Consider the following 136,918-nt stretch of genomic DNA (forward strand, 5'->3'; position numbering starts at 1 on the left):
ATATGCCAGGTTCGCATTCATTCTGTGCACGTGGGCTTAATCAGTCTATGGAAGAGTTTTGCTCTATGCTCTATTCACGAGTGCGGTCACGTGTCGGGGTCTGACACAAAAAATCCCATGTATTTTTAGCACTGACTTTTCAAAAAAGTCAATTGTTAAGAGTTTAACATCACGGCGCCGGCTAATCAGCTTTGTGCTAACTCACGGACATGAAACATACAAGGTAAAATTGAAGATTTATCTAAAACTTTATAAACTGCAAAATTATAAAAGTAATTCCTTCGTATTTTTAAGTATCGTTTGTTTCTTTCTTGTAAAATACCCGCACAAGTGTCAGTAGCTAGCACATAGTTGATTAGCCGGCGTTGTGCCATAAACTCTTAATAATTTACTTTTTCGTCAATACTGAACGTACATGGGATTTTTTGTGTCGGACCCTGACATGTGACCGGGAGTGGGCAGGACTGTGGAGCTCTATAAAGGAACCTCACAGCATTGTATATGCCAGTCACCATACATACTCATCAAATTTTCTACTGAAAGAAAAGATCCAGAACGTCGGGACGAATGGATTAAATTAGTAAGTTTGACATATAGCAAGGAGTAATGCTATTTGTAACCAATACGTCTATTTGCTTAATACAACAACTGTTTTTATTTATTTATTGGTTTAGCAAGGGCTACGAGTTCTTTTTCTCTTCCCAGTAACACTGTGTCCCCATTTCTTACAGCACATCGATTTTCAACGCTCAAAATATTCAATATCTGTGTCACACTCAGTCATGTTAACAGTTTGGGATACGATCTGGGTAGTCCTGACCTTTAAACTGGACCAGCATGCTTTGCACTTGGTGAAGTGCCGAATCCGCTTATTGCAACTACGGATCGGAGGCCCCAATACACACTAACAGAATCACGAAGAAGAAGCTAACAGGCTAACGGGCAAAGCTAACTTAGGGCTAACGACACTTAAACAGTATTTACAGCCAAGTTGGAGTGAAAAAAATGATCTCAATTGTGTAATTGGATTTACAATATCCCTCTCCCCCTTTGTCTTTTCTAACAGCGTAGTATTTACTCTCACGGACAATTAAAGGAATAGGCCACCGTTTTTACATACTAAGATATGTTCTTACCTAACCGTAGCTTCTATTGACGGAAGTGAGCGGGGGGAAGTCTTGAGGAGTTACTGCGCGGACGCTGTGCTCCTCATATCATTACGCCTCACAATATAGTACCCATTTTTATCTGCTTATAAAATCGACATGTTACATTTCTGTGTAAATATACTTCGCATGAAAACACTTCACGTAACTTTATTTAAATAGGTAACACGTGGAAGAGCTTGGTAGCTTCTATCGTGAGCTTTTTTGGAGCTATATGACATGTGGGCGAGGCTGTGTATGTGCTCCGTTTGCGTGACAGAGCGAACGGACAAAGACCAGACGGGTATATATTAACTCGACTAAGGTTAGGTAAGAACATATAGTATGTAAAAACGGTGGCCTATTCCTTTAATGAGTAAAAAAACACACCATGCTACGACACTCTAGGGGCATGAGTTACTTAGTACTGCTTTAAAAGGGAGCCTGGGGCTGGTCGCTACAATTTGTTTCAGAAGTCCACAGCTTCTCTTCCTTTTTCCACCATATTGAAATAAATTGTTATTAATAGTAAGAAATGGTTATCAAAACCAGAAAATCGATTACGACACTGTGTGGTTGGTGTTCTGACCCCCGGATACAGTGATAGCTTTGTGTTTACAACTGCAATCTATTTAACTTTATTTCACGTATACCAGGCTACGTTATCCATAATTGCATGACTTGGTTCCTTAAATATCCGCTCAGTCTGACACCGGATTGCTCCCTGGCTGCACTGATGACTGAAGTGCTGGTGAAGATCCGCACCTCAGCCGACTTTGAGTAAACAGTGAGTGGACTGACTCTCCAGGCTCATGAATCACTGCGAGCGTCCAGCAGATGGCAGCGATATGTTCACACTGACAGACGCAGGCAGATGGAGACGGGGAAAGGCAGAGGAGGACAGATGGACATCTTACACAGGAGTGGGAAGATGTCATGTATATACGTAAGGAAAATGTATGAATAGAGAAGCGCGAAACTGGTTAGCTGTATGTTTCAAATAATGTGAAGTTAGTTTCACACTCGAAATGTTTAGATTATATGATTTATTTACATGTAGGAAATGATATGACCAGGTTGGCCAGAAGGAGTGTGCCAACAACAGTCAAAGGGCCAACAGATGGGCACCTGCTGGAAAACAAAAAACAAAAAAACATAACAATGCATAATGAAGAATGCAGGAGAGTTCACTGATCATTGTGGGAGGGAGGTTCTGCTCCTAAACATAGGGTAAGTGAGTCATTTTACTTTACTTAACCAGCTTTCATGTTAATCTGTGTTTCACACACAAAAAGGTAGGGTAAATGACTGGTTAAAAATGCCAATTTATATGTTTGTTTGTTTGTTTTCTACACATTGTTTCTTTATTTTTGTCACAATGTGTCCCCCATTTTTCACACATTTCTTGACATCGGAGATGAGCCTGATATTGCTATTTTGTAGATCTTCCACACATTGTGCTGTTTTCCCATTCGAGATGACAGATATTTTAGTCTAGGCGTCGAACAAAGTACCGTTCAGGAGAACCAAGTACCATTAAAGAGGCAAGATGCAAGTTGGCCATTTTATATTCACTACTGCCACTTCAGGTCATACTGTATAGTCCCTTTAAAGAAAACATTTAATGAAACCCAGCCCAACTTCACCATCACATTGAATGACATAGCCTTCAGTCATGGTTTCCAAAATTCTGAATTCCTCACATGCCCAGTGCTGAATTACACCCTCCAAAATAATCCCCTATATATGCTTGTCTCTGCTACAGGCCTTCCACTTGTAGTTAGAGTGTTTTTTTCATAAAGACGCGGATGCTGCGTGCTTGGGCTGTGCAGCTCTTGTGCTTGAGAGGGTTTTGAGAGATGCATGACAACTCGTCTGTGACACGGCGAGGGCCACTCATCACATTAGCGGCGGGTGTCTTGAACTGCTTCTACCGTCACACTGGGAGAAAGTCAAGCCACTCGAGCGCCCTCATTGTGCGTATCAGTACACACACGACCGCAGCCCGAGTGGGGTCTGTTGTCCATATTAATGCACGCAGCAGGTGCGGCCCCTAAATCCGATGTGTTGCTGCTTATTAAAGTCAGACTGTGGTCGCGCCGCACGTGCAGAGAGTGCACACAGAGATCGCAGTGGGATAAATCTGATGGCTGTGAGCGTAATTTACACATTCTGGTCAATATTTCCCCTGGTTTGTTTTCACAGGCAACTGAGAAGTGTAATTTATTTATTGTATGCAAATGTGTTGTGTTCACAGGAGGCTCTTTGCTGACTTGTGTTGGTGCCCCATTGCCTTACGGAGATTGAGGGAAGCGTTTTTTTTTTTATTACTACTTCGCAAGCATACTGTAAAATTGTCTGCTTTTCATCACAGGTGAATGGTTTTGCGTTTGATATTTCGCTGTTGTTTACAGCAATTCTCTTTATACCCCAACCAGTACACAGACAGAGCAAAATAGCTATCAGTGTTCCAGAGCTATATGCAGATCCCCTGTTCCGACAAGATGTTCAACAAGTAATGATTTTAGGCCAGGTGTGCCTGACCAAATGGTATATCTCAGTATATCTCCAATGCAGTGCCAGAAGATCATGGAGACCCATCTTTCCCAAATAAATGATGGTATTTTGCCAATAGGCCATTTCTTACCAAGTGTATTAGCAAGATTCATCAAATTAAAAATCATTTTACCCATTTAGTCGCATATGTTTCGACATATATTTCCATTATTAGTCTGCAATAATAACCTTTCACCTCTTGTGTGTGAAGCAGAAATCCATTGGCAGATCTCCGAGCCTTGCTGTCATAGCTCACAAGCCCATAAACAAGGTAAATTCAGCGAACAAATTGTATGCCAGAAATCCTAAAACATATTGCTCAAAGTTAGGCTTGAAGAAAATGAAAGCACCACTAAAAAGATAGGAAGTAAAGGCTAATGATATAAAGCAGTGGCCTCTGTGGATAAAATGTATAGTCGCTACTGGGCACTGATTCAAGTTGTTGTTCATGGACACTGTTCTGCGTGTTTGTTTGCTGTTGAAATGATGCATGGGGAAGGGTTTAAAGGCTATGGGAAATCTCTAGTGCTTTGTGGCTAAATTAGATGCAGTCAGATAGTGTTCGCATAGGGATTTGTTCACCTGTGAAAGAGCAGCCTGATTTAGGATTAGACCCTAATGCATTTCAAATAAAGTGCTCTGGCTTGTTATTATTTAGTCACAGCTGTTTTATTTTACATCGCAACCATATGGATTTGTTTTGTTTTGTCACTCAATGCAATTCACTAAGCTGCCCATAATAGGAGGTAGTGCCATTTAAGCTGTTAGCTGCTGCTCAAACTCATGCCTTGCACAAATTACATGCACAATTGTACAGCTACAGAATTAGATTTAGACAATCAGCAATCAATAAAAATGTGCTATACTCTCTCTCTCACTTCTTGATCTGCACCATCACGATAATATTACTGTGTCAATAAATTCTAAAAGCCTTTAACAGCAACCTTTGTGATGCAGCGATTACATAGTATCTCATCATCCGCATCAGTGTGATTCTCTAGTGCTTTGTAGGGCTCCTCTCGTGTCCTTTACTGCAGCTGACCCGCGGTCCCAGCTGTGGATTGATTCGTCCACACTTCTGCCCAGCCCTGAGTGACCATTCAGACCTCCTTTAGAAGATCAAGCCTCTCGGGGTTGCACTTAAAAAGGTCATCGGTTCAATTACTGCAAGTGCTGGTCCACGCCACAGGCCTTTTTGCATGCCCTGTTGCTGCCTCTTTTGGCTCATTATGCTGAACCATGGTGTACAAATAGACACTCATATTTCTTTAAGATTTCTTTAAGTATAAACATTATTCCAGAGATGTTCTTCTGCCTGTTGAACTGGTAACAATAATGCGTGGTTTAGTTGAGAGGTGGAGAATAACAAAACCTGGCTCACATACAAGATTACAAACTTAACACTATAAATTAGTCACTATAGTCAAACGCTTCTAAAAAATAAAATGTCTACATTTGCAACAAACTCAAATTCAGTTGGTGGCAGTTCCCTGTGTCCTTACATACTCAACATATGCAGTGCTACACCAGAACACATCTCAGCTTTATTTCTGGTGCAAATGAGGCAATCTAAATGCAGTAAGACAGAATGACAGTGCTTCTGTTGTACTTAAGTCAGAGCCTTTACACAAAAGACCTCGTCATTGTTTGGCCCCTCCCTCCCGCTGAATACACATGGAGTGAGAGCAAGACGCAAACACCTGTTGTGTCTTTGCAAAGTGGAAGAAAATTGTTTCTGAAAATGTATTTCATCCCATTAACTTGTTGCAAAGACATAGTTTATCACTACATTATTTGCTTTAGGGTGATCCGAAAATAATATTGTTGGGGTCAGCATAAAACAGTGTTGAAGAAGAAGAAGAAGAAGAAGAAGAAGAAGAAGAAGAAGAAGAAGAAGAAGAAGAAGAAGAAGAAGAAGAAGAAGAAGAAGAAGAAGAAGAAGAAGAAGAAGAAGAAGAAGAAGAAGAAGATGAAGATGAAGATGAAGATGAAGATGAAGATGAAGATGAAGATGAAGATGAAGAAGATTTGACCCATAAAGAGCTGCTGCAAAGACACCAGAGTGTGATCACCAGACGTACCAGGGAGCTCTTTGCTTTAGACAAATCTGCATCGAGTAAGATACCTCAAGTGTTGGGGGAAATTGTGCATACAAATAAGTCTGATGGTGTTGGCATTTGCCTGCAAGGGAAACAAAAGTTAGAAAAGCTTAGAAGTGGCTGTTAGACATTTTGAAAACATAGCTATTCATCAAGAAAAGCAAAGTAAAGCAAAAATGGCAGTAAGTGGAAATTGGGAGAAAAAAAGAGTTTGAAGAGAAAACATAAAGTGCTTTTGGAGATTCTGAAAAGCTGCTTCTTGAGGAGAGAACTTTGACAAGACTTGAACATTTCCATAATTCACAAACACATTCCAAAACACTTTTTATATTGCATAAACATATTTCTACATATAATTCACATGACACTTTTTTAACCTAAAGAATATACAAGCACTTCCGATTCTCGGTCAGGCAATGTTTGAGTACGAATATGCCCCTGTTGATGTTTATTGTTTAATGTATTCATTTGCAGTTCTAAGACTGGATAAACGCTGAGTGTTGCATAAAGAGAGAGAGGTTTGTTTTATTGTTTTATTATTTATATTTTATGGAGCCACTTTAAGATTGTTGGGCCAAGAAGCACGCTTGTGTGTCAATCGGCTAACACAGCTAATCCTTTGGCACACAACAGCCTGCTGGAGTCAAAGCTTATTTTTCCTCACCCGGGTTGTGCTAGGAGTACCTCTGTGTGTTCTCGTGCTGGTGCTCTTTTGTATTTTTTCTTTTCATTCTATCTCAGAGTAACCCACATCTAAATGCTACAGTGAAATATAGCATTCCTGCTCTGGGGGAGTGGAGGAGGAAGGGTCGTGGCAGCAGTGTTGACTTCATCATTGATTTGGTTTTGCTTGTACTCTTATGCGTTGACATAATGACAAACCACTAAAAAGCGAACCGGCCCCTGAGCCCACACAAACACATCGCCGCTGCTGCTGCACAGAGGTGCTCAAGAGACACACTTCCGTCTTCGTCGCATTGCGTGAGTGATTGCACTGATCGCTGGAAGGCTGTCAGATTGCAGGGTAGCGTGAGACCGGGAGCCTGATGCATTTTGATAGAATCTGAGCCGCTCTTTCTTCCCCTCCTTTCTTGTCTCCGATCCATCATCTCTAAGTATCATAAATCCCCCTCTCATATAGAGAAGTTTCTAAACATTTGCATTTATTTAGAAGTCTGCTTTCATTCCAGTACAGTACATTCTTTCAGTAAATGGGCAAAAGTTTGTGAAATGAAAGTCTTTCTCTTTTCTCTCCCCAACGACAGTTGCTGGTCGAGTTCAGTTTTCTGACCGCTGGTGTATGAAGCTGCAATTCAGTCATGTGAACCTGGCATAGACTGAGACTCTTTGAGGCAAGACTGAAGCAGCAATAGACAGGTATGAAGAGGGGCTGAGACAAAATATCGGATCGGATCACAATACTTCATGCAGCAATACCAAGTATCGATACTGTATCAAGTACTTTCAATACTTGTGTGCGTGTTTTAGATTGGGAGAAAATGTGATCGGTTCTGGTGGAGGTTAAGAGGATGATGCACAATTTTTGAAGACTTGACCGTTTTCTTTTTACACATTTTAAGGTAAGCCTATTACTTATCATAATGACTTATTGCAATACATATCAGATCTGCATTGGAGCATCATGATACATATTGGATCGTGACAAAAGGGTATCGTCCCAGCCCTATAGTGTGAGGTGGGTACTTCCTTTGTGATCACCCTTTCCGGTTTGCTGTTCAAAAGGGCTATGCTAATTGAGCTATGTCTCCCTTTGTAAGACTGCGTGGTCTGTGATGCACACGATATACAGTAACTCAAACTAAAAAGCAGGTACTTCAACGCATTTGCATTTCTCCTTACTTTGGCCAAGCAAAAAGTACTGTGCCTGGATGCATTATTGCCCTACTCCTGTGCTGCCCAGCCACCTGCAAAACTAGCCGTCCCATAGGCTTATTTACTGTACTCTCATTTAAATAGGGCCATAGATTTCCCATCAAAAGATATGAGCCAAACAACAAGTTCCCATTATCTGCTCATGCTATTTATGAGGCTCGCTGTCCAATACTTAAACAGCAGAGTCACTTTCACTTGTGTCATGGAGCTGAATGGGATTGACAGAGAATAATAGCTTCATTAAATCTTGAGGTTGGCAGACAACACCGAACTAATATAATGTCTATTGTTGAAATCATGTCCTGTTCAAACCATCCACACACTTAAGACTACGTAAGAATTGCACCGCTGAACTTTTTTCATGGGAAGAAGTTCTGGTAAATCATTATTTCATGCTTTATGTATAATTTACTGGTGAATAGTTTACTTGGATATTCACTTGCTGTATTCCTTAGCACTTTTATGCCATTGATGGTACACACCGCACGAAAATATGCATAATTTTACAGCCTCTAAAAATGTAGGACTAGGACTTTACTAATTGTCCATATCAGATAACTTTAGCTGCAACTTCATTTTGCATTTCTCCCAATTCCATTTAGAAAGTGAATGCTTCGAGCGACTTCCAAATAAATCAAGTAAATTCATTTCTTATCTCATTACGGCGATGTCAGCTCATACTCCGCAATGTGAAATATGGACGCCATTTAAAATTATATCAATATCGCTGTTTTGCAGCAAATTACCCCAACTTAAAAAATATCTACAAAGAAAAACAAAGTTGTACATCTGGTGATTGGTTGTTTATCAGTGAACGTGTTGCTTCCTTTACCTGTCAATGCAAAGACACGGCTCGCCAGCTGACTGATTGCCCTCCCTGATTGGTTCCCTGGCTCCGCGGCGCCGGGACATTAGCTTTATGATTGGTAGATAGACAGGAACCATTTTTTTACTTAATTTTTGTCCCACTGGGTTTGCTCTCTCCTCTTAAAGTGACTTTTAATATGCATGTTTATCTATGTAACAAATGCTATCCCCTACTTTTGGACTTAATTTACACTTAAAGAGTTATATACTTGTCACATGACCAGATTTAAATCTTCCCTTTCAAATAAGGAATTAAAATACTTTACATAGCCACGCTGCCGTCATCAAATGCCGCTTAAAAAATTCACCACACTGCAGAAATGGCACTCACATAACATGACATTATTCACAATGCCACTAATGATCCAGTTCGCAAAAGAGATTAGTTGCAAATGAACTAATCACTCGCGGGGTGCACATCGCTACTGGGAGTGCGAGGGGACTGGAGAAGAAATTGGGTGAATTAGTAAGCAGTTATGATGATGGAGAGCGAGTGACAGTTAGTTATGCAGCCAGCCAGAGAGATTCAAAGTTGTGTTTACCCGACTGTTTTATGTCTCTGCCGCATGTCTTTCTGCTTGGATAAGAGAACTTTCCCTGGGCCTAATGAGTTTGGAGCCTTGGGCGTTTTAGATTGATGTGATGTGGGTTGAGGTGGTATAACTTTTTGAAATGTATTTTAGTATAGTGCAATTATTGGAATGATCAGGCAAGTGGGCCGACAAAAGACTGTAATATTGTGTAGGTGCAAATACAGTACAAATAAAATGTATACAGTGTCATTTTTATACCAATGGCACTCAATGAACTCAACTTGTTTGTGTATTATGGGACAGAATGTTAAGCAGTAGTAAGTAACTCGTGCCCCTAGAGGCCAGAAGCGCGACTGCAGATGTCATAGCAAGTTGCGATTTTTTTAAAACAATATGTTATGTGAGAGTAAATACTACACTGACAGAAAAGGCGAAGGGAGAGAGGGATATTGAACATCCAATAACACAATGGAAATACTTTTTTTCCACTCAAACTTGACTGTAAATACTGTTTAAAGTGGCGCTAGCTCAAAGTTAGCTTTGCCCGTTAGCCTGTTAGCTTCTTCTTCGTAATTCCATTACTGTGGCCCCTTCCGAAACCAGTAAATTGTTAAGAGGTCTTACGCCAAACCGGATGTGCGTCAGTGTCCGCCATGACAAGAAGCTTCCGAATTGGTCTGTCAGTTAGGACAGACCCCCTTTTGAGTGATTCATTCGCAACCACTGTTGATTGACAAGTGCACATTTAATAATAAATTTTTTTTTTTTTAAATACGATTATGCACAAGCCAAAAATGACAAACTACATGTTGTCGTCACCACAGCACAGTCACATGTCAGTGTGTTAAAGAGCCGCCTCAGGAAACGGCTTAAATGAAGGCAGTTTGTGCTTTTGTGCTTTTGCTTTCATTTAGTAGAAACTTAAGCCACATGGCTAATTTGCTACTTTTTTTTCTCCTTAAATGTCTTTGTGTGGACACTATGTTGCTGTTGTTGTTGGACACTATACAGTAGGTGGCGACAAGCGCTTTTGTTTGGCCTGCACTCCACCAATAACTTTAAAGAAGAAGAAAAGCAGCTGTTGGTGATGTCACTTCCCCTTCCCCTGGGTAAGGACGGTCGAATTGGACAAATGCTGCTGAAGCTCTAGTTCACTAACTGCATAGAGATCTAACAGTTGACCCCATGAAAGGTTAAGGATTAGTAGCTAGTGTTTGTACTTAGAGGCTATAATTTGATGGTTTCGGACACAGCTTGAGCATTGCTGCTCCGTCCCGTGGCAGTCAAGTTGCAAATGTGGTTTTCTGGAGACACCAGGGGGAGATGAAAGACCCCAAACATCCTATTAACACTTGTATTACCCCCAGAGGGACTACAAAAGGATTTATTACGGTAAACAAGTACATTTTTTGTCTTTTTTTTATGTTGTAATCAATTTAGCTTTAATAGGAAAATCATGTTGTTTTAAGAAAGACCATATTTTATCATCATATCAGAGTAAAACTGATCCCCTGCTTTACCTTGTGTCGTTTTTTTGTGTGTCTTTTTAATGTGCAGCGTCGCAGCTTGAGTCGTGTAATGAATGCCTCTTCTTTCCTGTCTCTATCCACTAGCACTATCAAATTACCGCAAACATGGCAAAAGAAAACCCTAACAAGAAACTTACCCACGGACGAGCTTTAAATCCCTGCTGGATCACATGCTCCATTACTGAAACTTCATTACAATTTCTCATTTTGGTGGTGTAGCGCCGGTCCCTGCTGGCCTGCTGGAATTTACATTGATTCTGTATGCAGCGCCGCACTGTTTGTCTTATTGTCCACACAAGGCAATTATTAAAGCAGGAATGGCTGTGATGTGCCTTCTGATTGGATGTTAAAGGATTATGGTGGTGGTGAATGTTAAAATCAGTTTGCGCTAATGCTCTTTCCGGAAATGCAAATTTTGAACTGGCCTTGGATGAGACAAATTAGACTCTTTTTTTTTTTTTTTTTTTTTACTGGAAGTTCGGTCAAAAAGTAAACAGAGACTAAAGATGAATTAGTCATCTTTAGTGACTAACATTTTGCGTGGTTTTTTTATAGTGCATTTTGAATTTTCAACTTTTTATACAAGTTGGTTATGAAGGCACTGGGCAGCTTTCATCCCGACAAACAAATGTATTGTGTATCTGCTTTAGGCCCTTTGTTACAAGGATTTTGGGAACTTGCAAGCCAGGGGTGTCGAAGTCGTTTGGGTCGAGGGCCGAAATTCAGCCCCCGCGGCAGGTCTCGAGCTGCATTGTAAAGGACTGCTTAAATAACGGCTTACACTGATCGTGCTTCATCAGCCTGTGTCACATGTTTGTGCTACATGAAGTCATTATTCATTCACTCCACATTCGATTGCAGTAAGTTACTATTGTAGCCACAGCCGCCCTGGGGTAGACTGACCATTTACCACGTGGCTATTTGTAGTGAGCAAACTGGTTATTTCTTTAAAAATCCATAACTCTGAACAGGAATGGGCTAGAGATTTACTTTTTTTTTTCTACCTCGACACGTGTGTTGTAAGCAATACCAGGACATTAGATGAACAACATGAATGACACCGATATGTAGAAGGCTGACAATTGCTGGGTTTTAGAATGTGATGATATCACTGGACCCAGTGGGGGGCAGGATCCATTTTTTTCTCCTATTAACAGCATTACACTTTCACAATTCGTATCTACAAAGAAAATGTATGAATTATGTATGATCTCTTTGTACAAGACCAAAAATGTCCTCAAAAACTCATAGAGGTAAATCATTTTACCTCTATATGATATTATAGGCCTTTAGAACGCTGTGATCTCACTTGCAACCCAGCAATAGAGAGGCAATAGAGAGGTTTTGTTCATATTTAGTTCAAAACCCTTATGCGTGGATGTGTCCTTGAGCGAGACCCTTCACCAGACCCATACCACCTCCTGATGAATGCACATTACTGTCAATATCCCTCAGGGCGACTCTGGCAAAAACAGTATGCTACCTTTATGCTGAAGAAAACTTAGTGTAAGTGTGAAAAGGGTCAATGTCACTCCTACTCCAAATATTTGAACTCCTCCTGGTTCGTTTGATTTTCCGCAGCCGAGTGGAACCGCTGCCAAAGCAGACACTACTGTGGAGATTAAAGTGAATCAAGCTCGCTGCTTTGTGTTTGTGTTAGGATCAAGGAGACTTCTGTCTTGATCAAGATTTAGAAAGCCATAATGTACACTTTTCCTCTATCAGTGTCAGTCCCATTACACGCCTTCGCAAGCAAACACTGTGAAATAACCTTTGAGAAATTGACCTGTTTTGCTTATGGAGGGCGCCTGGAAAGCCAGGCTCCCTGTGACCACACTTTAAAAAGCGGACTGCTGAACGAAATAAATAAATCCCCATGCTTTTAACTCGCGTCATGTTTTGACTCTGGGACTAAATTTCACAGGCAAACAATGCCCCAGTCTTTCATACACATTTACAGTAGCCTGAGCATGTAAGGGGCTTGGGATTGGTCACACGCTCACAAAAGAAGAGGAGAGACAGCTGGAGGAGACGCACTGGAAAGGCAGCACAGGCTATAGCAGTGTGGGTCGGTCAGGTGAGACAAATGCCGTTCCTTGTGAAATCTTTTACTCCGGAGTCAAAAATGCCTCTGAAGCAAGAATCATATGGGAAGGCTCATCTATCTGTTTTAATTTGGGTACAAATAAGAGTGTTCCGCCTCTTACAGTGCAATATAAGGTGGAACTTTGAACCTTTCTGCCTGGACCCTCCATCTTTTCTAGAACACCGGATTATGTGATTTATGAGTTTTCAGATGATCTAATAATAATAATTCGATTGTCTTTTTTACCCAAAATGATTGGAATTAACCTCTTAACCCCCGCCTTAATTGAGCACATATCTCCAGTTCTCCAGCATTAAATGTGCCAGGTTAGAGCAAAGATGCTAATTTCCACCTGTAGTCCCTGGGCAGGTTGATGTTGCAGTACAAACACTGATTTTAAAAGTAGATGAGTACTTGACCATGGATTTATACATTTTGACATCACTAAAAACATACATTTAATTTAAACAAGATTATGCGGTGGTCTTGATGATGAGGGAACACATCACACTAGAGTCCAGAGCGCCGAAAAATAAAACAAAATCATCTCAGGTTAAGATTTTACTGAATGTACACATTTAAATTTTAGGATTTAGCTGCGTGAAGGTTCTGTATTGGTCTTAATTTAGTTTCTTACATTCATTGTCACCTGCTCATGCCACTGATGGATAAATGTTACAATAAATACATGTATGACATTTGAAGGCAATGTTTGTATCAATCAATCGGGCTACAGTCCTTTAGCAGTTCTTGGATTATAAATTCATAGGCCATTTAGCACAAATAAATCCAATACCACAACTCCATCTAAAATCGATACAAATTTTGTATATAGGGTCTATTGCAAGGAAAAGTAGTCGGGCATGGAAAAATGTAAAAACTACAGGCTACAGCGTAATTAAGAGGCGTTTAACATTCTAAATTGATTTGTATCAACAACAAAAAGGAAATATATACTGGTTTAACAAAAGGTCAAGATTAAGTTGGATAGCTTAAAATTACAGAAGGCCTAACTATTGTCAATGAACTGGTCGGGGCTCTCTCTCTTTCTGTGTGGTCCAGCAGTTTGACGCTAATCCCACTAGCGTCAAACTGCAGCCCTCTACTACCCTCCAGTGGTGATCAATCATAGCGCACTTTCCCCGGCCAGTACCAGTGCAGCTTGCGCCGGTACGTTACGGTTTGCTGCATGTCTCTGTGTGCACCTGGCTGTGCAGTCGCATGTGTGTCTTATTTAAACTACAGATTAGTGGACAGAGAGCAGGCAGCAGAGCAAAACGAACAAATACACAAGCACAGAGAGCGTAGAGGTGGAAGAGGAGAGAGAGAGAGAGAGAGAGAAAGAGGGAAGGAGAGAGAGAGGGAAAGAGAGAGAGAAGGAGAGAGAGAGGGAAAGAGAGAGAGAGAGAGAGAGAGGGAAAGAGAGAGAGAAGGAGAGAGAGAGAGAGGAAAGAGAGAGGGAGAAATAGAAGGAGAGAGAAGGAGAGAGAGGGAGAGAAGGAGAGAGAGGGAGAGAGAAGGAGAGAGAAGGAGAGAGAGGGAAAGAGATAGAGAGAGAAAGAGAAAGAGAGAGAGAGAGAAAGAGAAGGAGAGAGGAGAGAGAGGGAGAGAAGGAGAGAGAGAGAGAGGGAGAGAGAGAGAAGAGGAGAGAGACAAAGAAGAGAGAGAAAGAGAGAGGAACCGTTTTAATAGTGTGCTGAATGATATCAGTTATGTTTTTTGTCTCAGTAATTCCTGATTGGGAATTTGTAAGTTGTTGGTCGAGGCATAGACGGCTTTTCTCACTTGACAGCAAGATCCAGTTTTGAACTTCCCATGAGGGCTGGACCTGTTGCGAATTGGATTGTTTAAACAATTACAGTTCTCACATAGACTGTAATCTCCTCCAAATAAACTTGCCTCGCCTCCAAAACCATATTTAAAAGGGCAACAGAATTGCCTCAGTTATGAATGACCTTTCTTTATGTCCATGAAAACATTAGTGGTTTTCACCCATTTTAGGCAATCGGGATTGATCATGTTTGCGGGCTGGATTGAACGCTAGCCAGGCCACATTTAGCCCCCGGGTCTTAGTTTGCCCACCTCTGCAGGAGACCATTTATAGACCTACATAAAATGTCAAATTATGAGGGCTTCCGATAGTGGATCATATAATGCTCTAGTCCAGGGATATCTAGCCTACCAGAGAGCTACTAATGGGCTTCGAAGGCATCTACGTAATACGACTAAAGTGGAGTTCACCCCGAAGAATTTGTAGCCAAGATGAAGATGAAGTTTCTCCTTGTTTCTAAATACTAAAATAATAAAATGAAACTTTTAGTTTATACCCAGAATTGGCAGTGCTTGGGATACCAACAGGTTGACTCAACTGTTCTGTTTTGGTGTGCTGCATAAACACTGGAGCAGGGGATAGCATGTGCTCTTTCAGGTTGTAAGTGCTCCATCAATGGCTCATGTAATTACTTAAGAGGAGGAAAGTTGACGCTATTGATCTATTACTATAGATGGAAGTAATATGCGGCTGTAGTGCACAGTTCACAGCCTTCTTTTATCTATGATTTTGTACCTATGATTAAAAACTGCTTGTTTTGTTGTGTTGTTCATAAGTCTCAGAGAGTGAATGTTCTCCATGAGATTTGGCCATGTTGACAACCTAAATCAGCTTTGTTGTTGGCAGTAATAATTCATCGAGGTGTCTCCTACTGAGGCATGGGGCAATTCTTCCTCACAGTGAAATCAACGCCAAGATTGGGACGGCTTTAATTAAGCCTCTTTCATTTTTGTTTTTATGAATTTACTTTGCCATGCATTCTTGTCAAAGTCCAGCAATTGTCACAAATGATCCAATCTGATGCCTTGGCATGATGCGTACAGTATGTCTGAAGATTATGATGTAATACAAGGTAGGCCCTAATGTAGATTTACAAAAGTGAATGGTGTGAAAGACAAGTAGAACGAAGATGGATGGATGTACGAAAAGAGCAGTAGAGGTGCTGAAGCATTCATGCAGAACTCATCTGTCTCTATTGTTGATACTCTGTGACCTGTATCAAGCACACTGCATGTGTCTGTTTGAACATCAGGTTGGCTCTACACTTCTTGCCAAAACCAGGATTGAAAACACCCGCAAGAATACAGGGTCATACGTGAAGTTTTCTGTGCCTTGTTTAAAGCTGCTGCAGAACATTCCAGGTTACATGTTACATGTTGTTATGTCACGGCAGATAGACTGTCCTAAATTGAAAAATAGCAAACGTAACAGTCAACATGACAATCAAAATCAATTTTAATTGATTGATTGATTGATTGATTGATTGATTGATTGATTGATTGATTGATTGATTGATTGATTGATTGATTGATTGATTGATTGATTGATTGATTGATTGATTGATTGATTGATTGATCCTGAGCCGTTTTGCCAGTATGTACAGGCACATGTACTGTTATGGTTAAGCTGTACTTTATTGTCCTTGTAGGGAAATGTGTCCGTTGTATCTTCTGTCTTACTAAAGAGACAAAAGACCTTTTAGTAAGAAAGAAGGTCTTCTGTCTTACTAAAAGAACAATCTATAATTCTAGAAAATTATACATTAGAATAATGCATTTTTTTAGATCGAAGTGACAATGTTTTATTTATCGTTTTGTGAAGGGGGTTTGGGTCCTCTCTTTAAACAACATTTTGTAAGAGTAAATGATGACAGTATGATCACTTCGTATTTTGTAGTATTTGTTAGTTACTTTGTTTTTCAACCCAAAATATGCACATTAGGTTAATCTTCCAGCCAGGCTCACAGGCTGCCCCAGCGGCATCAAAGGATGACCAGTCCTTAGCGTACATCTCACGCCAGAGTTTCTTGAAATACCCGAAACAGCAATGAGCAGAAGAGCCACGTTCTCTCTGGGTGCTTTAAGGTAATGCAGCTCACAGATCGACAGATTTGTTTTGTTTTGGCATTGAAACATGAAAAGTTTTTCCATCACACTGCTTTCAACGTAACAATGCAATCACAGGTAATTACAAGCTCTGGACTTTAAGGCTTGCTCTACATCAGGCATTGATCTGTTTCTGCCATTGATCTGTTTACACTACAAAGATAAATCACTGTTGGTTATGTGTGCTGTGTCTGGAGTCATTTTACCTTGGCACATCCTCGGTCATTCTCGCCTCAAATTTTTGGTTTGAAAATGTTTTACAGTCTCCTATAAATGTATGTTTATAGGGGACTTAGTTCTTCTATAACAAAAGAAGTCCATTCTTAATGGTGGGATGCAACATGTTACACAGGCATCATCCTTTATCATCATTTATCATTTATAGTTTGTCAAGATGCCAAACTATAAATTCACAAGCAATTTCAGATGCTGCTTTATTCAGATGCAATATTACCACTCAAAATGTTGACAATATGGCCGAAAACCCAAAACAAGTGTATCAATCACTCCAAAATTATTTTAAACCACTAGCCTATGTAAAAGCCTGTAAAAAAAAAAAAAAAAAGCAAGCCTAAAATGTGCCAGAAAGAATTATACATTTTATATCTTTACTTTAAATGAAATACAATGACCATAATGCAATAGGTGTCCCATCTCAGTAATTTCCCGGTTTAAAAATCATTTTCAGAATATATATGCACGCTTTCTGTCTCCTTGTGATGTATAGACTGTTAGAAAAGGCATCACTGTGGTGCCACTCACAAATCTACAGCAGACAAGGCTTTAAAAGGTTTAGGAGAGTGGCAGCACTTGGAAAGATTACCTCCATTTCCTCACTTTAAAGGCATTCCCACTTGTGCACAGTGCCTCGCTAATGTTCTCTTACCCTATCTATTAATGACACAAAACACGCAAATAAAGTATTCAATCACTCTAATTTCCCTCATTGATTTTCATCCGCTGTGCCCATTTTGCTTTGTTGCGTTTGCGTCTGTGATTTTTGTCGTAGTGAGGAGATTTGCTTCCGACTGCCTGACAGGATTTTTTTGGCCTTGTTTGGATTGAAATGGGCTGTGCGTTGGAGGTTCATGTTCCTCTTCGACAGTGTCTGGGCACTTAATCGACAGTATGTGGTGTCAGCAGCATGTCAGCAGTGCAGTCACAGCGTTAACAGTGCATCAGATGATAACAGGCTCCCCATGGGCTATACGGTTGCCTGAAATATTAGAAGTCTTAGATAATTTACCACAGGAATATTCATCATCTTGGTATTTAGCAAATGAAATGCTTGTATTTATGTTTTATACTTAGTTAACATTTTGTTTGAGGCATGAAAAACCCCAAATCAACTTAAATATTATTGTACGCTTAAAGGCATGCCTGTTATGCCTTCCTCTGTTGTAAATGGTGGAGGAGAAACAAAGCCATAGCCAAGTACTTTATTTATAGTCATGTGATATGGGCCTTTATTTAAACTATTTTAGTCATTTTAGTATAACTATTTTTAGTCATTTTAGTTACTGTTTTATTGGTTTGAGTACCTCAGGTCAATATGTCTTTTATGTTGTACACAGACATTTGTGGGGGAAAACATTGTGCATCTAATTATTGCTACTATTTCTAGCATTTTTGTGGAAATAACCATGAAAAGTGACCCTGCAAGTTGTGCATATACACTCGTCCCTTTGAAGAATTTTATGAAAGTTAGGAATGAGTAAGTAAGTCTTATAATATTTGTCATTGTACAATTGTACAATTGTACAATTGTACAATTGTACAACAAACGCTATTATTGACTTTTGTTGAAATTTAAAGGAACTGGCCACCATTTTTACATACTGAGATATGTTCTTACCTGAGCTTAGACGAGTTGTCTGGTCTTTGTGCGTGCCCTCAGTCACGCAAAACGACCAAATATTTTGTTAGTATTTGGCCTCTCTCAATGTATTCCTATAGCTCCAAACGGGGTGAAGTTAGAAGCGACCAAGCTCTTCCATGGGCACGCACAAAGACCAGACAGGCACACATCAACTCGTCTAAGCTCGGGTAAGAACATATCTCAGTACGTAAAAACGGTGGCCTGCTCCTTTAATTGAATGTATATCTGATATATACTATATCTATGTTTCCCCAGTATACTGAAAAGGGGGAAAAATAAGTATTATTATTCATCAAATGTCATCTTCCAAATATATTGCGAATAAATAATGATGCTATTACCTAAGCCTAAGGCACTGACCAAATTACAATAAAAGCACTGAGCAACACCTAGTAAAACAGTGGTAATTGGATTCCACATTTGTCAATCGAGCTCATGCCATTTTGTTCCACACTCCCACAGATGAAGAGCTTGTGTAGCCACTTCCCATGAACAGTACAAAAACGTTAGTAGTGATGCAACACCTTTAATGGCAGCTGCATATAGGAAGGCAATTACTGTGAAATCGAATGTCTGGCTTTTTCTGAAATCACCTCATACCTGTTGAAACATAAGGGGCCCTGGTTACTTATGGCACCAGATAAAACCGTATAGAACCATATATTTTTCTTTGCTAGTTTTTGTCCTTCACAGCTCAATGTTGAGCTCCTTTTTCATTACCTATTTCTGTGTTTGCATCATTCATATAAAGGTGTATAGCACAGACTCTTTGGGACACCAAACTTAAAATGCATATTTTTGATTGATGCATAATATACTAATACGCCCCTTGAATGAAAAAAAAAAGGTCAATATTTAATGTTCAGCATGAATATATAAGACTTTTATTAATGTAAATGCAACCTAAGAGGATTTTCTTGTAAATAGCACTGATTTGTTCATATAGTCTTTTTCTGTTGTTATTGTTTCGAACCTGATACAATATTCTCCCTTAACTACTTAGATAACTTCTGAGTGACGCTGAATGGAAAAGAAGAATCCGTACACACGTGTGATCATAGTTCATGTCGTGCAGATGCAACTGGGGGTTTAACAAAGTATTGAGTGAGGCCTGATGGCACCAGAGTTAGGCATTACACCTGACTCCGCTCCATGTTTCTGCTTGATTTCTCCCGTTATCTTTCGGCATTGCTTTTATTCCAAACAGATGGAGCAAAAAAAAAGGTATCAGCAGAGCCAGGAGGGATGAGAGCGGAAGGCAGGTGAATCGAAGAGGAAATGCAGGACGGGACAGTAGATCCATGTGGCCAGAGGAAAACCCAGTCAGAAAAGCGCGGAGAGGAGGCTCAGCTTTGTTTATACCAGCCCACAGCTCTGGTTAACTTTGAGCTGCCACAGGTATGATTAACATGCACTGCTGAGTTGTGGCCGGCCTGTGGCTCTCTGTGTGTGTGTGTGTGTGTGTGTGTGTGTGTGTGTGTGTGTGTGTGTGTGTGTGTGTGTGTGTGTGTGTGTGTGTGTGTGTGTGTGTGTGTGTGTGTGTGTGTGTGTGTGTGTGTGTGTGTGTGTGTGTGTGTGTGTGTGCGTGCTTGCGGGCGTGCGTGCGGGCGTGCGTGCGTGCGTGTGTGTTCTTGTACTTAATACTTTGTGAGGACCCGTTTGCGTTAGAAATTGGTTAGGGTTAGGGGCTTAGGGTTAAGGGTTAGGGTAATACATTTACATTAAGTCTATGAGTGTCCTCACTGAGATAGCAGTACAAGATTGTATGTGTGTGTGTGTTCTTGTACTTTGTGAGGACCAGTTTGAGTTGAGTTTTAAAGAATGAGTTAGGAAGTAGCCTATATGCAGTATGCAACTCACTCGTTCACGCACGCTGTACGACACTGGAGCCACACACAACACATTAAGTTGGTCTTGCTAGGTCCGTACCACACGTTTTCTGACCTTAAGCATCTGACCTTAAGCATTGCACAAGGGCCCACCCTTGCTAATAGTTCTGGGTTATCAGCACCCTTGGCCTTTAACTGTACCTCTCAGTCCAACGCCCCGGCTGCACGTGATAGTCCGCTGTATTTGGTCTGATTGCTTTTAAATCAGCAGAAGCAGTTCGCCAACTCTGCAATACTGTCTGCCATGTGATAGCCCCTGAGGTAAGAGCCAACTAAAAGGAGTACTAATACAACATTATAGATAGAGGGTATCACATAACGCAGGCAACAGGAAAACCCTGACATCCAACACCAACGTCTATTGTGTTTTGTTTCTTAAGCTCTCACTTTTGATGACACATCCATATTAAAACCAAGATGAGTGCAAAGAATTAAAGGATCAGATTCAGCCACATGTCTCTTTTCTTTTGCTGTTGACAACCTCGAGAGGGGGTTGATTATTCTGCAGTGGCAAGCCCCCTATGGTTCCAAAATCAGCTGTCAATACAAATGAACAGAAGATGTGATATAAAAAATATATATACAGTATTTGACATCCATTAGGCTCCTTCCTGTCAACAACTTGAACTAGAATTATTGACAATTTCCGTTGTATAAGGTCTGCATCTGCTGTTCTCCTATCATCTAAAGACATGTATTTATGAGACACATCTTAACGGTTATCCATCAGTTGTTGCAAGGCACACATCTTGCAATTTAAAGGTCTAAAATTACAGGTCTGGTCTTATAGGTTTTTAGACACATGCAGATTTTCTTTTGCCATTTACCAATGAAAGATGATATGACATTAACATCAACTATGTAGTTAGACACTGATGTTTGATGCACAGCACCACAGAAATCTCATAAACCAGAAAATAGCCATTTTGTAAAGCAGATTTAGTCAACCGCTTATAGTACTTTCCTGCTTTCCTTTGTTTTTTGCCTCAAACCAGGCAATCATGCAGTGTTGTGTGAGTTACAGTTCACATCACTTCATGATTGTGTTCCCAAAGGCCTTGTGGGTAATTTCATTTAGTCAGATGTGTCCTCAGCATGTTCAACTCCAGCTCTTAAACTAATGAACAATAGCCTCCAAACATGAACATAAGTTTTCAAATAGCAAAACAAACTTTATGTTTTTCTATAGCCAAACCATTGGAAATATTTTGTCATTTTTTTAATCGTAAATGGAGTCAACTTATAAAGCGCTTTTCTACCTTTTCCAGGCCCAAAGCGCTTTACAGTAGGGAAAATAGTTGGCTATTTGCCCAATCAATTTAACTGGAGAATAACGTGGATTAATCAGTCAGCATTTGGTATTTGCTGTACACTCGTCATTCATCAGATTTTACAAATGTTAATGCTTCAAAAATGATTAAGTCGATACGTTTTACACTCAATGTTATCTATAGAATTGTCTTTGGCCAACATGTCCATACATTCCTTTCCATAATTCTGTAAGAGTCTTTGACAGTAGGCTTTGACAGTACTGTGGCTGTTTCACGCCTGCTGTAGTTTTCTGACAGCCAATTACTTGTGTGATCATCTTCATTATCTATTATATCTCACATCCCTTTCTATTGTGATTCGTGGAAACATCATCCCACCGGTAAATCATGAGAACCATTGATTTACAAGCGTGTGCAGATCGCTGTCTCTTTGCCATTTCCAGAAGAAAATACATCTTTTGTAGTTGTTTTCCCACACTTCTTTGTAGAATTTTCAAAGTGTACTATAACCTTGAGTTCATGTCTGCCCCCAGAGAAGTTTTCGTTAAAAAACATGTCAGAGGTGTGTTTGGGAGAAAAACAACTTCATCAGAGGCTTCGAGGAGATGTTTTCTAGGAAGCCTATGGGTCTGTGTGGGTTACTGTAACTATTCCACGTTTGTGCTTATTGTGCTTGAATGCAAATCATCCATTACAGAAATAAAGCAATTGTTATCCCTTAGTACGGTGTCTGGTCCGGTGGGAAAAAAGAGGAGAGAAATAACTGCGTGGAGTAAAGGACAGCGGAAGATGCAAAGCTGCTGTATATTGATCAAAGTCTGAATATTCACAGCTCTCTCCCCTTTAAGATTATATTCAAATTACTCTCAACAGATGCTCAATTAGCCTGCTACATGGGTACCACTTTAGAAACACAGAACAAGATTGATAATGGACATGTTCACTGTGAGTTAGCGTGAGTTACTGCACTGTACTAAACGGTAATGTTACTTTACCCTTATGCAAGATTTAGGACAGTATTTTGGGGGTCAACAACTATATACAGTATGAATAGGACAATATTACATCATTATGGTGATTTGGCCCAATTCTGTTTCTGTGACATCCTTGCAATGGCTCAGAGGCCTGTCGGATACCAAGAGCCATATGGAGTCTCTTTGCCACCCCTGATTTCTACTGCCACCTCATTCGGGACACACATTTCGTTAACACAATGAACCCTATTAAGCAAAACTGTAAGCTGACCTGCGCTTTGTAATGAGACAAAATCCAACCCATTTTGTTGACATATTGTTAGCATTAGTTGGGGTCCAGCTTGGATTTTGGTTGATTGGTCCAGTAATTTAAGAATTAAATTAATTGTTCTTAGAAATATTAAATTGCATTTGTATGTTTTTATATGCGCCATTTTATAGGCGGAAAAAAATGTTAGTTTAATGTTTATTAGGTCAGACAGTGCATGTTAATGAACTCACATGAGACTCACACGCTCTTTCACCCTGAAGTATTGTACGTGTTTATAGCGGCAGTGAAAAAAGAATTGAACCTGGGACTTTCTTGCATTGATGTATGAGTGTTGCGCCACCCACTTTTTCATAATATTATTTACTATTATCATTACGTAACACGTATGACTATGGAAGACGAATTGAGCGAGCAGGATTTGATATCTAAAATGCAGTTAAAAAGTGCATCCATTGGCCTGGTGTCATCACGGGCCATGGGTATGTACGACTGTGTATCATCAGCGTAACTGTGAAAGTTGACTCATTGTCTCCTGATGACTGATCCCAAGAGGGAGCATATAATCATTTGTGGACAGCACCAGAGGCCGCGATGTGTTTTAAACAAGTTAAAAGCATAGTGTGGTCTACTGTAATGAAGGCAGCACTCAGATCTATCAATAAATCAATCAATCAATCAATCAATCAATCAATCAATCAATCAATCAAATCAACAACCTAATTTAAACTAAAAAATCATTTAAAATCTTTAAAAGGGAACCATTGATTTGGAACCATGTCTGCCATATCGACGGATTATGAAGACACTTTCTCAACTGCAAATTCTAGCTCCAGGACATTTCTGGCTGTGAGAATTAGTACACAGGCCAGATTTACACACAAGCAGACATACGAATAGAGCTTTTGGAGAGAAGTAATAGCAGAGACTCAGAGGGGGAGGCTGTTGAGGTGTGAACATGAACATGACAGGCGTATGGACAAGAATAACCGGCCAATAAGTCCCTCTGTTCTTCATCTTGAGAATAGAATAGAGCAGATAACTTCACAGTGAATGCAAAAGGTTTGTTTAGAGCAGTGCAGTACATTTTAGAAAATGTTTCAAATATTATAAAAAAAACTTGTTGCAGGAAATTTTATTTAATTAATTTCTGACACAACACTGCAAGTTGGTATGAGGTTTACAAATTAACTTATATTTTCAGTTGGCTTTCTGAAGCATCAGATGTTCTCAAGTATGGCTCTATATGAGAACAATACGCCATTAGCCCTAATGTAAGGACAAAATAAGCTTCAGTCGGGAAAACTGAGTTTACATTAAATAGCACTGACCTTTCCAATTCCAATGGTGAAAGCGATCTCTAAAAATTAGAATTATGGGCGTTCTATTTAGCTGGGGGGAAATGTAAAAGAAGGTCAATGAATTATTTGAATGCTCATTATTGTTGTATCACAGAATGGTTTATATTATATAGGCCTATAGATGAAAAATGTATCTTATGCTGTGTACCCAAGCTTCCTTTCTTTTCTGTGAAGAAAATTACCATCTTTTCATCTTTTCTATATCCATGATAAGATCATGGATATAGGAAGACCTTCTGCACTATGCACCTATAGCACCATCTAGTGTTTTTTCTCGCTAATTACAGTCTAATTTTTTTTTGCTAATCACTTGCTCTCAAGAAAAATAAATTGTTTATTTGAATGGTCTGTTCCTCCACATTTTTGTCTGAATCCAGTGATAATCCCATCGATACCCTTTCCCCTTCAGGCTATCCATTTTATTTTGTTTTACTTCTGGCTAAACTACTCTCTAGTTTCCTGCCTGTGTTCCCATCATTATTATACTAATAATTCCTGGATGGGCGACGTGGCTGTATAAAGATAGTAAAGTAAAAGGTGTACTTCATTTTACTTTGATACTTTCCACCACTGACGAGGACCCAGAATGTACCCAGCAGCTCGTGAGCGCAGTGGAGCATCATGGGTATGTTGGGCGGAGGCTGGGGCCGCTGGGCTGGTCTGGGTTTGTTGACTGACTGGAGCTCGGCTGGACCTATCGTTCAATACGCTAGCTTTGCTTATTAAAACGCCTCAAACGTCCCAGCTGACGAAGTATCTGTAATGTGACTGGCGTCGTATTTATTCTCGGAGCCGCAAAGAGGATGTCATTGTGCAGTATTAACTAAGTTACAAGACTGGCGCTGAGATATTCGGCAAGTTACTAAAGTAAAGCTAAAGTGCAATGGGCAGTCTTGGCTTGACAGGAGTAGCTTAGCTTTGTAGCATGTCAGCAAAGTGTCGGTGACATTGATTGTACTAAATTAACACATGACCTCCGATCATCAATGGATAGTTGTCCGCCCTATTATGTATTTATGCTGTGATCTAAACAAACCTGTAGCCACATTGCTCGTCCTGTCTTCTCTACCGGTCTAGGCTAGCTGCAAGCTAGCTCATTGCATGGCTGGCTCGTCTTGCAAAGTAAGTGTTTTGATTAATTACTTTTGCAACATTCCCTATTGCGTGTCACTTTTTGAAAATACTGTTTGAAAATAACCAGTGCCTTGTTAAATGTTTAGCTATATCAATGCGCGTGAGGCTTACGCATAATTCACGTTCTTTACAGTCATTTAATTTGAGGATTCTTTAACCTAGACACGTTTAAGCTGCGTATATGGACATGCACTTGACGCATAACAACGTGCCTGTGACTGTATCATCTGTATTTTTGATGGGATTAGAGCCTACAGATATATTCTTAATTGTACTTGTGTAATACGCACAGGGAAGTGTTTTCTCTTCAGAAATAAAATCAGCCCAGTATCCCATATTTATACTTCAGGAACTTATGCAAGTTTACACATCACGGGCAATAGACCCGTATCCAAGTGATGTGTGTTTGAATTAAGGTTCCGCAGTGGTGATGGCCTCCCTGCCAGCCATGGACGCTGTCACTGGCACTTGTCCTGCAGTACATCAAAATGGGACTGCCCACAGGGGGCATCTTAACTCCAGCCGCGCTCCTGCCTCCACTGTGATGAGGGTGCATTTCTACCAAGGCATTCAGGAAGTAGCTGACTGCAGCCACCTCAGTTTTCCACCTGGAGACTATGTGGCTGAGGAGCTTTGTATTGATGCAGCCAAAGCATGCAGTAAGTACTCTGTGCGGCACAGCATAAAGAACCCTTATGTGTGTGTCAAGTCAAACATAGGGGATGTATGTCTTTCTTGTGATTATCATTTGGTCACAGTGAAGTCTTATCAATTGATAGCTTTCAGTGTTGTATTTTTTACTCTCAAATTGTCCTTAGTCTAGTTAAGTAAATACAATGGGGGAAATTGTGTTTCTTGCAGTGATGTGAAGTTCAAAGGGTATCTGTAATTTGTAATTAAAGTCAATTGTAATACAAGCTGAAGCATTCCTCCATGTTGTTGAAATGACATGTTATTTATGTGCTGATAAACCAAACACTGTTTTTTTAGCCTTTCAACGACCTTTTGTTCACCCAAAGCACACTAGACACACTTCTTCAAATGTGTCCTGAGGCTTTCTTGCAGACTATATGTATATGCCTTTTGGTAATTGTTCACTTGTGACAGCTATTTATATATGTTAACGATAATGTATTTTCAGTGTTGCCTAACCCTTTTTAATTGTATATTTCTTGTAGGTATATCACCTCTATACTGTAGCCTATTTGGTCTTTTTCGTGAGAACGACCAGTTATGGTTTGCACCAAACCATGTCTTTCACCTGGATGACAAGGCATCAGAAGATTTGTTTTTTAGAATAAGGTAGCACTCTACATAGATTTCCTGTACTTAGATTAGACATTTTATTTGCCTTACGATTTATTTGTTGCCAACAGATACTACTTTACTGGTTGGTACAGTAGTGGACCATCCCGGGCCTATCGATATGGGGTCACAAAGGGCTCTGAAAGCCCTGTACTTGATGACACTGTTATGTCGTACCTCTTTTTTCAGGTAAGGCACATTTTTGGTACCTGCTTATGAATGAAGAAAATTGAGCGTGTTTCTTGTTTGTTAATTGCAAGCTCGGTGATATTATCTTGAGCCAAATTTGTTGATGTCATTGAGCCTCTTCAGATGGAGGATCTTTGTTCATGTTGGTAACAAACAGGGTTCTCCTGAACTTTATTCATGAACATATAGCAGCAGTACTGGACAAACAAGATGGATTGTTTTAAGTGTTATAACATGTGCTAAGACCCCAAAAAATGTCGCCAACACAGAGCAGGGTTCACTGCTGACAAAAATAAATTCCAGGTTTATAGCTCAAGGTAGGTTTAACTCTTCAATAATGTCAAATAGCATTTGGCTTTATCAACTTTTTACACATCTTAAGGTATTATTTAGTGTATTGCAATAGGTATTGTGATACATATCGGATCGTGACAGAACTGGATCGTCCCAGCTCTAATATATATATAATACTATTTTAAGTAATATTATAACATTGACATATTCGTTGTTAATAAGGTGATAGTTACCAATGTGTCAACTTGAGAAAATGTAAACGTGATAACTGTTGTTATGTTTACATTTGTGTGTTTTGGAGTTCAGTAGAATCATAATAACTACTCCTATGACCATACGTATGGTATACTCAGATGGGGTAGATCAGTAACCCACCCCCACGGCCGCACGTGCTGTAGTCGGGCCATTACTGCCGCATAGTCTCATGAATGCTGGGATTCTTCACATTTAACACGTGTTCTCATAAGCACCACTGGTAATTTTCAGCGGAAGTGCATACTGTTTTCATGCTGGTTTGCATTTATAGTGTCTGTGATGTGTCATAATGGTAAGGCCTACTTGCATGTTTTTAGATTTGCATACAAATCTAGAAAGCTTGCGAGTATAACTGATCCCAGTTAGTTGGTCTGCATTGTGACCTAATGTGAACTTGAGGATTATGTGGAATTATACATGTATAGATCTCCCTTAGTGGCTCAGGAAAATCCTCAAAGGAAAACGTGGAATAATCTCTGCTTTTCACATTTAAAATAGTATAATATTGTAACAATATCCAAAATTATAGCGAAATGTCATGTTTTTAACCTCCCGGTAGTAGATAACTGTACAGTATTGTGGGTAAGTTAAAACTTGCTCTGATAATGCCCTGATTAGCACTTTCACTCCCCATACAGGGAACTTCTTCATGGCTGGTGCATTTAGACTTCAATTGTTGTATTGTTTCTGTGAGATTTACAGTTCAGTTAGTTCAGCTGTTAAATTTAACATTTGCACAAGGAGCTGTGAGAAGTCAGTAAAGGAAAACAATGCAATAATCTTTTGTTTCTTATTTCCTCCCAGTGGAGAAGTGACTTTGTGAAGGGTTTAATCAAAATCCCCTCCTCACATGAGACTCAAGAAGAGTGCCTTGGAATGGCTGTTCTAGACATGTCAAGGTTGGCTAAGGAGAGGCAGTTGTCACCTCTGGATATCTACCACTCCTCAAGGTGAGGCTGAAAAACATGCAAAGATTCTTAGAAGCAACATTGACATTTGACTTTTTTCCCTTATGTTTAGTTACAAGACATTTTTACCAAAGGAAATGAGAGCTCAAATTCAGGATTGCAACTTTGTTACGCGAAAGCGAATTCGTTTTCGCTTCAAGCGCTTTATTCAACAATTCAGCCAATGCCGCACAACAGTGCGGGACCTCAAACTCAAGTACCTGATCAGTATGGAGTCTCTGGACAAGGCCTTCTACACAGAGACATTCCAGGTCAGGGACGCATCCAGCGGACCGCTCAGCATCCTGGTGGCTGCTGACACTGGCATCCAGTGGTCTCGTGAGAAGGATTCGGAAAAGGTCTGAATTTGCAAACATAAAAAACAAATAAAACATGTATTTTTTATTTGAAATAAAAAATACATGTATAAAACATGTATTTGTTTTATACTTATAATAGTAAACAATCTATGCCTGTATCTTTAAATCTAAACAGAATACAAAGTCTCTCTTCAATGGCTTTTTTTGCAGGATGTGCAACTCTTGTGTGACTTCCCTGACATTGTTCACATCAGCATCCAACAATCGAACAAGGAAGGTTCAGCCGAAAGCAGGATAGTCACCATTAACAAACAAGATGGAAAGAGTCTGGTAAGGCCTTCTTTTAAACAAGTTGCTGTATAAACATGTTATTCCAATGATGAGGATTTTACTCCTCGAATAAGTTATGTGTTTTGTCACTTCGGACCAAGTTTTAATGCTTTCATCACCTGTTATTACGGCTGAAATGAATGCTGAGTGATTGCTGATGTTTTTAAAAGCAAGGCTTTTATGTGCTGCCAATGTTTAGCTGGTTTCTTTGTTAAATTGTAAAATAATGAAAAATAATGAATCTTAATCTAGAGTTTTGCCGTATCGCAGCAATCTTCAAATGTTGCATGGTTTGAGAAAACGTGATAGTTACTCTGTTACCGCCTTCTTCTGATCATATAGTATATAGACTCTCGAATTCAAGTACAAACTCGGTACAAGTACAAACTTCAAGCACTAACCATAGTCGTGATCTCATTTGTTTTAAGGAGCTGGAGTTCCAAAGTTTGGCCAGAGCCTTGTCATTTGTGTCTCTTGTGGATGGTTACTATCGCCTGATCACAGATGCTCATCACTACCTTTGCAAAGAAGTGGCACCTCCAAGTCTTCTAGAGGCCATTTCCTCACGTTGTCATGGCCCCATCAGGTGAGTAACATTTATTATACCAGCAATATTTTCCCAAACTTACGATTAAAGGTTATTTAGCTGTTGTTTTTTTCTATATAATGTGTTGTTTTTTACGTTACAGTATTGAGTTTGCCATTAACCGACTGCAAAAATCCGGAAATATACATGGACTGTTTATTTTGCGAAGGAGCCCAAAGGATTTCAACAAGTATTTTCTAACATTTCCTGTCAAGGTATTCAAGAAATCCCACATCATTAATTTTGTGATAAAGAAACTTATAAAAGCACTTGAACATATATTTGCATATATTAACATGTCCTGTTTTTTCTGACTAGGTTTTTGATGCTATAGATTACAAGCACTGTCAAATAACAAAGTCTGTTCATGGGGAATTAAATCTAAGTGGCACCAAAAGACATTTTTGCAGTCTGCAGGACCTTCTCAAATGCTACCAAAAGGAAACTGTACGATCTGATAGTGTAATTTTCCAGTTCAGCCAATGCTGTCCTCCTAAACCCAAAGGTAGGCCTGCGCATGCATAATCACTAATATCTTGCATCCTGTCTTTTTTTATACTGTAAATTAGTCACATATCTATTAATCCTGACACTGCTTTTGCTTGTACACGACAGAAATGACCTGCCTCCTCGTGTGTAGGAGCAACAAGGGTTCAGAAGTGCCTCTGTCACCATCATTGCTTCGACGGAACGTCAATCAAATGGTGTTTCACAAAATCAGAAAAGAAGATCTGGAATTTGTATGTTATTTTTTTGTTCATCTTAATTTTGATGTTGGTAGGAGTCAGGGTTTACTAAGCAGTTTAGAATGAAATTAGAAAAAATAAAATGTTATGTTTTAATTGTTTTATTTATTGACATATCATGCTTCCTAGTTAAATAAAGTTTCTCTTTTCTTTCCAGGTGGAGAGTCTCGGTCAAGGGACATTCACCAAAATTTTTAAAGGTGTACGAAAAGAGTTGGGAGACTATGGTCACGTTCACCAAACTGAAGTTGTGATGAAGGTCCTTGACCAGAATCACAGAAATTACTCAGAGGTTAGTTTACGATATGCACAGCTTTTAAAGAGATTCTCAGTGGGTCTATCCTGGTTCAATAAAGGTCAATAAATACATTCATATAAACAGAGAATAAGTAAATGTGATAAGTTCCCATTTAAATAATTAATTTGTTTTATATTTTGTAATGTATGTGTTTGCTCTTTTAGGCTTTCTTTGAGGCAGCCAGCATGATGAGCCAGTTATCCCATAAACACCTGATTCTCAACTATGGAGTGTGTGTTTGTGTAGAAGAGAGTAAGTGGCTACTTTGAACTCAAATGATTAACATTATCAAGGCTTTTTTGCAATGAAAATTCAGGTCTCTTACAGATACAGTTACATGTTTTACCCTAATAAAGCTGTATTATTCATTTCAGTACCATGATCGGCTTTTGCTGTTTGATGCGGTTTACTGATGTCCAGTGTTTTAACCCAAGCATTTTCAAGTTTGAATGCAAGTGTACTAATTATTATGTTTCTTTGTTTTTCTATTCACTAGATATTATGGTGCAGGAGTGTGTGAAACATGGGTCCCTGGACACTTACTTGAAAAAGAACAAGAACTCTATCAACATTCTGTGGAAACTGGAAGTTGCCAAACAGTTGGCTTGGGCAATGCATTTTCTGGTAGGAGTTTTTTTTTTTTTGCTGCGGTTTTGGTGCTGCAATTTCTTCTAGACTGTGATGCAATTTTTGTTTTGCAGGAGGAAAAGCATCTTGTTCATGGAAATGTCTGTGCAAAAAATGTGTTATTGATCAGAGAAGAAGACCGAAGAGTAGGGAATCCTCCCTTCGTCAAACTGAGTGATCCAGGCATCAGTGTCACAGTTTTACCTAAAGAGAGTACGTTGTTTGAGCTCTCAATTTTAATAATTTGTCTTGTTCACATGAAATTGAAAACATCTATTTACAAAGACACTTGTCACTACTCAACTTCTCAGTGAAAGTTTGTGATCTTCTAGTCCTTCTAGAGCGCATTCCCTGGATTCCTCCAGAGTGTATTGAAGACCCTGCCAACCTGAGCCTAGCTGCTGACAAATGGGGATTTGGTACCACTTTGTGGGAGATCTGCAGCAATGGAGAGAAACCTTTAGCCACACTGGACAACTGTAAAGTAAGGAAGTCGCAAGTTGCTTGTCTTTCAAAGGCAAAAGGCATTTCTGCTCAAATACTTACTATTTAGAACAAACCTACCTCTTTTACCTCTGTTTAATTGTGCTCAGTTCTTCACCTTTTGATTTGGCAGAAATGTGCACACTTTTTGTACACAAGTCATTATTTTGGTTTTGGTCTTTTTTTAGTCTTGCATTTCTGGTTGGTCCATCCTGTAATTATTTTTTTTAGTGAACAGATTTGCTCAAGTTCTTAGTTATAAATATTAAGAATGTGAAGTGGAAGACACTGTATGATCATCTAAAATCTTTATAAACGATTTACACTTTTTGTGTTCATCCCATTTTACAGGAAATCTTGGTCTTCGCAAGTCAGTTTGTTCTTGTATCTTAATAGAAGTTGTCTAACAGTGTTAACACACCTCATGTGTGCTTTGTGTTAATGCAGAAAAGACTGTTTTATCAAGATTGTCATCAACTTCCTGCTCCTAAGTGGACTGAACTGGCAAATCTGATTACAAACTGCATGGACTACGAGCCAAACTTTAGACCCACATTTCGTGCTGTGATCCGCGATCTTCACAGCCTCTTCACACCGGGTAAATGTATAGCCAAAGAAACACCACAGATCTTGACCAAGAATATACAGTCTCTTTGTACCTCATAGTCATTATTGCTACGCTTTTTCTTCAGACTATGAGTTAATAGTAGAGAGTGACATCCTGCCAAACCGGACAGGGACTACAGGGTGGGCAACTGGAGGTTTGGACAGTCAAGAGCCATCACAGTTTGAAGAGCGACATCTCATTTTCTTGCAACAGTTGGGAAAGGTGTGTCCTCAAGTGTTTAAAATAGCTCACGTTAGCTTGTAATGTTATAGTCAATTTCAACAAATTATCATTGGCCTATATATGAAACAGATGTAGTAATGGAGCAAATGTATTGATTTATATCTTTTTACCCAGGGAAACTTTGGGAGTGTGGAAATGTGTCGCTATGACCCACTGCAGGACAACACAGGAGAAGTGGTTGCTGTAAAGAAACTACAGCATAGCACTGCCGAACACATGCGAGACTTTGAGCGAGAGATTGAGATCCTCCGGTCTTTGCAACATGAAAACATTGTCAAATATAAAGGAGTCTGTTATAGTGCAGGTGAGATTGGTCTGGGGAATGTTCTGCGGGCAGAAACATCACATAATGGGTTTCATTCACATTAGTTGCAACATCCTACTTATACTTTTGCACAGAGAGGGAGCGGAGCCAAGTCATTTTCAGTTGGGATTGTCAAATGCACATGACTCAATATAAATAGTAGCTTATACACATCTCCAACTGCAATAACTGGCACAAAGTTTTTTTTCTATCACACAGGCGTATATATATCCTTAGCGATCAATAATGTAATTCGGATTGTCATGAAAAGTGTCATCTATGTTTATAACTGGATGTAATGCACCTGCATATAGTCTCATCTGATGTGTCTGTTATTCCCAATTAGTATGAAGATCGTCTAGTTGTCAAAGTTGTTTTTTTGATGCGTTGATTTTTGTTTTTTAGGGCGACGAAATCTTCACCTCATTATGGAATATCTGCCTTTTGGAAGCCTTCGAGACTACCTCATAAAAAACAAGGAGAGGATTGACCACAAACAGCTTTTGCTTTATGCATCTCAGATCTGCAAGGTTTTGCAGTTTTAATGTTTTTCCTCACACCTAAGACGGTTTGCTGCTGGGGCTCACACTGTTTATCATTTGGTCTGCAGGGTATGGAGTACTTGTCAAGTAAACGTTACATCCACAGAGACTTGGCTACACGAAACATTCTTGTGGAGAGTGAGCTTAGAGTGAAAATTGGAGATTTTGGACTTACCAAAGTTTTACCTCAGGACAAAGAGTACTATATGGTGAAAGAACCAGGAGAAAGTCCAATTTTTTGGTCAGTTCTTTTTTTCCTACTAACTCGATATTTGCCTTTTTACACTTATAAGTCATGTATATCTGATATATTTTGTCTTTTAACAGGTATGCGCCCGAGTCTTTGACTGATAGTAAATTCTCAGTGGCATCAGACATCTGGAGTTTTGGAGTGGTACTTTATGAACTCTTTACGCACAACGACAAAAATTGCAGTCCTCCTGCTGTATGTGCCTTACCTTACCTTTTTACACATAAGTTCGAATTTTATCTTATCTTTCATCAGCTATCTAAATCTAATCACATTTTAAAACCTCTTCTTAGGTTTTTATGTCAATGATGGGTAATGACAAGCAGGGGCAACTGATTGTGTACCATCTTTATGAGCTTCTCAAGTCTGGCAGCAGGCTACCACAACCTTCAGGAAGTCCCACAGAGGTACCGTATGACCAACAATTTGTCCATTTTAAAAATGTATACACACATTAATACCGTTTTTGTCTGTTCTTGTTGGTTCGTACTTAGATGTGGGAAATCATGGAGGAGTGTTGGGACAACGATCCTGGTTTGAGGCCGTCTTTTAATGAGCTGGCCTTGCGCGTGGACCTATTTAGGGACAGTAACATGTTTTAAATAGAAGATCACCATTGTGCCCTGCTCATCTTTAATGTAGATGCTATTGACATTAATGTGGCAACCAGACTAAAGCTAAACCACAGTCCTTATTAAGAGATGTGCATCTGTGTGTGGACAAGACTAGGACCAGATACTACTGCCATGGTGCCTTCGAGCAAGGTACTCAACTTTTTGATAACTGCCTAGTGCCCTGCACCAAAAAGTGGCTTGATCAAGTCAAAGTGGCTAAAGAAGCGCAATGTCGTTCAGTGAACTCCCTTGGATACAAGGACAATTTGAGGCTGTGAATAGTGGAATTCCAGGCATAAAGCTAGAGATGATTGTATCAAACAAGTTTTGAGTGAAAGTATGTATGTAGCTGGTACAATAGATGTGTGTGTTATATGAGGGAGACATTGATAAGCTAGCTGGGCTAGCTAAGCCAATCCCTATAAATGGACTATCAGTGTTTCTGTGGGTAAATATTGCATTTTGTGTACATAATATGCCAATTTATAATTTTATAAAATGAAAAGAAGGTAAAATTTATATTTGTATAGAGATATATTACTCAATACCAAATATGATGTAAAAAGATATATATTTGTTTTATGTTGTTGTTTTTTATGTGAACCCAAATACAATGTTAATTACCCTTTGGTAATTCTTCACTGGCATAAACAATAATGTGGGAGTACTTTGTTTCTATGTTGCTTTAAGCTTATCCAAACATTTTAAACTCCTTGGCATTTAGTTGCATGGTTTTGTAATAGTTTACACGCAAGGAAATGGTAAAAGTGAAGCTACTCAATTCATTTACGCTTAGATGTTGAAGTTGATACCAAATCCGTTGTAAGGCTATTTAAGTGATGAATGACAGGTGGGTTGAGTAGCCAAAATATTTACTCAGGTAAGAGTAACGTTTCTTTTAAGTCATTTTACACAAGTACACGTAAAAAGTCTCAAATAAATGCTCGAGTAAAAGTTTAAAAGTAGCCTACTTGAACAAAATGTTACTTGAGTAGGCTACTGTAAGTGCTGAGTTACTGTTAAGTGTAAAAGTGACAAAAGTTGTGATCATAGAGAATCCTACTATTTCCAAAGAAATTGCCATTAAAATTATATATTTCTGAAGAAAAAGCACAAAACACAACAAACTACATATTGTAGGTCGACATGAAGCTTTAGTAACTTTAAAATTCACTCACACTAGTTTTACTCAAGTAAGAGAAAAGGTATTTCATTGCATCACTAAAGTAGAAGTAAAAACGTACTGAATTATATAACTAATAAGTACCGTTTCTTCTAAAAATTACTCAAGTACTTGAGTTAATTTACCTGTACTACCCACTGACAGTAGATTGACTACAATGCCCTGACCCTGCTGAATACGTGTGAAGGCAAATCGTTTTCCACATTCAAGAAGGACACGATCCATGATCCATGTTGGATTATTCAAAACATATAATTAACTCACAATGCAGATTATTTTTTTTTACTTTCAAAACTTGGATGAAAACTGTTTAGTGGGATATAAATAATGGATATACCTACTTTATTTTGAAATACGGATGCTCCAGCCTTTCATTGGTTAACTTCTGTGGCTGTGCTGCTAGTTGACTGACCGGTCAAAGTGAAGTGATCTGTGGTGTGGCCATGGTGTGACCGTGTGTGTGACAATAACAGATGCGCGCGTGGCTGAGTTCTGCGTTTGGCCCATAGACGGTGGGCCGCACCCACTATGCACGAAGCTGGCAGTTTGTTTTTTTCCCAGGCCTTTAAGCTCCTAATGTCCCATTGGAGTTTTAATGTGGCAAACCGGAATTAGGAGCAATAATAACGCGACATAAACTATTATAAGGTAGGAACGGAATTCATTTCATGCAATTTTAGGATTAAAATTATATGATGTTTTGTTGTTATTAATATTTTTTAATTATATTATTATTATTTTATTTTATTTATTTATTTTATTATTGTTGTTGTTATTATTGTTATGTTTTATAAAATAATAGACATATGCCATTGCCTACCATGAACAGCCTATGCTTCTATTCCAGAGTTGAGGTTGTGCTTTTTGCATGCTTATTTCCATGTGCCATTATCAGCTTGGTGCTGCTACTATGTTGTATGGCAGCTGAAGAAGTACAGCTGATCCAAACCACGATGGAGAGGAAGAGAAGCCATGTTCCAGACGGTGGATATGGCTGGGTCGTGGTCCTGTCAGCCTTTTGGGTCATGGGCCTGACCGCTGCTGTTCTTAAGAACTATGGCCTCTTCTTTCTGGACATCCAGGCTCACTTTAGCGTTCAGCACAGCACAACATCCTGGGTCACTTCCACAACAATTGCCATGTTTCACCTCGGAGGTAAAGACTGAGTTAAATTGCAGCTTTAGCGACCTATGTGTTTGACTAACGCTGAGTATATTTTGTGAATTGTGTTTCAGCTCCAGCTGCCAGTGCACTGACCTTGCTGTTTTCTCAGAGAGTGGTCATCATAATTGGAGGTCTTCTCTGCACTTCGGGGATGTTACTGGCATCTTTAGAGCTCAGCCTGCCATGTCTCTACCTCACCATGGGCTTGCTGCAAGGTACAGCTAACCAAGCAGAAGAACAACACTATAAATGAAATAGCCTACCTGTGACACATGATTATTTTCTTTTCTCTTCTCAGGTACCGGTATTTCCTTTTCTTGGATCCCCGCCAGTAGCATGGTCAGCCATTACTTTGAGCGCTGGCGTCCCATTGCCTATGCTATCGCCAGTTCAGGAGAGTGTGTCTTTGCAATCATTTTCAGCCCATTTTTCCAGTGGCTCATTGAAACATACAGCTGGCGGGGGGCATTGCTGATAATAGGAGGCCTTCAGCTTAACATTTGTGCTTGTGGCGCCCTAATGAGACCTCTGAAGTTCACACCGGATCAAAGCGGCACAGACCATGTCCCGGCTTTGCTCCAACCAAAAAGGAGAATGTTCCATTGCGCCCTACTAAAAAAACCTGAACTCATCCTTTACATCATGTTTGCCATATTGGCTGCAGCTGGCATGTTCATCCCACCTTTATATCTAGTCCCTTTTGCAAACAGTTTAGGACTGCGTAATTACTGGCCAGCGTCTATCCTGTCTTTTGTGGCCCTGGCTGATTTGTTGGGCAGGTTACTCTGTGGATGGTTAGCCAACACAAGGCTGTTCAGAAACCTGCAACTGCTCACTATGGTAGTCTCTTTGCTTGGTGTGGTGCTAATGTTGCTACCCACTTGCAATAACTACTGGGCTATACTTGCCTTGTCTTGGCTCTATGGCTTTCTGTTTGGATGTGTTGTGGCCATCCACATCACTTCCATTGTGGACATTGTAAGCCTAGAAGAATTTGACAGTGGTCTTGGACTCTTTATGCTTTTCAGAAGTACTGGAGGATTTGTCGGCCCCCCTTTGGCAGGTTTGTATGTACTGATAATACTATCATGTATTTGTTTCAGCTTTGGCTCATTCTGATAGTTTTGTCTATTGCAGGTTTTTTGGTGGATCAGACAGGGAACTACAGTGCTGCCTTTTACCTGTCCGGATTGTGCCTAATCTCTTCTGCTGCCTTTATTATTCTGGTGGACTGCTTTGTTCAGAAAAGAGAAGCTACTCAGACAGACGTTGAGAAGTAAATTAACTCATCATTCAACCAAAGGTCACAAGAAGCAAATGCGACACAGAACAATTTATTACGGAACAAAAGTACCCAATGACCTTCGTCGCCATAGCTGCTGAATGTGAGATGAACCAGCTGTTGTCTGTGTGAGTATTATCTTCATTGTGGAGAACAATGAAGACAATATAAACCTCTTTAAACATGGGAAACTATTTGGTCGTTCCAATGTATAACTTCAATGGCATTATTAATTACCTAAGGTTTAAGCATTGATGTTTTGTTGCGTTATATTTAGGCCTTCACCACAAATAGGTCTGCAGAGCACCTTCTGAAACCAGTACCAGCGGAATGAAAACGTGTTCAGTCAGGAGGAATTGGTGTTATGTGCTGAACATACTGCTCAAGGGGTAAGGAGCAGTTAGTTTGTATGGGAATAAAATGTTTGCAGCTATTGGAGACAAATGTGTGTATTGAAATATTAGCCTTTTTACGCTCAGAAGCTTCAGCAGTTTTTATTCTGTTTAGCTATTTTCTTATTTGTTAAGCGGAACTAAACTCTCGGTGTCCATGATGGATACTCAATTTGAAGTTTTCTGTTTCTAGTGTAGGTCACCACTAGATGGCATTTTAACAATAAGTCAATGATGTGCGAATGCAAAAAATGTTTAATACAGACATTACTCAACATGATTAGAAATCGTTTAAGTTACAGTAAAACTATAATTCATCTATATGTCCAGGAAATGTAAACACATGGTAAAATCTCGTTATATCATATTGAAAAATATGTAAAAAGTTTACATAACTCAATATTTTTGTCCATACCAGAAAGTGTAAAAAAAAAAGAAAGAAAAGAAAACAATAACACATAGATCAAGAAGGCAGTTATAGAACAGAGGCACCAAGGACATGTGCCTATTGTGAGTAGCTCAACAAAAATCAGGAATGTAGAGGAGTGTCCTCAAGTAAAAGGTTGCACTGCACTTTTGGTCCATTAAAAAGTCATCAGTGTGCACTTGTTAGACCAAGCTCAGTCTATCCACAGCAAAAGTAAAACATCTTTCAATTTAATTAAAATAAGTGAAGGGCATTTGTGCTTCGACACTCACCGGTCTTTTCACACTGATTGTGATGAAATATTAAAAAATAGGCCTTTGTGTAGAGGGCGCACGGTTTTTCCAGTTAATAAATCGCACAGTGTTTTTGGTCATTTACGGTGGACTCGTAGGTCAGTGCTGGTCTACGAGGAGGCCCTGTTCTCTTCATACGGAGACTCATACACTTCCATAGGGGGGCAAGTGCAGACCAAATGCTGATCACCGTAAATGTCATCGATCCTTGAGATGCCAGGCCAAAATTTGGTTTCAGGCTTAATGTAGGGCTGTGATGACGGGGCAGAAAAAAATACACAAATGAAGAAACATTGCAATTTCTTCTCTGTTGAAATTTTAGTTCAAGAGTGCGGTTTACTTGTACTAATGTGAATTTGCTGCATTATAACAAAATAAAAGTGCCACCCACTATTACTGTACATGTAATAGGACGACTGTACAATACATGTTTATTTACTTGTTTCACCACTAGAGGGTGGCAAAGACTAAAAGTTTGAGAGGATCAGCCAGTTTAACTAGGTTTTAAGAAAGTGCAAAAAGGACACCTACCAAAGGGAAAGCAGCAAATTCCCTGGAGTATGGCCTGTCCCAGCTGGAGGCTGTGATGCAGGCCAAAGAATGAGGGGCCATCTGAACACATTAAGACAAGTTTAATACATGTAATTGCCCCCCCCCAAAAAAAAAAAAAAAATTGTCAGTTTTACTTTAAGAGGGTTGATGCGCGAATCCATTCTTCCCTCTTCAATGTCTGCAATTTCTTGTCGGATTCCAAGCAGAGCATCACAATACCGGTCCATCTCAGCTTTGTCCTCAGACTCGGTAGGCTCAATCATGAGGGTTCCCGCCACTGGCCATGACATTGTAGGTGCATGGAAACCTTGGCAACAAACGGAAAGCTATTGTCAAGTTGTGCAATCACTTACAAACTAACCTTTAATGGAAAATCTAATTTTACCATAATCTTGCAACCTTTTGGCCACATCGACTGCTTCAATATTTGCAGTTTTCTTGAATGGCCTCACATCCAGGATAAACTCATGAGCTACAAAACCTGTTCAGACAAAAAAAAAACGTGTATTTATGTAATAATATGGAATATAGATGTTAATTTCTGTACCTTCTCTGCCTTTGAAGAGGATCTTGTATGGCCCTTCCAGCCTCTTGACCATATAGTTGGCATTAAGGATAGCCACCTCTGTCGCGTGCGTTAGTCCTTTTGACCCCATCATCTAATTGTAGAAGCCAGATAACAGTAGATAATAAATAATAGTCATTAATACAGTGAAATTAAAACACTTGTTTACATGAAAAATAACAAATATACACACACACACACCACAAAAGTAACAACAACCAATTAGCTCCACAGGTGCCATGTCTTATAACAAATAATCTAAATGTGACTGGACCTTGATGTAGGCCCAAGAGATGGGGAGGATAGCACTGGAGCCCCACGGAGCAGCACTAATTGTGCCCAAGGAGCTGCTGCTGTTAACTGACTGCATGGATACAACTGGATGGCTTGGTAGGAAAGGAGCGAGGTGGGCCTTTCTGCAAAAACATCACAATAATGGTAATTAGTCGAAAAACCAACGACTAATACCATTTGTATATAAAAAGGCACTAGTGTGAAAGAGCTTTAGACTGACATTGTTGCTCTAGTTTTCTGGTAAGTACATGTACATGTACAATACATGTTACAGAACATGTTTTTTTTATTAATGCATCAATTGGAATGCAGTTGCAGTGAAGCTTTTGACCTACACTCCAATTGGTCCCATGCCTGGTCCTCCTCCTCCATGAGGGATGCAGAAGGTTTTGTGTAGATTTAGATGAGATACATCAGAACCATAGTCTCCAGGACGACACAGGCCCACCTATATCATAAAAGTGACTTGCTAAATTACACAATATATTGCAGAATATAATAATACAGAATATAATAATAATAACATTGTTAAAAGTGCATTCATTTCTGTAATTCTCCTTAAACTGTGAAGCCAATATATGATAGACTCATTACATGCAAAGTGAGATATGTAGCCTTTATTTGTTATATATGTTGATTATTATGGCTCAGCTTGTAAAAACCCCAAATAAAAAAATCTCTCTCTTGCAGCACTGTCTTATTACTAATGCTCAACATGTTTTACCTGGGCATTCATGTTGGCACCATCGAGGTACACCTGACCACCATTCCGGTGAATCAGCTCACACACATCTCCAATTTGTTCTTCAAAAACACCAAACGTAGACGGGTAGGTGATCATCATAGCTGCTAGGTTTGCTTTATGCTTGTCCACCTGTATGTATACCATTTATTTTATGTCAGTTATAACATTATCATCATTTAAAATAACAATTTCACACATACTATAAACTGTATTTGGTAATTGAAGGGAGAAATGTTTTACACAAACACAAGGATTTTACTTCATGATAGTGAATAATATTCAGTCTCACCAGAGCATTCAGGTGAGCAAGATCAATGTTACCATCTTTATCCACCTCCACCACCTGCACCTTCATACCTGCCATTTGAGCACTGGCTGGGTTAGTGCCATGTGCAGACTTGGGAATTAGGCAAACCTGAATAAACAAGAGAAAAAAAAACTATTATTTTGGGGGGTTTCTGTGTTGAATGTTAATGAATTAATGTTACATTTCCCATTACACATAGCTACCATAATATTGTAATATCACACAGTGAAAGCCATTTGACACAACTAAACCTATGTGTATGACATTTTATCTGGCCAACACCCACCACAAAGACTAATGTGTAACTTGTATACTAGTCACTAATTGATTTATTCCTTATTAGGAAGGCATCTGTGATATCAGAAAGGGCCCTTAGACCTTTGAATGTGCCAACACTGATAAATGACTTATGGTTCTCAAAGTTTTAAATCTCCAAATATGGGACCTCAGAGGCAGACAGCCTATAGCAGGAGCACACAGTCCGCAGACTCGTGTTTGTACAAAGTGCTGTCGGTTTGGACCTTGACTGTTTCAGGAGATCAGGTCATTATCTAAAGGTGAGCCTTTAAAACAAAGGACACATTACAGCACACAGAAGTACTCCTGTCGGTCGTTTTTTATCTAATAGATCTTATCTGGCACAGGCTACTGCAAGTCAACGTTCACAAATAAGTGGATCATTTTAAACCAGGAAACAAATAATTTTGTAGTTTACTAAGAAGATATAGTTTTGAACACACTTTGGAGTTCTCACTTACAGTTCGGGACTGCTCTCCCCTCGAGTTTAGGTAGGCTTTAATTGCTGCCAGCCCAGCATATTCTCCCTGAGCACCACTGAAAAAAAAAGAATAAGTTCAGTGTCCCATTATTGCACGCATTAAGTTCAAAGACCACCTAATGAGATTACCTAAGGGGAAGATGGTGTTAAACAACCGCGATATGATAACTGCAGGCCAATGTAACACAATGTGCCATTTGTAAACCCACAACAGCTGATAAAAAAGGCGATAGACATTACTAGTGGGTGTGTGCCAAGCCGGTACAATGGGGAAAGCAAACTAAGCAATTGCTTATGGCACCCAAAAAAAAAAAGTGCCTTAAGGTCAACGGGCATGTACATTTAAGAGTAGGCAAGACATTATAATTGAATAATTATATAAATCACAAACCACCCATTTTAGACATCAGCAGAAAGAAAAAAAATGTATCTTTCAAAATTGCACCAGAATATGTTAAGTAGACATTTCTAGTAACCCACCCAATATGCTTATGTTTTATTAACTGCCCCTTGTTTTATTTAAACCCTATTATTAAATAGTCAATAATTACAACACTGTATGCACGTAGGCTACCTGTTTGGCTGAAATGAGATCTTGTCATAACCCGTCACTTCACAAAGGTCCCTCTCCAGTTGTCTGAAGAGTTTCTGGTAACCTTCTGCCTGATCCAGAGGCACAAAGGGGTGGATATTGGCAAACTCTCGCCAGGTAATGGGCTGAGGGAGGAAAACAAGTTGAAACACAAAACTCTTTAATCTTTAAATATTTGTATTTGATTGATTGCTTGCTTTCGCTCACCATGAGCTCTGAGGAACTATTTAGCTTCATAGTACAGGAACCCTTAAAAGAAATCCAACAATACTATTATTCACAGAGTATTCACAGAATAATCATATGAACCAGTTTGACTGACTGACCAGAGGAATCATGCTGTGCACCAGAGAAAGGTCTTTGTTCTCCAGGCGTTTCATGTATCGCACAATGTTCGTCTCAGAGTGGTAACTAAAAACAACAAGTAAATAAATAAATAAATAATTGAAGTGTCAGTTTCCCCCAATATAAAAAGAGCCAACTTCAACCCTCTACAATAGCAATAAACAAAGGCTAGGTCAATGCTAATGTTGCGTAACAATTATGATTAGGAGTGACAGCCGTCTGAATTTACACCTCCCATAAAGATAAGCACATACATTTTTAGCTGCATGAACTGCCTCTCTGGTTCAGGAAATGCAGATCAAATGGAAAATAATGTCAATATATGTATTTATAATTGTCATTAATATCTACTCCTATTCAAACTAAGCTGAACTCCTTATTTTTAGTAAATCAAATTAAATTCAAGCAAAAACACTTTTAGAGCAGGCCCATTAAAGCCACAACTTCAAACAGTCAAAGCACACAGTTGGTGTGTTTTTGCCTAACTGAGAAAGCATTTCCTGTTGTGCAACATGGGAAGAGAAAGCAACTATTAAAAGCACAGTTGTGGTAAACTCAAGACATTTGTTGACAGAATATTTTGATGTCACTCACCTATTAAAGACCTGATGTGTTAGATATTTGCTGGTTCTTTTGAAAGGACTTCCCAAAATTCCTTTGACTCGCTCTCCCATCTTCTCTGCAATCAATTCCTGAAAACGTTCAACTTTTATGAATGCACAGTACTGGATACTGCTTTTTTTATTTTTTTATTTTTTAAATTAAAAAAATATATAAAGGAAATAAAACAAAACTTACAGCTGACGATTCACAGCCAAAGACCCAGAGCAAATCATCCAAATCTCTCTCAGTCACGGTTTCATCTATAGAGACTCCCAACTGAAAAAATGTAGTTATGATAGTAAACAAAAATAACTTTTTTTTTTTTTTTTTTTTATCGGTTTCACAGTTTTTATGTGGATGCTTTACATTCTACTTTTTAATAGCAAAATATTAGTAAGCCCCATAACCATCTTCTCACTTATTTTGAGAAACAATATTGTTGATCTCAGATACATCTATAACTGTGGGGTGTATTTATATTTTATGTCAGGTAGTTTTATTTGTTTTTGCAGAAGATCAACATGTTCAAACAGTAATCCTCCTTGACAATACATTGGCATAACCGTAATTGACAATGTGCCAAAGTGGGGTGGCACTGTGTGTGCTGATGCAAGCAACCCTAATTGACTCACCACTCCGTCACTGTAGACCCGGAGGTTTATTTGCCTCTGCACAGCCCGCTCCAGGATGTCTTTGGATGCCACGCCGCAATTGACCTTCAGTGTGTCGAAGAACATTTCACTGTGCAACCTGTGTCCTGCCCTTTTCAACCCTGAATACATGTAGCCAGATATGTAAAAACAGTTAAACCAAAGTCTACATTAAATTATACTGTATATATACATTTTCTTGTTTTACCTTCGGCCAAGATTAGTGTAGCATTGTGTGTTCTTTCTGCAATATGTTTAAGACCCTGAGGTCCATGGTATAAAGCAAACATTGCCGCCATGTTAGCCAATAAAGCCTTAGGGGTTAACACAGAAAAAGAGAGTTTTAAAGTCTGTAGTTAGGGACAAAAATACATGTCTGCTTCTACTCTGAAAACAGTGACCATGCCTGTGCTGTGCAGATGTTGCTCGTGGCTTTATCCCTGCGAATGTGCTGCTCTCTGGTCTGCAGAGCAAGACGATATACCTCTTTACCAGCAGCATCCCTAAAATCAGAGTGTAGTGAGTGCAGGGTTGTTTACATGATTATGAGGTCAGCTGCCATGGAACGTCAAACATGTTCAAAATCTGGGTTAAATATATTTAATCACACTAATCTTTTAATCTCTTGTCATACTGCTGGAATATTTTTCTTTATCCCCTGAGGTTCTTTTTTGTGGTTGTTTGTTGTATATTACATCTTACCTTGTTACACCAACCATCCTGCCAGGCATCATCCGTACTAGGTTGCCTTTAACAGCAAAGAAGGCAGCATGAGGACCGCCATAGCAGAGAGGAACCCCAAATCTCTGGGAACTACCCAGAGCAATATCCACTCCCATCTCCCCAGGAGGACGCAACACGCACAGAGCAAGGAGGTCTGTGGCACAGCAAGCCAGCGCCTAGACCAGAAACAGGTCGCAAATTAATGTCTAGATATACTCCATGACAAAAAAGCAATGGTGTGTTTTTAAGCATACTCCTGCTTTGTGCGCCTGGTCCACAAGAGCTGTTAAGTCCTCTACGCGCCCATCAGTGTCAGGGTATTGGAAAAGCACACCACTCACATCCTTCCCACTGAAATCCATCTCATGTGGCAGTTTTAGTACGGTTTTCACCCCAATGTAGCTGCCAAGAAATAATCACATTAATGTTGAACCTTAAGGACTCCAAAGTTTTTTTCCCCCCTGAGTTTAAAGTGTCTACATTAGACTATGCTTTTCATACTTGGCTCTGGTCTGCACCACTGCAATAGTCTGAGGATGGCATCGAGGGTCAATGTAAAATGTCCTTTTTTTATTCTGCCTGCAAAATATGAACAAAGCTTTAAGTAAACTGTATGCTATTAAAATAAATACTTACAGGCTTTTGGCTTTGACACACTGATTGACCAGACACTGACCTGTGACAGAGCTGCATCGCCTCAGCAGCCGCTGTGCCTTCATCCAGTAATGAGGCATTTGCAACTGGCAACCCAGTGATGTCACAAATCATAGTCTGGTAGTTGAGGAGAGACTCAAGACGCCCTTGGGAGACCTCTGGTTGATATGGTGTGTACTGTGTCACCCTGAAAACAACATAGAAAACAGTAATTACGTTTGTAGAAAATAGCCCAGTATTAGGGTGTCCCAGGCTATACAGTGAAATTTTTAATGTAATGTAATATTGCAATGCAGTCCCCCCCATAAAGTTTCACTATGACTCCATGAAACTACACACCAAATTTTGACACTGCGGCAGGTCACAATTGTTGTCCAAAATTGCAGATTTTTTGGCAACAAATTCTAAATAATGGATTGAGCTAGATTAAAATGTATGGTTTTATTTTATTGACATACTAGTAACTAAGATTTTTTCAGAGAGGATTTTGGATATACTGTTACTGTTATACTGTTGACAAGTGAAAAGATCTATAAGAACTCAAAATCCTTCAGAATATTGTTAAGTCCAAGACAGGAAAGTTAGAAGTCTGTTGTGCTCACCCACTGACCGAGTGGGGCCTTTCTTCATTGCTTTTTCATTTTTGCATTTTTTGGTGCATTTTTATTATGTTATAGTTGCTTTTCCAGCACGTTTGTCGCTCTTTTGTTGCTTCTTTGTCACTTTTTTGTTTGCTTTGCTTCACTGTTTTGACGCTTTAAAATGTGGGTAAAGCCAAACTAGAGAAAATGTGCTTGGTTCAGGTGGGGGTTAAGAAGTTAATAATTATTATTATTTAGGAATAGCTTTTTGCTAGGGTTTACTGTTTAGGCCTTCAACTAGCTTGAAAAACAGACAAAAAAAAAAAAGAGTAAAAGTACTGAGAGCTTTGCAAAATATTGCTGTGAACATAAACATGTTGTTACATTAGCAATAACAATAATACAAGACTGTTTTGAAAAACGCTTGCAGTGTCACCCATATGTCATAATGGTAAAACTTCAGTGACCTTGGGGGACCTCTAAATATTATCTAAATGAGCTTTTTTAAAGTAGTTTCATGGTGTCATAGTGAAACCTTTTAGGGGGACTGCACCGGCATTTCCCCCCAAAAAAATGTTTTGGGACACCCTACCCAGTATAAGAAAGGGATTGACTAACTATGAGTTTTGTCCCCACTGCATTAGCCAGTGAAATTTAAGGAAAGGGTAGTCAGCAATTGGCCACAGCTCACATGAGTCAGGCCCCTCACGAGTCACAAGATTTCATATGCAGTTATTCAGAACTTCATTAGCTCTAAATGAGAAACTCGAGATTTTCAGTTTGCTTGGAGTTTCCTTTGATTTAACTCACCATCCTGAATTCTCCAGGAGGTTGCGTTGAATGGGTGGTGGTACTGAGCAGTTATAGTAGCCCATGCCAATGTAAGAACGCCAGACCTTGTTTTTTGCAGCAATCTTCTGTAAAGTATCGAGAACTTCGTTCTCACCTAAGGAAAAAAAAAAAGAGACTTACAATATCATAATTTTATAGTCGCCTTGTTGAAATGATATGAAAAATCTGTGTGTTATTATATAATAAATCATTCATTTGGCCCCCGATTCAAGCTAACTCACAACTACCACTCAAATTCCTGTGGCAGCTTTGGCTGCCTAGCAACTCTAAGGAATGGTTCCCACTGAACCAAAGGCTCTAACTACTCTCATTTTGGTAACAAGACATGCAAGAGGAGTGTTGACTGAGACATTTTTGCTTAAAAGCATTGCACAGCTATAACGTTAAAAAACAAAGCAAAGCATCTTAAAAAGCATTTTGTTACCGATGTGAGTGTGCATGCAACACTATTATCAAAGTAAAGACCCATGCATTCTTAGTGTGTCAATTTGTGGGCCGTATTCAGTTTTATTCAGAGCCATGCAGGAGGTCTATTGTTAAAGAGAGAATCCCTTGCTGGCTTTGCAAACCAAAGCTCTCCAAAGCTGAACAAGCAGAAAAGCTGCAGAGCCTCAGTTGGTTCCTTCAGCATAATTAGTTGCTTTGTAAAACAAAGTTGCAAGGGGGCCATTGAGGAGCCACTCTAGGGTGGTAATTTTTATGAAAATTCATTGCTCATGTAGGCCAAATTCAGCCTACTAAACAGACAGGTTTGTTTTGGTAGAATGCCCTCTCAGCATATTTCTCTTCTACTGTCTCAACTTGTGGAGTTGTATAAAAATCCACTGGATCCACAGTAACAGAAGTGAAACGAAATGTATAACTGCACAGACAGAATAACCAGTAAACAGGTACTCTACTTTTATTTGCATTGACTTAATGTGTGTAGTTTTCCATCAATAACAGGATCAAAAGTGCTTTTCCCTTGTAGTCTTGATGTGCTCAGAAACACTTATTAAGCCTAAATCCGACAGATGGAATCACAGACTATATAAAAACGGCAACTGCTACATAACAGAAAACCACATAGGACACCTTATTAGGAACCCCCTCGGCTGTGATGTAATGTGAACGCTGGAACCAGATTAAACTGGACTTGGGACTGGAGCTCAAGGCTAAACTTCACACTCCAGTTACCATCCTATGAGCATCGGCTTCCCATCAGGAGATTGGTGCCGCTCCGCAAAAACAACTCCAAATATGTTCAAAGGAAGACTTAACACAGCCAGAGCGCTCCGCTACACAATAGAGGCTCAACCTACATTTCAGCCGCTCACTTGGCTTGAATTCAGTTCCGTTGCATTTTTTTTAATTGAATCTTGCACAAAATACCAACATCAGAAGGCAAACAATCAGGCTATTAAAAATGTTTGAAGAATAAGGATTGAGGTACATGTTAAATAGTGGGAAATAAACTTACAAATTGGATCATCCATTTTCAGACTGCGAGGCAAGCGGATAGAAGATGGGACAGTCTTTTCGATGAGTTGCTCAAATGACTGAGGAGAAAATACAGAGTTTCGCACTGTTGTAGCAGGCGTATTGGCTGTACATAAAACAAATTCACGTTTTTGCGCTTCTCGTACCTCAAGTTCCAGAATATCCAGCATTTCTCGCTTCTCCCTCTCACCTGGACCAATGTGTCTTTCTGCAAAATCGTCATGTCTGGGAAGAATTCTCTCTATCTGCCGAGAACAGAGGGCGGCAGACGTCCTCACACCCCTGGCAGCTAAGGTCAGGGATGCCCCGCTGTTGCCCATCCTGCCTTGAAGTTTCCAAACCACGCGGCTCCTGCTTCTCAAGTGCCTACATGGTGCGCTGGGATTCACGGACTTGGCCAGGAAGATACCCCAGGACTTGGCACAGCTCTGCATCTTTAAATCACTTTCCAAAGACAATTGCGCTCAAACTGATGAAGGCTGCTCCCTTCCCACACTCGCTGGCCCAGCCGACTTTATTACCACGACAACGGCAATGCCGGTCCCTCTGCCAACTCCAACTCCAAACTGCACATTTTATACGGCTCCACAGTTACTCAAACTCAAGCCAATCAGAAGCGAGGGCCGCGGTGACGTAGTGACGAGCCCCGGTTAAACAGCTGCTAAACTTTCCTCACGTGCCCCTCCGCAGAAGTCAATAGTCCAGATGTGCATAACATGCACAGAGAGTTTCCAATAGTGTATGCATTCATGACCATGACAGCCTACAGAGTTGTATGATTAATTTGCTTTGAGTTCACAAAAAACTACATGCTTTGGAACGTTGGCTTGTTTCTGAAAATAGGCAATATTTGCATACAATGACTTTATTGTAAAATAATTATTACAGCACAACTGAAACTCCATTCAATGGAATACAGTGAGGATTTGTGTTTCTCAGAGGCAAACGAACAAATGAATAATGTGTTGTGTGCACACAACTTCATTAAAACAAATAATTGGTTTGGTTGGGTGTCTTGGTTGCTTCAGTACAGCTGTAAGTCGCACCAAAACATTCCTAATGCTAAAGCCATAATGCATATTTAAATGGTGTCATTTACCCTGGGCTTCACAAAGGCTTGTCTGGAGGGAATCTAATTTTACACCCAAGACGTTTCTCACAAGGTAAGAGGATTGGTTCTTGAAAATAGTATGATGAGAGTTTTGTGTTGATGAGATACTGTGTAAACTCTTAACACAGCTGCTAAACTTTGAAGTGAAGAATATTTGCTGTACCCCACGTACAATGCCGAGTATCTGCAAAACCATTGTATTCAGTGCGATCACCAAGATTTAAATACTGTACCTCTCTTCGACTTTGCAAGAAAGTTGTGCAGACAAAATGTCTTAGCTTTTGTTTCACTGCTTTATTATTCTATTTGGATTTTTGTATTTGTTTTCCTTGATGACCTATCCTTGATAAACAGGTTTGCATTCCAGCCTACACAACTTTCAAACTTGAAACACAATATTATCACTGCTTACAGGTATCAGCACATGTGTGTTGGAGGATCTGCCTTGGCAATCATTGCCATGGAAATATACAGTGTGTGTGTGTGTACTTGTGTTTACCTTTGCCCTCATCTTTGTTGTGCATGTTTGCACATTCACACCAGGGTGTTGGGATCACAGATTTGGCAAATATTTCTACGCAGTATAGATAATTCTCCCTGCCAGAATCTGTAACTCAAGGTACCTGCAAAGAATTAATAAATTACAGGTATATATAAATTCCCTTCTGCGGACAGTCTCCTCTGTTCTGTGCAGTATCTTTACTGTTACTAGAACTGCACTTTTCTGGACTGAGATGTCTGATATTTTCCCTGAGATCTGCTGTAGCCAGAAGAATAAGGATAGAAAAAAGAAATGTCAGGTTTTAAAATATGTTCATTAAGGGAATATACACAGACAACAACAACTGGACACTGTATGACATGTAAAAGAGAAATAATCAGCAGGTCAAAATTTCATAAAAGCTATTTTAATTTTATAACACTTTGTATTTTTACCACAATTCATTTCCACAAATTGCCAGTTACAATGCCAAAAAACAGCAAGATTCCAAGGTTTCTATTAGAAATAAACTTCTTCCAGCAGTCTTCTGGTTTGTCGATGTCAAGCGTATAAATCTACAGAAATATATAACAATTTATTTACGAATTAACGATATTCCTCAAGGTGAAAATTGTATTCTGGACTTTAATTACCTGGTGGGCTAAGTGAATAGCCACAGTTGACAATACAGCATAATAAGGAAGAGACTGTCCTGCATTGATCCCTGTCACAACTAGGCCTGAAATCATAGCAACTGCAAAGCCATTCAACCACGGCTTTGTTTGCTCCTGGAACCTCAGCGCAGTAGACCTGACTCCAACTTTAATGTCATCCTCTTTGTCCTATAAAATATTTGATATTGAAGAAATACAATGTTTATATGATATAATAATTATGTAATAGCCAGAAATGAAGAAGAACCTATATTTACCTGATGAGCATATATGGTGTCATATATCAGTGTCCACATCACGCCTGAGCAATACAGTGGGAGACAAACCGACCAATCACATGAGCCTTTAATAGCGGCCCACCCAAGCAGTGCTCCCCAGTTAAAGGTGAGTCCTTAAAAAGAAACATTAAAATGTAGAACATTATAGCATTAGGAGAAATAAAAATAGAGCATGTGTGTATTCTGAAATCTGTACCTAAGACAAGCTGTGGCCAATATGTGATTCTCTTCATCAGTGGGTAAGTAACCACAAGGCCCAAGGATGCTGCTCCAAGAGCTATACTGTGTATAGGAGCCAGAGTAAATTCAATGGGTAGTCTTAGGACAATAATTCTGAATAGAGCAGGCTAATCCACCTTGATAAAAGTATTTGTCAGTGGTAACTTAGCCTAAAACACCACCTGTAATTGTTGAGACATAGAAGAACCCCCAGTGCAAAAGTGAGCTGCCCGCCAAGAAAGACCAGAGCTTGAAACTGAGAGATCTGCCCTGAAGCAATGGGTCGCATTGCTGTCCGAAAAACCTGCAACAAAAATAAAGAGAAAATCCAAAGATTTTGTGATATTTGTATCTTAAAATGTAATAACATGTCAACAGATCAAATGGCAGGAATACCTTCTTATCAAAGTCTTTGTCCCACATATCATTGATCGTACAACCTGCCCCTCTCATTAGCAGAGCCCCAATGCCAAACAAAGTAAGCATGCCCAAGTGTGGAAGGCATCCCGGATCAGAAGCCAGAGCAATACTCCAGGTACCAGGGAGATACAACAGCCAGGTGCCTGGAAGACAAACACAACTGCATTTGAGAAACCAAATCAGCAAATGAAAAAAAATAAAAGCAGTGCGTCTATTGAAAATAAAATACAAACCTATCGGTTTGTCCAGTCTCATTAAACGCAGATATGGCTGGACCATCGCAGGTGCATGATTTACAATTGATGCTGCCGATAAACTGAAACCTCGTTTTCCACTTTGTGTGTTCCAGGGTTTAGTCAATGGGAATATACCATTTTGGCGGTGAAGTGTTCTCCCCGAAACATTTAAGTGCAAATATCCGTCCTTTCGTTTTCTTTCATCATTCACACAACCGTACGACAGTGGCTGAAATAGAGGCCAACATGACCCCGGGTGAATCCTCGTCGCAGCTTTGAAGGTTAACCTGGCGAGAGCCATTGTACCAGAGCTCATCTACGACACACGCATATATTTTGACAAATGAAATGCCAATCTAAAATGACAAACAGCGCACGGGTGTGTTGACAAAAGAAACTCGCCACAGCAAATCCTTTGAAAGTGCTTAAGTCCCACCCATTTGCCCATCTAACCCGTGTGTGACAATTCTCCTACAACGCCTTTGTCCAAAATTAAAAAATGTAAAATGTAAATACACGACAGCAAATGGGAGTTATTTACATGGATGTATTATAACCGATGTATTTGTTACCGAGAACCGAACGCGCCTTCTTTGTTATTGTCCGTCTCAATCATGTTCCGCAGGAAACAAATTGCGCGGAACCATATGTGGCCAATCAAACAGCGCGTGGCCGTGGCTATGTAACTGTATCCCATACACCTCATACGTGAAAAGATTATGATATTTTATTAGATTATTGTGTTGTAGTTAGTTGTTGTTGTATTATCATTATTTTTTTTTATGATGACACCAAATGTTTGCAATGTGTGACTTTAATCATGTGGATACTGTAACATTCAAGAGATACTTTCATTGAATTGAATGTATTCTGATTATTATTATTAATAATACTTGGGTGCTTTTACCTCGGATCTTTGATTTAAGCCCTTATCGTGTTTTTGCTGTGGGACAGGAAACAGGTCGTCGGACAACACTTTTGTCGCGGGAAAAATGGCGGAAATGTGAGTGGCTTCTGCTCAGTGCAAGAAACGAGTCAAAACATCACAACCTTAAGTTTAAAATCCTCGGCTTCCTAAATGCGTGAGTATTTTGCTTCATTATTTGTTTCTGTTGCCTTTTGTCCTGGCCCCAGCTGTAAACAGTTCTGCGAATACTTGCTGTAGCTCCTGTAGTTCCTGCAGCTGTCCCTCTGGTTTGAAGAAAAAGCGTCGACGCTGTAATATGTTCCTATTTTTATGTGACACAGCCTTCTTTGTTGGAATTGTGGTGAATCCTCTCCGTAATGTTAGTGTTATAGCGCCAATAGCTTTTTTTGGTTATACTTATCACACACTGCTAATATGTTGAAACTTTTTTTGTTTAGGCGTCCATTCGCCTGGCTGCATTTGAACAGATAATAGACATGTAAGATGCCACATGGTATGCTTGTCCATTTTATATCGATAAAAGTGAATTCTGTATTCGGTCTTTAAATGCTGAAAAGTCCCTATTTTTTCTTAGATTCAGAGCACCGTGCAGTTGGCCTCTCTACGCCAGACGAAGCTGCCACACAACAAGACTCCGCTGCATCCCACAGCTGTAGCCACTGTGTGCTCATCTTCAAAACCAGATTTTACCTGTATGAACACCTCCACCAGGTACATGGTCTTGGCATTGAAGCGGCACTCAGAGACTCTGGCCTTCAAACTTTGCCACAAAGCAAACCCAAGCCTGAACACAAGTCAAAAACCTTGAAGTCAGATTTTGCTTTCAATTGCAAAAACTGCAGTTTTAAAAGTTGCAATTGGTCCGTCTTTAGTGAGCATAAAAATCAGTGTTCCGTTAGTTCTAACAATGAAAGTCCAATACCTACAGCAAGCATCTTTTTTAAACCGCAAAAGCCCTCCTCAAGTTCTAAAGAAATTAAGTCTGTAAAAGCAACATGCAAAAGCACCTCGAAAGATGTTAAAATCTATTCAAAATCCCCTCAAACAATCACCAAATATTTTACAGCAGCATCCACTGTTAAGTCACATCATCAAACTAAGGAAAAGGACACTAAAACCATACGTTTGGAAGACTCTTCTTTAAAATCCTGCGGTGTGTTTCAGGTGAAAGCAACTTCCATTGACATGGGTTCCATGAACACAGCACATCTGCTCAGTGATTTGATATCAGATCCAACTTCAGCAAAGCCTATTGACCCTTTCAAAGAAGCAACACTGAACAATGCATCAAAGAGGACCTCGAAAGAAAGTGTTGAATCTGATCCTTCCAAAAAAGCTAAATTGGAAACGAATCAACCAAATCATATTCAAACTTCGAATTGTGCAGATCTTTCATTTGAGGTTAGTGATGACGAGGAGGGAAAGGATCTTGCTAGCGAAGAAGCAGATGCCATCAAGTCTTACTTCTGTAAGCACTGTGACTTTAAATCGGCCAGTATGGAGCATGTTTACAGCCATTATGAAGAAAGCCACCCTTACTTAAGATACAACTCATTTTACATTGAGGAGAAGAGTGACCAGTCTGCAACATTTCGGTGTCTAGAGTGTCCCGTTGAATTTCCCAGTGATACTCACCTACGTAATCACTACAGAGATCATCCAGATGCTCCAGATATTTTCAATCTGAAATCTGTTGATCTGAACCTGGTCTATAAGTGTTTTGTGTGTCCGTTTACATCCAGCATACTGCATAGTTTGAGAGAACACCACAAGGAAAAGCATCCATCTCTCAAAGTTGAAAATCCACTGTTATATTACAAATATTCCTCCACGCAGCATAGTATTAATGAAACTAAAAGTAGAAGTTCTGAAGAACAAGACAGCCTCAAAACCATTCACTCTGAAAGATCCACCACACCCTGCCAGGACGAGAGGAGTCCATCCTTGAGCCCTAAGCCTCAACCCAAAGCACAGGATGGGACTTTGTATTATTGTGGAAAGTGCACTTTTAGTCATAAATCTGTTGTTGTCTTGCATGTTCACTACAAAAAGTGTCACCCTCAAGAACCCATCACATTAGATAAAATCAAGCAGTCAATTGGTGCTCCATCTGTTACAGCATCAGCACAAAATCCTGACATGAATATTGATCTCTCCAACTCCTTAGTGAAGGAGGAGACTCGGGCATCCCCTTTCGCTGATCCAGAAACTCATTCTGAAAGCATTTCAGTCGAGCGAAAGTTACAGCCAGCCCCACTGACTGCTGAGTTAGACTGTCCCACATCGTCTTCATCAAATAAGATGTTTTTGTGTGATCGTTGTAACTATTCCAACTCGAAAATAAAAAGTGTTATCTCTCACCACAATGCAAAACATGGATCAACAACAACGATTGAAGATGTTTTAAAACACACTGCAGCGATGGAGAACAAAGTTGTAGCATCTGAAGTGTCTAATTCCGTGCCAAGTGTTTATCCATGTGCACAGGAGCTGTATTACTGCCAACTCTGCAACTATGGGAATCCTACTTTAAAAGGAATATTAGGCCACCAGAACAAGATTCATGAACATTGTAAAAGCAAGGAGAGTGTTTTGGAACACACAACAAAGATCCGTGATCAAATTGAAAAATCCAAATCTCATCCCACCAACTCGATTCTTCCCTCTGGTTTGCCTCTTCCTTTGATTAAAGGCAAATCACCATTGTTCTTTTGCTATTTATGCAATTACAGACATAACAAGATTGCTCTGATCAACAGTCACTTCTTTAAAGTTCATAAAGGGTGTCGAGTGAATGCTCCACAAATTCTAGAGCATACATCGGTGATTTATGAGCGGTTACAAGCAAACAGTCGGATAAAATCAACCGAACAAAACCTGGACGCTTTTCTTGAAAATTTGAAGAAAAATCTCAAAGTAACAAAACTTCGAACATCCACATATGTGCCGCCATCACAAGTAAGACTCAAGTGCTTTAAATGTTCATATGTGTCTCATCACGTATACCTCATGAGAAAACATCTCATAGCAGTTCACAAGGCCAATATGTCATTTTCAGACATTGTGCGACTTTGTGGGACAGGGGCACAGTTTGAGCCTGGATACTACTGTGATATGTGTTCATTCCATTGTGACGATGTGGCTGAAGTTAAAACCCATAGCATTGAAAGGCATTGTGGCCGCAGTGTAAGTATTCAATTTACGAGCACTCGCATGTATTTAAGTCCCGATATGTGTGATCCCAAAAAGAGGAGCATTGGAGGAGATGACATTCCTGATGGCAACTTGCCAAAGGTATATCCTGAGGCTTATTCCTGCAAAGCATGTTCATTTAAAGGAACATCCTTTTCCAGCATCACAAGCCATTACCAGGCTGTTCACCCTTGGACTGTGAAGGACGGTGGCTCTATGTTGGATGTCGACAACAGCAGCAAAAAGCAAATTCTAAGTAACAAAAAGCTGGACTCTCAGCAGAATTTTGACTCGTACCAAGCGCCTCTTGATGTTGGCAACGCAAATGTTTCAACGGCTCAGGCAAAAGCGTACAGTTGCTCTTATTGTCCAGCCACATTTGGAGGGCATGGTGGTCTTATTATTCACATGGGAATGAAACACCGTGACAGAATTGAAGAAACTCCAAGTTTAGCCAAGCGGATGCAAGTCTTTAAATGCCGCAGCTGTAGCTACGTGAATAATATTAGAAGTGGTGTTCTTACCCACACTAAAATGAAGCATCCCAACAAAGCATTGAAGTCTGGCAGTTTCTATGTTGAGAGTGAACATCTTCACAATGTGGAAATGAAAGTGAAAAATGGAAACTGGAAGTTTTGTGGGTACATATGCAAGGAGTGCACTCAGATCTTTTCATCTAAAGAGAAACTGAATGAGCACCGCAAGACACACAAGAAACGGCCTATGCTCAACTTAGTTACTCCGGCACCTGACGGCTCAAAACCCATAAATAAAGAGATTTGGTGTCAGTTTTGTGGTTTGTTCTGCGCCACAGCAAAGGACAACAGTGAACACTTGCGTGTATGCCCAAAGAATAGTAGTATATACTCATGTGCTCTATGTCCAGATACCTTCTCTACTAAAGTCCAACTGGGAATTCATTACTCAAGGAAACATGGTGAAGAGGCTTTCTTCAAACACTATGCACCATTGTACAACCAGCCGTCTGATAAAACAACAGACCAACAGAAAGAAAGATCAATACAGAGCACCGTCTCACAAACTGAACTATTACGCATGTTCAAGTGTCCAAGTTGCCGTTATGTCAATGCTAGTTATCATGGAACTCTGACTCACTGCCAAATGCGACACCCAAAGGTGGTGGTCAGGGCAGAAACACTTAAAACTATTGAAATAGATATTGCAAATATGATTGGATACCTGCCTAACTCGAAAAAATATGGAGGCTTTCGATGCAAAAAATGTCCATTAATTTATGGTACATTGAAGAAACTTAAAAGACATTGTGAAACTGACCACAACACAAAGGCACAAGCCAGCGCACAGCCTTTAGCCCACACTCCACAGCCGTCTGTGGATCAGAACATTGGATCTGAATCTGCCTCTTCAAGTCAAACAAAATGTGTCACTAAGTTTCGTCATTATTTCAAATGCTCCATGTGCTCTTATTCAACCTCGCTTTTAAAGTCACTTGGAAGACACTACAGAAACCGACATGGGAAGGCTGCCTATAGCAAGTTTTACTCTCCACTTTTTAACCAATTTAATAAGACGCCTAAATCGCAGGTCAAAAATGAGCAAGCAGGGGAAAATGAAAAAGCTGAAGTCAAACAAGAGAAAGCCACCCCACACATGCGGGTTTACAAGTGCAGCATCTGTTCATATGGCACTCCTTACCGAAGGTACTTGATTGCCCATTTTAGGAACAGACACAAACTTGAAACCAAGGCTATCAGCAAACAAATGGAAAAGTTCAAGAACTGGGAACCAACCCTGCCCATTGGCCGCTTTAACTGCAAAAAGTGCCTCAATGTGTTCTTTCCATCAAAGATGAGACTTCTGGCCCATTACGGAAAAGTTCACAGATCTGAGGTGGTGGACTTTACAATAGTAGCTGAAAGAACATATAGGACCACTGGAGTTTACAGGTGTAATCGCTGCAAACAGAAAATCTTTGGAATGAAAAATATCTGGAAACATTTGGATCAACACAGAGCAAAACTGATGAAGACACAACATAAGGAGATGGAAATCAAAGTTGAAGTAAGTAAATCCCCTTTAGAGATGTTTGTTGACAATAATGAGTGTAATAACAACTCTTTCCATGTTTCTTTAGGTGTCTGAAGAAAATCCACCTCCCACTTTGTATCCAATAGAGGATAAGCTGAAGTTAAAACTGAGAAGTGATGAGACAATGAAAAGTCCCCCTGCGTTAACTGTCCCGCTCTTAAATGCTGAAGTACCGCAGCAGCCCAGTGAAGGCAAACACACCTGTCTGCGCTGTAAGAGGACCTTCATGTCACTCAAAGGACTGCGCTCGCATGAACGCAGCCATGCAGCATTTGCAGCCCTGGACAACCTTACTGCTTCAGAATCCGAGGAACAGTAAGAATAATCTTTTTATTGGTATATTTGGTAGGGACAGTGCATGTTAATGAACAAGCCACACCGGATTGTAGACTTGGACTAATTTCCATCCATTACTCATTCATCCTGATTTCTTCCTGGACAGTAAGATCGGCGATGCACGTCCTGTCCCCTATCTTTTACACTCACGATTAGCAGGCTCCCAAACAAATGAAGAGATAGCTGAAGATTTTGTAAAGGACAATGAGTCACTGATGGACAGTCACAGATACATCTTAAAAACATTGTGTTCGCGGTGAATTCTGCCCCAAAGAAAACGCCAGTGGTTGTTAAGGAGCTTTTATCTTGTGAGCTAAAGGCTAGTGTTAGATAATTACGATATAACATGTACCGGTAAACAACTCGATAAAATTTAGACTGCTTACTGGCTCGCACAGGATCGTTCAAAACTTTGCTCTAGTTTTAATTTTGTGTTAGCCTCAAGACAAAACATCCACCGTTATTACGTAATGTTTTTAACCTGCTCCAGTCTCTTACTTTTACTAGTCGTTTACAAAATCTTGAGCTGTCGCTTCATTTCTGTGGGACCCTGGTAATTGTGAATGTAAAAGATACGGCAGGAAGGATGGCGCCCATTGTATGGAAATGGTAAAAGGTTTGCTAAGGTGTTTTTGGGGTGGTCGGGATTTACCTGATGGCATTAAAATAGGGTCTAAAATGTTAATATTGTGAACACCTGATACTAATTCAGATTTTTATTTCCACAGTATTGATCAGTACATTGTCTACAGACATGGGACTACTAGGCCATATATGTGCAAACTATGCCCATATCGAACCACTGTGTTGGGGCTGGGGAAAAGCCATTTCTTGAAAAAGCATCGATGTGAGTGTAAATGCAAACACTGCAGTTAAGCGGTGTTTATGCTTTTTTCTTTACTTTATGAACGTTTATTTCTGCATCAGATGTTTCGAATACTCGAGTCGATAAACACTTTGAAGAGGGAACCCAGCAAGTTAAAGAGGCTGTTCCAAATATCATAAATGACTTCAATGCTGATGGTGATGAAGAACCTGAAAGTAAGCGACAAAATGCCCAACATGTTACCAAAATAGAGCACTACTTTATGATTGGAATTTTTCTTAAAAGGACATTTTTTTCATCTACAGACTCGTTCCTGGAGCCCCCAGATGTGCAGCGCCAGTTAAGACACTACAATGTTATGGCTCAAATAGACCCTGCAGCAAAAATACAAGACAAGATCCATTTAAGTGACCCAAGGATGCTTCCATGTGAAATGTGCAATTTCAATAGCCACCATTATGCCAATATGCGCCGTCACTATCTGAGGCGTCATGGGAAGAAGCTTATCCGGTGCAAGGACTGCAGCTTTTTCACTTGTTTTAAGTAAGCCTTTACCTGTTCGTCTTTGTTCGTGAATGTAATCGCATATTGCAATTGACAATTAACTTTGACTTGCAGACAAAACCTGGATCTACACGAGCAGATGGGTCACTTGTCTGTTCAATCAGAGCCAACACACCAGAAGAACCTGTGCTGCCCTTTTTGTCTCTATCAATCAAAGAACAAAAACAACATGATTGATCACATTGTCTTGCATCGCGGTATGTCCAGTTCTAAGAGAAACTTTGCATTCCTGAACATTTTTTTTGTTTTTGTTTTTCTGATTTGTTTAATTGTTTTCAGAGGAACGTATGATACCCATGGAGGTACGCAGATCCAAACTGTCACGTTACCTTCAAGGGATCGTCTTTCGCTGTTACAAGTGCACATTTACGAGTGGGAGTGCTGACAGTCTGGATTCGCACATGACCAAGCACAATGACCTCAAACCATTCAAGTGTCGACTGTGTTACTTTGACTGCACTCAGCTGAGAGATCTGGAGGAACACCTGTGCGATAAGCATCAAGTGGGGAATGTTTCATTTTGGAGTATTTTCTTTCATCAGGCACATTCCTAGAAGCCTGCTGTATAGGCGTTAGTCTATTATGTCTTTCACTTTACATTACAGGTTGTTCGGAACCATCAGCTGGTCGGCCAGGTTAGTCTTGATCAGTTGGAAGAAAAAGACGACCGTAATTCACTGGATGAAGACGATGAATATGATGAAATTGTACATTATCCACGAAATGATGAGCGAGCACTGAAGAAAGCGCAACCAAATGAGGAATTAACAGAAGGTGCAGAAGATACCATCAAAGAGAAAGCGAGTAATGAACACATTCTGAAGGATGTGTCCTTGGATATCCCCAATACACAGAACATATCCAGACAAAATGCTGATGAAAGATTAAAAGATCATACTAAGAATAATGATGCACAAGTGAATGAGAATAAACATGACAACCAAGCCCAAACTAAAACTAAAGAGGTTAATGAGATCTCAGCGGTTTGTCTTGAGGAAGATATCAGTGGAGTTCAAGAGAAAACTCCGAGCTTGAGGGCTGTGGACAGTCAAAAACAAATCTGTTTGACAGAATATGTGGACGATCCAATGGTAGATGCTGCAGAGTCAATCCAGGACTCGAAATCAAACTCAGAAATTCAAAAGGGGTTCACTGACGATACAACCGATATTGACAAGAATGGCTTGATTTCTCCACGCTTTGTAGAACTTCAGATAAGCCATGACATTCGAGAAGACCGACAAAGTTATGGCGTCAATTCAGTTCCTAATGATGGACATGCACATAACCAACCATACAGTTCTGAGGAGACAAGTCCTTACGGTGAAATGCCCATACTTGAAAAATATTTCAAGGAGCAACATTTCATTTTTGCACAACACTGTGAAAATTCTGAGAAGTTATGTGCAAGGATAAGGGAAGAAGGCGCTGAAGTGAGTAAAAATGATGACCAGGAAACACTAAACCCACCGATATTGCTTGGTATGTATGTCTTTTGTATACTTCGATAAAATCAAAGTGAAATGGAAGTCAAAATGAAATCATCTTTTTATCTTAGCCACAGATGTTGCTGCTACTGTCTGTTCACCTGTTGCTGCGACAATATTCCCTTGTGACCTGTGTGGAAGAAATCTTGCGAACACTTCAGAACTTCAGCGTCACATGATGAGACATGGAATGTAATTGTGTTTTAAGGCAATATATTTGTAAATATTTACATATTCTTAGCAGGCCTCATGAAGGGGCAGTGCTCTAGGATTTTTTGTTGGTACATTTTGCTCATGGTTTAACTCTGTGTATAGACATGTTTTATAAATAAAACTAATATTACAATGACAGATATTCTGATTAGGTTTTTAGCTGCTTATATTTTACAGATTAAGTATTGAGTTAAACATAACCAAGCCAACCTCAACTCTCTTGAACCAATATTGTTGCCTTAATATCTTTTGGTGTCATATGTGAGTCTAATTTTCATCTTTAATTTGTAAGTTTTATGACTGGGCGTAGAAAATGACTTGTTTGCCCCGGTATTATATCCAATACTGTAAATCACAAGTAAAATGCTTTTCTGCTCTTTTAGACCGGTGTACTGTGTTGATTTTCTATATATATTATATATATATATATATATATATATATATATATATATATATATATATATTGTTGGGTTGATACGCACATTTTATCATTGCTTAGTTGAGACATAATTTATTCAATAGAAGGTTTAACATTTTTGTGTCAATGAAGTCTTCAGTGTAACCTCACATTTTTGCTAATGTAAAAGAGAAGTTTATTGTGAGTTACAAGTGGACCACCGACTTCTACAAAATGGAGGGTTAAAATGTCTTCTGTTAGCTCTTTGAGGCCAGGACTTGGATTTCTTAAGGTAGCAGTGCGGACAAGACAATTGGAATCACAGGGAGCTCCTGACCGCCCTCCCCTGCTGGGCGGTCCTAGATGAGCACCGTCTACGCTGACGCCGAGTTGCGAAAAATGTAAGAGGACACCGCTTCCTGGTATGGACTACACTGTAGTAATGGGCTGATGAGAGCAACAAAGCTGTTCTAGTTTCTGAAGGTAAACTCATCCATCTACGCTACTTACTACTTGAAATGTAACGTATTACCTACACATGTATTATTAAAAAAAACAGTATAATCCCTTAAAAAGTGCTAAAACTGACTAGTTGAAAGTCAAATTGATGATTGAAAAAGTCTAAACTTCTGACACCTTAAAGAGGCATTTATTGGTGTGGGTGTGTTTTCTACAATTTGTTTCCTCCTTCCTTGCGGTCACCAGCCTTACCTTCCATGCATTTCCTACAGTCTTTATCCCAGTGAATTGACTTGTGTTTCTGCACAGATGATGAAAAGTATGGCAGATGTATCCAGCTCTGAAGAGGAAGAAGAATCCTTCTCAACCAAAATTATTAACATTGTGTTTGTCATCCTATTATTGGATCTTCTTGGTTTTACTTTGATCCTGCCTCTGCTGCCTTCAATTTTGGACTTCTATGCACAGGAAGAAGTAAGTTCATATAGCCTACATCAATATTTACTCCAGTGAGAATGAGATTTTTTAACCCAAGGCTGCTGACAAATTCAAACAAAGGAGGCTTTGTTTGGAAAAGGCACAATGATTCTTGACAGATTGAACATTGACCATTACAAGCTCATTCATGCAGAACTTTCATTCCTGTTTGTTTTTTCTTTTTTTGCCCTTTTTGCAGGATGATGTCTATCAATTTATGCAGGGTGCAGTGGACTGGTTTAGAGGGTCTATTGGGATTCCCTTAGATAAGAAATACAACACTGTCCTATTTGGAGGTACAAAGCTTCATATGAGTATAATAATAATAACATCAGGAACCCAGATCATCATGTGGTTAACCTCTTGCGTTTGCCAGGCTTGATTGGGGCGCTTTTTTCCATGCTCCAGTTTTTGGCATCACCTGTAACTGGGGCTCTGTCTGATAGATATGGCAGACGGCCCCTGCTAATGGTCACCACAGTGAGTAAAAAAAAAGTATTAATGGACAGTAATTATAACACATGAATGGCTTCATATGGTGTTTAATTGGGTGCTTTGTATTCCAGTTTGGGCTAGTCTCCTCGTATGCTGTGTGGGCTGTTTCCAGAAACTTTACTGTGTTTCTTTTGTTTCGTATTATTGGGGGAATTTGTAAGGGAAATGTCAGTCTCTGCACTGCCATTGTGGCTGACTTGCCTTCTCCAAAAGCAAGGAATCGAGGAATGGTAGGCTTTGCTAAACCATATATTTAAAAAAAACAACGATAAAAATACAATAATAATTTCTGTTATTGTATTGTATATTTATGTTATTTGTTTTTCACCAGGCTATGATTGGCATTGCATTTTCTTTGGGATTTACCATTGGACCTCTGATGGGGGCCTACTTTGCCATGAGTTTCAGGACAGCAGATGAAGGAAATGTATTTTTCCAAGCTCCAGCTCTGCTTGCTCTGGCATTCAGCATAGCTGATCTGCTCTTTATTTGGCTTGTGCTCCCTGAAACATTGAGGACTGATGTCAAGGTAGCATAAGAAATACATTTATTTTTGCCCTCTCTAATTAGTCATGAGATCAGTCAAAGATAAAGATGTTTACATGTTTAAATGTTGTTACAGACATCTTCTTTTGGACTCCACCACTCACGGGACCTCTTAAACCCATTGGCTTTGTTTTGTTTTTCTGCAGTTAGTAGGACTAAAGAGTCTCCTTCAAAACAGCGTGAGTTTAATTTGTGCATTCCTTGAATTGTGCTGTCCATCAGGCATGTTGATGCACAGTATGTTCTACTTACAGGGATGGAGAAACTCAGGAGGCTGGGTCTGATTTATTTTTGCTACCTTTTCCTTTTCTCCGGGCTGGAGTTTACACTAAGTTTTCTGACACACCAGCGCTTCCAATTCACAAGGTGATTTTTCTTCTAACTTACGGCAATAGAAATATTGTCTCCCTTGGTAAATAGAAAAAAAAGAAAAGAAATCTGTTGTCACTGCAAAAAAAGAATCTGGGGAGAGAAAAAAGAAAATTTCCTGTGCCAAAATTATTTGAAGCCCTTTGGCCAGTATGTGCTGCCTCCTTTAGAAATAAGCAAGATGACTAGCTTTAGTACCAATATTTGCTCAGAGCACTATACACTTTTTGTTAAATGACCAAACCAGAAAATGTCAGTAACTATGTATTGTCTTTTAATAGTATGCAGCAGGGGAAAATGTTTTTCTTCATCGGCATCATTATGGCTTTGATCCAGGGAGGCTACGCTAGAAGAATCAAGCCTGGAAAACACATAAGGAATGTACAAATGGTGAGGTCTGAATACCAGTACAGTTGATTCCTTTTTACAATGATGGGAAATGTAAATGTTTGTGTATATTTTAGGCAATGATTACACTGATTCCAGCATTTATTCTCATTGGATTCTCCTGGAATCTAACTATGTTGTACAGTGGTCTGGCTTTGTATTCCTTTGGTGAGTCACTGATCAGTACCTGGATATTAAGCTTTTCACTAAGTTAATTATATATTTTGTTGTTGACAGCGGCTGCAATAGTTGTACCATGTCTGTCAACTGTAGTGTCTGACTATGGTAAGATGTTTTTCTTTCTTCTTTAAAGCTATGATGTGTTGTTTTTATACACAGTAACTTGTTTAATCGTACTAATCAGCAGTAACCTTTTTCAGGCTCAGCTAGTCAGAAAGGGACTGTCATGGGCATCTTGCGCAGTTTGGGTGCTCTAGCCAGAGCAATGGGACCAATTCTTTCATCAACTGGTAAGAATCCAAGACAAGAGAATTATTAAAACTAATACGTAGTTTTGTGATTATGCAAAGCTAATTTTATCTGCATTTCACAGTTTACTGGGTTGCTGGAGCCGAGACTTGTTTTTTTCTTTCATCAGCATCTTTCATTGTTCCTTTGGCTTTGCTCAGTAGGCCTACTGACTGGAGCCTAAAGGATGACTAAGTGCCAGAAAGATAACCTTTTCTTCCGCCACAGATTCTTTCCACAAAACATGCTCTGAGATCAAACTGTTTGTGTGCCATAGTTGTGTAAGAAGCTGAAAGATAATGAGAATTCTAAATAGAATAGTATTACCATATTTTTACATTATTATATTTTATGTGTTTTAACTGAAAATAAACTTTGTTTATTTTTTATTTATTTTGTGTATTTTGTGTAAACGTTAGCGTAGCCATTCAGTGCAATAATGTTCTTTCCCCAGTAGATGTCGCCCAACAACCGATATAAACAGTCCTCGTAAACACTGCTGTGCTATGTAACAGGTTATGCAGGGAAGCTAATCCAGCATGTATCTGGTGTAAATTTACATCGTTCTTGTGAGAGAGTTTCGAAGAACAAGGAAACGATGCACACACAACTTTGACGGTGTATACAAAAACCTGAAGATGGACAAGGTACGAAAGTGGTTTTATTTTAGGCTGTACATGCTAGCTTGTAGCAAGCTAGCATAGTGTAAAATTGTAAGGCATGTAATGTATTATGTTTTGCAAGTAGTTTCTGTAGTTGTGAATTTAAACGTGTACATGTGTTTAATCAAATAATGTCCACTTCAGAATCCAACCTCAAGCTTTTGCAAAGTTGATCAAGAGTTGACAAGTTTGCGGTTCCAATAGTCTTAAGAAATAACGTTGTAACTTGCTGATAGTAGCTTAGAGTTGCTAAGTGCATCTTTTCTATGTTTATGTTGGCCATTAATATAAGTACCATTTTACGTAACTGTACCCTTTTATAATCGTAAAAAGGTCGAGAGGTTTATATACTGAATATTCAGTGTTGGGCAATTTACTAAAAAACTGTAATGTATTCTGTAGTACTTACAGCTATAAAAATGTAATATGTTTGAATTACACATTACTGTTTCAATAATGTAGCTTTTGGGAAAATATAAACCAAAAAATAGTAATAGTAATGATTCCACCGAGCAAAACTGCAGTCAAAGATTTCCTTTTCCTCTTTCCCCCACTCTCTGCTTCTGTTTTGACGATCTCAACAGCACATCACACCAGTGTCCTTTATTTGGGGGGAATTTGGCATTTTTCGTTCATACATTTAAACGCACTTGTAACTCGCCTTGAAATGTAATGACTGATATATTCCGGTATTTTGAGCAAGTAATATGTTGTTTTCCTTAGTTACTGAAAAATGTAATACGTCACCCCCAACCCTGTTAATATTTGTTTTTTTAGGTGGAGAAGTTTCCTGCTGCTCGTGTACAAGGAATTGACCAGCGAAAACCAAGGATGGAGCCAATATTACCAAACCCTTACAGGTCTCAACAGGGGCATGTCTACTCTCATTATTAATGCAATGTTTCTATCAGATTTGTCAATGAATTGTTGTTTTAAAAAATACCTTTTATTTAATCTTATTTAGCATGCCCTTGTAGACTTGTATCTATTTTATTACTACATGTTCAATGCACCACAGTCACTGTACTATGACAATGGCAATAAAATCCATTCTGATTCTGATTCTAAAGGAAACATTCAGGTTTGAGTTCCACGCAGAGATCTGCCGACAATGTCATTTTGGGACGACCTGAATCTATCGGTAGAGCAAATGGTAAAATTAACAACATTCAGCCAAAACAAAAGTCCACTTGGGATCTACAAACTCAGGTTTATTATTAGTTTAAGTATCTAAAAAGTTGTCAATTAGTCATTATTAGTAATGGTCTGTTTCTAAAGGGATCACCAGGGGACCATACATTTCCTGGACATGGGAGAAAGGATGTGAAAAGAAGGGGTCAGTGATTCATATCTAAATAAGTTAGAAACATTTTCTAGTTCATCTTTTTTTATTCATCCATTTTCTTTTCTTTTTTGTACAGGAAGAGGGATGCCAGAATCTGTAACATTTGAAGTAAAAATGGATGAGTTTCCTGAGTTAAGTGGCATCTTTGTGGATCAAGTTCAGAGACATTCGTGGGGACTGCCTACTCCAACTCTGGAAGAAGATCCTGAATCTCGTTGGAAGGTTTTCTGGCTTCGATATTTATTAAATGTTTATCGAACAGGGTTAGCATACATTTATCCGTTATGTTGTAATCAACATGGTGCTGCTCTTTTGTAGATGAACAGAAATGCATCAACAAATTATGAACCGCCCAAAATTGCTGAAATTCCCAGCTTCTGTGAAAATGCACTGGGTAAAGAGAAATTTTTAATTCTATCAAACACAACAGCAAGTGTACCATGAATACATTTTGTTCTATGTTGCGCATTAAATTAGTGGACTTTTTTTTTTTTTTCTCAGCATTTGAGGGCATCTCTGCTTCTGCAACAAGCTCTTGGGCTAATATTGCCTCTCAACCTCCCAAAAAGCCTGTTTTGAGAGAGACTTCCAAGCCTGCTCAGGTATTGTGCATTTTCTTCTATATTTCATAAGAAAATATATTATGTTGAAAAACGGAGGGCATGGTCTATATACATACAAATTTGTTCTGGCTTAAAACAGGTTGATGAAGTAATACCACAGGGGGAAGAGGTCGACACAGGCAAGAAAAAACGGAAAAAGAAAAAGAAGAAAGCCAAAGGTACAGATGACGACACAGCAACTGAATTAGAAAACCATAACTTAAATCAGGACCCTCCAAGATTTGAGGTAATTTTCATAAAAGCAAAGAAAGTTATGGTGTTCCGTAAGCTCCTAATTATTTGTTGTTAAAGGATGAAGAAGAGTTTCCTGGCCTAACACCTTGTTTTAGTTGGGCAGAAAAGTCAACCAGAAGCAAAACAGCCAATCTATGCAATAATGTATGTTTTTTCAAGTCTACGAGTAACTTGTTAAGCTGTCTTTTATACGTGTACATAAACATTTACTTGTGAGTAATGAAAGCACCTGACAAAACTTTGCTGTTGTTGTTTAGGAAAATCAAACACAAAGTTTCCAACTACAGCCTATAGGCCAGAAAAAGGACACCCCCCATAGTGCTAAGTCTCCTTCTTCAGAGGCTCCTAAAGCACAGGTATAGTATGTTACTGAATTAGAAAACTAAACTAATGCGTTAAATAAAATCATTTATATGCAGAAAGTTGAAAAAGTTTCTGGGAAGAAGAGCAAAGTGCCTGTTCAGCTTGACATTGGAAACATGCTAGCTGTCTTGGAAAAGAAACAATCTCAAAAAGCTAAGCTGGATACAAAACCACTGACCTTGTCAGGTAAGGCTTACCTCTCAATAACAAAGCCCTGGACAAATGGCTCAAGACCGTGATTGTGTTTGTAGTTGGTGGAGGTTTACCTGTGGTGCCTAAGCAACAGCCAGCTCAGAAGAAATCATGGATGCAAGACAAAGTTGCTCACAATCCGTTGGACTCTACAAGCCCGTTGGTAAAGAAGGGCAAACAGAGGGAAGTGCCAAAAGCAAAGAAACCTACTGCTCTTAAAAAGGTAATTCAGAGGTATGAATAGTTAGCAATATTATGTGTTGTCCATCCATCCATTTTCTTCCACTTACTCTGGGGCTGTGTTGCGGAGGCAGCAGTCTGAGCAGAGATGCCCAGACTTCCCTATCCACACACAGTTCCTCCAGCTGCCACCTCAGCTGCCTCCTTTCCACATGAAGGAGCAGGGGCTCTACTCTGAGTCTTCCCGAGTGACTGAGCTCCTCATCCTATCTCCTAAGGGTGCAGCCACCCTGCGAAGGAAACTCATTTTGGTCGCCTATATCCGCAATCTTGTCTTTTCGGTCTGTACCCTGATCTCATGACCATAGAACAGGGTGGGAATGTAGAATAATCGGTATATCGAGAGCTTTACCCCCAGACTCAGCTCCCGGTCGCTTCTGTCATTGTTATATTTTCCTGTTTATTTTCTAATGTTAAAACTTGAATATTTTTGATCATGTTTAAAAGAGAAATGCATACTCTAGATATAAATGTATGCTGGATAAAGAGTCTAGATTGTATTTTTTTTTTAAATAATAACGCTATATTGTTTCGTAGGCTAAATGTAATGTACAATAGGTTAAATGTATACAACAGATACATACATAATGACAAAAGGCAGCTGAAATAAGCTACTCTTCATGGATTTTGTGGCAGAAAAGGGAGCACTTCTCAATGCGGAGAGGGTGTGTGTCTCGAAGCAGCTACCCTCGGGATCTGGGAGAAGCTCTTCCATAGGTGGGAGACCCTGTTGGCAGAGGGATCACCAGATGTATTTTTATTATTCTATTGTAGATTATTTTGAAAGAGAGAGAGGAAAGGAAGCAGAGACGTTTGCTTGAGGAGAAAGGGCTACTGTTTGAATGTGATTCCATGCCAGCCAAGGACACAGCAGAGGAAGAAAACGGCAATGCAGCAGGTCATATTAGCTTGTTTTAGCCTTTGAAGGATGAAAAGTTCAAATGAAATTCAACTTTTTGTTTATTATTCAACAACAACTTCAGATAGCACACTCAGCCCTGCAGAAGAACTTTGTGATAAAGCAGAGATAAATGACCTCAGTAATGAAGACAAAGGAGAGAATGAAGAAACTGCCGAAAAACTGTCTACTTCAACTTTGGTCACCCCTGTTGACCTACCCAAAATCCACAGCAGAAAATTCAGAGAGTAAATACTTTTGTACATTTTAATACCAACATCAGATATTTGCCTCTCATTTTTAACCACTTTTTTTGTGTTGACAGATATTGCACTCAAATGCTGAGCAAAGATGTGGATGAATGTGTGACCACGCTTCTAAAGGAACTTGTGCGTTTCCAGGATCGTCTGTATCAAAAAGACCCAATGAAGGCTCGCATGAAAAGACGCATTGTTATGGGTTTACGGGAAGTACTGAAACACCTTAAACTGAGGAAGGTCAAATGCGTCATCATTTCACCCAACTGTGAGCGCATCCAGTCCAAAGGTTTGACTTCTTATAATTGAGATTAAATTACTGTTAGAGCTTGAAATCCTCTTGCATGCCAAGGATATTGAAATGTCTTTCATCATGCTACCTACCGATCTTCCTTTGCAGGAGGCTTGGATGAGGCTCTGCATGCAGTCATTGACGCTTGCCGTGAACAAGAAGTGCCCTTTGTATTCGCCTTGTCAAGAAAAGCTTTGGGTCGCTGTGTTAACAAGGCAGTACCCGTGAGTCTAGTCGGAATCTTCAACTTTGATGGCGCACAGGTCAGTAGCATACAGTTGAAGATGAATAAACTGGATTGTTTTTCTTTATTACATTTATTTTTCTTCATAGGACATTTACCACAAGATGATAGAATTATCTTCTGAGGCCAGGAACATGTATGAAGCAATGCTTTTGAGCCCGGAGCAGACAGTGTCAGACAGGGAAGTGGATATGGAACAGCCATTTAAAACAAACCAAACAGACCCTGTTTCTGATCAAACTCAGTCAGAGGAACCAGAATACAGTAGGTTGCAGTTTTTCCTTTATGCCACTTATTTGTAAACGTATATTTATATTTACAAAGGTTTAATTGGATATTGGACGACGTCCTGGTCGTGGCACACTGGACCAGCTCTATACCCTCCGTCGGGTGCTTGAGGGTTCGTGGGAGTTCGCCCAACCAGTCCACATGTGTTTTGTGGACTTGGAGAAAGCGTTCGACCGCGTCCCTCGTGGTGCCCTGTGGGGGGTACTCCGGGAGTATGGGGTCCGAGGCCCTCTGCTAAGGGCTGTCCGTTCCCTGTATGACCGCAGCAGGAGCTTGGTTCGCATTGCCGGCACTAAGTCAGACCTGTTCCCGGTGCGTGTTGGTCTCCGCCAGGGCTGCCCTTTGTCACCGGTTCTGTTCATTACCTTTATGGACAGAATTTCTAGGCGCAGCCAGGGGCCGGAGGGTGTCCGGTTTGGGAGCCTCAGGATCTCATCTCTGCTGTTTGCGGATGATGTTGTTCTGATGGCTCCAACGAACCAGGACCTTCAGCACGCTCTGGGGCGGTTTGCAGCCGAGTGTGTAGCGGCCGGGATGAGAATCAGCACCTCCAAATCCGAGGCCATGGTTCTCCACCGGAAAAAGGTGGTTTCCCCTCTACGGGTCGGTGGGGAGTCCTTACCTCAAGTGGAGGAGTTCAAGTATCTCGGGGTCTTGTTCACGAGTGAGGGGCGGATGGAGCGTGAGATCGACAGACAGATCGGTGCGGCGTCAGCAGTGATGTGGTCGCTGTATCGGTCTGTCGTGGTGAAGAGGGAGCTGAGTCGGGGGGCAAAGCTCTCGATTTACCGATCGATCTACGTTCCCACTCTCACCTATGGTCATGAGATTTGGGTCATGACCGAAAGGACAAGATCGCGAATACAAGCGGCCGAAATGAGTTTCCTTCGCAGGGTGGCTGGGCGCACCCTCCGAGATCGGGTGAGGAGCTCAGTTACCCGGGAGGAGCTCGGAGTAGAGTCGCTGCTCCTTCATATCGAAAGGAGCCAGCTGAGGTGGCTAGGGCATCTGTTTCGGATGCCTCCTGGTCGCCTCCCGCGGGAGGTGTTCCAGGCATGTCCTAGTGGGACAAGACCTCGTGGAAGACCCAGGACACGGTGGTGGGACTATGTCTCCGAGCTGGCCTGGTGTCGCCTCGGGGTCCCCCCAGAACAGCTGGAGGAGGTGTGGACCGGGAAGTTTGGGCATCTCTGCTGAGACTGCTGCCCCGCGACCCGGCCCCGGATAAAGCGGAAGAAAATGGATGGATGGATGGATGGATAATTGCGTATTTTGTTTTTCAGTAAAACTATGGAAGAAATTGTTGGAGGAGGAGTCCAGTCAGACATTTCCCAAATTTGAGGAAGAATTGAGCTCTATGTGCTTGGATAGTGAATGCACAGAACACAGTGATGACGGTGGCGTGAGCTGACCACAGTGATGTCCAGTGGGCCTAAACAAAGTCATGAGCCAACTCATGGGAAAACACAAGACTAATCCTGTGATTTCACAAATGATCTCTTTTTAATGTAGTGGTATTATTACACAATAATAATGCTTTCCTGTCTTTTGCACAACAAAGTGAAGAAATCCTTACTTGAAAAATATTGTTCACATTATGAAATTGTAAATCAAGTCTAGCGTCTTACATAATGGTCGGACTTTACAATAACAGATGAGGTCTGTTTAGTGGAACACTAATTATAGATTTTTTACAGGGTGGAAAAAACTTTCATGTCAGTAACGACAGAAACAGGAAATGTCAATATTTACACTAATGCTTTAGATGAATATTGTTTCTGTGAAACATGAACCCATTATTACTATTTATGTTGTAATTAAAGCATTTTATTTAGGATTTATTTTTTTTACAGAATCAAGGATGATAAAAGAAACATTACTTTGAAATGTCACATTTTAGTAAACTGAATAAGCAATAAATTAAGCTTCGGATAAAAGCATACAATGGATCTGTGTCTTTATTGACCTTAAATTAGGCAGCTAAAATGACACATTTTTACATCAGAGAAATGGTGATGAAATTCTTTAGTAAGAAAAAATAAACGTGCCAAAAATCAATGAACTACTGTTGTAATTCAAATAATGTATCACAGTGAAATCCCAGAAACCAAAATAAGTATTGTCAAAACAAGCTCCATAGTAAGTTCCACTCCAGAAATAAAGGTGAATCATTTTGTCAGTAAAATGGTCATACTGTACCATAGATGTAGGGATGTTTCAGTCTATGTCATCAATGGTCTATGTGTAAGCCTGGTCAACCAAGAGACTACAGTCTTTAACTATTTTAAGACAATAAGGGACTGGCAAGTTACTGTATGTGTTGTAAGGCACTTTACATTATTTGTGTGGGGATATTGTCCACATACCCATCACTGAGGAATTCTGCACACTCCTGCACTTTTTCAGTCACAGAATGCAATGGCGTTGGGTTAATATGAAGTAGCAACATGTCACTTTTGACCTCTTTGACTGTGGTGTAGTCATCAGGTAGTCTCTCCAGCTGTCTGTATATATCTTTGTTTTGTTTTTCCGGGAAGAGCATGTGCTCTCTCACTGTGCTGTATTCTGTAAGTCTTATGTCCACGTTATGTCTTTGAATATCCACATATCCGCTGTTCTCAACAGGCTTCACATTCGTGATATTGATTTTGCCAATAGAAAAAGCCTTGTCTGTCTTCATTGAGTTCACATCATTTAATTCATTGACTTCTGACTGACTGGTGTCCAAAATCGTTATTTTCTCTTCATTCAAATTCATGCTACGGTGTACGCTCAACTGATTATTGATGTTTGGCTTTGAGTGACAATTGTTAGAAATCATCTTCCCATTTGTGTGTTTTTGGTCAATAAGCAGCATGTTGTCATCACACACGAGCAAGTATTCCTCAGCCTGGTGTTTCCAGGGCATCCCATTCCAGGTAAACACCTGGTTCATAAGCAGGGCTCTGGTAGCCTCGTGAGACCGGCCATTCTGAGACAGACAAAATGGGATTACTCATACAGAACTTAAATACCATAAAGTACACAACCAACAAAAGTCATGCTTGTATTTTCAGAAGAGTTTGTTTGAACCTTGAAGTGTCAAAAGCTGAATTTATCACACTTAATGTAACCCCATTATTAAGGGTTACCAGATTGCATGCTTCACCTTAAGCAGTTGCACATCAACTCCTTTTATCTTGGGTCCAGGAACAGGGGGCAGAAGCCATTGTTGGATACTATGAAACAGACAAACATTGTTCGTCATTGTCCGCTTGGATATCTTTAGACTTAAAACAACAATACAGTGTGCTTGTGTACTTGAAACATACCTTTTCTTCTTGATGAACATTATACACACGGTGGCAAAAAATACCATAACTGAGAAGGACACCAAAATCCAGATGTACTGTTTGGAGTCGGCTGAACAAAAAAAAAGAACAAAAAAATCAAAGTTGTGCTATATATTTACACTTTCAATACAGATTACTTACACTTAGGTACTTGAATGAACGTGGTGTTGCTCCACTCACTCCAGGCGCCATTGTCTAGTGCACATTGGACCTGAACGATGTACAACTTCCCCGGAGAGGCACTGTATATACTGAAATGTGTCTGTACACCGGCATACTTAATCTACACACACAGTAAAGAAGACCTGTTTACTTATTTATTTAAACAATTTTCTCGTTTACTGAGCAGGGGGAGGTCTAGAACAGCTGTGGATCGCCTGTCCCCCCCTCCTCTCCCAGAACACTCAATTACTCTCTAAATATCTGCTGCTCTGGAATCGCAACATCCCCTCATTTCCACTCATGTGTATTACTGAAACTGAAACAATGTGATCTAAGACTCGTATATTATTTCAATAAGGCAGGGGTCGGAAAATGTTTTTTTCCATGGGGTGCCTCTTAGGGCTGTGGGCCTATTTATGACACTAAAATCATGTAAATGCTGTACCCTGCTCATAGTTACATTTGTATAGGAGCCATCCCACTGGAAAATTTGAGGCCAGCACCTGTTCTGTTTTCTGGTGCATTTTGGGGTGTAGTTTTTCAACAGGCTTATTGTGGGTCAACCTGACCAGCATGTTTTTGAAGGCAGAGGAAACTGGAGGAAACTCGGAGGAAACTTGGCTGGCTGCCTTCAGTGCACCTCTGGTCCTCTCTAGTAATTCATTTATGTAAAACTAAATGGTGAGTGTGGATACTTGCTCCTCTAAGGTGCATGGAATTACATGTGGTGTGCCCCAGGGTTCAATTTTAGGCCTGTATATGCTCCCTCTTGGTGATGTCATCAGGAGACACGGGGTCAATTTTCACAGTTATGCTGATGATACACAGTTATACATCTCCATGTCTCCTGATGACTCCAGGCCAATAGATGCACTTTTTAACTGCATTTTAGATATCAAATTTTGGATGGCAGAAAACTTTCTCCAGCTTAACCAGGACAAAACTGAAATGTTAATCATCGGCCCTGAGGCCCAGAGAGAGAGACTTTTACCCAAACTGCAGTCACTGTCTATTAATCCTTCCTCACAGGTGAAGAACCTGGGTGTGATCTTTGACTCTGAGTTGGCGTTTATTCCACACATTAAGAATATCACAAAGATAGGTTTTTACCATCTAAAGAACATAGCCAGAGTCCGCCCCATTCTCTCTCGGGCCAACACGGAGACGCTAATGCATGCTTTTATCACCAGTCGTATCGACTACTGTAATGCCCTGCTTTCTGGTCTTCCCAAAAAGAGTATCTCAGGTCAACAGGGGGTCTCCTAGTTATTCCTAAAGTCAACAAAAAGACTCATGGTGAGGCGTCTTTCCAATATTACGGCCCTCGCCTCTGGAACGACCTGCCGGAGGAGCTCAGGGCTGCAGAGAACGTTCATGTTTTTAAGAGCAGGCTCAAGACCCACCTTTTTAGCTTAGCCTTTAACTGACTAATCTATTTATTTAATCCTAGTATATAAAATGTATATATATGGAAGGTTGTCCCAGGCGCATTGTTTTAAATGTTGTAATCTGTAAAGCACTTTGTGATACCTTTCGGTATGAAAAGGCGCTTTATAAATAAAGTTTGATTGATTGATTGATTGATTTTATTCATTAAACACATCAAAAGCAAAGAAAAGATCAGGGGTGTCTTATTTATGTTCAGCTCTTACTGCCAACAGTAGCACTTATGCCGGGCTTTGGCCACCCCTGCACTTGTGGAATGTGTTTGGAAGGTGAGGGAAGAGTGGCAGAGTTGTCTTAGACTATTATTCTAACTTTAAAAAGATAACGATTTACTACAACTTACATTCCACTTGGAATCCACCTTTTTGAACCTGAGTTGATACTTGGGAGTGATCCAGCCAAATTTGGTGCCAATATTGAAAGGATTCCAGGTGACATGAATAGTGAGGGTATCTTCACTGAGATCCAGCCACAGAGTTACATTTTCGGGAGGGTTGGGCTTTACTGTAACAAATGAGAAATAAAGTTAAGAGAGGAGCACTTGTCCTTGATCAGGAGTAGCCAGGAGATACGCCTATTGTGCATGTGCATGTCTGTGGTTCTCAAACGTTTCACACCAAGTACCACTTCACAAAGTATTTTAAATCCCAAGCACCACCAGGCCTAGCTCAAGCTAAACTATATCATGCCAAAATAAACCAAAATGTGACAAAATTGTTTTTAAACTGGGTATAAATCCCGTCTAAACCAGAAAAGCATGCAACTTATTTGCATAAATAAATCAAAAAATGACACGTACCACGGTTTGAAACAGGTTTATGGTTGGTGTAACATTGTTTACAGTGTACTTGGCTTCATGGCTTTGTTTTACTATACAGCTCTGCCCTGCAAAGGGAAGTAAGTAAGTGCTTCATTTGCCATTCTACAACCGTACAACGAAATTGTGCGACTGGAGGAGTTGATCAATGCCGGACACCATGCTCTGAAACAGGGACAAATCCAGGAGGCGGTGCACGTTTCAGAGGATCAGAGGAGACTGAAGGCAGCCAGCCAGGTTTCCTTCGGGTATTCCTGTTTCCCCGACCTCCAAAAACTTTGCCTGGCTCTGCCATACTATTCCCTGTCCATTCCACGCAGGGAATTAGTCTTGTCACGGAGCAATTGGAGCAGTTTGAACGGGCGGGCCAGTGAAATAAACCAATTAGCAAGACGTGACGACAGCTGTCGTCCAATGCACCACATATGAACTGAATATAAACTCACGCGAAGAACGCAGAGGCTACTTCATCCATGATTAGTTTTGGCTAATGTTAATGTTAATTGAACTAACAACGTAAAGGTGCAGCGAGTGACGTAACCTTGTCAATTCTCGGTGACGGCCGTGATTGGTTCGGCCTTAGCCGCCAATCAGCAACTTGTTTACCGTGTATGGCCAGACCCACCTTCTGTGCTGCAGAAAGAAGTGGGTGTGGTTAATCAGGCTACCAAAAACATGCTGGTCAGATTGGCCCACAGTGGTGGCGCAGCTCAGTTGCAGCGGCTCAGGACTAACACCTTAACACAATTTTGTTGTACGGTTGTACTATGACAAATAAAGCACTTACTTACTTACTTCCCAGTTGTATAGCAAAACAAAGCCATGAAGCCAAGTACACTGTAAACAACGTGACACCGGCCATAAACCTGTTTAGCCTCATTCTGAGCAGCTTTGATTACTGCCTAACACCTTCTACTGAGGACTTTGTCATTGTTGAGTCAAGTAATAAATACATACTATAAAAGTGTGACCATGGTTTGCATTTTGAACAGTTACAGCTTTAAAAACCTTTATGAATATTTTTATTAGCAAAATATAACTGATATTCTGAGGTTAATCTGTGCCAAATGGCTCTATCTAGTACTTACACTACCTCAAACATATTTGCTGTGATAAGGTTCAGTGAAGCTGACCTTAATCCACACTTAACAATAAGGATCAAAGCCTGATAAAGTTGCCACCATCACATTGAATAAGGCTTGGGTCTCGAGCTCAGTTAAACATTATACTGAATCAACTGTATGACCATAAAAATCTTACCTATATCCACAACGTCAATCTTATAGACATCAGAGGTAGTATTTCCAAAGGCATTTATGGCCACAGCTGTGAGAAAGTAGTCCACCCAAATGGAGGTGTGATTCTTGTCAAAGAAACACGAGTTCTTTCCTGCAGTGTGATAGTCCGGACACTCAAAAATTCCAATGGTTCTATACAAAATAATAATCATAATTCATAAATTAATAATCATAATAACCATAATAACAATAATAATAATAATAATGAAGATGATGATAGTGATTATTATTATCATAAAAAATAATACGGGGTGTACAGTGTTTGCATGTGAATGGTGGAAAAGCAAATTGACTGTATCTTCACAGCAACAAAGGCTTCTCAGCTCATTAAACATTAGTGTATGTGAGCAGGAGCCGGTGGTTTTCCACTTTGGTTAACAACACAACAATTAGCTTTACTGGACTTGCTACTGAATGAACATGTGGTTTTGGTTGGTCTTCTTATAATGTGTGTAAAATGTTTACCTGCACTGAGACTGAAACAAAGTGAAAAAAAAATCAAGAGGACTGACAGCTCTTTCTCGTAGAGGAGGCGGTATGTGGTGTCCTCTCCATCATTAGCGTTTGGCTCCCACCAGCACGTAAATGTCTCTTTATCAGGGGAATGGCACTGCTTCAGAACTGGTTTCCCAGGAGGAGAATTACCTGATAACGCAAATGACAAACAAGCTTTAAATAGATTCATTCAACGGTGGAATTGAGTGAAATATGAAAGGCACACTGGGTCATATTGTGGATTCTACTGCATGCTCCCAATGACCAGCTCAACACAGGAAAGGCCATTTTTTGCTGTGATCAAAGAATGGATTTGAAAGAGGACTTAATCTTTTTAAATCTCATATTTATTAGGACCTGGACATCTCCATGGAGAGGAGCTGTGGTCGCCCCCGCTCCCAGTAGAGTGCAGCACAGTGAGGTGAGGTGTGCCACTGGTAATATTTTTTTTGTTGCATTTTTCAACAATAAAAAATAATTGTGATAAAATAAATGCACATATTTTATTCTATTCTAGCGGTGTAGCTTTAAGGCATGTAGACAGTTGTAGGCTTTTATGCCCAAAGGCAGAATGCAGGTTTTCTGAGTCATGCGATACATTTCCCAAGTGATTTGAACAAAAAGGCATACACACATGGACGTTTCATATTCTACCCCATGCAACTCCAAATCTACAAAGTAATCATTGGACTTACTGGAACAATGAGAGACAGCAGAAATCATAATGACCAGCACCCAGCCAACCAGCCTCTTCAGTCTAGCAGAAAGTGTCATGATGCTAGAAAGAAAGAGAGATATGAACTCATGTTGTTAACAAAAACACAGGGATATGAAGGGAAAACAGACGCCTGAAGCACACAAGGTTAATGTGCTTAGGTAAATGGTGATCTATTAACAGTAAGAACAATTAGCCAAAGGCAATTTTCCTTCATAAACCACATCCAGCCTCACTCTCTAAAACAGTCTGCAAAGGCGACGGTTACTCAAGTTTGAGTTTAGAAAAACATACTTCCTTATTTCAGAGTAGTAAATCACACAATGCAGTAGCACATGTAGGCGATATGTTGTAAGTGTCAGTGTACCATTATACTCAACTTATTAACACCACAACCAATAATGTTAAGAAAATACTGTCTGTTCATTGCTTTCATTACAGACATTGCTTTACAGTGTAATTCCAATATATTTGTCTTGGAGCAAGGAGTAGGATGCAGTAGTAAAACAGACTCAAAGGGTCATAGGATGTTTGGGATTCAGGATCAAACAAGATAAGCCACAGGAGCTACTTCAGAATCCATTTTGGTCAGAAAGTATCAAATTACCATAGCATTTCAAAATCCTAAAAAAAAAGTCACATGGGCATTCAGAAGCTGGATTGTAGAGGGATTTGTGTCTTTGAATTACATGATTTTAAGACCTTCATGTGTAGCCTATTTCCTTTTTATACCTTTTCACTCCTTCTAGATTTAAAGAAAGGTTTTGACGCATTATGTTAGTCTTGTTTAAGGTCCAGGCCAGTAGCAATGCTCTATTCCATGTAATATATGAGTTGGAACATGGATCTATTACTGGAGGTATTACAATAGCTGTAAAAAGAGTTGGCAACGGAGCAGTAATTACTGTAATAACCCAAGGCACACTAAATATAACATTGCTATCATAGAAATTCCATAACCTACCTTTTATTTCGATTGGAGTTCATTTGAAGTCAGTATAAATCAAAGAGTCGTCCTGCCACATTGTCACAGACTTCAATGCCACACCTGGCGATACAGCACCTGGGCTGGTTCCGAAACGGGCAGATTGCTAAGAGCTCTTACGCCAAACCGGATGTGCGTCAGCGTCCGCCATGGCAAGTTGCCTCCGAATTGGTAAGTCAGTTAGGAAGTAGTTAGGAAAAGGAGCCTTGATGCTAACTATCATGGCCACTTTAGCATAGGGACCTCTGATGCTAACTAACCAGTGATTAGGAGCTATGTGCCATCCCACAAGCCACTGCGCCAAATACCCCCACCCCCCTCGCCCCCACCCTCGAGTGATTCATGCGCAACCACTGTTGATTGACAGGAGCACATTTAATCATAAAAATATTAATAAGTAAAAATTAAGATTCTGCACAAGCCAAACTTTATAAAAGTGATAAATCCATGTTGTCGTCCCCACAGCTCAGTCACATGTCAGTGTTAAAGAGGAAACTCAGGAAACAGATTAAATGCTTTTGTTTTCATTTAGTAGAAACTTAAGCCACATGGATCTTTTGCATAATGTAGCTTTATGAAACAGCTGTTGAAATAAAATAACACTAAAGGGAAATGTTTGGATCATTTGGATTTATTTTTTTCCTTAAATGTCTTTGTTTGGACACTATGTTGTTGTTGGACACTGTACACTAGGGGGCGACATGCACTTTTGTTTGGCCTGCACTCCACCAATAACTTTAAAGAAGAAGAAAAGCAGCTGTTGGTGATGTCACTTCCCTTTCCCCTGTTTAAGGACGGACGGATTGTTCAAATTCTGCTGAAGGTTTAGTTCACTAACTGCATAGAGGTCTAACAGTTGACCCCATGAAAGGTTAAGGAGTTAGTTGCTAGTGTTAGTGCTTAGAGGCTACAATTTGATGGTTTCGGATTGAGCCCTGATGTATGGACAAGGAAGCGCCTCCAGCCACGAGGGCGGAGTCAGCTGAGCGAATGAAGAAAGGAATGAGAAAAGAGGCTATGTAGAAGACGTCAAGGTCCTTGTGCACAAGGACCTTCATATGATCAATTAATGATTGGTTGATTGTTTATTCCGAGTTCAACGTGCATTACAAATAGGCCTACACATTACTTTTTCGCATTATTATATGCAGTTTTAAAACCTTTTAACATACATTCATAAATGCTTTTTTTCTTTTTTTTTTAGAACAAGGCAAAATAGTATGCCTTAACATCCGAAAGTATTTTGTACTTTAGCAGTATTTCCTATTGCCACCTGTAATACACTTGTTGTTCTATTTGTTTTTAATCACTTAATCACAGACCAAAGATTCATAAAAGACGCTTTTATATCGCCTGAATCGGTCGTTTTTTCCGCTTTTACCTGGCGCAGTGACGCACCTGCATACGTAGACGATCTTCGACACGCTCGTACGTGGGGAACAAACAAAACCAAAACAGTGCTGCTGTGTGTGGGTGCGCTTGTGTCGTTTTACTTTCTTCCAGGAAGTAGACATATTCATCTTTATCGACATCCTGAAGTCGTCTGAAAGGACACAGTTTTAATGATAAAGTGTAGCTCAATGCCGCCATGTCGGATTCTTTAGATCGTTATACGAAGATCAACCTGTTGAAGGAGGCCGTTTTGAAGAAACTTTGCGAAGTGTTGGATAAGTCCAGCAACAATAAGGGATGGCGAAAACTTGGAGAGATTGTTGGTAATGACAAGCGGTATAAAGTCAGGTGAGAGGGGTGACATTATGAGTGTAGTGCTGTGATTGCGAGTCACCTATTCGCATGATAAAGCGTAACTAAACATTAAGTAATTCATTTTGTGATCGTCTTGTTCCCCTTTATAATACGTCATTGCTCAGATATCTAATGAACTGATGGTTCTTTCAGCTCAGATGACGTAGAGATGTGCTCACTGAAGGTGTTGCAGTTGGAGGGCAGTCCCAGCCACATGCTGCTCATGCTTATGGGGGAAAGAGGATGTACTGTGGCTCACCTCAATGACTACCTGCAAACTCTGGGTAATTCAGAAGCCCTAGACTGCCTCAAACCTCCAGGTACAGACCCAGTTCTACCTCCTTACCCATCAGATGATTGCATTAAGTCTTTCATGTTATTCAGGCAATGTAGTTGTTCTTTTATATGTAAAACTTAATTTGTTCATTATCTTGTAAAGGTTTTATGACAATAGTATTCATAATGTATGTTTGTATGTTCAGTTTTACAGATTCTTATTCAGCCCCAGTCAGTGGCTCTTCTGTCTGGGCACAATCTGCGTCTCAGCTGTCATGCCGTGGCCAAAGGTCCTGTGGAGTACCAGTGGTTTAAGGCAAAAGAGGAGGTGGGGTGTTACTTTTCATTTACTTCATGTTTTTACCATTGACATGTGCTATCCACCCAATCGGACAATAATCACACATTAATAATAATAATGCATCAGTTTTATATAGCGCTTTTCTGGACACTCTGACAGAAGCGGGGCAACCAGTCTGCGCCATCGGCCACTCCCATCACCACCAACCACTCACAACATTCACTAGGCACTAGAATGTGATGTTATAATGTCGGGTGGAGAGCAGGAGCCAATGCAACTCTATGGGAGAAATACAGTTTTTGTAAGAGATCTCCAAAACGAAAACTGCCAAATGTTTTTCCTCATTAAAATTTGGTAGTGATTGGATTCACAAACCAGCCACATTATGTTTATATCTGAAAATCCTTTCAACTGACCAATATCACACTGATGTTTTCGAATATTGTCACCACTCGGACGCCTTTCAGAGAAAATAATTGGACAATAGTTCATATGTGCTGACAGAGGAGACTGTGAACTGTGAACAGTCTCCCAGTAATGACTGAGATATAGAGTTCTGGAAATTCCACAGTTACCATGGAGATCCGCCATCTTTGCAGCTGTTAGCATATATTTCCATTGACTAACATTAGCTAAAAACAGTATAAAAAGTGGAGAAAAAAGCCGTGGAACAACTCCGTAAGCTGCTGAGTTACTGCTGGTAAATACACCTAACTCACTGTGGTGTCCAAGTGTTTCAATGTGTAACAATAACTCCAGTATTTTAATTTTTAAAATCTCCATTTACAATTGCTGCTAATCCCATAATGCTTAGCGATATGACATCACATTCCCGAACTCTATCAACCAAAATAAGACAAAAAAATCTGCAGTTACCACAGTTACCATAGTTACCGCCAGTTGCCCTCGAGCTTAATTTTAAACTGTGGTTAATAGATTTGACTGACTAACCTCACAAAGTCACAATACTTGTTTTGGAAAGTCAAAGACACTTTACATATGGTCATTCCTACACTCCATATTCCATGGTGGCAAGCTGCATATATTCATGTATTTGATATGGACATAACAATAACATTGGGCAAACCAAATGCTTTATTTCATTTTCAACACTTCGCCATATGAGGCTTTTAGACACATTCAACAATACACATGTACAGTATATTACTGGGGATAGACTGATAGAAGTGAGGCTGCCTATCTGTGGCATCGCCCCTTCGACCACCACCAACCACTTTCTAAGGCACACAACAGTCTGCATCAGTGTGGAGCTGGGATTGGAAACCGCTAATATTCCAGTTTTAAGATGAAGCACTCTATCATCTGAGCCACTCTTGTCCCCCACTAAATGCTCACTTAATTTGAAAGTACATCCAAAACCTTTTATGCTGTACAATTCCACTGCATGACCACATACAGCAATTATGACATGCATGTTATTAAAAAAACAGAGGGAATTTTTTTGTTTTGTAACAGGTTCCTAATAGCTCGTGTCCAGACCTGGTCATTAGCCCGGTCCATCCACAGAATGCAGGCTTTTACATCTGCAGGGCCAACTGTGGAGAGGCTTTTGAATTTAGCCAATGGGCTCAGGTGGACGTCCTGAATTTTACCTCAGCTCACAGTAAGCTAATTTAACGTTTAAAGATTTTTAATCTATGACTCATACGTGACACAAATGTATTTTTAATGCAGTATATAAATAGTAATAATTGATATAGCAACATTGTCATATTTCCTGACAAACAGAGCAGAGTTTGCAGTCACTGGAAGGCAGTGCAAAAGTGGTGATCCAGCCTCAGCCACAGCAGTTGAATATTGGAGAAACGCTGCAGCTTGAATGTGGAGCTGTAGGGCGACCGATCCCTCAGTATCAGTGGTACAGAAACAGAGTGCGGGTCTCAAATGCAACTAAAAGAAAACTTGTGGTAAGTCGATATATTTACCAAGGGCCTTCAGTTTAAACTTCTTAACATAACACAGATATAACACAATATAATTCTCCTCTCATTATCTAGATTTCTCAAGTGATGCAGGAGCATCATGGCAGTTACAGCTGTGAGATCCGCATTGGCACAGACAGACTCTGGACCGCTGAAGTCGATGTAGTCATAGGTAAATCACATTTTTACACACATTATTACATTCTTTTTTATCTCACAAGTCCTTCACATTGTTACCTTTTATGTAAGCACCCAGGATAGCTGTCCAGATTTCAGGGGCAATGGAGTGCTCTGAAGGTAGAGTTGACAGGATGGTGTCTGAGTGTTAGTGCATGTGAATCTTATTGTAGTAAAACTTTTGATTAAAAGCTTTTTCCACATTAAGTTGCATGTGGGTCTAGGGGTGATTACAGCACTAACAAAGCTAGATTATACTACTAAATGAATGATTATTGTGCATTATTTCATGAAGCTTCTTATCATAAAATGTATTTTCACTTTCAGATGACATGTATGCAATAGAAGAAGGTAAATATTAGTCTTAAGCGTCTCTCTCTTTTGCTGTAAATCTTGACAAATCTCTGACAAATTTTCTACTAATTCAGGTCCCAGTGGGTTATTTCTAAATAGTGTACCAGAACAACTTTGTGGTAAGTGTCACATAACTAATAGTGTTTATTGTTGGGCATATTGTCATGCAGCACAACCTTGATTTTAGATATACAATGATCTAATCTTTGTATATTTCTTGATTCCAGCCTCTGACAAAGTGGCCCTGCTGATTGGCAACCTGTCCTATCAGAATCACCCTCAGCTCAAGGCTCCCATGGTGGATGTGCATGACCTCACAAACCTTCTAAGGCAGCTCAATTTCAAGGTGGTTTCTTTGTTGGACCTCACTGAATCAGAAATGAGAAATGCTGTGGACGAGTTTCTGTTGCTTCTTCACAAGGGAGTTTATGGTAAAATTGAACATACTATTTCCAAAGTTGACCAACATATACACAGTCACTGAAACATTAATTCTTCTAAGGTCTGCTGTACTATGCTGGTCATGGATATGAGAACTATGGCAATAGCTTCATGGTTCCTGTGGATGCACCTAACCCTTACCATTCAGCAAACTGTTTATGTGTGCAAAGCATTCTTAGATTGATGCAGGAGAAGGAGACTGGTCTCAATGTCTTTCTGCTGGACATGTGCAGAAAAAGGTAAGAGCAAAACCTGTGTGTTTATAAACACGTAGATTTTCATTGTTTGTATCTTTGATTTGTTTTTGTCAGGAATATCCATGACGACAGCACTCCAAACATTGTATTAAGAGTCACGGCAAACATTGTGTTTGGATATGCAACGTAAATCCATCTCTTTTATCATTTAACATGTTACATTACATTTCATTGTGTGATATACTTTTTTGATGGCCAAATAGTTGTCAAGATGCTGAGGCCTTTGAGCTGAGCTCAACTGGATTCACTAATGGAGTGTTTGTGAAGTTCTTAAAAAAGCGGCTGCTTGATGATGAGAAGATCACTGTGGTGCTAGACAGAGTTGCTGAAGGTAACAAGCACGATAATGATACTCGCTGTTGAGAAGTACAGCTCTACATGTTTTATTACATGTTGCTGTTTTTTGTTTTGCCCATGTACTTGCGTTCAGACATGGGTCAGTTTGTTGCTACAAAGGGAAAGCAGGCTCTAGAGATCCGCAGCAGTCTGTCTGAGAGGAGAGCTCTAACTGATCCCATTCTGCCAAACGAAAGCGCTGACCTCGTTCATGACCACAGTCAGCAATGGGCAAAAGCTCATGGTGAGTTCCTACAGCTGGTGATGCATCACACTGTCATTGTCTACTCAAATGTTTTTGAATCCTATTGTGCTTCATACTGTACAAGACTTACATTATTTTAAAAGTGGTTTATATAATTATTCATGTGATTGAGATTTTTGCTACTGAAAAACAACTTTTTCCCCCCCAGAACTTCCTGAGAGCATGTGTCTGGATTTTGACTGTGGAGCACGAATCAAATTAGGCTTTGCCGCAGAGTTTTCAAATGTACTTGTCATTTACACTCACATTGTCAAGAAACCAGAGGACATGTCCTTCTGCCAGGCCCATGTCACCGACTTTTCACAAGTGAGTTCTGCAGTTCTGTCAAATTAATTATAATTTTTTTTGGATTTTTTTTATTCCTTTCATGAAAATGCATATTCTTACAAGCCACATACAGTTCATACTTTCAGTGTTTTTTTACATTTCCATGATCAGAAAGGAGCATGAAAAACTGTACAGGCCAGGGGTGTCCAAACCTTTATTTTTATTTTTTATTGTGGACTGCAATAACAAAGTTATGTTAAAACGTGAATTGAATACGTTTTCATCGTGGAACCACAGAATTATTTAGGCTGGGAACCTAATTCTCAGCTTTGTCTCACACCAAGATGTTAGTTATTGTCAGGGTTATAAAAATGTGTAATCTCTGGTGATGTGTGAATTCAGCAAGAAGCCTGGACACCCCTGGTACTGAGTCAGAACAAAGCTTATCGCTTACAACTGTATGATTATGAATGTATGATTAAGACAGTATTTGTATATGTTCATTATAAGGAATAGTGGCACAGTAAACTTGTTAGTATGATACTTTTAATCATGTCTTAATTCAATAGAGGTTTGGGAAAATATGCATAAATACTACGTCAAAATATTTTTCTACAGGATATTTGTTTATGATGATTTTTTGTTTGTTTGACATGTCTTCTTGAGTAATTCATTTTTCTGTTTCAGGATCTAGATGTAGATCCTAAAGAGATGAACAGAGAGACTCCAGAGGAAACTGGTATCTATCTTCTGTCCAGCAGTCTGCCTCAGCATTGCCTGTACACAAGGATTAGCTCCTTGCAGAAACTGAAGGTATAACATACAAAATCACAATGTAAACAAAAAACTAATGATTTGCCGTAATCCAACAGGAGGAGCTACATTTTACAGTGTGCCTTCAGGGCACCTTCATCACAATGGAGGATGATCCCATCCACTGGACCAAGAGCATCAAGATTGGCAAACCTCTCATTGCCCGGCTGGACCTGCACCGAACTGTGCGCAGGAACAGCTGCCTTCAGACCTGTCTAATGCCCCACAGTCCCTCAGTCAGCCCCTGCCACAGTCCTGGGCCAGAGCACCATGGGCATCTCCACTGCAGTTCACATCAGGTACTGGACCACAACCGCCTGTCCCCTCTGCTCCAGTACGACAGCTATGAGCATTTGCAGGGCGCATGTGCACTCGGAGGGGGTGGGGAGTCCTATTATGAAAACATGAGCCTGTCCTGCCATGAGCCAGGCTATGACTCTAGCAGCAGACTCTCAGGCTCACCAGGCAGAGCCAGTATTCCCATAGAGGCCACTGAAGACATCGCCGAACTGCAGACTGTCTTCATCAACAGCCTCCAGCTCCAGGACCAATGAAACCTGCTGCAGGCCAGTCAGGAGTCTGTACTGTCAATAGAGGCATTTTGAAGTTTACATACAATAATTATCATTAAGTTGTATTTCACTGTTAAACTGACATTTAGTGGAATAAATGTAGATTAATACTCAAACAACATTTTTGTTTTATTGGTACACAAAGGTTTATTTATAAAAGTCACACTGAAAAAATTAACAAATAAGTCAAAAGTAAAATGTAGCAGATAACTGTAACTGTTTGAGACTTATTTTTATAATAAACAATGTTTACTGTGCACAAATTAAACTACTTGTATCATTTTGAGTGATATTGGGAAGATTTTCAACCAGAACTCCTTGACCAATGTACTGTGCCAAAATACTGCACGATATATCACTCCATTTCTATTATGTAAAATGAAAAATATAGGTAATACCTGAAATAAATGGCTTTTCGTCAAAACATTTCTAGTTTGTTTAAAGTGCATATGACACATTAGACACATTCTTTGCTCAAACATAGTTAACACAATTATATTTAAGATTTTGCGAAAGATTGTACCCAGCTTTCTTTAGTTTGACCATTTTTGTGATGTTTATAGTTTCACTTCCTTATAGAGCTCCACAGTCCCACCCACTCCCGGTCTCGTGTCGGGGTCGAAAGAGTCAATTATTAAGAGTTTAATGGCACTACGCCAGCTAATCAGCTATGTGCTAACTACCAACACTTGCGCGGGTATTTTACAAGAAAGAAACAAACAATGCTTGAAAATACGACAAAATTACTTTTATAATTTTATAACGTTTCAGACAAATCTTCAATTTCACCTTGTATGTTTCATGTCCGTGAGTTAGCACATAGCTAATTAGCTGGCGCCGTGATGTTAAACTCTTAATAATTGGCTTTTTTGAAAAGTCAATGCTAATAATACATGGGATTTTTTCATGTTGGACCCCGACACCTGACCGGGAGTGGGTGGGACTGTTGAGCTCTATTGGACACTGACAGGAAGTGACATAGAGGAAGGTAAACAATTTTAAACTGTTGCCGCGCAACCATGTTAAGTCAATGGGAAATGAGCGAAATGAGTCAAACTGCTATGGACCTTCTTCTACGTCACTTCCTGTCAGCAGCTTAAAATTTCAAATAAAAATAACTTTTCTGTCCGACATTTGCCCTAAAATGGCTGCTTCACAGAAATAAAATGATATTGCAGATTATGCAGCTGATGAACTTGCAACTGATGTTATCCTCCTAAATAATATTTTCAAAAGCATTAAAACCTGTCATATGCACTTTAAAAGTCATGGGGGTAGAAGCTTGCTTTTATGTTTTTTGTCATGCTTTATTATTATTATTATTATTATTATTATTATTATTATTATTATTATTATTATTATTATTATTATTACAAAGCAAGAGTTCTGAAATATTTCTAATAATAATAATAAAAAGAATAATAACAATAATAATAATAATAATAATAATAATAATAATAATAATAATAATAATAATAATAATAATAATAATAAAGTTTTACAAACAAACAAAGATAGTGATTTATGATTACTATAATGGTGTGCTGTTTCTTTCTCCTTTTCCGTGTTGGGGATTACATGACCTTGTCCTTGAGCCGGTCCACTCAAATAACTGAACACTAGATAAACTCCCCTCGCAGCACGTTCGCATGCTTGAACATGCGGATGTGGGTGAGAATCTGGTCAGATCTTTTATTGGACAAATTTCGCTTCGTAGTTGTCAGGTTGAATAATTGATGCAGCTGCAGCCTGATCACGGCCTGCGTCACACAGTGCAGTAAGAGGAGGGGGAGGAAAAAGGTGCTCCATTCGCTCAGACGATGCACCAACAGAGAGGAGAGGACATCAGAGAGAGTCACGAGCAGAGGACACAGCGACCAAGATGTCTATTTCCTGCATGCACTTTTCCTGTCAACTGCTTTTGCTGCTGTCGTTCCACAGACACGTGAATACAAGTAAATATCTGAGTTTGATCTTGTGACATGTTATCATCTGCCTATTTTATCTCTGAACTGATAGGGTTAGGTGCGATTACTGGACTTTTTACTGAAGTGTGTTCTCAAGAATGTGGGCATGAAATTGTCACAACTCAACCTCTTATAACGGACTAAACATCTTTATGTCGTCATGGTTATTCTAATGCAACAAGCTTTTCTGGATCTTGTGCCTTTAAAATACTTTGGCTGAGTGACTGCGTAGGTAGAGCTCAGATCACTTTACAGGAATGGACAGTATTTAATCATGGCCTTTTAGAGGGGATTCATAGACTTTTATTGAAAGGCAATGATAAAGGTGTGTAATGATTGTCCCACTATAACTTAACTAATTCAGCTATAACTTTTATTTCTAAATTTGTGGGGTATTAGTAACATGAAGGTCAAGGCTTTGTTTGCTCAGTTTCCCTCCAATCAAGGTCTCACTTATGCAAGGAAATTTAAAATGTTGTCAGAGGGATAAAGTTAAAATGATCTTAATAATCTCTTCTATTCCTTAAAGGAACAGGCCACCGTTTTTCCATACTGAGATATGTTCTTACCTGAGCTTAGACGAGTTGTACGCACCTGTTTGGTCTTTGTGCCCGTGGAAGCGCTTGGTTGCTTCTAACTTCACCCCGTTTGGACCTATAGGAATATGCTGGGGTGGCCAAATGCTAACAACATCTTTGGTCTTTTTTGCGCGACTGAGAGCACACACTTATTTCATACTGAGATATGTTCTTACCTGAGCTTAGAAGAGTTGGTGCTTACCTGGTCTGGTCTTTGGGCGTCCCCGTGGAAGAGCTTGGCAGCTTCTAACTTCACCCCCGTTTGGAGCCATAGGAATACATTGGGAGAGGCCAAATGCTAACAACATCTTTGGTTGTTTTGCGTGACTGAGCGCACGCACAAAGACCAGACAGTTATGCATCAACTCGTCTAAGCTCAGGTAAGAACATATCTCCGTATGGAAAAGCAGTGGCCTGTTCCTTTAATGAATAAGGAACTTTCATGTCGTGAAAAGGTGTGCTTTTATCACAATTGTTAGCAATAGCACCACTTACAACTGTGATGGTAAAGATGTTTTTGAATCCACTGTCAGTTCTGTCCAGTATGTGATGCGTCTTATTTTCTTCCAAATTTCACAGATTTGTCTGTTTCAGAGAACAGCACTTTTATAACTGAGCCACCAGTTGGTAAGACATATATTTAACAAATGAAAATTCACTCTTCTGTTATAATGTGATATCATTTTCCTCCTATTCAGAGACCCCTGAACCCAAAACACCCCCACTGGCCCCTCTGACTCCAACACAGACTGCACAGAGAAGTGTGGTACTGACAGGTAGCTCCATTTAACACCATTGAGATTACTAGAGAAAAGATACATCTTGCAGTTGCATCTTTTGTTTGTTTCTTCTAATCCTTTAATAGGTGAAAATCACACAGAGAAGATCGAAGTGGTCAATCCTGTGATACTAAATCTTGAGTGTGTCTGGCCTGGAAATAGCAAAAGTCTGCCAAATATAACCGGATACTGGACGAAAGATGGGCAAACAATTGAGACGAGCTATTCCAACATCCCACTGGAAAATGATCGATACCGCTTGATTAAAGAGTACGTTTACAGCTAACCAATCATTTTAACTTATAAAAGGCATAAAAATACAGTGAAACACAATTATCTTCTAGATTTACCATTATGAATGAAGAAGATCTTGGAATTTACTCATACTTGTTTGGACCGAAAGCCAAAGTGGAATTTATTTTAGCAGGTGCGTGGGCTACATGTTTTTATTTGATCACGTTGATTTTCTTAGTCCCCTCTTTCTGTTGCACTGTTGAACAATGCTGAACCAATATTGTTAATGCAATGTCCACTGAACCAAACCGCATATTTCTGATTAAGCTCCACACTTGGGTGAGGTCCGAGATAAGCCCATTGTCAGCTACGTGGGTGACTCTGTGGTGATGCTATGTAAAATGGACGAGAAGAAACCGCAGCCTATAAGTTGGAACTGGTACATCCAAAATGGGACCAATAAGGTGAGTCATATCATAACATTATGGTCAACAGAGTGATGTAATGCGGGTTAAGAGGCAACAAACCGTCATGTCCAGCTGTCTTTTTTTGCTTTTCCTTTTATTATTAGGCAAAGCTCACATTTATTCTGTTCATTTACCAGCAGACCCTGAAATGGCCCAAGCCTATTTATTTGTTTATTTGGTTGTTGCTGTGCATGTTAACCTCTTACCACCCGCCTGAACTGAACGCATTTTCTCCACTTTGGCTATAGGCCATTGTAACGCTTACTTTCATCACTTTTTTAATAACTTTTTGCCACTTTTTGCTGCACTTTTGTGGCTTTTTGTTTTATCACCTTTTTGTTGAGTATGTCACTTTTTTGCAGCTCTTTCATGACTTTTTTGTTGAGTTTTTGTGGCTTTTGGCTGCACTTTTGTGGCTTTTTTTTTTCACTCTTGTCACTTTTTGAAATGTGTTTTCATCCTTGTTTTTTCAACAAGCTTTTAGATTTGGGTAAAGCACAACTGGAGACAATGTGCTCAGTTTCAGGTGGAGGTTAAGAGGTTAATGAACATCCATGGGACTCATGCCTGTAAATATACCTTGCGCTAACTTGCTTGCTTTGATTAATTAATTCATCTGTTTCATATTGCTCTGCCATAGTATTTAAAAAGTAGATTTTCTAGCACTTGGCAATTTTGTGGTGTAACCAGGTGCAGATAGAGAGTGATGCAAACGCTCACAAGTATAAAATCACCAACGAAGGGAAGAAGACCAAGTTGCTGGTGTATAACTTGACTGAGTCTGACTCTGGGGTGTACTACTGTGGTGCGGTGTACGGCGTTGCTACATCCATGGGCCACATGCAACTTAGAGTCATCACCTACTACGAGCCTCTCAAACCGTTCATCGGGATCCTGGCGGAGGTGGTGGTTCTAGTTGCCGTCATTCTTCTATACGAAAAGACCGGCTCCAGGAAACATGGCCAGTCGGGTACAGAATGATCTTGTGAGAAAAGTTTACACAAACAGCATGCATCAAAGTTTTCAACTCCTGCCTCTTTTAGCAGGAACTGAGGAGAACACAGACCAAACTAACAATCTGTAAGTAACCATGAAACAGTGGGTCATTTCATGGAGCTTATACACTTATTATGTTGAAGTCTGATACTGAACATGTTCAAACAGTTGTATTTATTATTATTATAAATGATAAACTCTGTAGAGGTTGTACCTTCCTATTTCATGGGCAAAGAACAAAACTTACCATAGAGCTAAGATTTTAATGTACAGCTTAACTAAAATTGAGATTAGTGGAAGAAATCTGGAGTGGTTGTACAGACCGCGATGAAAACAGTTTTTTGTTTGAAACCTTTTAAAATTTCTATCTTTAAAGGAACAGGCCACCATTTTTACATACTGAGATATGTTCGTGCCTGAGCTTAGATGAGTTGATGTGTACTTGTCTGGTCAAGATGTTGTTTGTAGTTCGCCTCTCCCAATGTATTCCTATAGCTCCAAACAGGGGTGAAGTTGGAAGCGACCACGCTCTTCCACAGACACACACAAAGAGCAGACAGGTAGGTATCAACTAAGCTCAGATAAGAACATATCACAGTGTGGAAGAACTGTGTGCTCTGTCACGCTAAAAGACCAAAGATGTTGTTAGTATTTGGCCTCCCAGCATATTCCTATAGCTTCAAACGGGGTGAAGTACAGGTACGTATCAACTCGTCTAAGCTCAGGTAAGAACATATCTCAGTATGGAAAAACGGTGGCCTGTTCCTTTAATACTGTTGGGTAATGAGTGTATAGTTTGTAATTATAGAATAGAAATTGTTGTTTTGGTATCAGATTCCTACATAATAAAACAGAAATAGAAGTTTGAGTACTTCATGACTCTGTTTATGCATATCTGTCAATACCAGGTCACACAGAGACAATGACGTGGCTGAAGGACACTCCTCCACACGGCAGAGAAAGGTTTAAAGGGAAAACATTCCAGCTTTTGATCTATCACCACTTTGTTATTAAGCAATAACACGTGTCTTAATATATCTTATCCTCAAACACTGACAGCAGCAATATAATAACTATTACTCCGAGTGTTCAGGATAAAATATTCTAAAAAGTCTTCCTCAGATAAACCTGGAATATCTTCACAGTAAGCAATGTTCGATGAGCAATTGATGTTAATTCTGTAGTACATTTCATAATACTAATGTGGCTGCTTTATAACAATATGCCTCAAAACGTAGTATGTAACGTACCACTTTAACAGAGATGGTTTGAGCAGTGCCTTACTTACAAAGCAAATAATCCAGGTTCTACCACTGCTAGTATACAACTCCTTTCTTCAGTACTGTGCCTATGTGCCACCTTGTATTGTACTTTCAGTGTTTGTATATTAGAAATTATATTGCTTTTATTAAACTTGGGTATTAACTTACTGTAACTGAACTAATAAAACTAAAAGATAATTCAAACCATTTCCTCTCAGTTTCTACTGCAATTCACACCTGGAATTAGTATTGCTACTTAACCAGTGGGCAACCTAAAGGACATTAAAGTATGACAAAAAATAGATACACTTCTAATTTATTATCTGTATAAATACAATGTACATTTTCATTTATGCTGAGCGTAATCTTCTGTTTTGCCACAGTTTATTCCACTTAGTCTTTTTGACACAGTGCTTAGGGTTGGTTAGTAAGAAACTGGACCAGGAGCTTTATAACTTCATCATTCATGCCAACCACTTCTCCGTCCTGTATGCTGTCATAGAGAGGCAGGCTCTCTGTGGCCCAAAGCAAGTTCTTTCTGGGGTTGTCAACATCCGTCTGCACACACAAAGCCAATGTGTTGAGCTGGTAGCAAAAAAACGAGAAGAATTTGCCGTCTGTGACCACAGCCTGAGAGACAAACGGTCGGGTAACGTCCTGATGGCTCCAAAAACCTTGAAAGGGAATACGATAATTTATTACTTCTGAGTAAATACCAAATAAGCTGTCCTTTTCATCCAAATCCCTTACCTTGATACATGGCCTGAGCCCCTGTCCAGGCAAAAAGACTGGCCAAAGCGTTGGCGCGGAGAAACACTTCAATCTGGTCAGACTGTTGTTGCTTGGTCATGCGGTCTCGGTGGTAACGGTCAGGCACCAGGTGGAACTGAGTGTGACCATAGCAAGCTGGGTCTGGCAGCTTCGCGCCTGAGCACAGATGAACCATTCTGCAGTAAATACCAGTCTACAGCAGGGTCTCAAAACTTTTTGCTGTAAGCTACTTTACTCAATAAAATGGGATCGGCAGAGAGCTATTACGGTCTCAGAGTGTATGCGGCAAACATTAAACTTATTTCTATACTATATGCCATTTTAATGTTTGAAGAGGGCGGTCTGTGTGTTCATACATTTTTCATTCAGAGCACAAAGATAAAATGTATGTTTTGCCAATACAGTTAGGAAGCAACTCATCAAGTTTCTGTAGAAATGTAGATAGCCTTTATTGAACTACACACTAAACTCCTTATAAAAACGTATACCCAAGTAATTAGAACATGTCGGTATGCAATATAAAACAAAGTGCCTCACCTGTGTATATTTGGTTTTCATACTGTCTTTTGAAAAGAGGCATCATATCTGGAGCACACGCTATCTCTGGTATTTCAGTTGCATAGGAGGCCTCCATCGGTGCAAACTACACAAATTCAAGACAAAAAAATCATACTTTTAATAGAACTGAATAACTAGATGAAACTATAACTGTGTCAATGGCATTTATGCTTTTGTGAAGAGCAATCAGTGGACAATGTCATAGTTCATAGTCAGACGACAGTGACTTACTTGTGGAAGCTGTTGTGTTATTCGAATCTGACTGTGAGGATGGTCATCAATCTGGAACCTGTATGGATCTATTCTTCCTTTACGGTGACCTTTGGGGATGGTGTACTGTCCCCTCCTCCAGTAGAAGTTCACCTGTGTATTTAGGTCTGAATTGAGAAAAAAAAATCCTAAGGATTAAGTAACGGTTGAAGTTGTCATTACAAGCTAGAATAAAGCATGTAAATAATACCTTGACTGGATTGGAGAAGCAGAGGGTTGTATTTGCCCAAACTGTGGGTTAGCCCAGACACCAGATTTCTAAGCAGAGGTCCCACAACAAGCTCTTGCTCTCTGTAGAGGAACGGCCGGCGTTTTATAACGTGCCAGCAGTGCTCCTGAAGAAGAACATGGGAGATCAAGGCGCGTATGTCCGTCAAGGCATCGTGCTCGATCCCCGCTACACCTGAATCAGCGGGGTTATTCTCTTGGATCGACGTGAACTTGTCTGGCAGACCCGGGACATACGCGGTCTTGGTGAAGTGCTGGTACCACCTGTCAGCGTTGCGAGCAAAGGTTTGAGGGTAAATCACATATTTCTTACGTTGAAGGGACGTGATCATGGAGAGCTTGTCCTGCACATTGGCGGCGCATACTGATTGGATCCTTTCCTCCTCACGCCGACGAGCCGCAGATTTGCTTTTGGCTGTTAAAGACGCGACTATAGGCGGGTACGCGGGCTCCTTCACGGCCGCTTCGGTGTGGGCAAGCTTACAGTTCGTTAAACGATGGACGTTTTTGGTGTAAAGCAAGGGCAGTCGTGTGCGCGCCGCCATGTTTGCTGAGACTTCTTCTTGTTTTACGGCGGTTGGCAACCAGCTTAAAAGAGCATTACCGCCTCCTACCGCCACCGGAGTACGGGTCAGACTATCTACAAGACAATCTACTTTTACCCATGTACCTGAACAAAAAATAAATAAGATAAATAAGAATAAGATAGAAACTACTACAAAAAAAATACAAAAACACCTACAGTCTATCAAAAACCCCACCAAGTCAAGAGAAGAGTAGCTTCGCCATACCGTTCAAAATTTAAAAAGAAAAAGAAAATGAACGATGTATTTTCTATTAGAAAAGTTAAACCCACTAATCTAAAAGTAAGACCAATGTGGGGGAAATGGCATTAGATTAATTTACAAACACATACCGGAAAACGAAAAAGTACTAACATGACAAGGACGTTAGCGCTCTTGAATATAGCACGGTGATGCGTTTACGTTCACTTTTATCAGTAGTAACACAAAACAAATTCAAGAATCCTGCGTTATACATGTATTTCATTTGGGAATATTTTTGAAGTATGCGTTTACGTGTCGTTTTAAATATAGAAGAACTGTAATTTATCAAAACGGATGACTATTTTCTTGAAAAATTATACACAGAGTACATGATATTCCTATTTCCCAGGTCAGACAAAAAGTGTACTTGGTTTACGACCACGTACGACAAGAGCAAATGCTAAATGTTGATATATTGCTGGTTGTGTTTTGAGGCTGTAATAGATGTATCGTCAGATTTTGTGGAGATTTGCAGTTGGGGCAAGGACTAAAACAGGGCCGTTGTGCAGCTGGTCCTGTAGAGCCGAAGTATGTTATGTTCTTTTTTTTATTTTTTAAAGGGGGCCTATTATGCAAAATCGACTTTTTCAAGCTTTACATCATGTTATTAAGTCATTCCCTCATTAAAACCATGCCTGAAGTGTTGCCTTGGCACATTCACGTATTTTCGAGTAATCTGTAGAAACTCTGATGGCGGCCATTTTAGGGATAAAACGCCTGATTCCTTCAGGAAACGCCCTCGACCTCCAGGATACGCCTCCGACCTTTCGTCACCAGCCGAGTAACCAACCACTGCTCCTCAGCAGAACCCCCTCCCCGCAATGTCCAGCCCTAAGATGTAAACAGAGTCATCATGGAGGATTAGCTTCATGTGTTGTGAACCGGAGCCACAGTAGACTTTTACAAAGACACACATCAGTGTTTCTGTTACCGAAACACCCAGGATTAAAACCGGTGACAGGAACACTTATTTCAGTGTCTGGTTCTGCGCTGGGCCTTGATGATGCACAGAGCCTCCGGAGAAAGCTAATGCTAAGCTAAACCTCGAGTCATCACATGAAAACGAGAAATATGCACAAATAAAACCACCACACACATAAAGAACCGTTTAACAATGATCACACACGGAGCCAGGCTTGTTGATTTGGAAGTTTATTGCTCACATTTCATCTACAATGGGTCATAGCCGAGTGGTTTTCTCCCGGAGCTAACAAGCTAGCCGCGACAAGCTAACGGGAAAATTCACTGAATACAAGCATATTATGCATTGAAAACGTCACTAAAACAGGCAACTGCTTGAAGCAGCCTTTATGATGATCACACACTGAGCCGGGCTTGTTGATTTCGTAGTTTATTGCTCACATTTCATCTACAGTGAGTCGTAGCCGAGTGGTTTTCTCCCGGAGCTAACAAGCTAGCCGCGATAAGCTAACGGGAAAATTCACTGAATACAAGCAGCATATTATGCATTGAAAACGTCACTAAAACAGGCAACTGCTTGAAGCAGCCTTTATGATGATCACACACGGAGCCTGGCTTGTTGATTGTGTAGTTTATTGCTCACATTTCATCTACAGTGAGTCTTAGCCGAGTGGTTTTCTCCCGGAGCTAAGGCACTATTAGCCGCGACAAGCTAACAACCTTCACCTTCACAACATTCATTGAAAACAGGCAGCATATTATGCACAAATAACGTCAATAAAGCCGGCAACTACTCGAAGCAGCCTTTACGATGATCACACAATGAGCCTGGCTTTACACATTTGTGGTTTATTGCAGACTTTTCATCAACAATGAGCTGTAGTCGATTATAACAAGCTAACGGGGTAACCTCGAAAAACCATTGTCCACCTGCGGAGATAATGTCCGTCTTTGAATCGTATGGGCTCCTGCAGATCCTGGTGTCGTCCATGGGGGTATAGTTAGAGATCCATAGGGCATGGCAGTAGCAAAGAGATAGCCTCCAAACAGCAGTTATTTTTCAGGCAAGAGCCCCTTCCAAGCGTCCGGTGTGGAAGGTTCGTTTCCAAATAATATCCTGTGTGGCCATTGTTCACAAAGTGATAAACAGTAGGTCCTTTCCAACAATAAAAATTAAAATGCACCGATCGTAGTTTCAATACTGTCGAGACAACGAGCGCAGTGTTGACAGCGTGTGGAGGGGGCGTGTCGGAAAGGGTCAGAGGTTCTTAAAGAGACAGAGGCCTATTTCAAGTCATTTGCTACCTCCATTTTGAAAGAGCAATTTTATACAAGGCAGTTATTCTAATTTACTGCATTGACAGACCAATAGAAGGTTTCGTCATCATTGTAGTGTGCTATAGACTGGTGCTATGTGGCTGAAAAAAGCATAATACCCCCTCTTTAAGAAGCAAACCCTACTTTCCCTGATTGGCGTGGGCATTGAATGGCTGTGTCTCAAACACGTAATCGTGCTTTTTTTTTTTACCCTTCAGAGACTCCTGTCCACCAGTAATGACGAAGTTCGATTGGCGCAGGAGGCCAGTAAGAAGTATGGTTCCCCTGCTCCAACCATATTCTCCAAAGTCATTGATAAAAGTATCCCAGCTGATATTATTTATGAGGACGGAAAGGTACTATCCATAATCTATTCACTGTGCATAATATTGGAACTTCCTAATCTTTTTGGAATTTCAGTGTTTGGCTTTCAGAGATATAAGTCCTCAGGCGCCTGTCCATGTCCTGGTTATTCCCAAAGTTCCCATTCCCAGAATAAGTGAAGTCAAAGATGATGATACTGAGGTAAATTCAGTAGTTACAATTTGTGTTGCAAACATCAAACAAATCCACACAAAATGCATTCCACATTGGCACAAATATGAAATTGTATATGAACTTTTGAATTGGAACTGGTTGGACTAAGAAAATACAGAATAGAATAACATAAAACACATGTCAAAGCCTAATTCTTCGAATTCTCCTTTTTTCCTAGCTCCTGGGACATCTGTTGATTGTTGCTAAAAATGTTGCCAAGAAAGAATCTTTACAGGAGGGATACAGAATAGGTGAGTTAATGTATTGTAAAGATGCTTTATTTATGAGGTAATGTTGATTGATTTGCATTTGTGATTTATTTTTCTTGTATTTTATCCACAGTTATAAATGATGGCAAGCATGGCGCCCAGTCGGTTTACCACCTTCACATTCATGTATTGGGAGGAAGACAGATGACATGGCCACCAGGATAAAATTATAAACAGCGTGTACAAAATCTGTCAGTCACAAGCATAGATCTCACTGGTGGGTATAGACCACAACATCCAGATTTTATATAATACAATTTTACAAATAAAGCTTTAAATTCCAATGCAAAATACACGTTCTCATGTATTCTATTGGAATGTTTTAAATCATGATTATATGTTTAGGGTTAATGTGTGCAAGTTCAACAAAACCACAAACAATATAAAATGTAAAAGATACTGGCACCATTAATGACAGCTTTTGAAAAGGAGCACTTCTAAAGATTAAACATGCCTTGTCCGCTCCGCCTGGGTGACCACCTCAAATAGTAAAAGTAGGACAAGTCATGGGATGCGTTGGGGCATCGAGGGACAGACATGAGGAATTCAAACTTAAATTAAATTAGATGAAGATGAACCATTGAAGCGTTTCCTTTGCCATTGTGGCCCAAATTTACACATACAGTTAGAAATAGTTCTCAAAATATTCTAATCCGGAAACTTAGGACGCAATAATACAATATTACATTTTATGCTAAATTAATCCTTTTTTTTATGCCTTGTGTGCAACAAACATTTATCATTTCTATAAAAAAAACATTGGATTAAGCAGAGGAATGGAGTCAAATTTGGATCTTGGACGAATTGGGCAAAAATAATTGTGAAAAAGTGGGACATTATCTAAATAGGTGGGACGGGGGGACAAGGGTCTAAATGGCTGTGCAGTGCAACCAAAAGAGGGACAGGTGGTCACCCGCTGTGGTGGGGTTCACCAAGAGGCACATGTGGTGTGATATGGTATGATACAATGACCTTAGTGCCGGGGAGAAAGGTTACTGTGTGTCATTGAGAAACAAGCTGAACTTTGTTCTATATTTACTGAAATAACATTGTAGTGTCTTAACCATCCCTGTCAGACAGATTGCAACATTAGCGCTGTGAAATCACAACTATGGGCCAGAGAAATTCTTTAATCATTTATACCACCTCATTGCTTTAACTTCTCACAAAAAAAAAAGGCTGAACATTAATTTGGTTACTTCTACTTATTTTGTTATTAATGACCTCTTCATTAATCAAAGTAGAGAAAAGTGTTAATATGAAGACTATATTTATATATTTAATTCTGTTATTGAGATTTTCAATATTTTTTTTGCGATACAAAAAATTGAAACATATTTACAAATGGGGAAAAAAAAAAAGATGAATGAAAGTAATACAAATGTATATTAAAAAAATAAAATAAATGAGAAAAAAGAGGAAAGAAAAATTACAATAAGCCCCATTATGAAAACTATATTTTAAATGCCAGTTATTGTTCATGCACTAAAGTATTGTTAATGTCTTACTGTGCAGACAGTTGTGTCACCAAGTCCCTTTCCCTTCAGTAATCATATGGATGGTTGCAAGTGGAAAAGCAAATCAACAAAACAGGTAGCAAACACAAAGTACTACATTTTGTTGTAGATATAAGTAGTAGAAGTAAGTGAAAGGACTGTGATTACTTCACAGTGTGTATTTTGACCTCAGATCTTCATTATCTCGAGTTGCTTAATATTTTCTTTGGGCCAAAGTCCATCTCTTAAGGAAAAGGGATCATGCTTTTATCTCTCCACTCACAGGCCTCATTGTGCCTGACTGATAATGACTTTCTTTATAAGTCCATTTTAGACAACACCTCCAAACAAAACTCATCAACCCTCACCTTGCGCATTACTCGCTGCCACAGTCTTTGTTTTAACCCACAACAACAGCCATCTGCTTTGTTCAGGCTGTTTATGTGTCAAACTTTCAGGTCCTCTTCACCTGGGTGCGGAGTAACCCCTGGTGTAGCATTATCTGGTCACAGCGTCCACAGCTGCAGGCGTCAGAAGGATTGCATAAGTGAGGGATGTGGACACTGATGATACTTCCATACAAGTCCCCTAAAGGGTGATTCATTTGTAGAGGACAGCAGTCAGCTAACCTGCACTGAGGAAAGGTCTGCCAGTCCCATCTCCCAAGTTAATTAGAAAAGGTAAGCTTTTAAATCAAGCTGTTTTGTCATATATGCCTTTTTCTACAAACACAGGCACAGTCAATGCAGGGCGTCAGTTGATCAGCTGACTTGTGTTGTCAGAAATTGCCATGGCCACATTGCATCCTCATTTGGGTTTTCCACGACACAGTTGCAAGGGAATCTTTGAGGATTTTTGTCTTCAATTTCAGGGTGAAATTAATCGATTAGACTGGGTCATTAAGGAAGTAAGTGAGTCTGATTGTTGAAGCATTTGCCAGCAGTAGCCCCAGGGAAAACCCGGGTCCACATGACTTGAAGACCCATTTTACCCTCTGTTTTATGTGTGCATACTTTGTCTTTTATTAGTATGTCAACAGAAAAGATCTAGTCCTCTGTAGTAGTAGTCGTCCAAACATACTGCAGTAAGAATGAGCTTTTTAAGCTTAGGTCTCTTGTAGAACAATATTTACATGCATTCTTCCCTTTCTCATCTTGTCTTGAATTTTAAAAAGCTTCGCTGGATCTTGATTCTGGGTAAAGTGCAAAGAAAGTATTGACTTGTTCATGTTTTATCTGTGAAATGTCCCTTCAAGCTTATATATTTGTTATGAATGATTTTTTTTAGTTTTGCAAATGATGTGAACTTTGTGCTAATGTTGATAGATCAGGTCAAGATCTGAGTGGAAAGATCTTACATTCTTGTGATTAAAGGGATGTTATTATTTTAGCCACTCAATGTTATAACCTAACTTTTATTTGATTAATCTATTGTGGAGAGCATTTTAACTTAGGACATATATTTTTCCAAATGACCTATGCAAAATGCGGGGCTGTACTATACTGTCTTTTCCTTCCTCTAAGCCTACCACTAGATGGCATCATTCCTCTACTCCATGCAGTGATTACTCCTAGCACTTTTTGTCTAAAGGGATATTTCAGGATTTCTGAAATAGGGCCTCATTTCCTAGTGTTCCAGAGTGTTGTGGATTTCTGGTGATTTATTTGTATTATTTTTTTTATAATTCATGCAGTCATGCACTTATATTTGAAGAGTTTAGTGGTGCTAGGCTAGTGCTAGGCTAGTGCATATCTATGGTAACTAGTAGCCTGCATTAAAAACCTCTTCAAAATCATCAGGCAGTCCTCCAAACCTTGCCATATCTAATTTGTAGAAAGCGTCTTTGTGAATTCTACGTGTAGTAATGCCGGCCGCAGGTAAACAAACTACTGTAGATCTGGTAACCTAGCAGATCACTCTGCCGCTGTGTAGCTTACAAGTGAATTGCCTCAGATGCACTGTGCTTGGGTCAGACTATTTTTAATGCAGGCTACTAGTTACCATAGACATGGGCTAGCCTAGCACTAGCCTAGCACTAGCCTAGCACCACTGAACTCTAAGGAAAAAAAAATTAAAAATCCCCAGAAATCAACAACTCTCTGGATAACTAGGAAATGAGGCCCTATGTCAGAAATACTGAAGTATCCCTTTAATGGTGACACATTTCTGTTTTTAATGTAGGTCAAATGTCTTAGATCTTAGGAAATACTAGTAATAAATAACTACTGCATCAGATGTCTCAACCAATTTGGCACAGCATTTTTTTCTTATCATGTAGATAAAAAAAAAAAAAAAAAAAAATCATTAAACCCAGATAAGCAAACTCGTAGGGGATATAATTTACATTTTCTCTCTCTCTAGATTGCCAAGAATGAGCAACGACGTAGTAATAAGTAACGGAGTGGCAGCCATGGATATTTCTAATAACAGGTCACTAAGATAATTTTACCAGCAATTTTCAACAGCAAACCACCTTTTATGTACTCAAATGCTTTGTACTCCAGCTCTACAGACGTGGTGGAAGAGAAAAACAGTCATGGTTCTTCAGAAGACATGGACAAACCCACTGAGAATGGCTCCGTAATGGAAAATGGGGTCTGTCCTGCACCATCTCCAGAGACACATCCAAGTGACACCATCCTGGCACCAGCCAAGCCTCCCAGGACACCTGTGTGTGAAGACGCCAGCCTGGAGAATCCTGAAGGTAAACATGAATGGTAGAACAAATGGAGCAAGTCCGAGAAATGTTGTGGATGACAAATAGGGGTTAGGAATTACAAGTCAATATAAGAAATAGTCACATAGTTTTGCTTTGCATGAAAATGAAATATTGAGTGCAGCCAGGTTTAAAATTTGATGTGCAATAAATCAGATACTTGACTTGCACTTGACTGCTTTTTTGAAAGGTTAACTCACCTGACATATACAGTTAGACAGCACTTCTGAACAAACTGGTTTTGGACTAGACATTCTACAGCTTCCTCATTTGTGTCAGGTATCTCCTCCCTAATCTCTTGCAACTAGCATTTTGTGCTGCCACCGGTGACACGCCCCTCAGGTAGTCTCTTCTCACTCTAGTGGCAGCACAACTCACAGAGGAGCGAGCTCAGTCTTAGCCTCTCTCACTTGTCATCCATGGCGGGTAAACGTGGCTGTCCTTGTTGCCCAAACACAGAGGAGCCCAAAGCCGTTCCCTTGTCCTTGACGAGTCTGGCAACAACCTTGACCCCAGCGGAGCAGCTATGGACCACGAGCAGAGACAAAGCAGTGAAGCTGAGGATGGAGGGGTCGGGGCCGGCATCGGAGACTCCAATCACCATTCATCAGATGTTCCTGGAAACTGTGGAAAATTATGGGGATCATCCAGCGCTGGCCTCCAAGAAAGACGGACAGTGGGTGACAACAACATATCGGCAGTACTACGAGCAATGCCGAGCTGCTGCTAAAAGTTTTCTCAAGGTGTGTTTTTGCTCAACAAAAGAAATGTCTGTAAATGTCTGTTTGTGTGGAGTGTTTATGTTATCAATTGTATCTGCTCTGTTTTTTGCAACAGTAAAAAACAGTTCCTGATTTTTTTTTACAAAGCACTGATCAAAGAATGATAGACTGCACAAAGCCATAAAATGTGGCACCTTCTTTGTAAACAACTCAACCAAGTTTATTGGCCATTTCTAAGTAAGCTTCTTGCTTTGAGAAAAGACTGCTGTTGAAAACTAACACTGGGTGTGTGAAATTCACATCTTCTATTACATCTCCAGTTTCACAGCCTAGCCTGTGGCCTGTAAAGACTTGGAAATGTGATGTAGGTCAAAAGTAACAGCGGCACTTGGCCACAATAACATTACATTAAAGAAACATCATCATATCTGCTTATTATTTGTTTTTAGCTGGGGCTTGAGCGCTACCACGGTGTCGGCATTCTGGGATTCAACACTCCAGAGTGGTTTATCGCAGATATTGGCTGCATTTTTGCCGGGTAAGAGAATACTTTTCTTTTTAATGTAAATTCTGCTGATAAAAGTCCCACAGTCCTTAAGGACAAGACATTTTGTTGCTGCCAGAGGTGGGTAGTTATATTTACTCTTAAAACTTTTTGAAGTAACTGTACTTTTGCAGGTAGTTTATTCATACGGCACTTTTCATATTAAAATTAAATATTTGTATCAAAAAACAGTAAGTCTAAATAGTAAGTGCCACTGTGAGTAAATCTTTTAGTGACAAATCTTAATTTTGACACATAAAAATCATGTGTTTTGTGTTTTGTTTACTTCATTCTTTTTTATATGTTATATTATATTACAATTTTCACATTATTTCATGTTTTGTTTCTCATAATTTTTTCTCACACTAGTAAAAGTACACTTCTTTTTACTTCTACTTGAGTAAAATTATTGTGACGTTACGCTAACTTGAGTCAGTATTTTGGCTACTCTATCCACTTTGCTGTCTGTGGTTCTCAAACTGTGGTCCGCCACTGGTACTTGAGCTTCTTAAGGTAGAACACAGGATCATCTGCAATTTTAGGCTGAAATCTAATTGACATACTGTATAGATACACTTATAGTTAAGAGATTGACATGATTCAGACTCTACAAATACATGAAAAATAAAAGATAAGCAATGTAAGTACATTGACCATTCATCCGATGGCCTGGCTTAATGGTATGTAATGTGAAACGATTAGGAAAGATGAAAACATATTTGTGTCATACATTAAAGGGGTCTGGCTGCTGGTATCTACACGACTAACTCGCCTGAAGCGTGCCAGTATGTGGCTGCAAACTGTGAGGCCAATGTCCTGGTTGTGGAGGACAAAAAACAGCTGGACAAGATTCTTCAGGTCAGTTTATCTGATCAGATGTTATCTTATTCAGCTGACAGTGGTGATCTTGTGCGCATTTGTTATGCTATAAACCTCAATAGATGATCTTTTCCATCAGGTCAAAGATCAACTCCCTCATCTGAAAGCCATTGTTCAATACAAGGGAGATCTGCACCAGAGAGCACCATTCCTGTACACAGTAAGTACACGCCATAAAAATGCACTGATAAGATGTGCTGTACTAAAGCTTCTCTGTTATTGTCTTAAGAGGTTAAATCATCCTGGTAAAATCTGTAATCTCCCTCACAAACCTCTTCATGATTTTGTGAGCATCCAAAGTGATTGATGGAAAAGTTTCTATATATATGAACGTACATCATACTTCCTGAATCCATTTTGATGAGACAAATACAAGAGTCTAAAGGAAAGACATAAACAGTATATAAAAAATGTCTTGTGTGGCCCGGAGAGGAATTTAAAGAGAGGGTGTGTTCAAGGATTTTACTTTTGCTGTGCAGAAATCCTAAAGGCATCAATTCTAGAACTGCACATGATGATACTGTTGGACATTGATCTCTGAGTGCGTGGATTCTCTCAAAACACCTTGCTCCCAACAAAAATGTGCATGCAGTCTTAGGAGTAAGCATTACGCAGCAGATGTTATATGGCCTTTCAATGTATTTTACATTCCACAAGTAACATGTTTCCTTAAAGCCATACCAACATATCACCTAATAAATAGGATAAAATACAAGCAATTTATAAAAAAAAATATATAATCTGCCTTTGCTGTGAGCGTCTCACCTCTCCTCAGACCTGACTCTGACTTTACTGGGAGTAGGACGCCTCCAACTCGTCACCATGGAGATGTTGATTAAAGGCAGCCAAACGTTATTTTGAAATAGGTTAAACTGGTCCTCATCCAAATCCATTCTTTGATTACCCACAGCAAAAATGGCTCTTTCTGTGTCAAGCAGCTCATTAGGAGCATGTTTTGTTTTCACGCAAAAGTATTATTCAAAAATGTTACGCAGTGGGCTTTTAAAGTAGATACTTGATGCTTGCATTTCTTATAGTGGGACGAGTTTATGAAGCTTGGCGAGGATGTGCCCAACGAGCAGCTGAATGCAATAATTGACAGTCTACGCGCAAATGAGTGCTGTACACTAATCTACACATCCGGGACCACGGGAAACCCGAAAGGTGTCATGTTGAGCCACGACAATGTAAGTTGCGGTCAATGACCTTTAAAATTTGAGCATTCTGAAATTGATGAAAATAACAAATTTATTCCAAATGAATAATTTTCTCTCAGATAACATGGACAACACGTGCGGCTGGCATACCAGCTGGCCTTAACTATGCTGAAGAGGTTGTAATCAGTTACCTGCCGCTGAGCCATGCTGCAGCCCAAGTCAACGACATGTGGCTTTGTTTGCGGTTTGCGGGGACCACCTACTTTGCGGAGCCAGATGCTCTCAAGGTAATGTTCTTTAAATTGCACTTCAATTTAAAAAAAAATAAATGCAGTAAAAGAATGTGCATTTAGTTTTTGCGGGTGTTATTTTAGGGTTCTCTTGGGGCGACAATGAAAGAGGTGCGACCCACCTCATTCCTCGGGGTCCCTCGTGTGTGGGAGAAAATACAGGAAAAGATGAAGGCTGCTGGTGCCAAAGCGTCACCCATGAAGAGACGAGTGGCTGACTGGGCCAAGTCAATAGGACTGCAGTACAGTTACAGTGCCATGAACGGGTGAGAGGATTTAAGTAAAAGTATCATTAACACTGACAGAATTTATCATAAATTAAATAAGAAAATCTCCTTTGTTAAATATCCATTCTGATATATTGTATATTCCACAAACACCGATTATAAAGTATTGTCCCTTGTCTTTACCTCACAGGGAGAATGCAGTGCCCTGGGGCTTCACATTAGCCAACAACTTGGTTTTCAAAAAGGTCCGAGCTGTTCTGGGTCTAGATCGCTGCAAACTACTATTTACAGGAGCCGCTCCCATCACCAAAGAGTCTCTGGACTACTTTATGAGCCTCACCATCCCTTTGATGGAGCTATACGGCATGAGCGAGAGCTCGGGACCACATACTCTCTCTATTCCCAGTGCTTTCAGGGCTACAAGGTCAGCAGCACCTGTCATTTTGTTTTGTTGACGTTAGTTTTTCAATTCTTCATTCAAATTGCATTGACGCATTATTTTGTGGCTAGTTGTGGAAAGGTAATGCGTGGCTGCAAGACGAAACTAGAAAATCCTGATAAAGATGGCAATGGAGAGATATGTTTCTGGGGTCGACATGTGTTCATGGGCTACCTCAATATGCCTGATAAAACCACAGAGGCCCTGGATGATGATGGTTGGCTACACTCTGGCGATCTGGGAAAACACGACCAGAATGAGTTTCTGTACATTACAGGAAGGATAAAGGGTAAGAACTCATTGTTTCATTAACAAAAATAAAATATAGTCATAACATTTTAGTCTTTACCAAGTATAATGCATTCCACCAATTTGCTGGTGCACCATTGTGATAAGGAAGGCATTGTAATAGTGGAAAGTGCCTGCATACGCCGTAAAATGTAAATGATGAAGATGAAACATGCACATTTGTCCATTTTCCACAGAGCTGATCATAACTGCAGGCGGAGAGAACATTCCTCCTGTGCTCATTGAGGATGCGCTCAAGGCTGAAGCCCCCATTGTCAGCAATGCCATGTTAATCGGAGATAAGCTTAAATTCTTGTCCATGATGATCACACTTAAGGTAGCCAGGCCTTCCTTTTACAGTGCGCTGCCACAGATACTCATGCATACAGTAAACTAAACTGCTTTTTCTTCTACAGTGTGTCACTGACGACAATGGTGAGCCTACTGATGACCTGAGCCAAGAGGCGCTGGACATCTGCAGGCACAACAATGTGACTGCAACAAAGGTCTCTGAGATTATAGCTAATAAGGAACCTGCAATATACCAATCCATCCAAGAGGCCTTTGAGCGTATCAATGCCAAAGCAACATCCAACGCCCAGAAAGTCCAAAAGTGGGTGATTTTAGAACGAGACTTCTCCATCTCTGGGGGAGAGTTGGGTAAGTTTGATACAAGCTAGGGTTTTCGTAACCAGTGTTTAATAAGTCATTAAAAAGGTCAATGTTTCATAAGAAAACTATTTTAACAGCCTTATAATCCGTTCTGAACTAAAGCTTTACACACGCTCATGAGTCCTTTTTTGTCTCAATAGGTCCCACTATGAAACTCAGAAGACCCATTGTTGTTAAGATGTACCAGGAAAAGATAGACGAAATGTATGCTGTGAAACCATAGCGCAAAACTCGCTCTGATACGTGAAGGTATTGTGCAGTAACTGTGTGCCCAACACAGGCAATCATAAATTATTTAAAGCTAATCATTTTACCTACATGAAAAAGGACAAACAGGGGAAGTTGGAGGTCTGTGCTGCTATGTAATTTTTGACTTTACTTGCACCTTTTGTAAATAAACACCTAAACAAAGCCAAATGCTATTTAGAGCATTATGTACCATATTAGTACAATTCAATATTGTTCCAAATTATTTATACCATTGCAAAGAATATATTTCTGCTTCTGTTGTTATTTTTAGACCTGACAAATGTCCAGCAGACAGTCATTTTTGGCTTTTTCTGGAAATGTACTTTTTGTATTGAGTTTTTGGAAATGTTGTATGATTCATAAATCTGACCATCTGCAGATATTAAATATTGTATTCATCATTCATTATTTTATAAATCTTTTATGATTTGTTAATAAAACATGTTGATGCAAATGTATATGGGAATTCTTAACATACTTAAGACAGTTCTCGTTAATGTTGCAGTAAACAACATAAATTGTGTCAAGCTTTTTTTTTTTTTTTACAAAGAATAGATTATGTTCAATAATGTTATGGAAAGCCTTCTGGTGGTGTATTTGAATTATTAAAACACTCATTACCGAACATAAGCAATTAGCAAGTCAATTAAGAAAATGACAGAGACTGTGGGTCATGACATGTAACACAACCGCCTTCCTCTGGCATGACATGTATCTCCAGCCCGACCAACTCAGACAACCATTAACTAAAGGAATATGTAGCATATCATGTTGCAATCATGGATGACTGGTTTAGATGCATAGACATTCTAGCTGCATTCAGCATTCTAGCTGAAATGCTTAAGTTGTACAGTACTTACATAGAATCACATTAGTATATATTATCGCCACCAAAACCAAAGGGACCAATTAGTGTGGCACATTGGACAGCATAAGTAAAATGTATATGAAAAGATTTAGAACATTTTTGAAGTTGCCTTCTGACCAGGCATCAAAATTGGGACCTTCTAGCTGTGAAGCACGAGTGCTAACCGCTGGGTCACGGTGCTCAGTACAGTACGTTAAGTAAGTAAATGCTTTATTTGCTATTGTATAAGCGTACAATGAAATAGTTCCTCTCCATTTAAGAGAAGGATATTCTCTGAAACAGCATAGAAAGAGAGATGTTTCTTTCTTGTCAATGTCAATATCAATGTCAGCTTTATTTGTATAGCACATTTACAACACTAGGAGGCCTAAAGTGCTTCACATACAAGTTATTATACACGATATATAAATTACAGTACAAAACAACAAGAGAAACACACATAATAGAGTCATAATGCAGCTCAGCTTGAATTGAACGCCAATGCAAACAGATGTGTTTTAAGGGCAGTCTTAAAGGTTTCTATGGTTGGAGCAGCTCTGACGTTTAGGGGGAGACTGTTCCAGAGTTTGGGAGCAGCCACACTAAACGCTCGATCTCCTCGCGTCTCTAAACGGGATCTGGGCATGTTCAAAAACAGCTGGTTCGCAGACTTCACTGATCTGATTGGGGCCTAAACAGACAAAAGCTCAGAGAGATACGCTGGAGCAGATAAATGAAGATATCTAAACACAAGCATCAAGATCTTAAAGTCAATTCTATAGCTGACAGGCAGCCAATGGAGGGAGGCCAGCACAGGGGTGACATGCTCCCGATAAGCTTTCACTTTACTTAGAATTCTAAGCTGGAAGAAGCTGGCTTTTATCATAGAATTGATTTGTTTGTCAAAGTTGAAGGTGTTATCGGAAACTACCCCAAGGTTTCAGGCAGAGGCTCGAAGGTGAGGAGCCAAAGAGCCAGAGAGCCAAGAACCTCATGCGGGTTATTTGCAGATTTGCTGTTGTTAAAAACAATAACTTCTGTCTTTTTCTCGTTAAGACTTAGGAAGTTCTGGGGCCAACCAAGTTTTTACTTCTTGCAGACACTTTAAGAGGGATTCAATGGAGTTGGGTTTTACTGGAATTCATATCTAAACATCATCAGCAAAACAATGAAAAGTTGATGTTGTAGCCAATTTCTCAAGAACCTTAGACAAAAAAGGCAACTTAGAGATGGGCCTATAATTGGCGAGAACATTGGGATCAAAAGGCACGGTGGTGCAGCGGTTAGAGCTCGTGTTTCACATTTAAAAGGTCCGGGTTTAATTCCCACCTGGACAGGGCCTTTCTGTGTGGAGTTTGCATGTTCTCTCTGTCTGTGTAGGTTTCCCCAGCCACTAAAAACATGTACAAAAGATCTGGATGAATGAGAGTGTGTTAGAAAGTGTGAGTGTGTGACAACAGATGCAAAAGTGCTCATTTGCATCTGGAGTGGTGTGTTCATTAACATGCACTGCCCAAACCAAACAAACTCATAACTTAAAAAATAAACAGTCAGAAGGATGATTGCAGAGGGACAGCTGAACAATGGTGCAAAGATGCATAAACAATATATTTTTTTTATAATTACTACAATTGCAAAAACTAAGTAATATGTTGTGATAACTTAATAAACGTCCTGTTCTTGTGTATTTTATTTATCTATTTGGTTTATTTGATAGGGACATATATAAAAACACAGACAAACTGCAACATATGTCTGATGTATGTATCATAGTGCTTATAGCAGAAGCTAATTTGCAGCACTTGTCCCTTGATGAGGGTGTGTTGTTGACAGGACAGGAAAGTAGGCTGTGTGATCACAGACTTTACAGGTGTGCTCAGCACACTTTATAAGTCACTTGAGGGCATGAAATGTGGATTCACCACTCTGCAAACAGGTTAGACCTCATGACATTAGTTTGTGCCGATTAGGATTTGGATTAGGATACTAGTTACAGTTTTTAAAATCAAAATGTGACCACACAGTGATCTGCTAATTCAAGCAGAAGTATAGAATAGAAAATAATTTACTGTCTCTCATTCACACAAAAAAATGCAGAAATATTATTTTGAACTGTTGAACTGAAAAAATATATTTTTTGGAAGCAAACACAAAATGACAACAGACAATTTGAATGCTTATTTGAGCAAATATGGTATGATATTGTAATCTTTAATCTGAAGTTGTGATTATGCTACATAAGTTACCCATTGTGTAGTCAGAATGGAGCTATACTGCAGCCCTCTGGCCAAAGAGAAAAAATACAAGTGCAGTTAATGGTAAACGTGTTGATGATTATATAAAGGCAAAAGAGTTTAATTGAAGGCAACAATAGAAAAAGACCTGGGCAGACTGTCAAAAAGTAAAATCTTAAAGATGCAATCTACAGACTGTTTAGTGAAGTGTGACAATTATTATATTTTTTAAATTACAGTGTTATTCAGCTTTCACCTATTTCAAATAAATGTTTAAAAAAAAACATCATTCAGCGTTATTATAGACTTTGTGTTACCCCAAATATTATATTGCAATTTCCTTCACAACAAGATTTAGCTGTAATTATTCCTATCTTGCAAAACATAAACTAAAAGTATGCAAAAACATAAAATTATGAATATTCCAGTGGTATTGACCGTCTCATTTGGTAGTTATAGCCACTCCCTTCTTGATCCAGTCGCTACTGTTGAGCAGTGAGAGCATGTAGCGTGCTACATCACCTCTAGCCACTGCGCCGCCCACAGGGATTCCACTGCTGTCCGGGACATAGTAGCCCTCATGCGTCAAGATCTCCTGAGCTGAGAATGCAGATAGTAGAATTACTATAAAAACTTGAAAATATCCATGAGACCTGAGCACTTTACAAACGGACATGTGTTTAAAAGCATAGCATATGACAAATACACCCGTTGCTCTGCCTCACTGAATGAAACACTGTTGAAATGACTGTTCTGTATCACTTACTTGAGACAGGCAGGTTTTTCAGACCAGGTGGACGGACCACTGTCCAGTTGATGTCATTTGTCTTTTGCAGAAATTGCTCCATCTGGAACATGTTGGTGAGGACGCTCCGGATCATTGGTAGCAGCAGAAAGCGGATCATAAAAGGCGATTGAGCCCCAGAGTTGGCTAGTGTGAAGGTACAGCACACTTACATCAGGCTTTTGTTAGATTACAGTATTTCTTATAGAGATCTATACTTACGGTCAGTGTACCAAGATGTCATGGTGATGAGCCTGTTCACTTTGGCCTCTTGCATGGCACTCACCATAGCATGCATGGATAGTGTGTAACCTGTCACTGCAGAGAAAATGGAAGCAGGGAATCCAAGGCATGACATGACCGCATCCTGCTCTTTAAAATGGCCTTTCAGACTGTCTGCCGAAAAAATGTTGGCCTCAACTACCTAGGGGAAATGAAGGGGAAACACATTTCACGTCTAGCTTACTCATTATCTTTAATGAATCTTTTATTAAAATATATTAGTTTGAGATAAACTTTTAACACAGAAAGGATCACCTGAGTAGCCAAAATATTTACTCAAGTATATGAGTAATATCACTTTTTTTAAGGGGAAAAAAGAACCTACTATGCTTCAGTAGTGACATAAATAATGAGGAAATAAATAATTCTGAATAAAAAAGTACTGAGGATGACCATGACAAGCAAAAAAAAAAAGTTGTCAAAAGTACCTTGAGATTGTCATGTTGCACGGTGAGCTTTGATGGATTCCGGACCACAGCAGTCACAGAATGGCCCTGTTGCAGAGCTTGTTGGACTAATTGTTGTCCGGTCTGTCCCGTGGCTCCCAGCACAGTGAGCTTCATCCTCATTGGAAATCACCGCAGAACAGGCTGCAGCTCGGTCTGTGCGCACTCTCCTATGGCAGGGGGTTGGTTCCTGTTTTGTAAGTGTTATAAGATGTTTATTATAGTGCAACGAGGAGACACTGTTGTAAATTTGAGATAGTTCGATGACACATGCTAGGCGTACTTGAGATACACGTTTCAGCGTGAGGAGAACGTGCCGGCTCTATCAGTCTCTCAGTGCTAACAGCTAACTAAACCGCATTCTTAAAACAAAAAGCAAATGGTACAAGAGTATTGTAGTCTTAGCATATGAGGGTATTCAAGTTACAGTAGCTTAAATAAATGATTACCAACAAACCATTCACCTTCATTGCAAAAGCACCCCGCCCACTTACATGAGAGTGAGTCCTGAGCAGTGTTCAAGAGCGGCACTGTTCCAACTTGCCAAAACAAACCTAGCCATGTTTAGCCCCTACCCCCCTCCATGCATGGTGGTTTTTAATCGCTTTTTTCCCCTTCTTCTCTTTTTTTTTTTTTCCCTTAAAGTTAATAAATATTTTAATATCTAAACATTTTAGTGTTCGTTGCTTTTTTTTCTCAGCCAATGCAGCATTTGCAATATTGTGGTGCCAGAAGGTTTTGCAGAACATTTTGCAGATTATTTTATTTATTAGAGAATTATGACGTTTTAGATTAGTTATACCTTGCTAAATGACCAACCATCAGCAGGTAAATATACAAACTAACACTGCAAAACTACAGCTTACAAAAATGAATAGTCAAGGAGACAAGGACCCCCCTCACCCAAAGCTTGTCAACAAAACAAGTAAGTGAGGACACTCCTAGACATAATGTATTACTCAGACCCTAAGCCCCTAATCTATACCCAATTCTAACCCTAACCCTAAAACCACATCTTGACCCTCAAACAGTCCTTCAAAAATGTGAGAACCACCCAAAATGTCCTCACTTTACAAAAATGTCCTCACTGTTGGTTAAAAACTCAAACTGGTCCTCACAATGTACACGAACACACACACACACACACACACAAACACACACACACACATATACAATACTCTTCACCTGCCTTTACCTTTTGTGTACTTGCTGCCTACTGCTAAAGAGCAGTGTAGCGTCATCAACTCATTAGTGTAATCCACTTGTGGCTCCTGCGGTCACAGCCAAGGGTCTGAACCTGCACCTGCACAGACTGGTCACTGGACACTATACTGTACAGAGCTGTACCATGACGCCTTGCAATCATGCCCCAGTGTTGCTCTCTTCCACACAGAATTAGGTTCTTTAGATATGATCTTCAGGGACTTGCAGAGGATGCAACAGGGGAGAGGACTGCTGTTTTCGCAAGTGACAGCTGAGCAAGTTGGAAACTGGTGACTGTGGAACCATGTAAGTAACATTTTCTGCACTTCAGTATTTCAACTTCCACACTTATGTGTATTGCGTGGTATAGCATGCTTCATTGCAGACACTTAATTTTTGACTGAAGAGCAGTAATCCTTCTAGGATCCGTTCCGCCTTATTGGTCAGACAGGCTTACCTTAGGCCTATAGGTGCAATCAAACTGTTTTTGTTTGTTTGATTTTCTTGCCTGCTAGTTTACCTATCCTATAGTGCAACATTAACATCTAATGTAACCTTTCGTGGAATTCAAACTAAAACAGTCTTCTCCTTCAGGATTGAGGCCAATAATGAAGGTCAGGGGTGAATCAACAGATAAAAAGATTAAAAGGGCACATAACTGAACGTCCAGTAGCTTCTGCTCTTCTGTACCTGAGCCGCATTAAGGCGTGCTGTCAGCAGAAGTGGCCTGTTTTGGAGTTTTGGCATGTTTCTGAAGCCACAAATAAACAAACAGAGGACGTGACAAAATAGTTTGCAACTGTTAAATGGTGTTATTAGACAAATCTACAGTGCAGGTTATAGACATGTGGTCAGTGACAATGTGCAATTTTATACAGCATATCAAGGTTAATGGCTGTTTTTTCCTTTTTATATAGCGACAGAGATGGGATGTGGTGTCACCAAGTCTGGCCAGTTTCACAAACACTCAGGAAAAGGTAAGGATTCTCAAAATCTACCGTGGAATCAAAACACTTCTTTAACGTGTTGTATTTATTTCACTTCATCTGTATTTTCTCTATTTTGCCACACAGCTGTCACATGTAAGTCATCACTTCCACTTTTTATGGGATTACAAGGAAACTCTGTATACACTCTTATGTACTTTTATATTATTGATAACTATTGTGACTCTTTCAGCCATAAGAGCTGCCGTCCTGATACAACGATGGTATCGCCAGTACGTCGCTCGCACAGAAATGAGGCGAAGGTGCACTTGGAACATCTTCCAGTCCATCGAATATTCAGGGGAACAAGCCCAGATCAAGGTACAATCTATACCAGCCATAAAAGAGATATAACAATTACTTCATCGTTATATAAAAAAAACCTCTTTGCAGCTTTACAATTTCCTTGGTTACCTCATGGACAATTTCACGCCATCAAGCAGCGAACGTAAGTTGCTTGCCGACTGGCCTGTGCAAAATCGCATTTAGATATATACACAATGTTTCCTCTTTTCTGTTGTAGGTAATTTAATCTCCCACATCTTCAGAGATAATGAAGTCTGTCGAGATGCAGAATGGGAGAGGTATTTCTGTTACAAGAATATTGAGGTGCCAGAGATCTACTCAGGCCCGCACCTCTCCTTCCCTCTGACGGTCGAACAGGCAATCGGTTTAGTGGAGGCCTTCAGAAACAAAAAGGTACAGTCGCCACCCAGCACTTGCACATACTACGACACAGTGCTCATGTGCCTTTCTCCTAGTAGCAGCTGCACTCACGCTACGTCCTGCAGTTGCTTCTGGAGACATGGAGGCTGCTCCGTATGTTGCCCAATATTAACCGCATCGCAACTTGCCAAAGCAAAGAAATTACTGTTTGTGGTAAAAGAGAATCAACATATCCCACGTTTGCAACATTTCATATCATCATCACATCATTATTAAGTTATTTTATGTTGTTTGTGAAAGGTGATTTGCACGGTCAGTTGGAAGACCTCCTACTCATTTTCTATAAGGTTAGTCAGTATTGATTAGTGAGCCAGCTGTGAACATTCTTAATTTTCTGATCATTTTGCTAATATGTTGTTACAGAATGGCATGCCGTCCCTGGAGAAGCCCTATGTGTTTAATGGAGACTTTGTGGATCGTGGACATGACTCTATTGAGATCCTAATAATTTTGTTTTCATTCCTTCTGGTGTATCCCAGCGATGTCCATCTGAATCGCGGAAACCACGAGGACCACATTATTAATCTGAGGTACAACCAATCGTCTTCCTAATGTCAAGAATAAATCAAGAATAAGCATGTTATGTTTGTTTGCCTCTATTAAGGTATGGCTTCACTAAAGAGGTCTTGACCAAATATAAGGTAAACTTTAGTCTGCGTTTAGGCTAGTTAGACCTAGTTCTAGTGTTTATTAACCTATTACCCCCCGCCTGAACCGAGTGCATTTTGTACAGTTTGGCTTTGTCTACATCTAAAAGGTAAAAAAAAAAAAAGAGAAAGCATCAAAATAGCGATGAAAACGAGGATGGAAACGTAACAAAAACACAATAAAAAAGTGACAAAAAAAAGCAATGAAAAGCATAACAAAAAAAGAGATGTAAAAGAGCTGAAAATGCTCCAAAAATGTGCCAAAAAAACACGGCGACAACGTGACAAAAAAGTTATGATCACTTTTGAAAGTCTTAGTTTTCAAATGAGACGTTACTCTGTTGCTCTCCAGTCAAAGCTTTTAGATTTGGGTAAAGCCGAACTTGAGAAAATGCGCTCGGTTCAGGCGAGATGTTAATAGGGTTAAAGTGGCGTATTCTTTCTTTTACTGTAGTACGTGACATAAGGCCTGGATAGACTGGTTTTGATCAAATCTAGAGGCACATCACAGTTTAGCACTTAGGTTTAGTAACGAGAAACAACAAAATGTTAAGTGTACTGAAAGTAATGTTATGTCTCTTTTCAGATGCATGGCAAACGGATTCTGAAGCTGCTACAAAAGATTTTTAGCTGGTTACCACTAGCAACAGTAATTGATCAGAAAGTGTTGGTCTTGCACGGGGGAATCTCTGACAGCACAGACCTTGGTATTCTTGCAAGGGTGGACAGGCACAGTGTACGTCAGATGCACTATAATATAAATAGGATCAACCAACACGACAGGAATATCAATTGTCTTCTCTCCTTAGTATGTTTCAGCCTTGAGGCCTCCAAAGAGAAGACACACAAGTTCAGCGGGAATATCTGTGGACTCTGAGCTGGATGAAGAGTGGTCAGTCAATAAGATCCTGCAGCGGAGGGCGTCCATGACATTTCTTAAAGCTTTCGGGACACGCGACAACTTCCAGAATCGCTCGCTGCAGGACTTTTCGGACCGGATCAGAGTGAGGGTGGAGGATGAGCTGGAGATGTGCAGGAGGAGAGCGTTGACCTTGAGATCAGAGAACCAGAATCAGGGGGGCGAGACCCTGCAGGCCGCCTCCATAGACTCACTGAGCAGTGACAACTCTAAGGAGGAGTGGAAACAGGTGAAAATTGTCAACACCATCAACAACACAATAGTGTAAAAGACACGGGTGCTTTTTTATTGACATTGCTTGTGGCTTGTTATAGTTTCTCTCATTTGTGTTTATCAATTGAGAAAGACACAGAACAAGTTGGTCTGCTTGCTTCTATGCACTATCACACATTAGGCCACAGTAGCATTTTCTGTGTATTTGCACAATATGATTAACAAAATGAAAAAAGATTGGATCTCACATTGTTTTGACTGAATGACAGACAGTTAGCTAATAAGCAAAATTACTTTTTTTTTTTAATTTGCTGCTAATTGAAAAGGACTTTTGCAAAGGCACATATTAAAGCAGTACTAAGTAACTTGTTTACTTTAATTAATCCTTTTCGTAGTCTCTGTGGGGATAATACAAGTGCTAATGGGATGATTGGGGGTCTTTCCTCTCCCCCTGGTGTCTCTTGCCAGAAAACCACAATTGCAACTTCGTTCCCTACGGGTCGGAGGCGCAATACACACTAATGGAATCACAAAGAAGTAGCTAACAGGCTAAAAGCTAACTGCGGGCTAGCGCCACTTAAACAGTATTTACAGTCAAGTTTGAGTGAAAAAAATTATCTCCATTGTGCAAGTGATGTACCATATCCCTCTCTCCCTTTGTCTTTTCTGTAAGCGTAGTATTTACTCTCACAGGCAATTAATGAGTAAAAAAACGTAACATGCTACGACACCTGCAGCGGCACTTATGGCCTCTAGGGGCATGAGTTACTTAGACTGTGCAGTGCATTTTACATTCTAATGCTGAATTGCGGGCATACCCCACAGATTCTGGACCTGCTGTGGAGTGACCCCATGGTGACTGACGGCTGCATCCCGAATGAGGTGCGGGGCGGGGGCTGCTACTGGGGTCCTGACGTCACAGAGGACTTCCTGAACAGGCACAACCTACAGCTGCTGATCCGCTCCCACGAGTGTAAACAGGAGGGCTATGAGTTCTGCCACAACCGAAAGGTGAGAGAAAATCCTCAAATAATTTACCTGATATTTTGAATCAGCCACAACACAAATGACAATATAATCCTCAGAGGTGGGAAGAGTTGGTAAAATATTTACTCAAATAAGATTAACTTTATTTGATTGATGATTTTACTCAAGAAGACGTGAAAAGTTGTGAGCAAAATGAAGTAGTACCTTGGGAAAATGCTTCTTGAGTACTGACATAAATTATGAGAAACAAAACATGAAATAATATAAAAACCCTAGTATTTTCAAGGGAAATGCCAGAAAAATATACTAAAGAATTTTTTTCCTGAATAATAAAGTACATGAAATACAAACTACATTTTATGTCAACATGAAGCTTTTGCCACTTAAAGATTTACCCATTGTGGAACGAGTAAGAGCACAGATTATATTATATATTATCATATGGCTCAAGTAGAAGTAAAAAGTACCATATGATAAAACTACTCTAAGAGTTACAATTACTTTAAAAATGTCATTACATGCACTTGCCTCTTTTTACCTGCCCATAATCTTTATTAACTACTACAGACCTGTCTTCTGAAACCAATCAACACAATATAAACAAAAAGGTCTTAACTACTTTAATGGTTTCTTATTACTAGACTTTTCAAACAACTGTTATTTACGTTTTTAGTTTAATATTTTTCCCAAACTTTACTAATATTTTTTTATGTTTTGTTTTTGTAGGTTTTGACTTTGTTTTCTGCCTCGAATTATTACGATGTTGGAAGCAACAGAGGTGCCTATGTCAAGCTGGGCCCAGATCTTGTGCCTTATGTGGTTCAGTACCAGGCCAGCAGCATGACCAGAGAGCTCACAGTGAGACAGAGGTGTGTAGCTAGAATGTCTTCTCACTGAAAGAGCTTGTGTGGTTTACTTTCTTCTGCGTAAATGTTTTGTTTGCAGTGTGGGGCGAACAGAACGCTCGGCCCTCAAAGTCTTGCGGGAGCAACTGTTTGTGCACAAGTCTGACCTCATCAGTGCCTTCAGAACTCACGACACAGGGAATACAGGTGGGTTGTTGGTTTCAGCTTCAGTTGAACAGAAGTAACCCAATACTGTTATACTCCTTTGTCCCTGCATGCAATTGTTACCCTCTTATTTTTCCATGTGAAATGTGAACGCATGGCTTTGTGTTTTGTGTGAATGGTTTAAATGCCCAGTTAAAGTACAGTTAAGTGGAACAAAAGCCAAAACAGTTTCACAGAAACCACAGTTTTAACTCTTCTAAACCAACATTGATAAGACAACAATCCTTTTTGTTTTGTTTAGGTCTCATAAATCTCAGTGACTGGGCTGATGCAGTGGAGGGTGTGATGCACCTGGGCCTGCCTTGGAGGATGCTGCGCTCTCAGCTTGTCACATGCAAATCCAGTGATGGAATGATCAACTACATTGAGTGGTTCAATGAGCTTGCCATCAAAAGACCTCACACCGATGTAAGAAAATCTAACAGGAATACACTGTCAATAATAATATCTGTTTTGATCAGAAACAAAGGAAAACCTACTGTTTATTTCTTACAGCATATTGATGAAGGTTTGATAGAGACACTGTATCGCCACCGCTCCACTATAGAGACAATCTTCAGAATTGTAGATACAGACAACTCAGGTAAAGTTGTGTATCTACTCTTCCGTCATTTTATGCATCACCAGTTGTGACTGCACAAGTGTATGCAGAGGCGATGGTGTGTTAAGCTACCTGTCGTGTCAAAACAGGCTACAGTGTCCTGATTCCTGACTGTTAAGATGAGGATTAACCTAGTGATCTACTGCGCGCTCCATCCCCCACAGTAACAGGCCAAAAAGCCTTTATCCCGCACTCACCTCTCCGCTCTCTTTCTCTTCAGGCTTCATGACACTCGGGGACTTCCGGCAGACGTGGAAGCTATTGAGCATTTACCTGAAGATGGAGATTACGGATGATGCGATTTCTGACCTGGCTGTGACTATAGACAGTAATCATGATGGCTGCATCGACATTGAGGAATTTATGGAGGCCTTTCGACTCACAGATAAAAAGAGTCGCCTGGAGCGAGGCCGCAGTATGTTCATGGCCACGGCCACAGATCTGACCAAACTTGAAGGAGATCCCAACATTTGAAAAGAGTGAAAATCTCAGATTGACTGTGGAATTGCAGCCAGCACAAGCTGCTTCATGACGCACATAATACGTAGGAAGCTTGTGACCTATGCCCGCCTGGATCACACAGGATTTAGATCCAGAGAATTAAACAGCTGATGTTTTCTTTTACATATTCAACTGCAAGACAGTTTCTTTTATGAAAAGAGGTGGGTAGAGTAGCCAAAATATTTACTCAAGTAAGAGTAACGTTACTTTTAAATAATTTTACTCAAATAGAAGTAAAAAGTAGTGACCCAAAGAATACCTCAAGTAAAAGTAAATGTTACGTGAGTACTGTGAGTAACCGTTTGAGCAAAAACGTCTAATTTAATTTAAATGACGCCATAGATTGTGTGAAATAAAACATAAAATCATGTGGGGATGACATTTCAGTAAAGAAAATTCCAATGAAAATACAGAAAAACTAAACGCACGAGATAAACTGCCTCTCGTTTATAGATAAAAATAAATCATTTGCCAGTTGAAGATTTACTCACAGTGGAACAAGTAACAATTCTTTTCACTCTAGTAAGAGAACAGATACTTCATTATAATATAGGTACAATTATATAGGTACAATTTCTTTAAAAAATGTACTGTAATGTAACTGAGTACTACCCGCCTCTGTGTTTAGTTTTTCATGACTTCGGAAATTCTCACAATGGTTAATAATTATGGTTTTACTACTAGCTACGTCAATTTACGTGAAATTACAGAATGTTCACACACAGTGTATTGCAGTGACTGCAGATATTTCTTGTGCCTTAGAATTAGCCGAGTACAACTGTGTGCAATCAGCAGTGACTCACTTTTACTTTTAAAATTAGAAAATGTTTTTATTCCATTCTTTGAAGCATATATCTCCTGAAACCCATTGATTTAGTAAAGCACAAAAATGAGTATTAACTTAATAAATATAATATTTTTTCAAACATTCTTTGTCATAATCTGTAGATTATTGGCTACATTTTTGTAAGGCACCTGCTTTTCATACTTTTAACTAATTACATCCATTATAGAAAGCACCAGCAGGGGGCAGACACATCCAGCTATTCTAATGGCACTTTAGGCTGTCAAATGGAAAGATTCTGAGAAACTCCCATGTTGTGTTTTCCCTATTTCTTTACTTTTTGGAGCAAGGGAAAAATTAAGTTCAGAGGATTGCTTTCTTAGCTGAGCATCCACCACAACTAACCGAAATTCAAAGGGTTTTTCGATTCTTATCTCAGTAATCCTTTGTGATTGGCTTGGTCATTTTCTGAGATTAAATTATCTCTAAGCAAGTGTCTAAGACTTGTCATAGTTGACACAGTGCAACTGTAAGAAGAGTTTATATATAGTTTTTGATTACCAAGTCCAAGCACTCACTAGCTTTTGTTGGCTGAATAAGAAGCATGTTTCAGATAAATGAGGGGAAGTGTACAGTATTTGAGATGTCTGATTCATTTGCTTGGGGTTTCAGAACAGCTTGTAATTGAAAGAGGTCAACATGCTCCAGCCTGCCCTCACTGTGTGCACCGGCACCCCCCAGCCCTGAAAAATGGGACAAAGGGCCAGGCAGTTGGACCTACTTTTGAGGACACAAGGAAAGAGGGGCTATTGTTCACTGTCAACAGGTGGCCGTCTTACAGTTAAAGACCTACTGGAGCTTTTACTTTATGAAGATGTTGAGGGGGTTGAACTCTCTTTTCGAAATTGCTGTAAGGCCTCATAGACCTCAGTCTTTCTGTAAGTGGCATAACAGATAAGCGACAAATAATGATAAACAAGACAGCGGATAATGAACACAAATCTCACAAATTGCGTGTATCACTGGCGTCTATTAGACCCTGACATGATCATGCCAAGGGCAGGAACATACAGTATGATGATGTTCCGAGAATTTTCAGGGCCTCGGGTCTGACTCTGGCAAGTGCAGCTGAGACACGCACGCACACACACACACACACACACACGCACACGCACACACACACACACACACACACACATTTGTATACACATATACAAAAAAAATGAAGGGAACACTAAAATAACACGTCCTAGATATCAATTAGTGAAATGTTCCAGTTGAAAACCTTTATTCTTTATTCAACACATCAGAGGGCTTATACCATCCATACCATTTAAAGAATTCAGATACAGACTAATGGTATGGTAATGATAATACAAGGAAAGCCTTTGTGGTTTACACAGCAATACCAAAAAGGAAGGAACAGGAAAACCCAGAGGAATACCAGGGGCTTAGAGCTGAAGGCAGTGTTGCCCATGGTCTTTAGAGCAGTCTGGGCAGTGTGAGTGGCTACAGATCCCAGGAAATACAGTGGGAGGAAAAGTACACCGTGTGGAATTTCTTACATTTCTGCCTAAATTGGTCATATAATGTCATCTGATCTTTATTAAAATCACAAGAATGATTAAACTTTGTTTGGTTGAACTAATTCCACCCAAACAAGTACATTTTATTATATTTTTATTGGCCATAACATATAAACATTCACAGAGCATGGAGGTGGAAGTGAGTACACCGCCTGAATGTCGCTGAACTGCAGCAGTTTTGTGAAGAGGAATGGTCCAAGATTCATCCTGATCGTTGTGAGCGTCTAATCTGCAACTACAGAAAAGCAGTTATTGGGGCAAAAGAAGGGTCAGAGAACTGTTTAATACAGGGGTTCACTTACTTATTCCACACTGTTATGAATGTCTCAGGTTTTTCTGCAAAATATCTAGCTAAACTTGCTAATTAATTTTTCCCTTGATGATAATTGTCCAAGCCCTGTGGCAACAAAACAGCCCCACACCATGATTTTCCCTGCACCGTATACTTCACAGTGGGGATAGGGTTGCTATGTTGATGTGCTGTTGTCTTCCACACATGACATTGTGTGTTCCTCCCAAACTATTCAACTTTGTGGAGCAAACTAAAGTATATACCAAAGTAGATAGAAAAAACAGAGACATTCACAACAGCATGGAATAAGTAAGTGATCCCTTGTATTAAATACAGTGGTATGCAAATGACATGTACATTTTCATGATTTTCCTTTATAAATCATTGGTTGTCAGTTAAATATATCATATAGGAAACGTGAAATAAAGTTTATATGATTTATGGAAGGTGTGCAAGAATTATTTAAACAAAATTAGGCACGTGCATAACTGTAGGCACTCTTGTCATTTTGTTGATACCTTTATCTCCAATTATTAGAACTCAAAATTGGTTTGGTAACCTCAATGACCCTTGACAGGTGAATCCAATCATGAGAAAGGGTGTTTAAGGAACCAATTGTATGTGTTTCTCCTCTTTGCATCTTCTCTGAAGAGTGGCCTCAAAACAACTCTCAAATAACCTGATAACAATCATTGTTCAACATCATGGTTTAGTAGCCTGGCCCGAGCCAGACTGATCCCCCATGTTAAGAGATGAAGTCAGTCTGGCTTTTGCCAGTTTAGGGGAAGGATATAGAAAGCTGTCTTAGAGATTTAACCTCTCAGTTTCAACTGTGAGGAACATTGTGAGGAATTGGAAGACCAGAGGCACAGTTCTAGTTAAGGCCCAAAGTGGCAGACCTAGAAAAACCTCAGATAAGCAGAGGTGCAGAATGGTGAGAACAGTTACAGTCAACCCACAGACCAGCTCCAAAGACCTACAACATCATCTTGCTGTAGATGGTGTCACTGCATCGTTCCAACTATTCAGCGCACTTGTATGGACAAGTAATGCGGAAAAAGGCTTTTCTCTGCACATGCCACAAACGGTGTCGCTTGAAGTTTGCTAAAGCAAATTTGGACAAGCCAACTTCATTTTGGAATAAAGTTCTGTGGATTGATGAAGCTAAAATAGAGTTATTTGGCCAAACAAGGGTGGTTGGGGCTGGATCTTTCAATAAGACAACGACCCTAAACACTGCTCAAAATCTACTAAGGCATTCATGCAGAGGAACAAGTACAACGTTCTGGAATGGCCATCCCAGTCCCCAGACCTGAATATTATTGAACATTTGTGGTGTGATTTAAAGTGGGCTGTCCATGATTGGAAACCATCAAACCTGACTCAACTAGAGATGTTTTGTAAAGAAGAATGGTCCAAAATACCTTCCACCAGAATCCAGACTCTAATTGGAAGCTATAGAAAGCGTTTAGAGGCTGTTCAGCAAATGGAGGATGCACAAAATATTGAGTTTTTCTTATGTGGGGCCTAAATTTATGCACGTCCCTAATTTTGTTTCAATAATTCTTGCACACTTTCCATAAATCATATAAACTTTACTTCACTTCTCAAATATCACTGTTTGTCTCCTATATAATATATTTAACTGAAATTTATTATCCAGACAACCAATGATTTATAAAATAAGATCATGAAAATTTACAGGGGTGCCAAATCCTTTGTATATCGCTGTAGCTGGCTGATCCTTCTTTTGCAGCAATAACTGCTTTTCTGTAGTTGCAGTTTAGATGCTCACAACAATCAGGATGAATCTTGGACCATTCCTCTTTACAAAACTGCTGCAGTTCAGTGAGATTCAGGCGTTGTACTCGCTTATTCCTCCCTGCTCTGTGAATGTTTATATGTTTTGGCCAATAAAATCCAATAAAAATATGATACATGTAAATGTCTAGGTGGTATTAGTTCAAGCAGACACTGTTTAATCATTCCTGTGATTTTAATTTTATGACCAATTTAGGCAGAAATGTAAGAAATTCCACCATGTAGTCACCTTTTCCTCCCACTGTACATCAGACATCTAAGTCCAGAAAAGTGCAGTTCTTGGAACAGCAAAGATACTGCATAGAACCCTCAAGCTCTGCTTGGATTGACGGGAGACCGCCCATGGAGGGTGTGAAGGGGCACTATATACTGTACAACATGTCATTTGACACTTTAAGTTAAAAAAAGAACAGAAATAAGCCAGCGTTGTTACACAATCTTATATGTTTGAGTTCTAGTGGCACCAGCCTTTGCTTGCCCACGGTATAGAAGGTTTATCAATAAAAAATGTAATAAAAGGTCTGAAAACCTCCTGAAGTTAATGTAGACATACAGCATTGTGAAAGAAGACACTTTAGCATAATGATCTTTGCATTTTTTTATTTTTTGCAAATACACTAGAAATGTTTACAAAAGCACTGTAGAAACATCTGTGCAGTGTAAATTATCAAAACTAAAAATGAATATTACTTCAAGATCATTTTGCACCTAACATGACAAGGGGATTGTCATTTTCAGCAGCAAAACAAATTAGTACAGAGGAAACGTGTTATTTCAGAACACCTTAATGAATGGTGTGGTCCTCCCAAAGATCAAAGGACCAAATCAGATGGTATGGCACTGCTGCTCTTCCCTGAAGGAGGGCTTCATTCATCTATAGATTCTTTAGTGTCTACACTTTCTTTATCATCAAGATACTCAGCCTTCCCGATAGTCCAGTTTTACACATACGGTGCATTGGCATCACAGACAAACGTTTCATTACACACCCACCTCACAAACACACGACACCGGGCCATCATACGACACTGAAATGAATGAACAGAATGTGCTTTACACCAGAGTATTACAAAAATACTAAACCAAACTTAAGGAAAAATAAATGCACAAAGGGAAAAAAAAAATAGGAAATAATGTGGCCCCATATATTTTACATAACTCTATTGCTTTGTTTTACATAATACTGAGATTTCAATAGTGCAGACAAACAGCACCACAGTCTTTATAGAAACAATGTCATTCTAAATCCAGTCTTAGAAAAGCAACTACAAAAAAAAAAAAGAAAACCCTTGATGTCAATGACAATCGCACGCTTAAATGGGCACGCAACTATGAATACTTCACTTATGGTGGCACAAATAGTGAAAGGTAGGTGTGGTGGTTGTGGCACTGCCATTCTGGCAGGAGGGTAAACATGGTGCATGAGAAATCTATGAGGGTATCTTTGGTCAAGCCAGGACAAGTCGGTAAGTTTCAGCACCTGGACTCAATGGTGTACTATGCATAAGACATTACTAAGGTAGATTCAACTCTTTAGGCTCAAGGTGTAAGGTTCAAGTCAAAGGTATTTGTGTACAGTTGGCTTCACAATAGCAAATGATCTCCCAATTTAAGATGCTTCATTGACTAGTCCCATTTAAATAGTCCCTACACCAAAATCTACCTGTGATAGAATACAAAATTAACTGAGGGGATGAAAATGTTGCTCAATGTTAATATGGCCTTACTGATGTCTGCAAGTACATGGCAGCAGGGTCAATTATTCTTTTCAGGTTCAAGTTGTTGGATCTACAAAACGTTTGAGAAAACCTTTTATCCAATCCCAAACTGAATAAAAGCCATTCATGATAACCAATACACAAAATAGGTCCAACAAATATGGCAAATGTAGCAGCAATAATACATAAGGACAGAAAAGTAACACTACATGAGCACAAAAGTAACAGAAGACCATGCCTTTTGTCTTAATATCTTTCATAATCAATACTAACAGGACATAATAGTGAAATGTACATAACGACCACCTGCATTGAAATGGACATCGGACAAATAAAACAAACTCACAATGGAAAAAAGAAAAGAAAAAGGGCACAATTCCCAAGCAAAGTGCACAGAAAGTATTGTCATTCTTCAACTCGCTGAAGATCACTAGTGAGCAGGACAGGTGTAATCGGTGAAAAACAATAGAGACCACATAAAACATAAAAGACAAGACAGTGATCAAGAGCTGCAGTGCATTTGCCTGGACATTAACGGTTCCACTGCAAAGCAAATGGCAGCTAGGAATGTGATGTGGTTAGCGGCTGCACAGGGCCAATAATCGGGAGCTCTGGCTCATGACAGCATCTTTGAAATTCACAGGAAGGACCAAAAACCTGGTAGCCTTCAGGACTGGGTTTAGCAATCCGCGTTGTGCTTTGTCTAAGTAACAGTGTCGTCATGCTGGAGTGGTGGACACAGGGGTAGAGTCGTGTCTTTGAGCACGCCTAGCAGGACTGCTTGCTGGATCAGGTCAGAGGTATCTCATCAATTCCCCATTTCATACAGTGCACGTACAAGTTATTTCCAGCTTATTCTGACAATGTATGAACATACGGAACCATTTTAAGGCAGAAAGTTGGTTCAAGTCTCCCTTGTTAAGTCATGTGGGTGCAGATAGAACCTCATCAGATCAACTACCTAAAAATACTGCTACTGTCTCGATTCCTAAGAGCGTGTAGTGTTTGGTAAAAGGCGCTGCTGAGAAAAAGATAAATCACAAGTTTCCAGGTGTTCCATCAACCCTTGTCCATAATAAAAGGACACCGAAATGTAAGATAAGGTGCACACCCTATTCATGAAATGATCAAACATCAAGTGCAATGCGGGTGTGCCCAAATTCATCTTAGCACAAAAGGCAAAAGTTTGGCTCAGTCTACTTGGAAATGTTCTTTTTTTTTGGTCTTTTTTGTTGTCTTTTTCTAAAAAGGATATGGTAATTCAGGTTTCTTGACAAAACCATTGTATCCCCTTAATGTCAGGTCAAAAGGGCATCTTCTTTAAAGGGGTATAGTAATAGTATAGTTGATTTGTAGGGCCCATTACAGAATACTGTTGATTAAGCCGAACCTAAACTCCGGCCCACCGTTGTTCTGCTGAAAGACCGTGCATCTGTGTGCAGCAAAGGCATCTATGCTACCGTGTTCCCTCAGAAGAAGTGAAATAAAGGCTGGTCCTGGTGGAGCTTAGAGTCTTTTGTGTCAAGGCCGACCAGGACTGAAAGGAGGAAAGGTGTAGAGTTCATGTTGCAGTACAGCAGGTAGTGCGGGCCATGCTCAGCAGGTAGAGTAGAGGACAGTCATACGAGGGCCCAGTAAGAGGAGCAAAGTCTTTGTTGGATAAACATTAACTGGGGCTTGTGGGCTGCCCCTTCCCCCACCCAGAACCAAACTAAAATTGAGCCAAGTGATAGTTTAGCTCCCTGCATTGCTCCCTTAGCCCTCTTCCTGAGCTCTAGAGACAGGACACATCCTCCATCAGCATTTCTGGGCCTCCACTGGGGACATGGCAATGTAGGAGCCGTTCCTTGAGGGCTGGGTGGCCTGCGTTGCTGAAGGCTCGTCAGGTTTGTCGCTGACCTGAGTGTAAGCAGTTTCATCTTTTGCCGTCTGTGAAGAAATTGTAAAAAACACACACAAAAAAACTTTACTAATCCAATTTCGTGAGAACATTTGAGCACAATTACAGCATCAACACTTCAATAAATGTTTGAGCTATCTGTGTGAAATGTTAACAGGTGACCAAATGAATCTTAATATTCTCCAAAAACAATGGATGAAACTTTTGAACCATGGCCCAGTCTGAGTGAAACGTTAACAGGTGACCAAATGAATCTTAATATTGTCCAAAAACAATGGATGAAACTTTTGAACCATGGCCCAGTCTGAGTGAAACGTTAACAGGTGACCAAATGAATCTTAATATTGTCCAAAAACAACAGAAGCGCCACAAAACACCAAGTTATGCGAAAAACGACAAGTGGAGAATTAAATCCCAATAAAAATAATCCAAAAATTAAGACAAATGAAAAGAACAGCAAACAAGGCAAAATGAAGACTTACAGTAAAAGAATGAAAAGCTTCAGTAAAATCAATACGTTTTACGTCGTTCTAAAACAGAAAAGAAAAGGGGGGGGTTAAAGAAAATTAAGAACATGGTTAATTAAACATTTCACATTGCAATTAAGCATGTAACATTGTATCATTCCCCACCCACAAATCTACGACCATCATATAATCTATACAGTCTGTATGGCCAAAGATCGTAAGCACTATTCAAAAAGCAATGTTAAATATATCCATTTGCTTTGTACAATCAAACGCTGTCCAATCAGGTGAATAGTGAAGTAATGTTTAACCGGTTCTTGACAGTAACTGACCTAGTCTAAGGACGATGAGGTTTTCACTAAAGTTTAGATAAACAGTCAAAGATAAGCATATGATAAGACGGAACATGAGCTGTACATCATCGCAAGCTCTACTTTAGATCAATGCTCTTTGATACCCTTTCCAACTTGTGCAACTTGTGTAAAACCAAAATGATTTTTTCCATAAGAATCCTACATACCAAAGATGCAAATATACAGATTAACATGCTGGCTTAGCGTTTAGTGTTAGTGTATTAATGCGGCATGCACAAAGCTTTAAGCCTTTTTTTTTTTGCGTATAATTCACAAGGATGTCACTCCTGCCAAAAAAATAAAAACTCAAAGTCAAAACTGCTAATAACACTTAAAAATAAGCTAATGTCTATGTTAATCTAGTTATCAATGTTTCTGTTACACAATGAGTTGGTGTAAGTTTGTTTGCTTTTACTAATGGGATTAATTCTACAACTAGTTTCACAAACAGCAGGGCAAGCGCAATTCCTACCTTCTTCTGGCGATTTCGGCAGAACAAGACAACCAGGACGAGCAACAGAATGATGCCCATGCCCACTATGAGCAGGGGGAAGTTTGAGACAAGTGTTACTATCAAGAGCAACGTTCTCATCTGGTTTGCCGAGTCATCATCAATGGTTGCCGTCTAGTACGGGGAAAAGAAAGAAGGAAGAGAGAAAAAAGATTGAGTTTCGGTTCTTTGTACATTTTGGGTACATTTTGCTGTCAAGGCACTGGCGTTTACCTCATTGACAAACATGATGGGGAATATGGTCTCATTGAGGTGTTTGGTTTTGCTGAAATGAAGAAAAACAGAGGTCAGAGAGGACAGCTCAACATGTGGTCAAAATTAGGACAGTGAGGCAAGAGCCATCCCGGGGAAAGTTCAAAACCCCACTTACGGGAATCCTGGGACTCGCTTCAGAATGATATTGAGCTGGGCTCTTTTGCAGGCACGAATTGGGACACCGGTTGTCTAAAAAAAAAAAAAAAAAAGAGATGAAACCTCATCACAGCATTCTTGAATTATGTAATTAGCAATAAATACTACCAAGTATTAAAACATACCGGCTGCAAGTCAAGGTAAGTCTCATGTTCTTCCTTGTTTGGGTTTAGTCCTTCAAAGGCGTTAATATAGGCATCCTCAGCTTGATAAAAGTGAGGAAATGACACCACGATAGGAGCACCTGTAAGTGGAAAAACGTGAGTGGTTAGTCATTTGAAAACATCATAAATGGCCAGATAAGAAGTCTACCATAATGCAATGTGTACGGAATTTACGAAGGTAACGGATAAGAACATAAGGGCAAACAATAACAACTCCTAAGATACCACGTTTTGAAATAAAATAAGCATATGCATAATAAAACAATAAAACACTTATTGAAACATACAAATGTGTGCTTGCTGTAGCATATCTACTACAGCTACCCTCAGCTACAGTGAAGCTTATCAGAATCAATCACAGTACAGTCAATGGCTACTATAATGTACTTTAATAGCTACCACCGAGTTAATCATTGAACCGTGAATTGAGCAAAATCGGACATGCTCAAACAGCAGGAATGCCGGCAGTCAGAATGAATGAAGGAAACTTTCCGTGGGGACAGAGAAGGGGCGACTGTGTCATGTGACAGACCTCGCATCAAAGGGAACTTGTTAAGTGGGGCATGAGCTGTGGGTGACTGAGGGGTTAGCGTGTATGTGTAAGAGGAGGAACATGTTCGGTGCCACTACCTTGTCGACAAACGCTGACTTTAAGCACTCCGGTGCCGAGACAGTCTCCAGCCGGCACACAGAAGCCCTCATTAGTTGGATTGTCTTTGGGGCTCATGAGAACGTCACTGGGGGGGGCAAAGCGATAAGCCTGTATGCCTTTCACCTCCACATCCTTCACATAGGCCAAATGAATAGACCTACAAGAGAGAGAAAAGGATTTGTGACTCTTACACATAAGACATAATTCAATGATAATGGCAAGATTTTACATTAACACAGAAACAAACTGCTGGGTTGGTTCAAGGTTCTTTGATCAGTTACAATAACTACCGCACCTACCTGCAGAGATCAGCAGCGAAGATGTAAAGCAGCTCGTTTCGGTTTATCAAAGGGTGGAAGACTGCACCGTCTGTTCCATTGATCATGTTGCTCTGGTTCGAAGACCACCATGACATCTCCCTATTGATCGATTTCACAAGAAAGAGGATTTAGGGGTTACCATTGTGTAAGTGTAAACCAGAATTTGCTCACTCATGATAGATTTAAAGTGCAAAGTCGCCTCGCAAAGGTAAACAGTCATTTTGCAACGCCGAACATGAAGCCACAGGGCAATGCGTTGACTCTAAACTAGTTCACACTGAACATATGCCTCAGTATCCCAATAAGTCACAATGATGACCATATTTCAACAGTTCCACAAGATGCTTTACCTCAAGCCATCCCAGGTGTCAATCTTGCCATAATCCATGTAGTTTTCCTCACCAGTATGGAACACAAACTCCCCTTCATGTGTACCATTTTTCTGCCAAGCAGATGGAAAGAGACAACATTCAGTCAACAAATAGGAATACGTGAAGACAAAAAACCCCACAAAAGTGACCCATTGTCAGATGGTTTTACTGTATATGTCAGCATCATTTATCATGACACATCAGCAAATCGAACATCACGCTTTTGTTCCTCCAGACCCGCTTCCTCAGTTTAAACCCTGACTTCAGCTCTCTTACTAGCACCAAAGGCCATTATGGTTTACTGCTCTATAGTAACCCATTAGAAGGCGAGATTCACTTACCTTCCACATTAGGCCAAAATACTCATCCACATCAGGCTTCAAGGAGTGGACTTTGGTGAGGATGGGGTCTTTGAAACCCCACAGAACCTCATGCACAGTACGGGTCATGAACACCTCGACGCCCAGGCTGTTCATATACATTGACACCAATGTTCGTAGGAAAAAGGAATAGGAGTTCAGCTGATCCATCACAACCTAAGAAATAAGAAGAGATCCAACATTAAATCAACACGCTTAGACACATGCCATATGAAAGTACAAAAAGCAAAGACATACCACAAATGGGATATTGACCGTCCTGATAATGTCCACAGTGGGGTCACCAGCCGACTTCTCAGGGACAAAAACAAAGGTTTTGGGATTGAGGGCAAAAACCTTGGTGCCGTTCTCCAAGAAAGTTATATTTTCTCTTGGTCTATATTCCCTGTATCAAAAAATATATATAAAGAGAGGTTTTTGATGTTGTAAGGGAAAAGCAAACAAACAAGTATATATTACAAGTCATACCTGTAAGTATATGGTCCAATTTGCTTTAGTGATGCCTTTCCTCCTGCTAAAAACACCTCAGGGTTGGTCACGTTGAAAAAGTAATATTCCATGTAAACAGGAGGAGGGGGGTTCTTCCAACCCTCAAAGACTTGGCTCTTCTCTGTCAAAGTTATTTCCTAGAAAGAGAAACAGCACATTCATAAAATAACACAGATGGCCTTCAAATTTGTGTGCAATTTTATAAAAACAGCAAACAGCTAATCTGCCTCTCCCAAATCACTCCGACAGTTATTCAGCATTAGAGAATGTGACTCATGGATCAAGTTGTACAAGCCAAAATTACGTGAAAGGGGAAGCAAAGTTGTAAACAGGGTTCGATTGCGACAGAGCAGGCAGCCTCATGTGTACACAGGAGGCACCCGCTCCTCACACTCAAAACGTCTCAGCGAATGTCAACCGGTGCTTTCCTTGTGTTCACAGACCTAGATCGTTATCGTCCAGGAAAAGAAATACCTTCAGAGACATGCTTTTCTGAAGGTATTTTGGGATCAGGGAAAGAAAAATACCACACTTCCTTCTTGTCTTTATGCAGTTTGTTCCAGAGAACCCCGAGTGGTCATAATATATTGTTCTTTGAAGTCTCTGAGGTGCTCCTTGGGGCCATATAGGTTAGGTGTGGTGGGGAAGTCCTGTTTATCTTACAACGTCAAGCTTGTTTAACTTCTCTATAGAACTGTTCAATGGGATTGGTGGGCTACATTTTACTACTTCACAAAAGGCATAATAGAGGGTAAATGGGTCTCCAAAAGTACCCGCTTTGATCATCTATGTGACAAAGTGTGTAGGCTTTAATGTTCATTCATCATTCTCTCCGATGAGCTCTATAATCACGCCCAACTTGCTATTCTTTCTCAATTCAAATCAGACGAGATGACATCAGATATATAAAAGGCATCACTAAAGCAAGATGCAACAACTGTCTTCTTAATGTTTATGAACATACGGTTCCAAACAAACTACTGAGGCGTTTTTTTTGCTGGCCTTGTCTCTGTGCAGAGTAAGGGGACTATCAAAACAGCATGTTAGGTAATGAATATGTTTTGTCCATGAAAGAAGTCCTTGCTCTTGAACACTACTAAAGGCCAAATTGCCATTGCCTAATACCTAGTTGACCAACAAAATTCAACACATTGAAGAGTCAAGTGTTGATGATGGGAGTGATATGTTTCTGTATAACAACCTTGCTCTTGAACTGTCACCTTATTCAGTATTGCAACCAAAAGCTTGCTCTGAAAAACGTAATTTTAAAAGGAGGAGTATGCGATCAAGAGTTGTCCCTTTTTCTGTTTTTGAGTCTAACAGAATCACTCGTGACAGACTGAGGTTTGAACAACAGGAGAATACGGGGTTGCTCTTAGGCTAAAATTATGCCCTTAAGGCATAGACTTCTGTCAAATTCCTCACATGACTTTCTCAGTACTTGCTTCCACGCCCAGTTCACCAGCATTACAGGAAACCGCTTTTGATGCATCTTTTGTTAAAAACATAATAGACAGATAATAGGTAGATCTAGAGCAAGACTAATACATATGTCGATTTGAGGGAGCTCAGCATGTTGTAGCTCGTCAATGGAAACGCAATAAGCAGGTTTAGCCATGCAGACATTTTGTGCAATTACTGGCAGCCACATCAGGTTTTCATCTGCTGCTGATGAACTTTGACTAACTTCTGCAAAATACGTCTACTGGGACCATGCCATAATTAAGATTAGTCTGACAGTCAAGAGGGGAAAGTGTGTCAGTGAGTTTAAGTCTACGTCACGGACACAAATGTGGGTTTCTTTAGTATATATATATAAATAAATAAATTTAAAAAAGAGTCACCAGAGAGGAAACAGATATGTAAACATGTTTTAATGTATGTGGAATCCAACTGATTGTTGTCAGCTTGAGGAATGCAAACTATTTTAAAGGGGAGGCAGGAGCAATTGAAGGAAAGGGAGGTTGACAGAGACAGCTGCTAAACTCTCCTGCCGCATCAGTAAAGTCTTCATGATGAGCACTATTATAATAGAGGGAGAAAATATTTTTTGTTCGCCCAGAATTTGTATATTTCATTTCTACTTTTATAATATTTTGAAAACAAAACTGAAATAAGAAACTAACATAGCCACATATCAAATACAAAATTCTAGACCACAGAATTTATGACAAACTTTGCACAGGAAGACACATTTAACCAGTGGGCCATTTGTGTAACACTGACCTAAACTTATAGATATAACAGCTGCTACAACCACAAACCACTTGATTTTCGAATTGCTGTGTACTCACACAGCAATTCAGGACTCCTACAGCCTGCACAGTCACCAATGCTGGCTCCCTTCCCCCCCACCCAGCCCGGACACCTCCCCCTTACTCACCCACCCTGCTGGCTTAGAATTTACTATTACTACCGGTAAACCTCTGACAGCTAACCTGGCCGGTGGGCAAGGCTCAAAGCCTGCAACATTTGTGTCAGCAGGTCATGCCCAAAGCATGAC

At 39.8% G+C, this 136,918-nt stretch overlaps 17 protein-coding genes across 23 annotated transcripts in view; 11 read left to right on the forward strand and 6 right to left on the reverse strand.

The window, feature by feature from the left end:
* Positions 1–24,917: 24,917 nt before the first annotated feature.
* On the forward strand, positions 24,918–34,958 carry jak2b (Janus kinase 2b). The gene is made up of 24 exons (XM_079571386.1): positions 24,918–25,408; positions 25,837–26,079; positions 26,599–26,722; positions 26,797–26,914; positions 28,268–28,413; positions 28,484–28,769; positions 28,941–29,060; positions 29,489–29,646; positions 29,750–29,861; positions 29,965–30,151; positions 30,262–30,386; positions 30,550–30,684; positions 30,855–30,942; positions 31,187–31,314; positions 31,392–31,530; positions 31,650–31,801; positions 32,248–32,398; positions 32,493–32,629; positions 32,765–32,954; positions 33,360–33,484; positions 33,565–33,737; positions 33,824–33,941; positions 34,040–34,153; positions 34,241–34,958. The coding sequence occupies exons 2-24, from the start codon at positions 25,851–25,853 to the stop codon at positions 34,346–34,348; spliced, it is 3,363 nt and encodes a 1,120-aa protein (XP_079427512.1). The 5' UTR covers positions 24,918–25,408; positions 25,837–25,850; the 3' UTR covers positions 34,349–34,958.
* Positions 34,959–36,107: 1,149 nt separating this feature from the next.
* On the forward strand, positions 36,108–38,142 carry LOC306969520 (monocarboxylate transporter 13). The gene is made up of 5 exons (XM_079565156.1): positions 36,108–36,191; positions 36,439–36,698; positions 36,779–36,922; positions 37,736–37,770; positions 37,845–38,142. The coding sequence occupies exons 2-5, from the start codon at positions 36,461–36,463 to the stop codon at positions 37,905–37,907; spliced, it is 480 nt and encodes a 159-aa protein (XP_079421282.1). The 5' UTR covers positions 36,108–36,191; positions 36,439–36,460; the 3' UTR covers positions 37,908–38,142.
* Positions 38,143–38,837: 695 nt separating this feature from the next.
* gldc (glycine dehydrogenase (decarboxylating)) lies at positions 38,838–49,392 on the reverse strand. The gene is made up of 25 exons (XM_079572565.1): positions 48,968–49,392; positions 48,802–48,880; positions 47,301–47,436; positions 45,932–46,096; positions 45,757–45,834; positions 45,510–45,657; positions 45,235–45,431; positions 44,939–45,035; positions 44,741–44,846; positions 44,515–44,654; positions 44,078–44,158; positions 43,874–43,971; positions 43,261–43,345; positions 43,142–43,183; positions 42,917–43,059; positions 42,323–42,398; positions 41,547–41,672; positions 41,237–41,386; positions 40,848–40,960; positions 40,493–40,634; positions 40,201–40,312; positions 40,039–40,134; positions 39,788–39,960; positions 39,633–39,713; positions 38,838–39,352 (listed from the first exon to the last, which is right to left on the reverse strand). Exons 1-25 carry the CDS (start codon positions 49,253–49,255, stop codon positions 39,212–39,214), a joined length of 3,093 nt encoding a protein of 1,030 aa, XP_079428691.1. The 5' UTR covers positions 49,256–49,392; the 3' UTR covers positions 38,838–39,211.
* Positions 49,393–50,864: 1,472 nt separating this feature from the next.
* On the reverse strand, positions 50,865–52,813 carry coq2 (coenzyme Q2 4-hydroxybenzoate polyprenyltransferase). The gene is made up of 7 exons (XM_079563297.1): positions 52,238–52,813; positions 51,981–52,147; positions 51,767–51,888; positions 51,562–51,647; positions 51,345–51,478; positions 51,067–51,255; positions 50,865–50,988 (listed from the first exon to the last, which is right to left on the reverse strand). The coding sequence occupies exons 1-7, from the start codon at positions 52,554–52,556 to the stop codon at positions 50,875–50,877; spliced, it is 1,131 nt and encodes a 376-aa protein (XP_079419423.1). The 5' UTR covers positions 52,557–52,813; the 3' UTR covers positions 50,865–50,874.
* A 400-nt stretch (positions 52,814–53,213) lies between these two features.
* On the forward strand, positions 53,214–62,176 carry LOC306976079 (zinc finger protein 462-like). The gene is made up of 11 exons (XM_079573939.1): positions 53,214–53,322; positions 53,606–53,661; positions 53,743–58,403; positions 58,477–58,745; positions 59,495–59,613; positions 59,694–59,807; positions 59,898–60,135; positions 60,211–60,353; positions 60,436–60,659; positions 60,762–61,638; positions 61,715–62,176. Exons 2-11 carry the CDS (start codon positions 53,652–53,654, stop codon positions 61,837–61,839), a joined length of 6,780 nt encoding a protein of 2,259 aa, XP_079430065.1. The 5' UTR covers positions 53,214–53,322; positions 53,606–53,651; the 3' UTR covers positions 61,840–62,176.
* Positions 62,177–62,665: 489 nt separating this feature from the next.
* On the forward strand, positions 62,666–65,719 carry LOC306966878 (major facilitator superfamily domain-containing protein 10-like). Of its 2 annotated transcripts, none has more exons than XM_079561700.1 (13): positions 62,666–62,773; positions 63,022–63,186; positions 63,389–63,485; positions 63,566–63,669; positions 63,756–63,914; positions 64,016–64,213; positions 64,307–64,409; positions 64,485–64,596; positions 64,881–64,989; positions 65,064–65,154; positions 65,224–65,271; positions 65,367–65,456; positions 65,540–65,719. In XM_079561700.1, exons 2-13 carry the CDS (start codon positions 63,022–63,024, stop codon positions 65,647–65,649), a joined length of 1,386 nt encoding a protein of 461 aa, XP_079417826.1. In that variant the 5' UTR covers positions 62,666–62,773; the 3' UTR covers positions 65,650–65,719. The 2 variants fall into 2 exon arrangements, with proteins under 2 accessions (XP_079417826.1, XP_079417827.1); XM_079561701.1 differs by having other exon boundaries at positions 62,673–62,736.
* Positions 65,720–65,930: 211 nt separating this feature from the next.
* Positions 65,931–67,779, forward strand: LOC306976169 (uncharacterized protein; the record flags this gene model as incomplete). The annotated part of the gene is made up of 5 exons (XM_079574057.1): positions 65,931–66,101; positions 66,894–66,988; positions 67,187–67,325; positions 67,395–67,452; positions 67,538–67,779. The coding sequence occupies exons 1-5, from the start codon at positions 66,093–66,095 to the stop codon at positions 67,777–67,779; spliced, it is 543 nt and encodes a 180-aa protein (XP_079430183.1). The 5' UTR covers positions 65,931–66,092.
* On the forward strand, positions 67,750–72,555 carry LOC306977617 (selenocysteine insertion sequence-binding protein 2-like). Of its 2 annotated transcripts, none has more exons than XM_079576010.1 (13): positions 67,750–67,855; positions 67,963–68,063; positions 68,161–68,310; positions 68,376–68,462; positions 68,576–68,674; positions 68,738–68,867; positions 68,933–69,096; positions 69,888–70,011; positions 70,097–70,259; positions 70,337–70,557; positions 70,669–70,823; positions 70,894–71,068; positions 72,376–72,555. In XM_079576010.1, the coding sequence occupies exons 1-13, from the start codon at positions 67,780–67,782 to the stop codon at positions 72,501–72,503; spliced, it is 1,773 nt and encodes a 590-aa protein (XP_079432136.1). In that variant the 5' UTR covers positions 67,750–67,779; the 3' UTR covers positions 72,504–72,555. The 2 variants fall into 2 exon arrangements, with proteins under 2 accessions (XP_079432136.1, XP_079432137.1); XM_079576011.1 differs by having other exon boundaries at positions 68,164–68,310.
* Positions 72,556–73,424: 869 nt separating this feature from the next.
* On the reverse strand, positions 73,425–79,418 carry prlrb (prolactin receptor b; the record flags this gene model as incomplete). The annotated part of the gene is made up of 8 exons (XM_079574171.1): positions 79,338–79,418; positions 78,660–78,792; positions 78,110–78,279; positions 76,376–76,536; positions 74,566–74,707; positions 74,404–74,494; positions 74,241–74,310; positions 73,425–74,063 (listed from the first exon to the last, which is right to left on the reverse strand). The coding sequence occupies exons 1-8, from the start codon at positions 79,414–79,416 to the stop codon at positions 73,425–73,427; spliced, it is 1,485 nt and encodes a 494-aa protein (XP_079430297.1). The 5' UTR covers positions 79,417–79,418.
* Positions 79,419–81,873: 2,455 nt separating this feature from the next.
* Positions 81,874–88,178, forward strand: malt1 (MALT paracaspase 1). Of its 4 annotated transcripts, none has more exons than XM_079579664.1 (17): positions 81,874–82,082; positions 82,242–82,408; positions 82,571–82,692; positions 84,142–84,289; positions 84,415–84,593; positions 84,684–84,780; positions 84,858–84,905; positions 85,113–85,136; positions 85,214–85,258; positions 85,367–85,570; positions 85,642–85,819; positions 85,892–85,963; positions 86,041–86,168; positions 86,268–86,417; positions 86,587–86,744; positions 87,393–87,518; positions 87,578–88,178. In XM_079579664.1, the coding sequence occupies exons 1-17, from the start codon at positions 81,931–81,933 to the stop codon at positions 88,070–88,072; spliced, it is 2,493 nt and encodes an 830-aa protein (XP_079435790.1). In that variant the 5' UTR covers positions 81,874–81,930; the 3' UTR covers positions 88,073–88,178. The 4 variants fall into 4 exon arrangements, with proteins under 4 accessions (XP_079435790.1, XP_079435791.1, XP_079435792.1 ...); XM_079579667.1 differs by having other exon boundaries at positions 81,926–82,082; positions 82,247–82,408; XM_079579665.1 differs by lacking the exon at positions 84,858–84,905.
* A 1,679-nt stretch (positions 88,179–89,857) lies between these two features.
* Positions 89,858–94,160, forward strand: emb (embigin). Its single transcript, XM_079560772.1, has 9 exons — positions 89,858–90,045; positions 91,215–91,262; positions 91,334–91,411; positions 91,501–91,684; positions 91,759–91,841; positions 91,976–92,112; positions 92,806–93,085; positions 93,162–93,195; positions 94,020–94,160. Exons 1-9 carry the CDS (start codon positions 89,973–89,975, stop codon positions 94,078–94,080), a joined length of 978 nt encoding a protein of 325 aa, XP_079416898.1. The 5' UTR covers positions 89,858–89,972; the 3' UTR covers positions 94,081–94,160.
* On the reverse strand, positions 94,008–96,780 carry mrps30 (mitochondrial ribosomal protein S30). Its single transcript, XM_079560758.1, has 5 exons — positions 96,163–96,780; positions 95,934–96,079; positions 95,682–95,787; positions 95,124–95,300; positions 94,008–95,047 (listed from the first exon to the last, which is right to left on the reverse strand). The coding sequence occupies exons 1-5, from the start codon at positions 96,743–96,745 to the stop codon at positions 94,788–94,790; spliced, it is 1,272 nt and encodes a 423-aa protein (XP_079416884.1). The 5' UTR covers positions 96,746–96,780; the 3' UTR covers positions 94,008–94,787.
* Positions 96,781–97,399: 619 nt separating this feature from the next.
* hint2 (histidine triad nucleotide binding protein 2) lies at positions 97,400–100,372 on the forward strand. Its single transcript, XM_079564484.1, has 5 exons — positions 97,400–97,555; positions 99,484–99,621; positions 99,686–99,790; positions 99,981–100,053; positions 100,145–100,372. Exons 1-5 carry the CDS (start codon positions 97,472–97,474, stop codon positions 100,234–100,236), a joined length of 492 nt encoding a protein of 163 aa, XP_079420610.1. The 5' UTR covers positions 97,400–97,471; the 3' UTR covers positions 100,237–100,372.
* Positions 100,373–104,061: 3,689 nt separating this feature from the next.
* LOC306967918 (long-chain-fatty-acid--CoA ligase ACSBG2-like) lies at positions 104,062–110,033 on the forward strand. The gene is made up of 13 exons (XM_079563118.1): positions 104,062–104,271; positions 104,743–105,026; positions 105,455–105,543; positions 106,287–106,407; positions 106,508–106,588; positions 107,466–107,615; positions 107,705–107,872; positions 107,960–108,141; positions 108,293–108,526; positions 108,613–108,830; positions 109,027–109,166; positions 109,246–109,489; positions 109,642–110,033. The coding sequence occupies exons 1-13, from the start codon at positions 104,121–104,123 to the stop codon at positions 109,722–109,724; spliced, it is 2,145 nt and encodes a 714-aa protein (XP_079419244.1). The 5' UTR covers positions 104,062–104,120; the 3' UTR covers positions 109,725–110,033.
* Positions 110,034–113,183: 3,150 nt separating this feature from the next.
* On the reverse strand, positions 113,184–114,548 carry LOC306980257 (flavin reductase (NADPH)-like). The gene is made up of 4 exons (XM_079579567.1): positions 114,326–114,548; positions 113,838–114,039; positions 113,598–113,762; positions 113,184–113,431 (listed from the first exon to the last, which is right to left on the reverse strand). Exons 1-4 carry the CDS (start codon positions 114,464–114,466, stop codon positions 113,274–113,276), a joined length of 666 nt encoding a protein of 221 aa, XP_079435693.1. The 5' UTR covers positions 114,467–114,548; the 3' UTR covers positions 113,184–113,273.
* A 2,180-nt stretch (positions 114,549–116,728) lies between these two features.
* ppef2a (protein phosphatase with EF-hand domain 2a) lies at positions 116,729–122,365 on the forward strand. Its single transcript, XM_079579550.1, has 15 exons — positions 116,729–116,853; positions 116,926–116,980; positions 117,056–117,231; positions 117,297–117,411; positions 117,499–117,545; positions 117,622–117,788; positions 117,863–117,899; positions 118,492–118,641; positions 118,715–119,053; positions 119,863–120,048; positions 120,751–120,893; positions 120,970–121,076; positions 121,336–121,502; positions 121,590–121,677; positions 121,916–122,365. The coding sequence occupies exons 1-15, from the start codon at positions 116,785–116,787 to the stop codon at positions 122,167–122,169; spliced, it is 2,100 nt and encodes a 699-aa protein (XP_079435676.1). The 5' UTR covers positions 116,729–116,784; the 3' UTR covers positions 122,170–122,365.
* Positions 122,366–127,587: 5,222 nt separating this feature from the next.
* scarb2a (scavenger receptor class B, member 2a) overlaps positions 127,588–136,918 on the reverse strand; it is a 10,282-nt gene continuing 951 nt past the window's right edge. The window contains exons 2-13 of one of the 2 annotated variants that reach the window (XM_079560511.1): positions 134,395–134,552; positions 134,164–134,311; positions 133,888–134,082; positions 133,526–133,617; positions 133,155–133,274; positions 132,834–133,012; positions 132,165–132,283; positions 131,999–132,072; positions 131,842–131,893; positions 131,590–131,742; positions 130,780–130,827; positions 127,588–130,326 (exon numbers count right to left, since the gene is read on the reverse strand). In XM_079560511.1, coding sequence (XP_079416637.1) covers positions 130,195–130,326; positions 130,780–130,827; positions 131,590–131,742; positions 131,842–131,893; positions 131,999–132,072; positions 132,165–132,283; positions 132,834–133,012; positions 133,155–133,274; positions 133,526–133,617; positions 133,888–134,082; positions 134,164–134,311; positions 134,395–134,552 — 1,470 coding nt within the window. In that variant the 3' untranslated portion in view covers positions 127,588–130,194. The remainder of the gene's footprint in view (positions 130,327–130,779; positions 130,828–131,589; positions 131,743–131,841; positions 131,894–131,998; positions 132,073–132,164; positions 132,284–132,833; positions 133,013–133,154; positions 133,275–133,525; positions 133,618–133,887; positions 134,083–134,163; positions 134,312–134,394; positions 134,553–136,918) is intronic. The other variant, XM_079560512.1, reaches the window with a different exon arrangement.

The sequence above is a fragment of the Gobius niger genome (assembly GCF_951799975.1).
Source record: "Gobius niger genome assembly, chromosome: 1".
NCBI classification, from domain to species: domain Eukaryota; kingdom Metazoa; phylum Chordata; class Actinopteri; order Gobiiformes; family Gobiidae; genus Gobius; species Gobius niger.

What these genes read in the sequence shown, in the direction of transcription:
- LOC306977617 (XM_079576010.1), top strand. Translation starts at nt 67,780, where the DNA reads ATGAACAGAAATGCATCAACAAATTATGAACCGCCCAAAATTGCTGAA. An exon ending in AGACTTCCAAGCCTGCTCAG is followed by an intron (nt 68,064 to 68,160) that starts GTATTGTGCATT and finishes TCTGGCTTAAAA; the next exon opens with CAGGTTGATGAAGTAATACC. An exon ending in AGGACCCTCCAAGATTTGAG is followed by an intron (nt 68,311 to 68,375) that starts GTAATTTTCATA and finishes TTGTTGTTAAAG; the next exon opens with GATGAAGAAGAGTTTCCTGG.
- LOC306976079 (XM_079573939.1), top strand. An exon ending in TCACATTGTCTTGCATCGCG is followed by an intron (nt 60,354 to 60,435) that starts GTATGTCCAGTT and finishes AATTGTTTTCAG; the next exon opens with AGGAACGTATGATACCCATG. An exon ending in AAACCCACCGATATTGCTTG is followed by an intron (nt 61,639 to 61,714) that starts GTATGTATGTCT and finishes TTTTTATCTTAG; the next exon opens with CCACAGATGTTGCTGCTACT.
- hint2 (XM_079564484.1), top strand. Translation starts at nt 97,472, where the DNA reads ATGTATCGTCAGATTTTGTGGAGATTTGCAGTTGGGGCAAGGACTAAA. An exon ending in GCTGGTCCTGTAGAGCCGAA is followed by an intron (nt 97,556 to 99,483) that starts GTATGTTATGTT and finishes TTTACCCTTCAG; the next exon opens with AGACTCCTGTCCACCAGTAA. An exon ending in TCAAAGATGATGATACTGAG is followed by an intron (nt 99,791 to 99,980) that starts GTAAATTCAGTA and finishes CTTTTTTCCTAG; the next exon opens with CTCCTGGGACATCTGTTGAT.
- emb (XM_079560772.1), top strand. Translation starts at nt 89,973, where the DNA reads ATGTCTATTTCCTGCATGCACTTTTCCTGTCAACTGCTTTTGCTGCTG. An exon ending in CCACAGACACGTGAATACAA is followed by an intron (nt 90,046 to 91,214) that starts GTAAATATCTGA and finishes CAAATTTCACAG; the next exon opens with ATTTGTCTGTTTCAGAGAAC. An exon ending in ACAGACCAAACTAACAATCT is followed by an intron (nt 93,196 to 94,019) that starts GTAAGTAACCAT and finishes TGTCAATACCAG; the next exon opens with GTCACACAGAGACAATGACG.
- jak2b (XM_079571386.1), top strand. Translation starts at nt 25,851, where the DNA reads ATGGCCTCCCTGCCAGCCATGGACGCTGTCACTGGCACTTGTCCTGCA. An exon ending in GTGAGAAGGATTCGGAAAAG is followed by an intron (nt 28,770 to 28,940) that starts GTCTGAATTTGC and finishes CTTTTTTTGCAG; the next exon opens with GATGTGCAACTCTTGTGTGA. An exon ending in TTCTAACATTTCCTGTCAAG is followed by an intron (nt 29,862 to 29,964) that starts GTATTCAAGAAA and finishes TTTTCTGACTAG; the next exon opens with GTTTTTGATGCTATAGATTA.
- gldc (XM_079572565.1), bottom strand. Translation starts at nt 49,255, where the DNA reads ATGCAGAGCTGTGCCAAGTCCTGGGGTATCTTCCTGGCCAAGTCCGTG. An exon ending in TGGATATTCTGGAACTTGAG is followed by an intron (nt 48,881 to 48,967) that starts GTACGAGAAGCG and finishes TTTTCTCCTCAG; the next exon opens with TCATTTGAGCAACTCATCGA. An exon ending in TTGGCTGTGAATCGTCAGCT is followed by an intron (nt 43,972 to 44,077) that starts GTAAGTTTTGTT and finishes GAACGTTTTCAG; the next exon opens with GAATTGATTGCAGAGAAGAT.
- LOC306980257 (XM_079579567.1), bottom strand. Translation starts at nt 114,466, where the DNA reads ATGAGGATGAAGCTCACTGTGCTGGGAGCCACGGGACAGACCGGACAA. An exon ending in GACATCTTGGTACACTGACC is followed by an intron (nt 113,763 to 113,837) that starts GTAAGTATAGAT and finishes CCTTCACACTAG; the next exon opens with CCAACTCTGGGGCTCAATCG. An exon ending in GAAAAACCTGCCTGTCTCAA is followed by an intron (nt 113,432 to 113,597) that starts GTAAGTGATACA and finishes CTGCATTCTCAG; the next exon opens with CTCAGGAGATCTTGACGCAT.
- mrps30 (XM_079560758.1), bottom strand. Translation starts at nt 96,745, where the DNA reads ATGGCGGCGCGCACACGACTGCCCTTGCTTTACACCAAAAACGTCCAT. An exon ending in TAACACAACAGCTTCCACAA is followed by an intron (nt 95,788 to 95,933) that starts GTAAGTCACTGT and finishes GAATTTGTGTAG; the next exon opens with TTTGCACCGATGGAGGCCTC. An exon ending in GGCTCAGGCCATGTATCAAG is followed by an intron (nt 95,048 to 95,123) that starts GTAAGGGATTTG and finishes TTCCCTTTCAAG; the next exon opens with GTTTTTGGAGCCATCAGGAC.
- ppef2a (XM_079579550.1), top strand. Translation starts at nt 116,785, where the DNA reads ATGAGGCGAAGGTGCACTTGGAACATCTTCCAGTCCATCGAATATTCA. An exon ending in AGGCCTTCAGAAACAAAAAG is followed by an intron (nt 117,232 to 117,296) that starts GTACAGTCGCCA and finishes TTCTCCTAGTAG; the next exon opens with CAGCTGCACTCACGCTACGT. An exon ending in TGTAGATACAGACAACTCAG is followed by an intron (nt 121,678 to 121,915) that starts GTAAAGTTGTGT and finishes CTTTCTCTTCAG; the next exon opens with GCTTCATGACACTCGGGGAC.
- LOC306966878 (XM_079561700.1), top strand. Translation starts at nt 63,022, where the DNA reads ATGATGAAAAGTATGGCAGATGTATCCAGCTCTGAAGAGGAAGAAGAA. An exon ending in CATTGAGGACTGATGTCAAG is followed by an intron (nt 64,214 to 64,306) that starts GTAGCATAAGAA and finishes ATGTTGTTACAG; the next exon opens with ACATCTTCTTTTGGACTCCA. An exon ending in ACATAAGGAATGTACAAATG is followed by an intron (nt 64,990 to 65,063) that starts GTGAGGTCTGAA and finishes TGTATATTTTAG; the next exon opens with GCAATGATTACACTGATTCC.
- LOC306969520 (XM_079565156.1), top strand. Translation starts at nt 36,461, where the DNA reads ATGGCAGCTGAAGAAGTACAGCTGATCCAAACCACGATGGAGAGGAAG. An exon ending in TGCCATGTTTCACCTCGGAG is followed by an intron (nt 36,699 to 36,778) that starts GTAAAGACTGAG and finishes ATTGTGTTTCAG; the next exon opens with CTCCAGCTGCCAGTGCACTG. An exon ending in TGTCGGCCCCCCTTTGGCAG is followed by an intron (nt 37,771 to 37,844) that starts GTTTGTATGTAC and finishes TGTCTATTGCAG; the next exon opens with GTTTTTTGGTGGATCAGACA.
- coq2 (XM_079563297.1), bottom strand. Translation starts at nt 52,556, where the DNA reads ATGAGCTCTGGTACAATGGCTCTCGCCAGGTTAACCTTCAAAGCTGCG. An exon ending in GAGACTGGACAAACCGATAG is followed by an intron (nt 52,148 to 52,237) that starts GTTTGTATTTTA and finishes TTTGTCTTCCAG; the next exon opens with GCACCTGGCTGTTGTATCTC. An exon ending in CTATGTCTCAACAATTACAG is followed by an intron (nt 51,648 to 51,766) that starts GTGGTGTTTTAG and finishes TCCTATACACAG; the next exon opens with TATAGCTCTTGGAGCAGCAT.
- malt1 (XM_079579664.1), top strand. Translation starts at nt 81,931, where the DNA reads ATGTCGGATTCTTTAGATCGTTATACGAAGATCAACCTGTTGAAGGAG. An exon ending in GGCAATGGAGTGCTCTGAAG is followed by an intron (nt 84,906 to 85,112) that starts GTAGAGTTGACA and finishes TTTCACTTTCAG; the next exon opens with ATGACATGTATGCAATAGAA. An exon ending in GCTAGACAGAGTTGCTGAAG is followed by an intron (nt 86,169 to 86,267) that starts GTAACAAGCACG and finishes ACTTGCGTTCAG; the next exon opens with ACATGGGTCAGTTTGTTGCT.
- LOC306967918 (XM_079563118.1), top strand. Translation starts at nt 104,121, where the DNA reads ATGGACAAACCCACTGAGAATGGCTCCGTAATGGAAAATGGGGTCTGT. An exon ending in ATTGGCTGCATTTTTGCCGG is followed by an intron (nt 105,544 to 106,286) that starts GTAAGAGAATAC and finishes CATACATTAAAG; the next exon opens with GGGTCTGGCTGCTGGTATCT. An exon ending in CATCTCTGGGGGAGAGTTGG is followed by an intron (nt 109,490 to 109,641) that starts GTAAGTTTGATA and finishes TTGTCTCAATAG; the next exon opens with GTCCCACTATGAAACTCAGA.